Source organism: Myxine glutinosa, chromosome 6 (genome assembly GCF_964187855.1).
Source record: "Myxine glutinosa chromosome 6, kmMyxGlut1.1, whole genome shotgun sequence".
Lineage (NCBI taxonomy): Eukaryota > Metazoa > Chordata > Myxini > Myxiniformes > Myxinidae > Myxine > Myxine glutinosa.
The window spans coordinates 42328552-42433083 of NC_136266.1; the positions used below are offsets into that span (position 1 = coordinate 42328552).

The 104532-nt window shown below is 46.2% G+C and overlaps 1 protein-coding gene across 1 annotated transcript; it reads left to right on the forward strand.

Moving 5' to 3' along the window:
• Window positions 1-40634: 40634 nt before the first annotated feature.
• Window positions 40635-87875, forward strand: KRTCAP2 (keratinocyte associated protein 2). The gene is made up of 5 exons (XM_068097570.2): window positions 40635-40723; window positions 69584-69738; window positions 69974-70037; window positions 81099-81165; window positions 86939-87875. Exons 1-5 carry the CDS (start codon window positions 40717-40719, stop codon window positions 87054-87056), a joined length of 411 nt encoding a protein of 136 aa, XP_067953671.1. The 5' UTR covers window positions 40635-40716; the 3' UTR covers window positions 87057-87875.
• The last annotated feature ends 16657 nt before the right edge of the window (window positions 87876-104532 follow it).

The following is a 104532-nucleotide window of genomic DNA, read 5'->3' on the forward strand; positions in this document are numbered from 1 at the left end:
CGATCACCTGACCACTTCCACAAAGTCCCATCCAAACAGTCCACTTTTGTCGATTCATGTTGGTGTCAAAATTAAATTCCGGGGGTTGTCCTGTCGGTGCATATTCAAGAACATTATGGGTATTGACCTTGCCATCCATGGCGAAAGCAGCTTCGTCACCAATAACGAGATACCGCAGGAAATTGACATCTGCTTCGCAACGTGCTATCAACCATCCGGCAAGCACCAGCCTCCTGGCAAAATCCCCTGGCGTAAGTTGATGCCGGATGTGAATCCGATATGGATGTTGGTGGAGGTCCAGTCTTGTGATTCGGTTGAATGTTGCCGAAGGCAATCCCGTCCCATTTCATCTTGCGCTGGTATCCATAGGATGCTCCAAAACTTGCTGCCTTACTGCTGCAGTGTTCATTTCCGATTGCCCATTGCGCCTCCTACCAGAATTCTCCTTGTTGCGGTTGAGGCTAGTGCCATGCTCTTGGTATTTTCTAACATTCGCCCAGATGGTTTGGGCTGCTGGAGGCTCCCATTCTGGAAAAACGTTCCCTGAACGCATCACGAGTTCGCTGCAACCTTCCAGTTTGGTGAAATGTTGTAACCACGAAGGTCCACTCTTCAGTCGTAAGTTGAACCATCTTTTCAATGACTCAGACTGTCGCTAAACCCATACACTGCAGGCCCATCTTAAATACCCATCTTAAACAAAGGATGACGCAACCGATGATTACCAGACCAGCTTAACAATTTTACATAATCAACTTGGCAGTCGACAAGTAATGCGTCCATTTAAAACTGTCTTGCACCGATTAGCCAAACTTGTAAAAATGCGATTTGAACTTGTCATTTTCAATAGACATGTACTCGGTCATGTGTGACAGCAATGATGCATGGAAGGCATCAATGGAAAGCTGAGGATCTCCTCATAATTGGAAAACCACATGTAAATTGTCAAACTAAATAACCTTTGCATAATAACCCCTTGAATTCGGATTACCTTTTTTTTGATACGCACTGTATATATATATATATATATATATATATATATATATATATATATATATATATATATATATATATATATATATATATATATATATATATATATATATATATATACGTATATATATATATATATATATATATATATATATATATATATACATATATATATATATACATATATATATATATATATGTGTGTGTGTGTGTGTGTGTGTGTGTGTGTGTGTGTGTGTGTGTGTGTGTGTGTACATTGGTCACGTGGTTTGGTAGCCATCTTGGATAGAAAAACAAACCATATCCAATCAACAGAAAACGTCACAGGCCTTATCCCCAAACCTTATCCCCAAACAAAACAGTTTGCTCACACCAAGTCCTTCTCAAGCCTGTGCAGAGTAAGTATTCCATGAATACCATCTCGTAATTTGTCATGAGTTCCGATTGTTAAATGTGGAATCAAATTTCAAATATCAGCTTTTAATAAGCTGATACTATACATTATCCAATCTTGGCAGGAGCCAATCACATTGCACCTCGCCTCACACAGCTAATCAGCGTAACCGAGAGCGGATGAATGGACAGCCATTTCGGTTTTATATATTTATACTAGTATAAAGCCCGTCATTGAACAGTTTTTGATGGTACAGTCGCGTGAGCATGCCAAAGTCTGAAGTCTGGGCCGAGTGTCAGGGGTGTATATATCATCTTTATTTATTAGACATCCTACAGACTGAAATGAGCACTCGTTTTACTCTGTGCACATTGCACATCACGTGCAGCAAATTTCACCTCCCCGAGCTTTGTATTTATTGTGATTTAAAAAATACAGCTTCTGTACACCGACCTTGAGCTTAATTTGCAAGCCACCCTGCCATATAGCCCAGATCGGTGGAGTGTTGCAGTGATGGTCGTCCTTCTGGAAGTTTCTCCCATCTCCACACAGGATCTCTGGAGCTCAGCCAGAGTGACCATCGGGTTCTTGGTCACCTCTCTTACCAAGGCCCTTCTCCCCCGATTGCTCAGTTTGGCCGGGCGGCCAGCTCTAGGAAGATACCTGGTTGTTCCAAACCTCTTCCATTTAAGAATTATGGAGGCCACTGTGCTCTTGGGAACCTTCAATGCAGCAGAATTTTTTGTAGGCTTCCCCAGATCTGTGCCTCGACACAATCCTGTCTCTGAGCTCTGCAGGCAGTTCCTTTGACCTCATGCCTTGGTTTTTGTTCTGATATGCATGGTCAGCTGTGAGACCTTATATAGACAGGTGTGTGCCTTTCCAAATCATGTCCAATCAATTGAATTTACCACAGGTGGACTCCAATCAAGGTGTAGAAACATCTCAAAGATGATCAAGAGAAATGGGAGGCACCTGAGATAAATTTCAAGTGTCATAGCAAAGGGTATGAATACTTATGTCAATGTGATATTTCAGTTTTTTCTTTTTAATAAATTTGCAAAACTTTCTAAAATCCTGTTTTCTCTTTGTCATTTTGAGGTATTGAGTGTAGACTGATGAGGGAAAAAATGAATTTAAACGATTTCAGCATAAGGCTGCAACATAACAAAATGTGAAAAAAGTGAAGGGGTCTGAATACTTTCTGAATGCACTGTATATATTGTAACGGTTTTGAGAAGTGTAACGAATTTGAGAAGTGTAACGGTTTTTGAGAAGTGTAACAATTTTGGAGGAAGTGTAACGAATGTGAAAAGTATGGTTTTGTTATGTGTAACACCCTCGTAATGTAAATAATGGTCGCAGCCGTCCTCCTAGTTAATTCCATGAAACTTACACCCAGGCCACGATATATCTTTTTAAATAGTGTATTTCCTTATTCTATGTAGGCTAAATATGTGTTTCCCACTAGATTGACTCTGCATTGTATCAAACGAAATAAGTGTAGGCCCTTCCAATTTCCCCAATCATCTCCGCTCTCCAAAGTTCCTTTCAAAAGCGGTGCGAGTGGTGTTCAATCCCGCAAGCCGCCATTGCCCATGTGCTAATCTCGGAGAAGAGGGGGGTAGGAGCCGCCAACTCACAGGCGTGGCACGTCGTCATGATCGAAGGAGGAATCGGACAGCCCTAACAGCCAACCAGCACCGCGGTTAGCGACCCGGTAGGCGTGCCCTCGCAGCCGGCGGCTTGATTCCGCCCCGAGTGATAAAAGCAACTGGAAGGGACTGCTTCAGCAGATGAGCGAAGAGGTGACATACGAGAGGAGCGGTGAGCGGTGAGATGCGAGACGCTCCAAGCCAAAGAGGAGAGGTACTCGGAGAGGAAACCAGCTTTGGAGAGACGCGCTGAAAGGAGGGAGACGGCTCCACCAGAAGGAGAGGAGCAGGTGTGCCCGAGCCAGCGCGTGACGTCTACAGCATCGGCAGCGGATACGCGACGGAGGGTTTTCCCGCCAAAAACGCGAGGAATTGAGAGCTGCTGCCTCCGACCCTGCCTCCCTCTCCAGCAATCCACCTCAAGCCATACCTGCCTGCAATATCCCCCGTGTAAGTGTGAACGTCGTCTGTCCTAATCGTTGTCCTGGGGTTAAGTAAATTGAATAGTATAAGCTAACGATGCACTGTGTGACTGCTTCTACCATCCATTGCTGTAAATAATTTTGGTCGCTCTTTCTTTTTGCTTGTGTGTGTATAATAAATCTGTTCTTCCTCCGTACTCTGTCTTCTTCTCTTTTTCCTTCTCTTTCGGTCGCTTTAGAGGTTTCCCGATTGAATATCTGTGGTGCGATCTGGTCAACGTCGGGTGGAATCGGGCCAATTGGGGATCCTGTAACGGTCGCGGTTGGACCATCCGCTCGGCCCATCATAACATCTAAACCGCGATACGTAACAATATGTATATATGTATATATAATTTTTTTTTTTTTTTTTTTTTTTTTTGTGAAAATATAAATTTTTAAAAATAGAGAACACCCCAAGGGCTCTGAGAGGTGGGCGGAAGATGGGCCCAAACGGACAGATACAACGGATAAAGACCCCTATACTGATTTTGACAAATGAGAACGGATTGTGGATGCAAGTCTGGTATGGTGCCAGTGTGGACGTGAGTTTGGATCCATCAGAGGGTTGAGGATCCATCAGGCCCGGAAAGTGTGTGAGAGTGATCGTGTGGGAGATGTTGGTCTATGGGGTGATGTTGTGCATGTGGAGGCATGGCAGGTTCGAGAGAAGTGTCGGTGTGGACGTGAGTTTGAGTCGGTGAGAGGATTGCATATCCATCAGAGCCGGATGGGTTGTGTGCGTAAGGTGGGTGAGGAGGAGGTACAGCAATGCAGTGCCTTTGAAAAGGGGACACGTAAGACGGCCGGGAGAAACAACCAGGTATCAAGCCACAGTGTTGTATGTCCTGGGGTTGTACTTCAGCAGGGAAAGGATGTGAGGAGGATAGTAAAATGGCCAGGTATGGGAGAAAGGGAAGTATGGGAGAGAATGAATGGAGTGATGTGTGGGGTGCTTCAAAGGTTGAAAGGAAGGGTGGAAGATAGATTGAGAAAGATTAATGAGATTGTGTTTGAGTATGCGTGTGTCACGTTTGGAGTGAAAGAGTTTGCAGAGAGGGGTGGCAAGGAGGCATGTTTGAGCAGGAGGCAGAGGGAGATCCATTCGTTGAGAATGGAGTTGAGGAGCTTGATGGAAGATGGAAGAGGGCAACGGAAAGGGAGAGGGATGGGCTTGAGGTGTTGACGGAGCAGTGAGGGTGAGGTTGGTGAAGTTGAAGGGAGTGGAAAGGATGAAGAGGCGAAGAAAGGAGAGGCAGAGGAAGAGAAAAAGGTTCTTTGAGAATCCTTTTCAGTTTATGAAGGATCTGTTGGAGCAGTCTCGATTTGGTGTACTGAAGGTACAGAAGGAAGAGTTGGAAGGTCACCAGCGTGTCACGTATGCAGACACAAGGAGGAACGAAGTTGTGGAGGATATCGAAGGCTTTACTTGGTGAGACCGACAGAGCCAGGTGTTCCATTTGATTTGTCAGCGACAAAGATGTCTGAGGTTGAGGCAGTTTTGAGGAAGGCACGGGCGGCATCGGCTCCACGACCAAGTGGAGTGCCATACAAGGTGTTTAAGAATTGTGAAGGCATCAGGCAGTATCTGTGGAAGGCTCTGAAGGTGGTATGGAGGGAAGGAGTGGTGCCCACTCAATGGACTAGGGCGGAAGGAGTTTATATTGCAAAGCAGGAGGAGGCTGTGACACTTGAGCAGTTTAGACCAATATCATTGCTTGATGTAGATGAGAAGATATTGATGAGTGTCTTTGCGGCATGGCTTTCAGGCTTCATCAGAGAGAATGATTTTGTGGATGGTTCTGTGCAGAAGACAGGAATACCAGGATCACCAGAATGCATTGAATACTCAGCAATGGTCTGGCAAGTGTTACAGGAGGAAAAGAGGCAAAGGAAGTCTCCTGGTCCTCGACTCGCACTGCGAAGAAGATGGTCAGGGTGGCAGAAGCTCCCCGCGGGTCAGTGGCACGGATCGGACAATTACGGGGTTAAATGCGGGGTGAAAGGTAAGGCTGGCTGGGCGTTACTTGCGACCACGGTCGCATACGTAATAGATGAACCGGGCTTGGCGGTTATACTTGCGGTCACGGCCGCGTACGTAATAGAAGAATCGGCGCTATATGCGCTCCCAATACAGTTCAATGGCAAAGCGCCTCTCCCGCAGAAGTCCTCTCACAGAGTGCAAATCGGGCAAGTCCTCTTGCAGTGCGCGTATCCTCTGCAGGTTCTCTTTAAACGAGTTCTCCTGGCCAGTCCTCATACAATGCACTCTCCCAACAGGTCCTCATACAAGCCCTCTTCCAACGAGTCCTTTATCATGCGCAAGCCCATGGCGAGTCCTTTTCAAGGGCTTTGTGCGTGCGCTTATATAGCCTTTTCAGCTAACCTTCCAGCACTTGCTGGATGCGCCCTTACCACGCCCTCTTAAGCCATGCCCACCGAGCCCTGGTTGGTTGTGGCCCTTCCCGTCACCGCCTTCTGACGTGCTGCTTGATGTGGCCACACCTCGTCCTCGCGCTCCTCCCCCTTTCCAGGCCTACCTCGTGGCATTTGATTGGTTTTGAGCAAAACCCAAGGGCAGCGAACGCTGCTGGCAAACGAGGTGGATTAGCCGAATCGGGGCGCGGGATGGATGCTGCCCAACGAGGTAGATTGGAGGGTGGCCGCAAAATGAATGGGACCTAAGCTTATTATTCCTTTACACAACGTAGGTATCACTAGTGGAAATTGCCTATACTCACACATACTATGACATAACCAATATTCTAAGCGGCCTACATGTTGCTTGTGGAGTAACTATGGGGGCAAACCTTTAACTTTTAATGATGTTATATTTACACTCTCAAAACCGCAACACTGCACCCCTCCTTCGCCAGGCTCGTCCCCGAGCTGAACCCACACAAGTGAGTATGACCGGTTCTGGTGCAAGGGTCAGGACTACTTTTTAACTTAGTGTGACACTTAGGTGTGGTTTCCCTCTACATTTAACCTAACACCCTGTGTGTGACAGTTTTAAACACTGGATATGTCCCTCCTACTGTGTTGTGTACTAACTATCAGACTCATGCCCACAATTAACCGAATTACGGAAAGATTTCGCAAACTATACATAAAGCCTGTGGGGAGCATGTTATGTACAAGACTAACCTAATTATTTACAGTACTACAACCCAGGACCTGTTCTTATGTGGGAAAGAAAAGAAATTTGGAGAGAGGAGAAACACAGAATGCACTGCACCAATACACCATACACCAATATGCACCAAAAATGCACAATCATGCACATTCATCAAAAAATGCACAATCATAATTTAAAAAATCAATGTTTGCTGGCTTGTGCTGCTGGGCCGCTGCGTCTTGGCTGCGTCTTCTTGCTTCGTCTTCGATGTGCCATCATAAAAACTTAAAATTCTTCTTTCCTGACACACCAAAGGAATAAATAAATAGGGACAAACCATGTCCGTTTTTATTTCGGCCAGCAGGGCCAACTTAGGTGGTCCGACTGCATGGCATCAATGCCACTTAAAACAGTGGTCCACAGGGCACAAGGTAACGTTTGCAGTGATTGTCTGCCCCAGCAAAGGTGCCAGGCCACAGAACTTGTGGTCCATAGGCGTATCGGTGCAGGCAACAGGTAGCAGAGTGCAGCACAAAAGTGCAGCCGCACAGCTCAGGGTACCTGCACAATCCCCTCAACAAAAGATATGGGTCCATGGATGGGGAGGAAAGACAAAGCAGAGGTTAGCAGAGGCAAGGGCGCAAGGTTACATGTCAATACAAGGCAATGCAACATGAGGGGCGCGGGAGGCGAGCGGAGAAAGCTCGTCCCTAGCTGTTCGTAACCCCCCATGTCAGCCTATACTACCCTTGCCCCTCCCCGTATCTACAATTTACAAATTCCGTCTCTACCGTCTTATCTTTTCTATCCCCCCTAATTCCAAATTCGTCATCCAATCGCTCCCAAGAAGGAAGGGATGGAATTACACACATTGTCTCACCAACGTCATGATGCGTCTTTCATTCCAAACATTTGCAAAACCTGGTGTGGAGTTCTGTCACCTTGGTGAGTGGATGTGGATGGTGCGAAGAGATTTCATCCTAACTATACTCTAATTGACATTAACTCTTAAACTACCCGGGGTCTTGCCCTGCCAATCAATTGGCCATCATTACACTATGTGGTTCTAAAAACCTATTCCCATTGACCATCCTGTGGTGCCTCCCAAATTTGGGGTCTCACTCCCCCATTTTTTCAATACTGTGCCTTCGCACAATTTCGGGGCTGGGTCGTGTGGCTCTACCAGCAGGTCTACCTACCTGCGCACCTCTGCCACTGAAGTCACCACCCGAGCTTGCCTAGCTACTCACAACTACCCTAAACTGGGGAAGGCCCTCCTGGCTCTCTCACCCCTCTGATGCCCTCTCTGGCATTGGGCTGCCCGGGTCCTCTCTTATGATCCGCGGGCCCCACTGAACTCTACTCTGAACTCTACCTGGCTCCCAGAGCCTACCTGCGGCCTCACCTGGCCGACAGACTACCAGTGCCGGAGTGCCCATTTAACCATACTCACCAATTAAGCCCACACGCCCAGCCATTTCCACTCACTCATGCACCCTTCAAAGCACTTCACTGCCACTTCCTGCACCACAGATGTCAATATCCAATAATTTACCTACTCCCTCTACCTAACTTTAAACTACCCTCCCCGGGTATTCGTGAAGGGGTCCATCTTCCCCCATCCACTCCTTCGCACCATGCACTCCACACCACTCATTCAACACTACTCATTCCACACCATTTACTCCCACACACCATTTATTCCACACCAAGGATCCACTTGAACCCCATGCAAGTCAATCACTGAACACCATTACACACACCCACAATACACCACTTATACACTTTCTCCGGTCATCCCCGACCAATGCCTCATTTCACCAAGTTCATCCACAACCAATTTCACTCAATTCCTCATTTGAGCCTAAAGCTCATCCTCATACTCACACACACACAGCATCATCTAACTAACTACTTCCCTCTAATACTCGTGCTTTCCCTGTCTTCCCTTGCACTAAGCACACCCTCGTCATTAACATCCACCTAATCTGACTACGTCCCCTCTACTTGTATCAATGTCTCTACTTAAATCCTGGTCACCTATGGTCATTTCTAAATCCCTAACAATATCCGAGCCCGCCCTCGGCTAGTTCTCACTGCCAACCCCATAAACTATTGCTCATGGGCCCCAAGTATGGTGAATGGTAAGGCTACCATTCGCCAATGCCATTACTATCCATCCAGTCCTCTGAACTATGAGCCTCTCCGTGCGGCAGTACATTTACATTACAGCTTGGCTTCGAAAAGCCGAGCCATGCATGCGGGTGGTTGGTCTCCTGTTGGTTGGGTCCGTCTGGCATTTTCGATTCTGGGGAGGAGGCATGCTTGGGCCGAGGTTCCAGGCACCATCTCGGCGTGGAGCCTTTCAGTCTCCGGCACGATGGCCCAATCTCCCCCGGTCGGAGCACCGTGCCCGCCAGGGGGCGAAGGTCCGACCGGGCCTATCCCCCCTGGAATCGTGCCGTTCGCCTCTTTCGCCACGGCACGGCACCGACCATACAGGGCGGGGCCCGGCACGAATTGTGCATGCCGCCGCGTCAACGATCCCCGCCGGCCCCCACAGCACACAAAGAACCCTGCGCACCGAGGGCTTGCATCGGCTGTACGTCGCCCGAAACGCTGCCCCGGTCTGCGTCGATGCTTGAGTCGCATTCTCACACCCACACCTCGCAACCCACTCTATACTCACACATCGCATACACTCCCTTAATTCTGTTATTGCACTTTCTCATGCACACCACCCAGGCGCACTCACGCCGCTCGCACACTCCATTATCACACATCCTCGCACACACCCTGGTACACTAATTCTACTCGCACACTCTGTTACACACTTCTCTTCCATGCACTCCTCTCTCGTTACATCCTCTGTAACTCCCACGGGTGTGCACTCTGTTGCACACCCAATCATCACCACTCACCCTCGTGCACACTCTTGCGCACACTCGTCAGTTACGTACTCCGTAACACCCACGTGTGTGCATTCCTGCACACACCCAATCAGCACACACCTACCCACGGGTGTGCAATCTCCTGTTGCACACCAAATCACATACTCTGGTGTGCACTCCCGCACACTCTCCACGTCCATCACACACTCTGTGTCACACTCCATTCCACACTCTTCTTCAACACACTCTTCCCACATACATTCCATCATACACTCTTCTTCGCCCTCTGTAACACACGCGTGCTCCGGCGCCGTTCGCACACGCACGCCATTCACTTTCACACAGCGCACCACATACCTTCCACGAGCGCCCGGGTGACGACGGGATCCCAAGCGCGCGAAAAATCTTTTCCCGCCAAACACTTTCGCGCCAAACATTTTCGCGCCATACACAACCCGACTCACCTTCGGGACCCTTTTCCGCAGCAGCGCCTGCAAATTCTCATTGGGGTTAGACAGCACGACATCACGATGCGAACACGGACTTTGCGTGTATTCCATTTTTTCCTCCCGCGATTGATTTTCTAAGTCTGCCGTCTCTTCAACCCCAATTTTCAACTACAATTTCTTTTTCTTTATTAAGCTCGATGACCGCTGGCGCACATAAAAGAAAACTTTCCAATTCGGCGGCCGTCGGCTTTTCCACACCCCGAGTCACGATTTCTACCCCAGTCATTCTGACTGTGCTTTGCTCAGGCTTGCTTTCCCCGTGTTCCTCACGTTGCGCTACCCTGTCACGTACCAATGCGACTTTCCCGCCTGACCTGCGATCTATGTCTTTCCCCATCTTTTTTATTTGGCCATCTATTTCGTTTTCAAACCCTTTTATTTCCCGGGTGAATTTGTCCCCCAATTCTCTAATTTCTGCCCTTGATTTGTCCCCCTCTACCTTCATTGGATTAGCCATTTGCCCACTCATTGCATCCATTTTATGATCCGTCTTTATCATATAGGCCTATATTTGTGCCATAAATAGGTCCATATTCATTGGCGCCGTGGGTTCGGCTTCCGCTGCCACGTGCTAGACGCCGCCATTTTCTTCGCCTGCCACCCCTACTGCTGCACCCTCATCAATGCTCTCCTCTTCTTCCCATTCTTCCCGGGGGTCCTGGGTCATCGATTCTAATTCCTCCTCAACCTCCTCATTTACCCCCACCGGCATCCGACCGTCTTGGCTATCCATGGCACGACCTTAAATTTGGTTTCATTAATTAAATTTTGGCCGCTCGTAATTTGGAGTGCATTAGGTGCACTTCGGGTCCAATCCCACTCCCCGACACCAATTGTTGTGGCCAATATGCAAAATTGGTGTCCAAATTTTTTGTCTAAAAAATTTAGTCCCAGGTTCCAAATCCCACTCCTGACACCAATTGTTGCGGATCTCCTGGTCGGCCTTCTGCCCTTACCACGGGGGGGGGGGGGGGGGAGGGTTAGTCCCCTTGTCTTTTACTAGCCGACGGGATCCGGGGCTATGACGTTCCTTCCGGGCGGCGTTGAATAGGGTGGTAGGCTGAATTCCTATTACCTAAGTACCAACACCGCCCAGGAAGCAAGGAAATAAACCCCGCCCGAATCACGGTTATAGGTGGAAACGCCGAGCGATAGCGAACCGTGACCCGGGCCGTTAACAAGGACTAAACCCGATTCAAGCGGTTCTTATCGTGCCACGCTTACCCAATGGAGGAAAACACTGATACGGTCGAATTAGGAAAGACAGGAAGACACGATTTATTTACAATTTGTACAGGAAGGAGAAGAAGAACACACAGTGCAGCTTATTACAGTCTTAACTTATTCCAGGACACGGGCCCGTTTCAAACTCAGACACTCACACGGGGATTGCAGATGGTCAGGGTGATGGTCCATGGATGATGGCGTCCAGGCAGTTCACTCCGGTCCTCAACTCGCACGGCGAAGAAGATGGTCAGGGCGGCAGAAGCTCCCCGCGGGTCGTTGGCGCGCATCGGACAATTACGGGGTTAAATGCGGGGCGAAAGGTAAGGCTGGCTGGGCGGTTACTTGCGACCACGGTCGTGTACGTAATAGATGAACCGGGCTTGGCGGTTATACTTGCGGTCACGGCCGCGTACGTAATAGAAGAATCGGCGCTATATGCGCTCCCAATACAGTTCAATGGCAAAGCGCCTCTCCCGCAGAAGTCCTCTCACAGAGCGCAAATCGGGCAAGTCCTCTTACAATGCGAGTATCTTCTGCAAGTTCTCTTTCAATGAGTCCTCCTGGCCAGTCCTCATACAATGCACTCTCCCAACAAGTCCTCATACAAGCCCTCTTCCAATGAGTCTTTTATCATGCGCAAGCCCAAACATGCGAGTCCTTTTCAAGGGCTTTGTGCATGCGCTTATATAGCCTTTTCAGCGAACCTTCCAGCACTTGCTGGATGCGCCCTTACCACACCCTCTTAAGCCATGCCCACCGAGCCCTGGTTGGTTGTGGCCCTTACCGTCACCGCCTTCTGACGTGCTGCTTGATGCGGCGACACCTCATCCTCGCGCTCCTCCCCCTTTCCAGGCCTACCTCGTGGCATTTGACTGGTTTCGAGCAAAACCCAAGGGCAGCGAACGCTGCTGGCAAACGAGGTGGATTAGCCGAATCGGGGCGCGGGATGGATGCTGCCCAACGAGGTAGATTGGAGGGTGGCCGCAAAATGAACGGGACCTAAGCTTATTATTCCTTTACACAACGCAGGTATCACTAGTGGAAATGGCCGATACTCTCACATACTATGACATAGCTAATGTTCATAGCTAGTGTTGCTTGTGGACTACCTATGGGGGCAAACCTTTAACCTTTAATGATGTTATATTTATATTCTCAAAACCGCAACAATATATATATATATTGAAGTGTGGTGCTACGCAGACAACTTGCTTGCCAAAGAGGTAGGCCACAACGCGTTTGATAACCAAAAGAGTCTTTATTAAGAAAGCTCAAACTGTGGCACTGGGCGGGCTCGAGCTTGGAGCCCGCATATATGTGCCGGGGGCACGCCTCGTCCCCGGGCGTGGCCGATCGGTCGAAAGGCGGGGCATGCCCACCAGTTCCCCGCCTGGACGTTCGCGCCACCTGCTGCTGCGCTGAATTCGTGTCCTCTTGCTTGTGTTCGCCACAATATAATCCCATGCTGTTTGGAGTTGCAATCTAACTCGGACTTTTATTGTAAATCACCATTGCCAAACCACCGTCGGGCAGAGCATCGAATTGAGAGGTTCGTCCATTTAAGTCTATATAATTGAATGGTTATTCTTTTGTGAAGATATGGCTGCTTTAACACTTTTTTCTTGATCTATATTTGAAATGACAATTGTGGCAGTGTAAAGGATGGCAGTTTGATTATCGGTGTACGTGCTTGGAAATTGTCGGTGCACTTAGTTGACTTTATCAAGTATTAATTCGATTTTTATTCAAAGAATAATAACTGTCACATGTGCAGTAATGAAATAGAACGAGGTGATTCATAACGAAACGGAATTCCGAGTTCAAATCATAAATACAGTGCTCTCCAAATTATTTCTTAACTTTCATGCACAACATCAATAATTTCTTGATCGTTTTGTTTTATCTCCACAGAAAGTAAAATTTTTTTTATGTGAAACAAATATTGGAAGGAAAAAAACGTTTGCTTTGCGTAAGGTGTATCGCACAATTACCTTAATCTTAGTTGTGGTTTTCCATTTGACGGGGAAGAATATAGTTTTGTTTTGGATTAATGTTTCCAACATTTCTAATGTTGATGTCGCTGTATATAAAATTTCACCATGACAATGGAATCAAACGAACGGAAATGGGATTGAGGAAAAAAACACTTCCGTGTAGGTGCCTCAGTGTGAGGAGGTGCCGAGGCTTGATTTGGCAAAAGTGTCGATTTTCATATTCATTGGCAGCTGACGGTCGCTTTTTTCTGTCGTTTGTTCTTTTTGTTCCGTTTTGTTTCGTTACTCCGCTCTCTTTGTCAAAATGTCGTGGTTATCACTCACTACCGTAGCTGTGTTGTTATTTCTTTGCCCGTGTGAGGACGTTGAGGCCGAAGAGTCTGGGGAAAAAGACGACCCAGTTCCACCTGCTAAATCTGTTGCTTCCGTTCACGAGAAGTCATCAGATAAAAAAGTGAAAAGCATTCCGACAGAAAAGAAAGTAAATCAAGACGCGGAAGTTACCAACAAGAACGAAACAGCTGCACACGATTCTCCGGTGGATCGTCCCGTGGTCCAGCGAGCTCTGTATGTGCTGGTTGGCATCACCGGTTTAGTTGTGACCTACTTTGTCATTCGCACCATTAGGTGAGGCTTTTGGTCTTTATTTAACATCGGGAACTGCAGTCAACGTGAAACATGAAATTCATATCTATTTAGAATTAGAGATCTTGTAACTCCGAAGCTTCCATGGTTTGATGACCTTAACCACGCAAACTCAGAGGATTTCTTGAAGTTGAAGCGTGAGTTGGTGGTGCAGGTGGTGCTGAGCCTGTAATGTATTTTGTAGTGAGACACCTGTATTATTGATGTAGGTGGTGGACTGGTGGTGCAGTGCCTGCATTGGTGCTGGTTGGTAGTGTGATGCTTGCATTTGTGGTGTAGGTGGTGGTGCGGTGCCTGTATTGTTGATGTAGGTGGTGGTGCGGTGCCTGTATTGTTGAAGTAGGTGGTGGTGCGGTGCCTGTATTGTTGATGTAGGTGGTGGTGCGGTGCCTGTATTGTTGATGTAAGTGGTGGAGCGGTGCCTGTATTGTTGATGTAGGTGGTGGTGCGGTGCCTGTATTGTTGATGTAAGTGGTGGAGCGGTGCCTGTATTGTTGATGTAGGTGGTGGTGCGGTGCCTGTATTGTTGATGGAGGTGTTGGTGCGGTGCCTGTATTGTTGATGTAGGTGGTGGTGTGGTGCCTATTGTTGATGTTACTGGTGGTGCGTTGCCTGTATTGTTGATGTAGGTGGTGGTGCGGTGCCTGTATTGTTGATGTAGGTGGTGGTACGGTGCCTGCATTGTTGATGTAACTGGTGGTGCGTTGCCTGTATTGTTGGTGTGAGTGGTGGTGCGGTGCCTGTATTGTTGATGTAGGTGGTGGTGCGGTGCCTGTATTGTTGATGTAGGTGGTTGTGTGGTGCCTGTATTGTTGGTGGCGGTGCGGTGCCTTTATTGTTGTTGTGAGTGGTGGTGCGGTGCCTGTATTGTCAGTGGTGGTGCGGTGCCTATATTGTTGGTGTGAGTGGTGGTGCGGTGCCTGTATTGTTGGTGGCGGTGCCTTTATTGTTTGTGTGAGTGGTGGTGCGGTGCCTGTATTGTTGTCAGTGGTGGTGCGGTGCTTATATTGTTGGTGTGAGTGGTGGTGCGGTGCCTGTATTGTTGATGTAGGTTGTGGTGCGGTGCCTGTTTTGTTGATGTAGGTGGTTTTGTGGTGCCTGTATTGTTGATGTGAGTGGTGGTGCGGTGCCTGTATTGTTGTAAGTGGTGGTGCGGTGCCTATATTGTTGGTGTGAGTGGTGGTGCGGTGCCTGTATTGTTGATGTAGGTGGTGGTGCGGTGCCTGTATTGTTGATGTAGGTGGTGGTGTGGTGCCTATTGTTGATGTAGGTGGTGGTGCGTTGCCTGTATTGTTGGTGTGAGTGGTGGTGCGGTGCCTGTATTGTTGATGTCGGTGGTGGTGCGGTGCCTGTATTGTTGATGTAGGTGGTGGTGCGGTGCCTGTATTGTTGATGGTGGTGGTGCGGTGCCTATATTGTTGATGTGTGGTGGTGCGGTGCCTGTATTGTTGATGTAGGTGGTGGTGTGGTGCCTGTATTGTTGATGTAGGTGGTGGTGCGGTGCCTGTATTGTTGGTGTGAGTGGTGGTGAGGTGCCTGTATTGTTGATGTCGGTGGTGGTGCGGTGCCTGTATTGTTGATGTAGGTGGTGGTGGTGTGGTGCCTGTATTGTTGATGTAAGTGGTGGTGCGTTGCCTGTATTGTTGGTGTGAGTGGTGGTGTGGTGCCTGTATTGTTGGTGTGAGTGGTGGTGCGGTGCCTGTATGGTTGATGTAGGTGGTGGTGCGGTGCCTGTATTGTTGATGTAGGTGGTGGTGCGGTGCCTGTATTGTTGGTGGCGGTGCGGTTCCTATATTGTTGGTGTGAGTGGTGGTGCAGTGCCTGTATTGTTGGTGGCGGTGCGGTGCCTTTATTGTTGGTGTGAGTGGTGGTGCAGTACCTGTATTGTTGTCAGTGGTGGTGCAGTGCCTATATTGTTGGTGTGAGTGATGGTGCGGTGCCTGTATTGTTGATGCAGGTGGTGGTGCGGTGCCTGTATTGTTGGTGTGAGTGGTGGTGCGGTGCCTGTATTGTTGGTGTGAGTGGTGGTGCGGTGCCTGTATTGTTGATGTGAGTGGTGGTGTGGTGCCTGTATTGTTGATGTAGGTGGTGGTGCGGTGCCTGCATTGTTGGTATGAGTGGTGGTGCGGTGCCTGTATTGTTGATGTAGGTGGTGGTGCGGTGCCTGTATTGTTGATGTAGGTGGTGGTGCGGTGCCTGTATTGTTGATGTAGGTGGTGGTGCGGTGCCTGCATTGTTGATGTAGGTGGTGGTGCGTTGCCTGTATTGTTGGTGTGAGGGGTGGTGCGGAGCATGTATTGATGTAGGTGGTGGTGCGGTGCCTGTATTGTTGATGTAGGGGGTAGTGCGGTGCCTGTATTGTTGGTGGCGGTGCGGTGCCTTTATTGTTGGTGTGAGTGGTGGTGCGGTGACTATTGTTGATGTAGGTGGTGGTGCGGTGCCTGTATTGTTGATGTAGGTGGTGGTGTAGTGCCGTGGTGTGAGTGGTGGTGTGGTGCCTGTATTGGTGTGAGTGGTGGTGGTGCGGTGCCTGTATTGGTGTGAGTGGTGGTGGTGCTGTGCCTGTATTGTTGATGTAGGTGGTGGTGCGGTGCCTGTATTCTTGAAGTAGGTGGTGGTGCGGTGCCTACATTGTTGCTGTGAGTGGTGGTGCGGTGCCTGTATTGTTGATGTAGGTGGTGGTGCGGTGCCTGTATTGTTGATGTAGGTGGTGGTGCGGTGCCTGTATTGTTGATGTAGGTGGTGGTGTAGTGCCGTGGTGTGAGTGGTGGTGTGGTGCCTGTATTGATGATGTAGGTGGTGGTGTGGTGCCTGTATTGTTGATGAAGGTGGTGGGGCAATGCCTGTATTGGTGCTGGTTGGTGGTGTGATGCTTGCATTTGTGGTGTAGGTGGTGTGGCTGTGCCTGTATTATTGGTGTGAGTGGTGTGGTGCCTGTATTGTTGATGTCGGTGGTGGTGCGGTGCCTGTATTGTTGATGTCGGTGGTGCAGTGCCTGTATTGTTGATGTCGGTGGTGGTGCGGTGCCTGTATTCTTCATGTCGGTGGTGCGGTACCTGCATTGTTGATGTTGGTGGTGTGGTGCCTGTATTGTTGATGTCGGTGGTGGTGCGGTGCTGGTATTGTTGATGTTGGTGGTGGTGTGGTGCCTGTATTGTTGATGAAGGTGGGGGTGCAGTGTCTGTATTGGTGCTGGTTGGTGGTGTGATGCTTGCATTTGTGGTGTAGGTGGTGGTACAGTGCCTGTATTGTTGGTGAGTGGTGCGGTGCCTGTATTGTTGGTGAGTGATGCGGTGCCTGTATTGTTGTCAGTGGTGGTGCGGTGCCTATATTGTTGGTGTGAGTGGTGGTGCAGTGTCTGTATTGTTGATGTAGGTGGTGGTGCGGTGCCTGTATTGTTGGTGTGAGTGGTGGTGCGGTGCCTGTATTGTTGGTGTGAGTGGTGGTACGGTGCCTGTATTGTTTGTGTGAGTGGTGGTGCGGTGCCTATATTGTTGATGTTGATGTAGGTGGGGGTGTGGTGCCTGTATTGTTGATGTTGGTGGTGGTGTGGTGCCTGTATTGTTGATGTCGGTGGTGCAGTGCCTGTATTGTTGATGTCTGTGGTGGTGCGATGCCTGTATTGTTGATGTCGGTGGTGCGGTACCTGTATTGTTGATGTTGGTGGTGGTGTGGTGCCTGTATTGTTGATGTCGGTGGTGGTGCGGTGCCGGTATTGTTGATGTTGGTGGTGGTGTGGTGCCTGTATTGTTGCTGGTTGGTGGTGTGATGCTTGCATTTGTGGTGTAGGTGGTGGTGCGGTGCCTGTATTGTTGGTGAGTGGTGCGGTGCCTGTATTGTTGGTGAGTGATGCGGTGCCTGTATTGTTGTCAGTGGTGGTGCGGTGCCTATATTGTTGGTGTGAGTGGTGGTGCAGTGTCTGTATTGTTGATGTAGGTGGTGGTGCGGTGCCTGTATTGTTGGTGTGAGTGGTGGTGCGGTGCCTGTATTGTTGGTGTGAGTGGTGGTGCGGTACCTGTATTGTTGTCAGTGGTGGTGCAGTGCCTATATTGTTGGTGTGAGTGATGGTGCGGTGCCTGTATTGTTGATGCAGGTGGTGGTGCGGTGCCTGTATTGTTGGTGTGAGTGGTGGTGCGGTGCCTGTATTGTTGGTGTGAGTGGTGGTGCGGTGCCTGTATTGTTGATGTGAGTGGTGGTGTGGTGCCTGTATTGTTGATGTAGGTGGTGGTGCGGTGCCTGCATTGTTGGTATGAGTGGTGGTGCGGTGCCTGTATTGTTGATGTAGGTGGTGGTGCGGTGCCTGTATTGTTGATGTAGGTGGTGGTGCGGTGCCTGTATTGTTGATGTAGGTGGTGGTGCGGTGCCTGCATTGTTGATGTAGGTGGTGGTGCGTTGCCTGTATTGTTGGTGTGAGGGGTGGTGCGGTGCATGTATTGATGTAGGTGGTGGTGCGGTGCCTGTATTGTTGATGTAGGGGGTAGTGCGGTGCCTGTATTGTTGGTGGCGGTGCGGTGCCTTTATTGTTGGTGTGAGTGGTGGTGCGGTGACTATTGTTGATGTAGGTGGTGGTGCGGTGCCTGTATTGTTGATGTAGGTGGTGGTGTAGTGCCGTGGTGTGAGTGGTGGTGTGGTGCCTGTATTGGTGTGAGTGGTGGTGGTGCGGTGCCTGTATTGGTGTGAGTGGTGGTGCTGTGCCTGTATTGTTGATGTAGGTGGTGGTGCGGTGCCTGTATTCTTGAAGTAGGTGGTGGTGCGGTGCCTACATTGTTGCTGTGAGTGGTGGTGCGGTGCTTGTATTGTTGATGTAGGTGGTGGTGCGGTGCCTGTATTGTTGATGTAGGTGGTGGTGCGGTGCCTGTATTGTTGATGTAGGTGGTGGTGTAGTGCCGTGGTGTGAGTGGTGGTGTGGTGCCTGTATTGATGATGTAGGTGGTGGTGTGGTGCCTGTATTGTTGATGAAGGTGGTGGGGCAATGCCTGTATTGGTGCTGGTTGGTGGTGTGATGCTTGCATTTGTGGTGTAGGTGGTGTGGCTGTGCCTGTATTATTGGTGTGAGTGGTGTGGTGCCTGTATTGTTGATGTCGGTGGTGGTGCGGTGCCTGTATTGTTGATGTCGGTGGTGCAGTGCCTGTATTGTTGATGTCGGTGGTGGTGCGGTGCCTGTATTCTTCATGTCGGTGGTGCGGTACCTGTATTGTTGATGTTGGTGGTGTGGTGCCTGTATTGTTGATGTCGGTGGTGGTGCGGTGCTGGTATTGTTGATGTTGGTGGTGGTGTGGTGCCTGTATTGTTGATGAAGGTGGGGGTGCAGTGTCTGTATTGGTGCTGGTTGGTGGTGTGATGCTTGCATTTGTGGTGTAGGTGGTGGTACAGTGCCTGTATTGTTGGTGAGTGGTGCGGTGCCTGTATTGTTGGTGAGTGATGCGGTGCCTGTATTGTTGTCAGTGGTGGTGCGGTGCCTATATTGTTGGTGTGAGTGGTGGTGCAGTGTCTGTATTGTTGATGTAGGTGGTGGTGCGGTGCCTGTATTGTTGGTGTGAGTGGTGGTGCGGTGCCTGTATTGTTGGTGTGAGTGGTGGTACGGTGCCTGTATTGTTTGTGTGAGTGGTGGTGCGGTGCCTATATTGTTGATGTTGATGTAGGTGGGGGTGTGGTGCCTGTATTGTTGATGTTGGTGGTGGTGTGGTGCCTGTATTGTTGATGTCGGTGGTGCAGTGCCTGTATTGTTGATGTCTGTGGTGGTGCGATGCCTGTATTGTTGATGTCGGTGGTGCGGTACCTGTATTGTTGATGTTGGTGGTGGTGTGGTGCCTGTATTGTTGATGTCGGTGGTGGTGCGGTGCCGGTATTGTTGATGTTGGTGGTGGTGTGGTGCCTGTATTGTTGCTGGTTGGTGGTGTGATGCTTGCATTTGTGGTGTAGGTGGTGGTGCGGTGCCTGTATTGTTGGTGAGTGGTGCGGTGCCTGTATTGTTGGTGAGTGATGCGGTGCCTGTATTGTTGTCAGTGGTGGTGCGGTGCCTATATTGTTGGTGTGAGTGGTGGTGCAGTGTCTGTATTGTTGATGTAGGTGGTGGTGCGGTGCCTGTATTGTTGGTGTGAGTGGTGGTGCGGTGCCTGTATTGTTGGTGTGAGTGGTGGTGCGGTGCGTGTATTGTTTGTGTGAGTGGTGGTGCAGTGCCTATATTGTTGATGTAGGTGGTGGTGTGGTGCCTGTATTGTTGGTGGTGGTGTGGTGCCTGTATTGTTGATATTGGTGGTGGTGCGGTGTGGTGCCTGTATTGTTGATGTTGGTGGTGGTGCAGTGCCTGTATTGTTGGTGTCGGTGGTGGTGCAGTGCCTGTATTGGTGCTGGTTGGTAGTGTGATGCTTGCATTTGTGGTGGTGGTGGTGGTGGTGGTTGTGCGGTGTCTGTATTTTTGTTGTGACTGGTATGTTTGAATAGTTTGTACGTCCTCAAGAATTGCAGACATAGATTTGTGATGAATTGAAAGGACATTGAAAAAGGTTTATAAAAGTGGTGGTGCGGTGCCTGTATTGTTGATGTCGGTGGTGCAGTGCCTGTATTGTTAATGTCGGTGGTGGTGCGGTGCCTGTATTCTTCATGTCGGTGGTGCGGTACCTGTATTGTTGATGTTGGTGGTGTGGTGCCATGGAGATGGTTTATAAAAGTTCCTCGATGAAAGTTTAATATTTTTCACGAATTAGTTTCACTTTTGGAGGATTAATGGCATCAATGTTGTTTTTATTTCTGCTATTTGACCCAGAATTTGACTATTTGAGCAGCAATGTTATCTGCTATTTGCCTCAAAATCTTGTGTCCCAAACCCATCCCTCTCTGTACCCACCGTACCCAGTCGTACACAGCTGCTCCTGGACTCTGTGTCCTTTTCTCCTGACAAGGTGAAGTTTCTTTCAATCCTCGACTGATTCTGCAACTGGACCAGATGGCATCAGCCCACGGGTCCTAAAATCCTGCACTGCCGCTCTTACATTCCCTCTCTCTGTTCTCTTCACCCTCTCTTTTGCTCAAGGTCATCTGCCATCTGCTTGGAAATCAGCCAACATCGCCACTTTACACAAAAAGGTGCAAAAACAGATCCTTGCAACTACAGACCAATCAGCCTTCTCCCAATTATCAGCAAAGTCATGGAATCCATCATTGCTTCGGATATCAAATCTTTCCTCTTCTCCAATGGCTTGATCTCTGATCATCAATTTGGATTCAGACCAGGTCATTCTACTCTGGACATGTTGCTTCTGCTGTCTCAACCATGGATGGAGGTCCTCAATGCCAAACAAGAAATCAGAGCTGTCTCCCTTGACATATCACGTGCCTTCGATACGGTCTGGCACCCCGCTCTGCTCACCAAACTCTCCTCCTATGGTATCCATGGAAATCTCCACGCATGGCTTGCGGACTTCCTCTCTAGTCGTATTCAACGTGTGGCCCTGAATGGGTTTCTCTCATCTCCCCTTCCTGTTCAGGCTGGAGTTCCCCAAGGCAGTGTACTGGGCCCTGTGCTTTTTCTGGTCTTCATCAATGATCTATCTGACTCTCTTGAAAATCCTCTCTGTCTCTTTGCTGATGACTCCACTATCTGCCTCAGATCGGCAGTCTGTAGCCTCCTCACTCTCTGCAGACCTGGACAAAATCACAGACTGGTCAAACAAGTGGAACATGTCTTTCAATCCTGACAAATCTCACACTCTTACCATGTCTCTCCGAAAAGACCGACTGGACAACCCTCCCATCTACTTTCTGAACAATCCTCTCCAAGAAGTTCTGTCACTCAAGCTTTTGGGTCTCGCTATCTGCCATGATCTTTCCTGGGAAAACCACATTTCCAATCTGGCCTCTAAAGCCAGTCGCCGACTGGGCATCCTCCGTCGTGCGAAGTCCTTCCTTGGCACACCTGAGCTCCTCACCACATACAAGGCTTTCATCCGCAGCTCAATGGAATACTGTTCTCCCCTCTGGGCTGGTGCTCCTGCCTCACACCGAGCTTGGCTTCACACTGAATGAATGAATGAATGATCGTTTTAAGGCCATTTTCCCCGCTAAAGCGGGGGTTAGCCTTGCGGGCCCCATGACAATCATGGTTCCCTGTTTGAGGCAATGTTTTTATGGCCGGCATACCCTTCCTGACGCCAACCCTTAGTCGCCTCTTACGATGCGCAGGGATACGGTGTACCTATTCTAAATCGGGGTACACACCGGGATCATTCATCCCAGCAAGCTGGTACTCAATTTGCCGACCTCGGAAGGATGACAGGCTGAGTCAACCCCCCTGGTGTTAATTTAGCGATCGACCGGGATTCAAACCCAGGATCCTAGGGTCCCAAGCCTGCACCCCAACCGCTAAGCCAAACCAGGCTACTGTCACACTGTTGAAACCAAAGCTTACAGAATCATTGGAATCTCCCACGATGAAGCTAACTCTGAGGGCCTTTCAATTGCTCACCGCATGCAGGTTGGTGGTCTTTCTGTCTTCGACCGACTCCTCTCCCGCCTTGCTCCCCCAGCTCTGTTTGTGCTCTGTCCCCCAAATATTCCGACAGGTCGCACAAGATCTTCCAGCAACCCTCTTATGGTTAAACTGCCAAAATCAAGACTCTCTGCTCACCTTCACTCCTTCATTCTTCTTTTCTCCCGCCTCTGGAACAAACTCCCTCACTCTCTTCAATCCCACTCCTCCCTCCAGGTCTTTAAAACAGCTGTTCACCACCATCTCTTATCCCCATCCAAAACCTTGATCTTTTCTACCCCTGCTAATTTCCCCCCAGATCCACTTTGAAATACCAACTTCTTTCCTGGAAGTCCTTGCAGTGTCCTTGTGTTTTATACTTCTCCCACCCCCCACCCCACCCCTTTCCCACGCCTCCTCCCCCCAAGCCCCCTCCCTCCCACAGATCTCCCGATGTCCCTGCTCCCAAATGTTGTGTTTGTGTGTTTCCCCTTCTCTCCCCATCTTGTCTACCGTTCCCCTTATTATATGTTTTATGTGTATGTTTGATTTTTTTTGTGTGATAAATGTTAGTTTTTTTTTGTCACCGAAAGGATTTATTCTCAGTTGAGCGCACACCAGCTCAAGGCTGGTCCAGTTTTACAATGTTGCCCTTCTGAGTCCGAGACCCGCTCCTTGACTCATCTTACTCGCAATGTATTTGCATTTCTGATTGTTGTCTCGTCACTGTGCTTTAAATTTTAAACTTCAAAAGCACTTCTTTGTGTTTTGCACTTGCAGACAGATAGTCCCCCCCCCCCCCCCCCCCCAAGAATGAAAAGCCCGGAAAAAAAAAAATGAAAATTAATTTGCTCTTCCGAAACCTGCTTTTGTTTTAGCATTCTGGGTCCTGAAATATGTACTTATCTTGTGGCCTGTTTGGCATCATCATCTGAAATCATGGCTTGTGATGCTGTAAAGCAGGTTTAATTACCACGTACTGTGGTCATTTATCCATTGTCTATTGATGTCATTGAGATTTATTGTTATAATAATAATAATAATTCATTTATTTTGTATAGCGCTTTTCATGAAGCCCAAAGGCGCTTGAAGTTGAAGTACTCTTTCTCCTTATGTGCTTGTCCTACTTGTGATTCATCCACCAGCTTTTGGAAGTGATGAAGACAGGAAGAAGTTCATGAAAGATCATCACTGGGAATAAGTCTTTATTCAGATTTTTGTTGGTTTAAATATCTTAAACTGATCGAAGCTGAGTCTATGGGCTGATCACCTCGCCATCGCAGACAGCTCGGTGGTCTCTTTGTCTTCTTCCCCCCTCATTTCTGGTGTTGCATCTTCTGCCATCTCAGTGCTTTGTCCCAGGGGCGGATCCAGGAATTTCAAGACGGGGGAGGGGGGTGCATGAAACGATAGCGCTTGGGGAGGGGGGTTTAAAGGGGGGGGGGGCGGGGGCCGTCCCCCAGGGAATAAAAAAAAAAAGATCGTCAGAAACGGCATTTCGTGCGTTCTTGGAAGTTTCTGCAGATCCTTGTGTTCTTCCCTGGTCCAACAGTTCAGAAGATTCGCACCCCTGCACCCTCATCCTGGATCGAAGGGGGGGGGGGGGGTGCGCACCCCCTGCACCCCCCCCCCCCTCCTGGATCCCTCATCGTTACCTGCATCCCTTGTTTGTCCATCTCCATCTACCTTCTTCCTCCGCCCTGCAATTGGTGTTTCACCATTCTCCTGCTATTCGCTTTTTTATGTTATGTTGTGTCTTGATCTGTTCTGTGTCCTAACTCTTCCGTGTGTGTGTGTGTGTGTGTGTGTGTGTGTGTGTGTGTGTGTGTGTGTGTGTGTGTGTGTGTGTGTGTGTGTGTGCGTGCGTGCGTGCGTGCGCGCGCGCGCCGATGTGCACGATGGGGATACAACAACAACAGGCATTTTCAGGCGGTTTTTTTTTTTTTTTTTTTTTTTTTTTTTTTTTGTATACAAGATCGAGGCTCGTGAAAGAGCGAACATTAATCACACAGAAAGACAAACCGACACATAAAACATATAACATAGGGAGCGGTAGACAAGATGGGGAGAGAGGGGGAAGGACACAAACACAACATTTGAGAGCAGGGACCGAGAGACATGGAGACATCGAGAGATCTGAGAGAGGGCGAGGGTTTTGGGGGGGGGGGGGGCGTGGGAAGGGGGCAGTGGGAGAGGTATAAAACATATGGACACTGCCAGGACTTCCAGGAAAGAAGTTGGAATTTCAAACAAGGTGGATCTGGGGTGAATTAGCGGGGGTAGAAAAGATCAAGGTTTTGGATGGGGGAAGATAAGAGATGGTGGTGAACAGCTGTTTTAAAGACCTGGAGGGAGGAGTGGGATTGAAGGGAGTGAGGGAGTTTGTTCCAGAGGCGGGAGAAAAGAGGAATGAAAGAGTGAAGGTGAGCGGAGAGCCGAGATTTCGGCAGTTTAACCATCAGAGGGTTGCTGGCAGATCTTGTGCGACCTGTAGGAATATTTGGGGGACAGAGCACAGAGAGAGCTGGGGGTGCAAGGCCGGAGAGGAGTCGGTAGAAGACAGAAAGACCACCTACCTGCCTGCGGTGAGTGAGTGAAAGGCCCTCAGAGATAGCTTCATCGCGGGAGATTCCAATAATTCTGAAAGCTTTGGTTTCAACAGCGTGAAGCCGAGCTAGGTGTGAGGCAGGAGCACCGGCCCATAGGGGAGAACAGTATTCCATTGAGCTGCGGATGAAAGCCTTGTATGTGGTGAGGAGCTCAGGTGTGCCGAGGAAGGACTTCGCACGACGGAGGATGCCCAGTCGGCGACTGGCTTTGGAGGCCAGCTTGGAAATGTGGTTTTCCCAAGAAAGATCATGGCAGATAGTGAGACCCAAAATCTTGAGCGACAGAACTTCTTGGAGAGGATTATTGAGAAAGTAGATGGGAGGGTTGTCCAGTCGATCTTTTCGGAGAGACATAGTAAGAGTGTGAGATTTGTCAGGATTGAAAGACATGTTCCACTTGTTTGACCAGTCTGTGATTTTGTCCAGGTCTTCAGAGAGTGAGGAGGCAGCAGACTGCCGATCTGAGGGAAGAGGAATGGAGCGGCAGAGCAAGAGCGGTTTTCCCTGCAAGAGCGGGGGTTAGCCTTGCGGTCCCCATGACAATCTTCTCCATTTTACCCTATTTTCTGCATCTCCCCTTGTTAACCCCCTTGCCCGCATTTCTTCTTCGACCATCTTTAGCCAAGTCTTTCTCGGTCTTCCCCGTGCTCTACTTCCTTCTATATTCATTTCCATCACTCTTCTCAACCAGTCACTTTCATCCTTCCTCAACACATGACCAAACCATCTCAAACTGTTTCTCTTCACAGCATCCATCACAGGCTCTATTCCCATCATCTTTCGCAATTCATCATTTGTCTTCCTCTCTCTCAATGATACTCCACACATCCACCGAACCATTCGCATTTCCACCCTTTCCAGCCTTCGTTGCTGCTCTACGTTCATTACCCATGTCTCGCTCCCATAAATCATAACACTTCTCACACATGCAGCATACACCTTTCCCTTCAGCTTCAACGACACCCCTCCTCGTCAGCACGCCACTCAGTTCCCGAAACTTCTTCCATGCACATCTCACTCTAGCAACCGTTGCCGAGTCTGATCCACCTTCTCCATTCAGCATGTCTCCGAGGTAGCAAAATGTTTTCACACCTTCCAGCTTCACGCCGTCTCCAAGATCCAACTCAACATTTCCTCCATCTGCAGCTCCCTCTGTGCACACCTTACATTTGAATGTAGCTGCCACACTGGTTAATGACCCTCTCAAACCACTACATATTTGATGAACCCACTCAGCGCACCATGTACATTAAATGGAATTCACTCCGACACTCTTCCTGCACACAGCACACGGCCACTTCCCAGTTCTTTCCACCTCACCACATGCTTTACCACTTGCCATCACCTTCATTTTTCCGATATTCACCTTCAGACCTTTGTCTCCATACATTCCTTCCACTTGTTCATCTTCTCCTTCAGTCCATCCATACTTTCTGCAATCAACACCAGATCATCTGCATACAACAACTCCCACGGTAAACCCTCCTTTACGTTCGAGCCAGCACCTCCATCACAGCTACAAATAGTAGTGGACTTAGTACCGACCCCTGATGCACTCCCACCTTCACCTCAAACTCGCCACTGTTCCCGTCCTTCGTCCATACATCTGTGCGCGCTCTTTTGTACATTGCCATCACTACTCTGATCAACCATTCCTCCACTCCTAACTTCCTCAATGCCCATGTCACTTCACGTGGAACCCTATTGAATGCTTTCTCCAGAATCATTGGAATCTCCCGCGATGAAGCTAACTCCAAGGGCCTCTCACTCACTCACCGCAGGCAGGTTAGTGGTCTTTCCATCTTCTACCGACTCCTCTCTGGCCTTGCCCCCCCCAGCTCTCTCTGGGCTCTGTCCCGCAAATATTCCTACAGGTCGCACAAGATCTGCCTGCAACCCTCTTATGGTCAAACTGCCAAAATCAAGACTCTCTGCTCACCTTCACTCCTTCATTCCTCTTTTCTCCCGCCTCTGGAACAAACTCCCTCACTCTCTTCAATCCCACTCCACCCTCCAGGTCTTTAAAACAGCTGTTCACCACCATCTCTTATCTTCCCCCATCCAAAACCTTGATCTTTTCTACCCCCGCTAATTTCACCCCAATTCCACTTTTTTGAAATACCAACTTCTGTCCTGGAAGTCCTTGGTGTCCTTGTGTTTTATACTTCTCCCTCCACCCCCCCCCCCCCTTACCACACCTCCTCCCCTCAAGCCCTCTCCCTTCCACACATCTACCTGCTCTCAAATGTTGTGTTTGTGTGCTTCCCCTTCTCTCCCCATCTTGTTTTCCGCTCCCTCTTTTTATATATTTTGTTTGTCTGGTTGATTTGTTTGTGAAGTAAATGTTAGCTCTTTCATGAGCCTCGATTCAGTATACAAAAAAATAAAAATAATAAAAACCCCCAAGAAACAACTTCTTCCTCTTCTCCATGTACTTCTCCTGCAACTGCCTCACAATAAAAAGTGCGTCTGTTGTTCCTCTTCCTGGCATAAATCCAAACTGCATTTCGTCAATCTTAACTTTCTTCCTTATCCTCCTCTCCAACACCCTTTCCAATACCTTCATTCCATGCTCCAATAACTTTATCGCTCGATACGAGCCACAGTCCAGAGGGTCACCTTTCCCCTTGTATAGAGGGACGAGGGTACTCAGTTCCCAATCCAATGGAATGCGGCCTTCTTTCACCACCAGATTGCAGATGTCTGTTGTGATTGCAGGCTAACCCCCGCTCTAGCAGGGAAAATGGCCTTAAAATGCATGTTGTTGTCATTCTTTTCACACCCCAATTTCCCGCTGCCTTCAACATATCTCCCACAACTCCCGTCGGCCCTCCCGCTTTTCTACTCTTCATTGCTTTTATCGCTTCCTCAACTTCCTTCTCGGTTATCTTCTCTGCCGGTCCTAAAACTGGGTTACTCTCCATGTTGCCATCCCATTCATTCTCTGCATTCAACAGTATTTCCATATCTCTTCCATCTTCCTTTAATTCCATCTGGGTCCACAACGATTTGTCCCACTTCATCCTTCAAGCAACTCACCCCCATCACATCACACCTCTCTTTCGCTATCTGCTTTGCCATCCTGAATACCGCTGTCTGACCCTCTTCCGAATCCAAGCGTTCTCTGAACATTTTCCAACATGCCTCCTGCGCCTTTGCTACCTCTTTCTTTGCAGCCTTCTTGGCTGCCTTATAACTTTCATGCTCTGCCTTTTCTGCCCCCATACCCTTCGCCTTCTGCCACTCCTTGAACTTCTTCCTGTTCTCGTCGATCTTCTTTCGAACTTCATCATCCCACCACCATGTTTGCGAGTGCCTCGGTGGTCCTTTTGTCCATCCACATGCCTCACCAACAACTCCCAACAGACTATCTTCATTGACATCCAACCACTTTCGAGCTCAACCACATCATCCTCTACCATACTCAGCCTCTCTTTTAATGCCTCCCTCACTGTCTTTCAACCTTCACACCTCTTTCAACCTCCACACCTTCATTCTCGGTTGGTACTTCACCCGCCAAGCTCTCCTCGCACCTTTCACCCTTATGTCGCAGACAACCAAGTGGTGCTGTGAAACAGCCTCCTCCCCCGGGATCACCTTTGTGTCCCGGAGGTGCCCCTATCTCGCCTACGCACCAGCAGGTAGTCAACGGTTGTCGTCGAACCACCTGACGTGTATGTAACAAGCTTATTATCCTCTTTCTGGAACTGAGTATTACAAATCAACAAATCAGCTCCATCAGCAAACTCCAAAATCCTTTCACCTTCTCCATTTCTCACACCATATCCGTAACCCCCATGAACTCCCTCAAAACCATCCATACTCCTTCCCACATGTCCATTTAGGTCTCCTCCTACCACAACAACTTCCTCATCTTTCACGTTTTCCATCAGCTTCTCTAATGCACACCAGAACTTGTCCATCTCTTCATCGCTCCGACCAATCTGCGGAGCATATCCCGAGATGACGTTCACTGAGAGCTTTCCAATCATCATTTTCGCCATCATCAACCTTTCACTCACTCTCGTCACACTCACCACACTGTCTGCAAACTCCTCAGAAAGCAGGACACCAACACCATTCACGCCTTCTGGGCACCCTTACCACACAAACTTGTATTTCTGTCCCTGCCTACCCTTCACCATTCTCACACCACTTCCCTTCCATCTCGTCTCCTGCACACAACATATGTCCACTCTTCTGACCAATACTTCCAACACTTCTCCTGATCGCCCTGTCATTGTCCCTACATTCCATGTCCCAAACCTCAGAAACCGATCTCCACGTCGGGCATCAGACGTTTCGTCGTCATAAATGGAGTGATTTCCACCCTTGCTTCGATTGAGTTCCCCACCTTGAGTTTTGACGAGAGGGAGTGGGGTCCCCCACGGGGTACTTCGGGCTGTACCCTGCCCATATCTAGTTGTAATTGTCATGGTTTTCTTTTTTTGAGGCAATGTTTTTATGGCCGGATACCCTTTCTGACGCCAACCATTTTAGTCGCCTCTTGCAACACGCAGGGATACGGTGTACCTATTCTAAACCGGGGTACACCGGGTACGCACGATGGGTATGAAGACCCAAAATCCAGCAATCCCTAAGAGCCGGCAAACCTGATTTCCCATGCTTGCCGGCCGGATAAGAAGTCCCCGACCTGTACAGTCATGGCCAAAAATATTGGCACCCTTGCACTTTTTTCAAATAATGCACCATTTCTTCCAGAAAATTGTTGAAATTAAAAAATATTTTGGTATCCACATATGTATTTATTTGGTTTGCAGTCGAACAAAACAAAAAAGCTGAAAAAATTACTAAATCTTGGCTTATTCCACACAAAAATCCTAAAATGGCCCAGACAATATTATTGGTACCTTTTAGAAGTTGTTAGAAATAATTAGATTTCAAGCAGGTGATTTTCCTTTGCTTTGGAATTGAACTCACCTGTTGTGAGTTGCAGGTGCCTGCAATATAAAAATCACTCATTCAACCAGTTTGAATGAAGAAAATGAGTCATTGTGCTGTTTTGTGTCACTGTGTACTGCAATGAGCATGGAGAAAAGAAAGAAAACCAGAGAATTGTCTGAGGAGGTCAGACACAAGATTGTAGCCAAGCATGGACAATCTCAAGGCTACAAGTCCATCTCCAGAGACCTTTATGTTCTTGTGTCCACCGTATGCAATGTTATCAGGAAGTTTAAGGCCCATGGCACTGCAGCCAACCTACCTAGATGTAGCCACAAGAGAAAACTTGATCGAAGATTTCAGCGAAGGATTGTTCGAATGGCAGAGAAAGCACCTCAATCACCTGTCAAACAGATTCAAGCTGGCCTTCAGACACAAGGTACGACAGTTTCAACTCACACCATCCATCGCCAGCTCAATGAAAGGGGGTTCTATGGTAGGAGACCCAGGAGGACCCCACTGCTGAGCGAGAGAGAGAGACATAAGAAAGCCCGACTGGACTTTGCCAAATCACACCTGAGTGAGCCAAATTCCTTCTGGGAGAATGTTCTGTGGACAAATGAGGCCAAATTTGAGCTTTTTGGTAAAGCACATCATCTCTATGTTTACAGAAGACAAAATGAAGCCTTCAAAGAAAAGAACACCTTCCCTACAGTCAAGCATGGAGGAGGTTCAGTGATATTTTGGGGTTGTTGTGCTGTCTCTGGCACTGGGTGCCTTGAATGTGTGCATGGCATCATGACATCAGTAGATTACCAAGGAATTTTGGAGCGCAATGTTCATCCCAGTGGCAGAAAGTTGGGTTTCTGTCGAAGGTCATGGGTCTTGCAGCAGGACAATGACCCCAAACACGCTTCAAAAAGCACCCAGGAATGGTTCAAGACAAAACGCTGGACTGTTCTGAAGTGGCCAGTAATGAGTCCAGATCTAAATCCCATTGAACAACTTTGGGGAGATTTGAAAACAGCAGTTGGGAAAAGCCACCCTTCAAATCTGGGAGAACTGGAGCAGTTTGTACAAGAAGAATGGGCCAAACTGCCAGTAGAGAGGTGTAGGAAGCTCATTCATGGCTATAGGAAGTGCTTGACTGCAGTTTTTTTTTTTGTTTTTTTTCCCCAAAGCCCGTGCTACCAAATATTAAGTCGAGGGTGTCAATAATTTTGTCAATGCCATTTCTTTTCATTTTCTGATTTAAAAGGGTATATTAAGTTCTGAAGCAAAAACAAAGGTTCTGTAATATTAATAGTGAAATTTAGAATTGTGGAGACCAATTACTTTTGTTAAATTTCAACTTATTTTTAGAGAAAATTGTGAGTTATTTGAAAAAAGTGCAAGGGTGTCTATTTCTGGCCATGACTGTATAGAAGATGTCAGTGGTGCTATTTTACCAGGTTCACTGATTGCAGACAATCAGCTAGATGATATTTAAAGATGGCTGTCAACGAAACCTACCAGAAAGTATGTGCGATTTGGCCGCCTCACTTCTCAATCTCGTCATCATCGTAAGACGATCATGTCAATTTGCATATTCTTGGGAAAATAATAATCCTGTGATTGAAAGTTATCACAGTGTAATGATAACTGTTGACATGTATCTCGATAAGATTAAATATTTCAGTTTTTACCAGGAATCCTAAGTCTGTATTGCAGTTTTTGCCAAGGTAAAGAAAGGTGACATCATCATGAATGGTTAGGGCCATTATTTATTTTTTATTTGGCTTAAATGAAGCTAATGTTTGTCGATTCCTTTTCCCCCTTACTCCAATCAGCATACGAAGAAAAGCTAGGAAAACGAAGCGTTATGGTATACTGAGCCCATCGGAACGTATGGAACTTGCTCCTCTTGACGCTGGAGATGACGATGAAGATGAGTCCACGCTGTTTGAAGCTAGACAGCTACACAGATGAGATGTTGTATCGGTGCGTTGCCACTCGACAAACAAAACCTCGCCACCCTGAATCATTTCTCCTCTAATTTCAAACTGACTCGAAATCCTCCCTTGTGTAAAATTGGCACTTTGAACCATAGTGCTTTCTTTGTCGTAATAATGCCTTTTAATTATGATCAAAGGTATATTTGTCATACATACTGGTTGCACGTGACATCTCAAGGGTGCTCTCTGTTGTAACTACATTAGAAGTGGATCATCCCCCATAGCCCTCGCCATTCTCCCCCAACCCCAACCCGCTTTCATCCTGCTGATGATCCGTATTTTGCTGATCATGCGATAATTACTTTTTTTTTTTTCAATGAAACCCTGTTGAATGTAAATTGCTACGTACCAAACCCAATACATTTTTATCAATTACCAATCAGTCCAAAGAGACGGATTCAAACTGTCGTCACTAATCTCCGCACAAAACTAGAACGGCACTCGGTATGGCGCATACTTACGCCTGGGTGAACAGTTTACGTTTTGTGGCCCACTGATAAGCCGGATCTGCAACCAGACCTGAACCAAAATCTGATCAGCTTGTCATTGTCACCTATGCAACTATGCAACTCATCCAACAAGTTTTGTCCGAATATGTCCATAACTTTTTGAAATATCATGCTATATATCGTTGTTGGCCCTGTCTCTCAATGGTGAGGAATCACTTTAAAAAAATAATTATTGAATCCGAATTCGAATATTCACCCAAATATAATAAATTCGCCTTTGTCGCACACCCAAGCTGTCTGCCAGGTTTTGTCCGAATATGTCCATAACCTTTTGAAATGTGCTCACAAACATGCAGACAAACAACAGGAGTGAAAACTTAACGTCCATCCAATTTTGTTGGCGAAGGTAACAAGCAGTTTGCGTTGGCGGCACAATACAATAAAAATATAACAATAAAATGGTTAGTGTTATCCTCCGTGAAGGAAATGCTGATGTTTCGGACTTTACCCTTTGTCTGAGCCAGTTGCTCACACCACAAATGCTGACGTTTTTTTTTTTCTCCATCAGAGTTCTAACCCTAACGATTTTCTTCTTAAGAGATGGAGGTTTTGGGTGAGCTTGATTTGAAATTAATCTTCATGGATCAGGTCAAGACTGATGAGCGTATCTAATGAAAAGATACAATGGTACTCTGTGTTAGTAATTTGTATTTTTATCTGCACCTACCTCCAACGTGGATGAGCCTCAAGATTGCTAATCACTGTCAATAGGCTGACAACATAAGCAAAGTGTCATGACTCAATGCCATGCAACAACGAAGGATACTTTTGCTGGGATCAGCGGCTTGCCGCATGGCCTGTGATCCAGGAATCATGGAGTTGTAGGATACCACAATGACTGCAACATATTTTCTCATTTAGACTCACTCGTCCATTTTGGATGTGTTTGCAGTGAGGGTGACGGTTACAGTTAGGTTGAGGCCAAGGGTGATTACAGTTGGTTGTCGTGAGATTGAGGATGACAATAATGCTTCGGGTAATGATGCTTGCGGTGAGGGTCAGGGCCAAGGGTCAGGGTCAGGCTTGATGGCCAAGCTGACTAGGAGGATGACGATGACAGCCATGACGACGGTAATTGTCATGCTTGGGGTGAGGGCAAGGCATGATGGACCAAACGGCCTTCTCCTGTGTCAGAGTTCCTTGTTCTCCTTGGTATATCCTTGTATTCCATTAGGAACTAGAACGGAACTCGGTAGAGTGCATACCTCTGCCAGGCTTAACAGTTTGTTTTTTATCCCTCTGATAGGCCGGATCTGGATTCGGACCTGAACCAAAATCGAATCGGCTTGTTCTTGTCACCTAACCAACTCGTCCACCAAGTTTAGTCATAACTCCTCCATAACTTTTTGACATATCGTGCTTTGTATCGGTTTTAGCCATATCACTCAATGGTGAAGAATCACTTTAAAATTAAATAATTCTCGTATCCGAATCCATATTCAGATCTTGAGCAAAATCGAATCCATTCGTCCTTGTCACACACACACTACCTATCCACCAAGTTTCGTCCGAATCCATTCACAAATTTTTGAGATATCTTGTTCACAAACAGACAAACAAACAAACAGACAAACAGACAGGAGTGAAAACATAACCTCCATCCACCTTCGGTGGCGGAGGTAATAATTATTTCCATCTAATGTTTAGATTCAGAACTATTATGTCATAATTTTTGTAAAGATTGTAGGGAACCATGTTTGATTTTGTGGTTTGTTTTTCAGACAGCTTCGGCGAAGCAGGACATATCGACCATATTTTGTTTATCCACGCATCTTTCGAGACTTTTCTCCATCGGTTTGCCTGAGTTGTACATGATTTTGTTGTTGTTGAGGTTAACATAATGTGCACATGTTTGTTTATACAGTATTCTCTATTTCCCATTTTTGTTTATTGTTTCATTTTTGTTTACATACATCCCTGAACTTTTTTCCAAATCGTCGTGCTTTTACCCTTTGCCTGTCAAATAGTTGCTATTCCCCCCCCCCCCCCCCCCCCTCCGTGCTTCTCCTGGGCTGTCATATCTTTGATTTGTAAAAGGAACAAGCTAATTCCATGGGAAGTAGAGTGTTCTGACAAGTTCTTTCCACCTGTGGACAATGTGACAAATGGACAAATGTGGACAATGTCCCCTGCTCTCTTGGTTTGTGATGCCCTTGCTACGCTGAGCCAGAGTTTGGGAAGAGCTGAGCTCGGTTGATTTTTTTTTTTTTTATCGCTTGTTACACTTGCCAGCCTGTGAATACATTGGATTAATTGTGGCAAAAGCGAGAAAGACTTTCGCCCTTTTGAAAAGTTGCTGTGACGTTAACCAAAAACTTGCGGGTTAACTTGCTTTGGGGATTTTGTTTTTCTCTCGTTAACTTATGGCTTCGCCCTTAAGCTTCGTCTTTTATTTTCTTGCTGGTGTTCGGAAAAAGTGTAAAAGCGACCCTTTTGGGGAAAAAAGTTCATTAATCCTTTTAAAATCCCTGTTAATACTTTGATTGTGTCTATAAGGGCTTGTGTGGAAGTGTTTTGCGGTGCATCACACGATCCGATGTACAAGCCGGTGGTAAAAAGCCAAATATATGCTACATGCAGATTGAGGTAATTTTAATCGCTCCCCATTCTCCTCCTCCTCAGCTCCATCACTTTTGCCCCTCCTGGTTCCCCTCTTTCCCCTTCACTTGTATTTCCCATACATCTCACATCTGTTCCATTTACTTTGTCTCCTTACAACCAACTTCTCTTTCTCTTCCTTTCCTCAAGTTTATCTTTCATCCACCCCACCCCTCTCCAACCTTAATGTGTATGTAATATGTAAATAGTCCCTGATGGGCACACCTGTCTGAAAGCAAACAGCGTGATGTTGGATCCGGAGAGCATCAGCTGATAGATCCTAAGTCGATAGTGAAAGATGCCATGCCCCTATAGAAGTTATTTTTGATGGCCGTTCCACTAGCAATTGGACAAATATCTGATGTTTCATAAAAATCCAAATAAAACGTATGATAGGCTGTATTATTCAGGCCTGCTCAATGAAAGTGTTTCGCTGGATTCGAGCGAAGTGGGTAAATTGCTGTGCAACACGACAGCAGTTGTGTAAATTGTCATCAAATCTGAAAGGTCCTTCCTGGCTTTCACTGGTTTTTTTTTCTTTTCCTTTTCTTTTGCTGGTTTTATGCACAAGTTGGAATTGGCAACGGTTTGTATTGATCATTCGGTGGACTTTAATTGCTTTTGAAAATGTATTTTTTAACCAAGGGAGATGTCTCTTGTAATAAAATATGTGCTGGTTATACTGGTTATAGTAACAGTCATTTGGATCGTGTTTTATTTTTCATCCGATCCGGTCGGGATGCAATGACAGTCACGTAATAGAGCACTGGTTCTGCTGAGGCAGTTTCTAGGTTAAGCTTACGCTGGGTGGTTTGCCATTCCGATCCCAGCGGTAGTTAGGGTAGCCTTTGTAAACCGGCCAGGGTGCCGGCGAGAGCTTGCCGACTTTTCATGAAGGACACACCGTGGGATCTTCAACGGCCACCAACTAATGCCAGAGTTGGGACACCAGGTTTAACACCCACCTGAGGAATAGCACACACATTAATGAATCACCCTACTTGTGAAACACCAGGATGGCAGTTTAAAGGTGGGTCGGGATTCAAACCCAGTCTCGATAGCTTAGGGGGCGAGTGTGTGTACCTCCAGAGCCGAGGCCATCCTGTCGGCTCATTCTTTTGCATACTCGTTTGTTATGAGAACCGCTCCTTGTAAGATGGTGTTGCCATCGGATGACGTCACCAATTAGTTTAAACAAGTTCTCAGCTGGTTTTTTTTTTGGTTTTTTTACTGAATCTTAAAAATTAATTTTGCACAAAACTTCCTGGGAATCTATTATATGTCGAATAAAATTGATGCCAGTACCACTGACTTGTGTAATTTGGAATAAGAGACATGTTCTATACATTTTTAGGCACATTGAGAAAGGCGGGGAAGTTGGAAGAAATGTTCGAAGACTTGTGGAGGAAGGAGATTAATGCAATACAAGAGCACAGAGGGATTTGTTGTCTTTTGATTCAAACCATGCGTGAATGTCTCGGCTCTGTGGGAATAGTCTCACATTGGGACAGCTCTACTGCGGAACAGCTACTCTGAGATCGTTTCACTTAAGTGAAACATGCCCCTCTGTCCACCCACACATATCCTACTGCCGAAATAATAATGATATTACTAGATACCTTGCAAGGAACCCCAATGCAGGAGGAGGCCATCAGGCCCGTCAAACTCGTGCAATGGTTGCCAACGTATGGTTGTTTGTCCATACGTTGTACATGTTGGTATGGTATGTTGTTTGTCATGCATGATAGGTTTTCGTTACGGCGGATAACTTGAGAAAGGCTGAAGGGATATAATTCAAAACTTGGTGCAGATATGTATAATGATTAACTAATTAGATTTTGGGGTCGCGAGGTCAAAGGGCAGAGGGCATGTTAGGTAAAAATCCTGTTGCCGTGATAACTTGTAAACCAGTGGTGGGATTCTGACCACATTTGGTACAGGTATGTATAATGATGCTAAGATGAACACATTTGATTTTGGGGTCAATGGTCAGTCAGTAATACTAATGTAATAGGTCTATAACTTGAGAACAGCTGAAGTGATCTAATTCAAACTTGGTTCAGGTATGTTTAATGATGTAATATTGTGTCGTTTACTACATTACCAGAGGGTGGGGGGATATCGGTCAATGTCGGGACCTCGAAGAGTGACGGTCTCGTTTAAGTCTCATGTGTGATTCAGCTAGGGCTCAAACCCTAACCCTCTCAGAGATTATCTTTGCACGAAGCGAAGGAATAACTCTTTCGGCCGAATCATTCAAGTTTCGGCCAAATCCGTCCATAACTTTTTGATATATATCCTATTCACAAACACATGCGTGAAAACAACCCGCATTAGGCCAGATAAAAAAAAAGAGTTGGTGATCGTCCCCGCCCGACCCTACGAAACACACCCGACCCGAAACTTTTTTTATTTTTTATTTTGAAAAAAACGATCTTTTCACAGTCAAATTTGGCGCCGTTCTGCACCGCATGCGCAGTGCGTGCTGCGCCGTGCATGCTGCGCAGAGCGTCGCAAGTGCCTCGCGCAACTTCACCCATTTTACGTTAGCCATTCATGGCGGCTATTGTGTGAGATTTTCCCCGCTGAAATCTATCGATTCGTGCTGCTATGGACACCATTCTCTACAGCTGTGGAAGTGTGTTCACGGAGATCAACAACAATGGTGATGACGATGCTGACCAGGATACCAGACTCGCTGATCTTTATGTTCGAGCCAATCTGAACTGTGCTTCCCCTATAGAACTAGCGTACGACTCTGCTGGCTATGAAATGCTCTGCATCCACTGTGGTACTGAGGAGAATTTGGTTGAAAAGGCAGGGCAATACCCTCAATGTAACATTTGTACTGCAAAGCCAGTCCCAAAGCGTGGCAGAAATCTTGTTCAACATGCTCGATAGTTTCAAGGTGCCGAGGGCATGGTGTTTATCTGTTTTTCCGATGTCATGGTGGATATACATGTACAGGTGTCTTGCCCTTTCACTACCAAGCTCAGCTAGGACATTCAACATCATCCAAAATCACACAAACACTGTGTTTCATAGAGATATGGGCAATGTCTGTAAATCTGTGATGAATGAAGAAATTAAATCATTTTGAGGAGAAAGGAGTCTTTATTTCATATTTTTCCATGTCAACAAAACTCAATGGAAAGTAGGAAAAAAAAAAAAAACTCCCTCCCTACCCGAACTTTTGAGAAAAAATGACGATCACCAACTCTTTTTTTAAATCTGGCCTTAGATCAGGGGCGGGCAACCTTTTCAGAGTGAGGGCCAGATGAGACTTTTGGAAGGAGATCGCGGGCCGGAGTGAAAAACGAAATCTCAGAATTACTATATTTTGTTTACATGAATAGATTGTACAAAAATTGCATTGAACACTCTACAAATCAATGAGACTGCTGGTGCTGTTTGCCATGAAGAAGTATTTCCATGTCTGGCTCGATGGTTGAGGTAGACAACAGAAGAATGTCATTGAGGTGGCGGTCCGAGAGTTGGGAGCGAAGGTGAGACTTCGTGTACTTCATTTTCGAGAAGAGCTGTTCACAGCAGTAGGTGCTGCCGAACATGGCCACAATGCGTTGGACATGGGCAATGTATTTTTGAAAATTGTTAGAAGGGAGAACGGTGTCGTGGAAGAAGGACAATGGAGAAGAGGTGCGGAACTTCGCCTTCATTTCATCGTTGCACTGCAGCTCCACCAACTCCATCTGTAAGGAGGCAGGGGCGTCTTCCACGGGGAAGTCAAAGGGAGCAGTGAAAAGCTTGAAGTCCGCAGCCAGCACCCTGACTCCTGCAAAACGGGAAGCAAATTCCTCACGTAGAGAGTTGACGACACTAACGCAAGTGCCCAGGTCCACATCGTCAGGGGCACATGCAGCAAGGCGAGGAAAATGCACAAACTGACCAGAAGCCAATTGAGCCTCCCACAAGCGCAGTTTAACCTCGAAGGCAGTGATGTGCGCGTACATGTCTGTCACGAGAATGTCTTTGCCTTGCAGCTTTATGTTGAGGGTGTTCAGGTGCGCCGTGATGTCCGTGAGCAGGGCCAGGCGAGCTAGCCACCGCGGATCAGAGAATTGATCAGCGTGGGGAAGGTTCTTCTGACGTAGAAAGGTGGCAATCTCCTGCTGTAGGTCGCACACCCGAGACAGCATGGCCCCACGACTCAGCCAGCGTACCTCACAGAAGTAGAGCAGGTCGTTGTAGTGCACGTTCACCTCGTCCATCAGTGCCTGGAACTGACGATGGTTAAGGCTGCGGGAGAGGATGGAGTTGACGACCTTCACCACGACAGACATGACACCAACGAGGTTGGCAGACTTAGCGCACAGGGACTCTTGGTGAATGATGCAGTGCATCTTGTTAATGGGCTGAGTGTATCCGGCGGCTGCACAGTGACGCACTAGCAGCGAAGCGGCGCCCTTCTTCTCACCAACCATCGCCGGGGCACCGTCGGTCGTCACACACACAAGACGGGAGAGGTCCAGGGAGTGCTGATCAACACACAGAAGCACGGCGTCGCAGATGTCTTTCCCAGTGGTGGTGTCGCGCAGCGGGACAAGCTGGAGGAATTCCTCACACACTTGAAAGTCAGCGGTGACGCCACGGATGAAAACGGACAGCTGGGCCGTGTCCTTTGTGTCGGTGCTCTCATCCAGAGCGAGGGAAAAGGCGACGAAATTTGAGCTGCGTGTTTTGAGTGAGTCGTGCACGTTTTCCGACATATCCTCGATGCGGCGACGAACGGTGCGGGACGAAAGGCTCACGTTCTCAACGGCGGAACGCTGCTCTGGACAGACGGAGTCCACTACAGCGAGGAGGCATTCCTTGATGAAGTCCCCATCCGCGAATGGCTTCATTCGGCGAGCAAGGATGCGGGAGACTTCATAACTGGCGCGCGTCACCTTTTCGGCCTCAGTATTCTGCTTGCGGAAGAGTGAAGTTTGTTTCTCCAAGTTGCCTGATAGTCTAACCATGGCGTCCTTCCTTTCGGTGGCAGACACCGACGCGAAGTTTGACGAGCGGTGCTCTGTCTCCCAGTGGCGGCGCACGTTGTACTCTTTTAGGACAGCCAAAGTCTGGCTTAGATGATTAGGTGGCGCAGATAATAATCGAAACGGTCACGTGTCAACGTTTCACATCGATATCCGATCCGCTTCCTTTCTCTTCCTTCCCTCACTTGCCTGTGCAAAAGGTGAAGCATAAATAACTAATCCTTCACTTTCTCCACATTTTATTTTACGTGTTAGCTGAATCCGGAACGTTGCCGCGCATTGACCTCTGGTGCCCAGAAAAATATAAATACAAATTAAACAGGACCCACACAATACACCGCCTATACACAGCGATAAACATCTGTCATAATAATCAAAAGTAAAAGATCAAAATGAACGTTAAAATGTCATGAAGGTAACTAGATCGGACATCACCTGCTATTTTTGCTGTTTTTTTAAATTACGACTTTATTTTTGTCACAGAAATGCAATAAACGTCTGCCACGTCTGCTTCGAGACCGGAGGTATTTCCTGTTTTTATTTGCAATAACAAAAAAAATCAAATCTTCAACAAAATCCAATAAGCGTTTACTACATTACCCGATTTTCAACATAAACGTACAATCTAAGCGAGGTTTTGAAAGTTACACGCTATAACTTCCTGTCAGGCATGGTAGATTTTTTTCTTTCTTTTTTGCGGGACGTCACTTCCTGTTGGAGTGTGTGGATGCTTCACTCTTCGGAGTACTTGCGATGATGGGTGAGAATGCAATAGAAAGTGCATGTTGAGCACAAAGAGGAACGAAAGTGCAGTATATGCGCTCGATCAAAACATGGCGTGCTTCCACAGGACAATAGGAGAGACGTGAATCCCACGAACCCCAACTGTGGACGTGGCTTCTTCGATCTGTGTCATGTGCCGTTTAAAATAGTTGATGAAGGGAATTTGATTTTTAGTCCTAAGGTTTTATTTGTTATTATTTAAGCATTCTCCATTCTTAAATTTCATACACACTACTTGTATATGCTATATATATATGGCCAAATGGCCATACGAATGTGTGTGTGTGTGTGTGTGTGTGTGTGTGTGTGTGTGTGTGTGTGTGTGTGTGTGTGTGTGTGTGTGTGTGTGTGTGTGTGTGTGTGTGTGTGTGTGTGTGTGTGTCGCAATGAGCAGCCCAGGGAGCCCGTGCCCTATTTTCTGTCCCATATTTATTTTAATGTCATAGTGATTTATGCTACTTTGAGGGCAACGAGGGACCACCCACCCCTTCCTCTTTCCGTAAGAAAAGTTCTGGTTTCACCACTGAATATTTGGGACTCTAAGTTGGTTCTTACCTCTTGATGCTGTGTGCTGACCACATATCTGTCCATTAGGCTTGGATTCTCATGTTGGTCTACTTTGAGCATAATATATGTTACTATATGGCCTGGCAAGATAGCCTAGACCCTTTACAGGTACGCACACTCCCATCTGAGCTGTTTAACCTGGGTTTGAATCTCTACCCAGGTATAAACTGTGTCACCCTGGTGTTCCGCAGCAGGGTGAGGATGGATGTGTCTGCTGTCCACGAGGAGGACGTTAACCCGGAGGACCCATCGAACAGCACTGGTCTCTGGTGAACATTAAAGATCCCACGGTGTCCTTGGCGAAGAGTAGGCTAGTTATTGCCGGCACCCTTGCCAAATTACAAATTCCTGCCTTGGAAAATGAGGGCAAATCACCGAAGATATTCCAAGCCAAAAGACTGCTTTAACACCCTGTAAAGTTGAACATTAAATATCTGAAATTTCCAGTTTTTCCTCCTTGGAGACCCCCTCTCCATGCATGTGTGTTTTTCATCCTATTTTCGCCTGTTACGTTCTGATCCGTTCAGCAAGCCAGCTCTTCCACCAGCCTCAATGATGTATATGGTACATTCCTGATTGTGATTGTATTATATTATGATATATACAGTTTGCTGCTGTCTTTATTTCCTTATTTTATTGCAAGTTCACCAAGTTCAATTTAATAAATGGAGTGCAATTATGCATGTTTATGTCATCATCATCATATATATATATATATATATATATAATCTTCTCTATCTTTTATTTATATATATATATATATATATATATATATATATTATATATATATATATATATATATATATATATATATATATATATATAATCTTCCATATCTTTTATATATATATATATAATCTTCCATATCTTTTATATATATATATATATAATCTTCTATATCTTTTATATATATATATATATATAATCATCTATATCTTTTATATATATATATATATATATATATATATATATATATATACAGTGGAACCTTGACTTACGAGTTTAATTCGTTCCGTGACCGAACTCGTAACTCAAATTGCTCGTATCTCAAATCAAATTTCCCCATTGAAATGCATTGAAATGCTATTAATCCGTTCCAGCCCGCCAAAAACCACACCAATTTTTTTTTAAATATACCGTATATATAAAAATATCTCGCGCTTTATATTTCACCTGTATGCAGCATATAAGTTGGCAGGATGGCCTGGACTGGAGGTACGCACACTTGACTCTAAAGTCTAAACTGTCCAGCCTGGGTTTGAATCCCGACCCAGCTATAACCTGTCATGGGTGAATCACAGGCAGGGTGATTCATCAATGGGTGTACCGCTAAACTGGGCGCCCCGTTTGCGTCCCATTAGTTGTTGGATGTTAAGGATCTCACCGTGTTTTCCACAAAGAGAAGGCGAGCTATCGCCGGCACTCTGAACAAGTTGTGGCCTGGCATGCTCTTCTCCTCTGCCGTTATATACGTCCTCCTCGACACCTCGCTCATTGTTTTCGACGATTGCGTTGTTTTATATCCAAGCACATCATCCTCTTCTTCTCAGCACTGCACTTGCCACTCACTTTCTTAGGCCCCATGGTTAAAACTAAGAAATTTTCCGAAATAACCAAAATGCGAAAACAAAAATGCAGCGCTATACGACAGAGATACGTACTGTACTTGCACGGCAAGATAACCACGTGACCAGAACCCACCTGGCGGCGTAAACTCGAAATAACCAAAATGCGAAAACAAAAATGCAGCGCAAAACGACAGAGATACGTACTGAACTTGCACGGCAAGATAACCACGTGACCAGAACCCACCTGGCGCCGTAAACTCGAAATAACCAAAATGCGGAAAACAAAAATGCAGCGCTATACGACAGAGATACTGTACTTGCACGGCAGATAACCACGTGACCGGGGTGGCGAAAGCTCGTAACTCGGATCTCGGCTCGCATCTCAAAGCAATAAACCGACTCCGAGCGACGGCTCGTATCTCGAAAAACTCGTAAGTTGGGCACTCGTAAGTCAAGGTTCCACTGTATATATATATATATATATATATATATATATATATATATATATATATATATAAATATAATCTATATCTTTTATATATATATATATAATCTATATCTTTTATATATATATATAATCTATATCTTTTATATATATATATATATATATATATATATATATATATATATAATATAATATATATATATCTTTTATATATATATATGTATGTAATCTATATCTTTTATATATATATATATATAATCTATATCTTTTATATATATATATATATAATCTTCTGTATCTTTTATATATATATATATATATAAGCTTCTATATCTTTTATATATATATATAATATATATATATATAATCTTCTATATCTTTTATATATATATATATATATATAATCTTCCATATCTTTTATATATATATATATATATATATATATATATATATATATATATATATATATATATATATATATAATCTTCTATATCTTTTATATATATATATATATATATATATATATATATATATATATATATAATCTTCTATATCTTTTATATATATATATATATATATATATATATATATATATTAGGGTGCATCAAACGCCCCTATGTCAAGAAAACAATCTGTCCCCAATTTTATTTTGTTCCAGTCATAAAATAAAGTTCCTATGCAAAATTTGGTAAGGTTTTGATATCATCTTCTGGGTCCACCTCAGCAAATTAGATTTTGAGTCGGTAGTATCAGAGTCAGAAATTTGACACGCAGCTGTTTTGAGGCCCATAAATAAAAATGAAAGGATTGACCGATTGCTACATACAATAGCTCTTTGGAAAGGTATTATTGTGCTCTGTAGCAATATATAATCATCATAGGGATAGGGATATAATTCACTTATACACAAATAGTCAAAATCATGATTTTATTGGTATAATCATATGTATACACAAAGAATTAAGTTAAGCACCCCCCCCCCCCCCCCCGTTTTTTTACAACCTCGCACATTACAAGTGTGTTGTCGTCAAAACAGTGTAATATACCCATGATATTGCTATATTTTCTGGAGAAGTGATATTATGGTCACATAAAAACATAACAATCATGCCGTTTTCAATATTTTATTCTGAATAATTTAAGGTGAAATTTTTTGGGAATTTTAGGCATATTTTCACCTCAATTTAAGTATGGAGCTATAGGTCCATCACGGACAGTGTGGATGACGTTTATGTTTTCTAACGTACAGTCATTGTTCTGAGAAGACCTCTAGCGATCTTTGCGTCAATAACGTGTGTAGGACCCACGTGATCGGATCACTGACTCAACCAATCACTTTTTTTCACTTTGATCACTCAATTTCATCAATGGATAATTGCTAATGTCATACCAATCATTATTTGATCTCACATACCTTAGAATATATGCCAATGTATACATATACACAAAGAATATATATTAGGGGGTGCTTACCTTAATTCGTTGTGTAGGGGTGCTTAACTTAATTCTTTGTGTATATTATAGATACCAGAATGATATAATTTTTATTACAGTAGAATCATATATACACAATCTTAGCATTTATCATCTTAATACGAGTACATCTGACTATGGATGAACATGAAAATAGAAACAAAACAAAGATACTGTAGTTTTCGTGGATATTTCTGACAGTTTAGTCTTGAGCTGCTCGCTTTCGAAGATTCGGGTCTCCTTGTGGTTGTGCTCAACAAGTTGTAGCACATTTTGGTAGTGGTCTTCACTTCTGGCTGCTGAAAGGAAGTCAGAGCTAAGCTTAACTCCCCTTTCTGCAGAGTCATTCACCACATTCAAGGCTTCAACATTAGTCCATGATGTCTGGTAGGCTGCAGAGTTAGTCCATTCTTGAACATCGGTAACTAGAAATGCCCAGTCAAGCTTCAGATGATGAAATAGGTACCATGAATCTGGTCCAACAAAATCAGCCAGAGTGGTCTTCTCAGTCAAGTCATCAGGAAATCTGGGCTTTCCAAACCCAGTACCAAACCGTCCTTGTGGGTTGGTTACTGGAAAATCTGGCTGAACCTCCAGAAGTCTGTCTGCCAGAGCATGGCGATGGTCATGACATGAGGAACAACTGAGCTGAAGAGGGCAAGTGGAACCATCTCTTCTGTGAGGTACCAGAGATGTCGTTTGAAGGCTTTCAGGGCACTTCTTGAGATTCCAGCATTGACAGCTTCATACTGTTTCAGTTGGAGATGAGCTGCAGGTCATTCCATGGGGCATCGGTGACAGAGGTACATGTCATCCACCAGGAGCTGTATACTAGAGTGACAAACGTGACAAATTCTCTGATCTTTGGCACTTGTTTTTCTGTGGTAATTGTACCTGCTGGAAGATCAGCGATTTGTTTTTCGAAGAGACATAATTTGATTGAGTAGACGAGCTTCGCCATCCATCTGACTTTATGCAGTGCACCAGGATGCTTGAAGGTTATTTGATGTTCAGCTACTTCACCATCAAGGAATACAGTACACAGATCAACAAATTCCAAATAATCATCACGTCTTAGAGATTGCTCGGTGTGACAGAGTCTGAGAATATTATTTTGCCAGTCACTTGTCAAACTTGTTGCTGCTTCATTTAGTTGAGATGGATCAAATCGTGAAAGTGGTTCATTGAATGTGTGTGGAAACATTTCAAAGTTCTTGCGAAACCTTGAGAAGAGGAAGATATCTGGTGACTTAGATGCTTCAACTTTAAGATCAGTAAAAATGTGCGTAAGAATGACTTCACCAGTGTGGTGTCTGCAGCCTGACCACAGAAGAGCTTTGTTAAGCCGTTGTTGAATTGTTACACAAGCTGCACTGATGTGGCCGGTGTTAGATGCAGTTGTGTCAAATGTCAAGTTGACAACATTCTCTTGGCAGTTCCATGATTCAAGTAGGTTATTAGTCAGCTGAGCAATTATATCTCCAGATTTACGGTCTGTTCCAGGCTTGTAGGATGGAACACCCAGCAGCTTCATATCAGTTTGAGAACCCAAAAGCACAGCCAGGCGTTCTTCAAAAGTGTTTTGGTTAGTTAAGCATGGAAGCAGCTTTGAGTCCCAGTGCAACGTAGCAAGCTTTGGAGGTATCCATTTGTCCTTACAGGTAGTAGCAATATGCTGTCCAATTTTGCGTCTTGATTTATCTGCTGTAGCATATGATGTTGACACCTTCGCTACATCCCCTCCTGTTTCTTCAATAAGAGCTTCTGTGAAAGCAGCCTGTTGGGTTGGTGTCATCTTCATCCTTGTTGCCAGTGAAACAAGACTGGGCCTCTTCAGGATGTCATGTGGAATGAAAACTGATGTGCCAGGTCTAACTAAACGATGATGACTTCTTGAGGTTGTTGGTGTGCTTGTTGAAGGTCCAAGAGTTACTTCTTCATCACTGTCACTAATATTATACACAGTGGTTGTAGTATTTATGTTGAACTCCAGCTCCATACTTGCTCGCCTCTCTGAAATCTTTTTCCTCGCGGTTCACTTTACGCTGCATCTTATCTGCCAACAGTTTATCTTGGCAGCCAAATGTTGCACAGCGATCTGTCTTCATAGATTCCAGGAATGCTAAGTCTTCAGGATTCTTGATGTGAGAACTAGCATCATTGGGCCACAAGGGAAATGTCTCCATAAATTTCATCTCCATTTGATTCACCTTTGTGATGCTTGCTGGAGTTGTTCTTCGGTTGATAGGGATTGATCTAAGCTTGGAATTATCATCTGCAAGTTTGATAATTTTCTCAATAGCCTTGCGTTCAGAGATGATAGGAATATTAGCCTTGCCATAAAATGGTGTCACTTTCTGCAGTACAAGCTTTGCTGATTCCCACCGAGAGCATCGTTCAAGTTTGCCATCTTCCGTGTGCCACATGAAACAACGTAGTACTTGTAAACAAGTTGGAAGTCTGGTGCCATTGATCTGGGAATCTTGTTCAGTTATGGCACTTCCAAGACCAAACACCTTGGTTGACTCTCTTGTTGCAACAGATGCTTTCTTTACTGTGCCATCCATTGTTTTATCTGAAAGAAAAAGGTAGTATTAGTAACAATAATGTCATTTCATAATTATGTACAACAAATAAATCAATTATCCAATTTTATTAGAGTATAGCCTAATAATTGTTTTAATCATCTTGTCTAGTTAAAAGATCTCTGTAAAGACAAGATGACTACGACATTCAGGATATTCTTTAATTTATATATTATATTTTAAAAATACTCTTCATTTAGCTTTATATCCATATTTTGAAAAAAATCATTATTTTGACTATTTGTATATAAATGAATTGTATCCCTATCCCTATGATGATGATATATTGCTACAGAGCACAATAATACCTTTACAAAGAGTTATTATATGTAGCAATCAGTCAATCCTTTCATTTTTATTTATGGGCCTCAAAACAGCTGCGTGTCAAATTTCCAACTCTGATACCACCGACTCAAAATATGAAATGGTGAGGTGGACCCAGAAGATGATGTCCAAACCTTACCAAATTTTGCATAGCAACTTTATTTTATGATTGGAACAAAATAAAATTTGGGACAGATCAATCCAACATCTTTTTAAAAATACTTGGGCATTTGATGCACCCTAATATATATATATATATATATATATATATATATATATATATATATATATATATATATATATATATATTGTTGCGGATATGAGATTGGCCTCCATCCATATCCGCTTGTAAATATTCCCCTATTTCCCCAATACTTCCCAACTATCCCCGATCCCCCATTCCCTAGTCCCATTTTCTGTAAACAACACTCTGTAGACCCGACCTTCCCCTATTTCCCCCATTAAATGTCGCATCCAGGTCCACCGCATCTCACGTAGACAACTATAGGACATCTTGCTAGTTATTCTTAGTCTATGTCAGTTAAGGACTCGTTTCCATTAATTCTGACTCTTCGTTGCACCAGAATGTGATTGTATGGCACCGTTAGAAAGTTTAGGACCTCCCAATACCTCCCCGCAGCTCTTCCTCATGGTACAACAACAACAACAACAACAGCGGCGGCGGCGCGGGGAGTGTGCGTCCTCACTCCGGCTTGATTAGCCGCCATTGAACATGTGCTCGACGGGGTTACCAAGTAGGGGCTCGCTGTCAGCTCCTCGTCAAGGGCGAAGCTCGGTAACCCCCCGCACCCAATAGAAGCGGCGGACCGATTCCATCTGGGGCGGAGCCAACGAGCCGAGGGCGTGTCACTCCCCGCTGAGCATGCGCAGGAAGAGGGAGGTGACGTCAGATACGCGCTGGACTTGAAGGAAGAGAGACGCCACCTCCGAGCGCTGCAATACCTCCCCGCATCTCTGGACCGGACCGTGTTTGATTCTGCCCCTGAGCCAAGGTGCACCTTGTGCTATCGACTGCCTGTCCTTCCCTGCCATCAATCCCTGTGTAAGTCAGTCTTGTACCGTTTGTCTGTGGTCTGTCGGGGATAGATAAGATTGTGTCTAAGTGCCCACCTTTTCTGTGCTTTACCTCTTACCTTGTAATCTACCCCTTTTCTCCACCACCAATTTTATCCTCCTCTGGAGGTCTTGAGAACTGTACCCCTTGTGTCGTTTCATTTATCCCAGCCGTTGTGTCCTTTCCTTCATTGATTTAGCATAGCGCGATTTGGGTCAACGTCGGGTGGAATCGGGTAAACTGTGCGAACACGGAGGCCATTCCGCTCGGCCCATCATAACATCTTAATAAGTCGTGTCCGTAACAATTGGTGTCGAGGAGTGAGATCGGACCCGAAGCGCGCTTCACGCGCTCGAAATTATTAACTGTGAAATTTGTTTTGTTTTAAAATAAAAACCCGAATTTTGAAGGTCGCGCTATGGCAGATCAAGACGGCTGGGTTCCGGTAGAGGAGAGTGAGGCAGGGTCGATCCAGGACCAAATTGAGGGACATGAGGAGAGCGAAGCAGTGAGGGCGGCAGGTTCGCAAAATGGCGTCCTCGCGCACGAGGTTGTGGGCGCGCAAAATGGCGCCTCGCACATTGCTACGGCGGCCGCACCCGCTGCACAAGTGGGAGGGATGGCCCAAATGCAGGCCCTCATGGAGCAATTTATGGTACAAATGCAGGCGTCCCTCAACCTGCAGAAGGACGATATGAGGGCTAATAGTGAGCAAATGAGGGCTGATAGTGAGCGATTGGGTGAGCGATTGGAGGGCCAAATGGGGGTAATGAGGGACGAAGCGAGGGGTACCGGTGAGGGGTTAGAACAAAGGATGGGGGCCCAGATCGGAGGGTTAGGGAGTAGAATAGAGGGATTAGGAAACAAATTTGAGGGATTAGACAATAGATTAGGGGAAATACAGGAGGGGTTAACGGGGGTAGAAAACAGAATGGCCGCTCAAGAGAATCAAATGGAAGAGATGAAAAAGGGGTTAGAGGGGTTAGAAAACAGTATGGAAGGCAAATTGAGGGACATGAGGGACCAAGCGGAAAGGGAAGTTAAAAAAATGGGGCAGCAGATAGAGGGGGTCAGAATGGGGGTAGAAACTAAATTGGATGCTCACAGGGAGGAAATGGAGCAGATGAGGGTGGCATCTGGGCAGGAGATGCAAGTGATGGGAGAAGAGATCAGAAGAGGTGTGAGTGAGGAGGTCGGAGGAGTGCGCGAGGAGGTGAGGCACTGTAAGGAGCGCATGGAGAAGGAGGTGAGAAAGGGGACTGTAAAATTGCAAGGTGGTATAGAGGAGTTGACGCTGGGAGTAGAACAACTGACAGTGGGACAAAAGGAGTTGGGGGACCAGGTAAAGAAGAACACAGCAGTAATAGAGGGTTTAAAATCGACACAGAAGGAGATGAAAAAGGACGTAGGGGTAATTAAAAAAGAGTGTCAGACGGTACATGAGGACCTGACGAGGAAAATGGACGAGGTGATAGAGGTAATGGAGACGAAGGACCGGCAGGTGAGGACGCACATAGAAACGGTCAAGGTGGCCTTAGAGGACGAGCTTGAGGAGACGCACCGGGAAATAAAAGAGGTGAAGCAGAAATTAGAAGAAGTGGAAGAAGGGGTAAGCGAAATTAAGAAGCGACGGAGAGAGGATAAGAAAGAGATAAAGGAGGAAGTAAAAGAATTGGTCCAAAGTCTGTGTTCGGATCGTGATGATGTGCTCATTAACCGGATGAGGGATTCGCAGGTGATGGAGGAGAAGCGAAGAGAAAGAGGACCCGGTGTAAGTGGTGACCAATATGGTCGTGCGTATGATGCGCCAGGTGATTTAAGAAGCTTGGGGGTCGAGATGGACCCGGGTGTTCGTGAGAGGCCGTTGGTGAAGTGTGCGACAGGTCTGGTGCGCGAAAAAGGAGGTGTGCGAGAAAGTCCGACTCTGGGGTGTGTGAGGAAAAAGTGCATGCCGAGGAGTGAGTGTGCCGTCGAGAGGGAGTCGGTCGTAGCGCGTGTGCGAGGGAGCACATGGAAGCGCGTAGTGAGGAGTGTTACGGAGGGTGTAAAGGGAGAATGCACGCCTGTGGTGAGTGTTAGAGGATGTAACGAGAGAGGGTGTGCGAGAAAGATGTGTGACGGACAGGTGCATGGGGAAAGAGTGCGCTGTCAGAAGTAAGGAAGAGTGTACACCTGTGGTGAGTGTTACAGAGGGTGTAACGGGAGAGTGTGCGCGAGAAAGGTGTGTAACGGACGGGTGCATGAGGAAAGAGTGCACTGTCGAGAGTAAGGGTGAGTGCGCTGTCAAGAGTGGAGGTGAGAGTAGTAAGAGTGACACGGAGCGTGAGTTGGTTGTGACAGGTGAGAAAGGAAGCACACCTGGAATGGTAGAGCGTGTGTGGGAATGCACGCTGGAATTGGTAGTGAGGCACGTGGTTGGGTGTGCGAGTGAGGGCACACCTGTGATTGTCACAGAGGAGGTGACCGAGGAAGGGGCGCGAAGAGGTGTGTTGGTGAGGTGTGCGACCAACGAATGTGTGCCAAAGTGTTCGGTGGTCAGGTGTGTGACCAAGTCGGTGAGCGGAATGAGTGTACCGAGGTGTGTAAGGAAAGGTACGAGGAGCATGGGAACAGCTGGATGTATGAGCAAGAAAGGGGTAGCGTATGCTTGTAAGCATCCAGGTGAGGCATCGACGGTAACCGGGTTAGAGGTTAGAACGACTTATAGCCGAATCGGGCCCTCGGTGCGCGTCGGGCAGCTTCGCGTGCCGCGAGGACCAGCGGGGATCCGAACCACAGCGGTTTCGAAAGAACCGCCGTACGCGATCCACGCTGTGCCTCGCTTGGAACGGCCGCGTCCGGGCTCCACTAGGCGGAGCGGGCAGCCCGATAGGAAGGGTCGTCATGGCGACCACTTTTTATTGAGACGCTCCGGCAGGTCGAGATCGGGCAATTGGATGGCTCCACGCCGAGGTGGTGCGTGGGATCTCGGCCCGGGTAAGCCCCCGCCCCTGCCCCGAATGCGGGACGTATCCAGCCGCTGGCACGAAAGAACCCGCGTTCATTGCTCGGCTGTACGAAGCCGAGCTTTAGAAGGGAATTGGCGCACCGAGAGGATCTAATAAGTAGACGGGTGATGAGGTTAGTGTTTTGGACCCAAAATTAGAAAAAAACAAAATTTGATGATTGGCAAAGGATTGGCAGTAATGATTGGCAGATGATGGCTAGTGATTGGCAAATTTTTGATTTGTTGAAATTTGATGTTCAAAATTGGTAGTGGGAGATGCCCGATGTGGTGGGATGGCAATTCTGTCATCCCTCACAAAAGTGGGGCAAATGCGCGATAGATTATGGGGTGTATGGCAGTGAAAACTAGCCCGGGTGGGTTAGGATATTGTGTGTAGGGATCTAGCGAAGATGACATTAGGTAACGTTAAGATTAGATAGTGACTGATACCTGTAGAGGGGACGCAGGTAGATTAGAGTGGATGATAATGACGAGGGAGCGCAATAGTTTAAAGGGACGACTGGGAAGCGCAAGTTTCAGAGGGGAGTAGTTACATGAGATGATGCTGTGTGAGAACTGGACAGGTGTGTGGAGCAGTGTATGAGTAGTGAGTGTTGTGGATCAGCGCGAATGCGCTTGGGGGAGAGAAGGGTGCAGGTGGCACCAGGTGTGAGAGCACAGGTGTGCAAGTACAGGTGTGTGGAATACATGGAGTATTGGAATGAGTGGTGTGGAGAGAGTTGGAGTAAGTGGTACGGAGTGGTGTGCATGGTGCGAAGGTGTGGATGGGGGAAGAGTGGACCCCTTTCACGAGTACCCGGGGCGGGTAGTGTAAGTGTTAGGTAGAGGGTATAGGTAAATTGTGGTTGGATATTGGCATTTGTGGTGCGGTTGCAGAATGGTATTGCGGATGGGTGCATTAGTGTTGTGGAAATGGCTGGGCGTGTAGCCTGTTAGTGTGTGTAGTTGGTTTGGGCACTCCACCACTGTGAGGATGTCGGCCAGGTGAGGCCGCAGGTGGGCTCTGGGAGCCGTTAGTGTCAGTGGGTGCCTGAGGATCCCGGGTGTGGATCGGGCAGCCCGTGCCAGAGAGGGCACTGAGGGGGTGAGAGTGCGAGAGGGCCTTCCCCAGTTAGTTAGGTTAGGGTGAGGAGCAGGTAAGCTCGGGTGGCAACTACAGTGGTGGAGGTGTGCAGGTGGGTAGACCTGCTGGGAGAGCTACACGTCACAGCCCAGAAATTGTGCGAGGGCACCGGGAGATGAATCGGGGGAGTGAGACCCCAAATTGAGAGGCACCACAAGTTGGTCAATGGGAATTGGTTTTTAGAACCCATAGTGTAAGTTGGCCAATGGATTGGCAGGGAAAGACCCCGGGTAATGTAAAGTTGTTAAAGTCATTTAGGAAATAGTTAGGATTGATGAACCTGTCGCACCATACGCAGCCACTTACCTGAGGTGATGATGATGACTCCACACCTGCGTTTTCTTTGTTTTGTGTTGCAGGAAATGAGAATTGCTGTGTGGATTTGTGAGACGCATCACGACGTGGATGAGACATTGGGGTGATTCCATCTCTCCCTCCTTAGGAGGGACTGATGATGAATTGGTGATGGCAAATTTTGATGTTGAGTTGGAAATGGCAAATTTGATTGGTTAGGAGGGAGAGAAGACGAATTTGGTTTATGGGAGGAACGGGGAAGACAGTAGGGACGTTTGTTGATGTGTAAAGTAGATGTTTATGGGTAGTGTTGTGTTTTGTGGATACAGTAAGGGGTAAGGGAGGGGCAATGTAGGTTACCTGGTGGGGGGGGGGGGGGCGTACGGTAGGAACGTACCTGTCTCACCTGGTTCCCATGTGCCCCCAGTGTGCATTACCTTATATTGCGTGCACTTTGCGCCCTTACCACCTTACTCACTTGCTTTATTTTGTCTCCCACCTCCGAGGATCTGGCTTTGGGGCGGAGAGAGAGGAGAGAGAGGTGCTGGCTCCGCAGTTGTGGGCCTGTACTTTCGCTGCTTGCTGCCTGGATCGATACACCATATGGACCGCAATTTTTGTGGCCGCCCACAATGGACCGCAGTTCTTTTGCGGGCAAGCACCACCCGTTGTTGGACCTCTGGGTCAACGTGGCACCTATGCCATACAGGTGAACCACTTATAGTTGGCCCCCCTGACGGCCACAAATTAGAAATGGACGCGGTTGGCGCCTTTCTTTATTTTTAAAGAAGCCAGAAGGCCAAGTGTACTCCAGGAAGGCAAGACCAGCGGCAGAACATCGGCCGGCTGCGACACCACCGGTGACTATGAACACTTTATTGGTGCACCGGATGGTGCTGACTGTGTGTATGGGGTGGTGCTTTTGGTGCTTGGATGGGGTGCTCTGCACATTATTAAAGGCCGTAGGGCCACAGGGCACTCGTGGGTTGGTGTATCGATGCTGGCATGCGTGCTCTCTCTATGCATAACATCTGCATGTGTTCCTCAAAGAACAGGTCCTGGATCGTAGTGTAAATATCAGTGTAGTCTTGTATAAATGATGCGCCCTACCGGCTGTATGTTTAGTTTGAGGATTCTTTCCGCGATTCGGTTATCCTGTGGGTGTGTTTCTGTGAGGAGAAGGGTGCAACGTCGCAGGGGGACATATTTACTCATTTGTGAACATCTGTAAAACTGTCGCACTCAGGGTTGAGTTAATAGTAGAGGGAACTACATCTGAGTGCCACACTAAAGTAAGTAAAAATTTATCGGGTCGGGACGCCCCGAGGTAGAGAAGGGTGCAATGTTGCGGATATGAGATTGGCCTCCATCCATATCCGCTTGTAAATATTCCCCTATTTCCCCAATACTTCCCAACAATCCCCCATTCCCTAGTCCCATTTTCTGTAAACAACACTCTGTAGACCCGACCTTCCCCTATTTCCCCCATTAAATGTCGCATCCAGGTCCACCGCATCTCACGTAGACAACTATAGGACATCTTGCTAGTTATTCTTAGTCTATGTCAGTTAAGGACTCGTTTCCATTAATTCTGACTCTTTGTTGCACCAGAATGTGATTGTATGGCACCGTTAGAAAGTTTAGGACCTCCCAATACCTCCCCGCAGCTCTTCCTCATGGTACAACAACAACAACAACAACAACAGCGGCGGCGGCGGCGCGGGGAGTGTGCGTCCTCACTCCGGCTTGGTTAGCCGCCATTGAACATGTGCTCGACGGGGTTACCAAGTAGGGGCTCGCTGTCAGCTCCTCGTCAAGGGCGGAGCCCGGTAACCCCCCGCACCCAATAGAAGCGGCGGACCGATTCCATCTGGGGCGGAGCCAACGAGCCGAGGGCGTGTCACTCCCCGCTGAGCATGCGCAGGAAGAGGGAGGTGACGTCAGATACGCGCTGGACTTGAAGGAAGAGAGACGCCACCTCCGAGCGCTGCAATACCTCCCCGCATCTCTGGACCGGACCGTGTTTGATTCTGCCCCTGAGCCAAGGTGCACCTTGTGCTATCGACTGCCTGTCCTTCCCTGCCATCAATCCCTGTGTAAGTCAGTCTTGTTCCGTTTGTCTGTGGTCTGTCGGGGATAGATAAGATTGTGTCTAAGTGCCCACCTTTTCTGTGCTTTACCTCTTACCTTGTAATCTACCCCTTTTCTCCACCACCAATTATATCCTCCTCCGGAGGTCTTGAGAACTGTACCCCTTGTGTCGTTTCATTTATCCCAGCCGTTGTGTCCTTTCCTTCATTGATTTAGCATAGCGCGATTTGGGTCAACGTCGGGTGGAATCGGGTAAACTGTGCGAACACGGCGGCCGTTCCGCTCGGCCCATCATAACATCTTAATAAGTCGTGTCCGTAACAATATATATATATATATATATATATATATATATATATATATATATATATATATATATATATAGATATATATAGATATATTTAGATATATATAGATATATATAGATATATATATATAGATATATATATATACTAGCAGAAGTACCCGGCATTGCCGGGCGGGGGAGGGGAGGGGGAAGAGGGGGGGGAGGGGAACGGAGGGGAGGAGAGGGGGGGGGAGGGGAGGAGAGGGGTGGGAGGAGGGGTAAGGGGGAGGGAAGGGGAGGGCCAGTCAACAATGACGTTGCAGTTCTCATGGTCGGAGAGCAGCACAACAATCGCGACATCGTCCTGAATCTTCGCAATAGCACGAAGCAGATTATGGAGACTCACCGATCCTGTGACGCCCTCCAGTACCGGCGTTGCCGGGTGGGGGAAGGGAGACCCGTACATTCCCAACCCGTACATTCGCCCTCTCGACTCAAGCTCACTCGGACAAAAGCCTCGCACAAATTACACCGTGAAGGCCCAATGGCCATGTCTATGCCACAAATCAAGTACGTGAGCGAGTCGGCGCACTGAATTGAAAATATATAGAACGCTCATACTCCGTGAAAAGTGAAGCCAACTGGCGGCGGAGATGGAACATCACGTGATTGCTCTGAGCGAATCAGCGCGCTGCTCTGCCACCGGTCAGAATCAGTGTATAATATTCCTCGCTGAAAAAAAATCTATGTGAAACATGCTACTATCTATGCTAAATCATGCTAAATCATGCTAATCATGCTAAAATCTATGCTACTTGCTGTGAGTTTATGGCGGCAAGGAACATCACGTGATCGCGTCACGAACATCATTCGTGAACACGTCATCACGTGATCGTGATCATCATCAATGAGCGCGAATGAGCGAATCAGCGCGCTGGAAATTTTCCTTCCTTACTCATGGCGTAAATAAATATACTGCCGTAAATATGGTACATTATTAAAAAATAAATGTACTACAATATAATTGAAAAATTTCATTGGTTGCTAGGAGATGGCAGCATGTAAAAACCGTTTGAATATTTGAAATACAGTTTGATCCAGAGGTAAGTGGTATGGTCTTGCTGGTAGGTGGACACGATATGTGTAAGGGAAATTATTTTGGTGTCCTGTATCTGGTCGTGCTAGTTGGTGAACACGGTAAATTTAAGGGAAATGATTTTCTGTCATTCTTCTGAGTGGTTGCTTCTCCTTCCCCGTATTTTTGTTCATTTTATTGTTTTTTCCACTCTCTTGAGTTGTGGGCCTTCCTTGAGTGGTATTACATTTATCATCATCATCATTGGAATGTCTGTTGTAAAGATACGGACATCAAGTCTGTATCTTGACGCAGAGAGCATCAAGCACCATCTTTTTATACCGGGCAACGGCAACGGCAACGCACTAACGCAGACCTCGCTCGGCCCCGCTCACAGCGACCTCTCTCGGCCCCGCCCATAGCTGCCTCGCTCGGTCCCGCCCACAGCGACCTCGCTCGGTCCCGCCCACCTCGACCTCGCTCGGTCCCGCCCACAGCGACCTCGCCCGGTCCCGCCCACAACGACCTCGCTCGGTCCCGCCCACAGCGACCTTGCTCGGTCCCTCCCACAGCGGCATCACTCCGCCCTACACAGCACTATCTATATATTATTCGTACAATGCCGGGTACTTCTGCTCGCTCAAAAAAAAATCTACGTGAAACATGCTACTATCTATGCTAAATCATGCTAAATGCTAATCATGCAGAAGTACCCGGCAAAACCGCAATTGCTTTTCGCTCTGAAATACGTGCGAAGTTAATGGCGGCAACGAACATCACGTGATCGCTCTGAGCGAATCAGCGCGCTGCTCTGCTACCGGTCAGATTCCGGTCATAATATTTCGCGCTGAGTTAAAAATATGGTAAAAAAATATTATGAAATCAATTTTTAGGTCAGCCATGTTCGTCCCAGGCTCAATGGCCATGTCTGTGCCAAATATCAAGTACGTGTGCCTCTCCGTTTAGGAGTCTACCGGTAACATTACACACACACACACACACACACACACACACTCACACACGCACACACAAACTGTGTTTTATATATATAGATATATATATATATTGTTACGGATCTCTACGTCGGCCTTTCCCCCTTAAGAAGGGGGGATTAATCCCCTTGTCCGCGACTGACCGACGTGAGTCCTGGGCGTCCCAACGCTCCTTCCGGTCGGGAGCAGCCAGGGTATTTGGTCTACAAAAAGTCCCAAGGACCTGAGTGCCACTCCTGACCGTGAAGCAAGGGAGGGACTCCCGCTCGAACCCCGGTTTTAGATGGTCTAGTTGCCGAGCGGTTTTTAGCAACCCGAAGTTCGAGTCATTAGCATTCACTAAACCCGATTCCGAAACGTTGGCCAAATCGTGCCACAGGTATTCAATTGGGAAAAGACAAGGACGACACGGATGTAAAGGAAAGAAGAAGAAGAAGAACCAAGGTAGGAAATACAAATATTATTTATTTGTACTATTTACAAGACCAAAGAAACCAAGGAGAAGGAAGGATACGAAAATAAAGACAGAAAGAGGGACGGACCAGAAGGACACAGTGCAATTTCTAGCTTACCTATGGCAGTCTTACTTATTCCCAGGGACAAGACACACAAAACAAACTCACGTACACAAAAGGATGGAAGGACAGGAATCGTTTGGGACGGCAGAGGAGGGTCCAGGTAGATGGTGGCGTCAAGGTCCGGTTCCAAGCGCGCACTCCGATCCACGCTTTGGGGTCGAGGCGAAAAACCCGGCAAACACAGCTCCGCTTCGCGTCTCACCGACCGGCAATAGGGCCTAGAGGGTCTCGGCTTATTGCCGCAATACAGGCACCCCCTCACGTCTCTCTCCCTCTTTCCTCAATCGTCTCTTCGTGCCGCCGTGGGGACGTCGCTTGCTTTCCCAGGAGCCAGGACTCATCTGCACTCCTCTCCGTGGGGGTGTCTCCCGCGGGTTATATAAGCCCCACCCTCTAACCTTTACGAATCTCCCCGATCGCTCTTCCTCCGCCCTCTCAAGCCAAACCCCTTTGTGCTGGATTGGTTGAGTGGGGCCGACTCACTCCTCCCCTCTATGACGAGGTGGAGACACGCCTTTCTTCTCCGACTTGACCGCGTGCGTAATGGAGGTTTTGGGGCGATTCGAACGAGCCCCAGCCAAAGGGCAGCAGTGGCGAATGCAGCAAACCGCCCAGTGCAGTTGGCAATTGACGAAAGGGGGGGGGAATCCATGGAGGTTCTGGGGAAATTGAAAGGGGATACTACCTTGTTTCACTTCGGTGCAATGCAGTATTAGTTAATGGACGACATAGCCTTAAACTAATACACACAATAAGGAAATAACTACCAACAAGGAGGAAATCTATGATTTGGCTACGTGATGGTATATGACCTAACTAAGGGACGCCCTTTGACCTTTATACACAACAACTGGAGGAAGGAGGGTGACATTGTACCACAATAAAAAAAACACAATTCTCATATCCACAACAATATATATATATATACATATATACATACATACATACATACATACATACATACATACATACATACATACATACATACATACATATACATCTTCTTCGATCTATATATATAAAAGAATTTTTGGTAGAGGGGAGGTTCTCCCCACACTCACATACAGGGGGGAGGGGCCGGAGGGGGGAGGGGGAGGGGAGAGGGAAGAGGGGGGGATGGGGAGGGTGAGGGATGGGGGGGAAAGGAGGAGGTGGGAGGGGGGAGGGGAAGGGGGGGGGGACCCGGCAGAAGTACCCGGCATTGCTGGGAGGGGGGAGGGGAGGGGAACGGGGGGGGGAGGGGAGAAGAGGGGGGAGGGGAGAAGGGTGGGGGAGGAGAGGGGGAAAAGGGAGGGGGAGGGGAGAATGGGAGGGGGTAGGGTGGACGGGGAAGGGAGGGGGGAAGGGGAAGGGGAGGGGGAGGGGGAAAGGGAGGGGGGAAAGGGAGGGGGAGGGGGAAAAGGGAGGGGAGAAGGGGAGGGGTAGGGTGGAGGGGGAAGGGAAGGGGGGACAGAGGGGGGAGGGGAAGGGGGGACGGAGGGGGAAGGGGGAGGGAAGGGGATGGCCAGTCAACAATGACGTTGCAGTTCTCATGGTCGGAGAGCAGCACATTAATCGGACATAGTCCTGCATATTCGCAACAGCACGAAGCGGATTTTGGAGACTCACCGATCCTGTGACATCCTCCAGTACCGGCGTTGCCGGGCGGGGGAAGGGAGACCCGTACATTCCCAACCCATACATTCGCCCTCTCGACTCAAGCTCACTCGGACAAAAGCCTCGCATAAATTACACCGTGAAGGCCCAATGGTCATGTCTATGCCACAAATCACGGGCGCACTGAATTGAAAATACTAGGGCATGCCCGTACTATATATATATCTAAAATTATATCCCCCCCCCCTCTATTTACATGAAATGGTTTGGTCCAAAGCGAACGGCTTGCGAGTACGGTGACAATCCCCCCCCCCTCTATTTACATGAAATGGTTTGGTCCAAAGCGAACGGCTTGCGAGTACGGTGTTTTTTATCGGACCCGTGGAATTATAGATAGTAGTTTTAATTAGTTTTAAAACATAGTTTAACGGCAACATAGTTTTCCAACGTGAAATAAATGAATACGCTCTCAAATGTGCCGTCCGAGGCAGAGTCTGTTCGCCACGTTCGGCACACGTGATAGCTCGCTGCTCTCTGATTGGTTGAATCGTTTTTTGGACATAGCTCGGTAACTACTTGTCCGATTAATATGAAACCTTGAAAAGGCACATCCTCGGGTCCCCAGCAATATACCTGGCAAGTTTAAAGTATATCGGACCCGTGGTTGTCGAGAAACAGCGGTCACAGACATACAAACATACAAACATACAAACATACAAACATACACACAGAGATTACTGGAATTATAGATAGATATAGAATGCTCATACTCCGTGAAAGTGAAGCCGCCGTGTCGCCATCTTGGTCAGCATGACTCGACCAACTCGCTTCGCGGATCTCGTTTTGTGCGGCAATAAACTGCTCCAATCGGTTACGGAAGGGTTGTGGAAAGACGTTTCACAGCTGTTTCAAAGACATTTAATTCATATCGCACAAAATCGATACAAAGCACGATCGCATAAAAGGTGAAAAAACGTGTGACGTGTGACGGGATGGAACATCACGTGATCGCTCTGAGCGAAACGGCTCGACCAACTCGCTTCGCAGATCTCGTTTTGTGCGGCAATAAACTGCTCCAATCGGTTACGGAAGGGTTGTGGAAAGACGTTTCACAGCTGTTTCAAAGACATTTAATTCATATCGCACAAAATCGATACAAAACACGATCGCATAAAAGGTGAAAAAACGTGTGACGTGTGACGGGATGGAACATCACGTGATCGCTCTGAGCGAATCAGCGAGCTGCTCTGGAACCGGCTGAGATTAGCGGGTACTTCGCTGAAATGCGCTGAGGTAAATATGAATAAAAAATATGGATCGTCAAATATTTTGAGTTCGGCCATGTTCGTCCCAGGCTCAATGGCCATGTCTATGTCAAATATCAAGCACGTAAGCCTCTCCGTTTAGGAGTCTATCGGTAACATTACACACACACACACACACACACACACACACACACACACACACACACTGTGTTTTATATATATAGATATATATATATATACACACACACACACACCTCTCCAACCCCTCGCTCCTCTCCGACCCCTCGCTCCTCCCGACCCCCAGCTCCTCTCCAACCCCTCGCTCCTCACCAACCCCTCGCTCCTGTCCAACCCCTAGCTCCTCTCCAACCCCTCGCTCCTCTCCAACCCCTCGCTCCTCTCCAACCCCTCGCTCCTCACCGACCCCTCGCTCCTCTCCGACTCCTCGCTCCTCACCGACCCCTAGCTCCTCTCCAACCCCTCGCTCCTCACCAACCCCTCGCTCCTCTCCAACCCCTAGCTCCTCTCCAACTCCTCGCTCCTCTCCAACCCCTAGCTCCTCTCCAACCCCTCGCTCCTCACCAACCCTCGCTCCTCACCAACCCCTCGCTCCTCACCAACCCCTCGCTCCTCACCAACCCCTCGCTCCTCTCCAACCCCTCGCTCCTCTCCAACCCCACGCTCCTCTCCAACCCCTCGCTCCTCTCCAACCCCTTGCTCCTCACCAACCCCTCGCTCCTCACCAACCCCTCGCTCCTCTCCAACCCCTAGCTCCTCACCAACCCCTCGCACCTCTCCAACCCCTAGCTCCTCTCCAACCCCTAGCTCCTCACCAACCCCTCGCGCCTCTCCAACTCCTAGCTCCTCTCCAACCCCTCGCTCCTCATCAACCCCTCACTCCTCTCCATCTCCTTGCGCCTCTCCAACCCCTAGCTCCTCTCCAACCCCTAGCTCCTCTCCAACCCCTCGCTCCTCTCCAACCCCTCACTCCTCTCCAACTCCTCGCTCCTCTCCAACCCCTCGCTGGAATGAATGCCAATTTAAACAGGATTACCTTTACTTCCGTATAATAATGATGAATGAAATAATAATGAAGAAATATCTGTCGGCAATTTCCCGTCTGTGGCGATACGTGAACGAAGCTATGCCCCTCTCTCCACATTATTGTGACGACGTATAAATTAAATATGTAATCGTGACGATTGTCATCAAATGGAAAAGTCCGCCACGAATTTTTAATATATCTCGCCATTTTCCTGTCTTATTTTAGGCGGTGTATGACTGACCGTGCCGCGATTTTTAATATATATATATCTCGGCAATTTCCCGTGTGTGCGTGAATGTTCTCAATTATTTCTGACACCGAGTCTAAAACCATCGATAAAAATTAAATCAGATGGTGAATTTGAGATAAAATCGTGAGGGTGACTCAATGAATGGGCTTTATTTTACAGGCCTTTGAGAAATCATTTCGTTCTATAAACGGAAACTTTCATGGGATTCTCTTTCTGTTTTTTTTTTCAACTGAGTCTAAAACTATGTTAGCGACTGTTAAAAATGAAATGATATATCGAATTAGAGTTGAAATAAACCTGTGTGAGAGAGAAAGACAGCATGGGCCTAACTAAACAGGCCTCAAAGCTATTCAAGTGAATAAAATGGTGGATATTTGTTTGCATGAAGCCTCTCCAAGAATGGGTGGAGCTACTCTGCAAACGGAGTAAGCCACACCCCCGGACAGACAGACAGACAGACAGACACAGACAGAATCACCTTCGCCTATTATAATATAGATATTGTTACGTCCTCCGCCCCCACCCCTTGGTCATGGTCAGGGTGTACCTCCGAGCCCCGAGAGGAGTCACGGCAGAAAAATGTGTTATTCTGTATGTCAAAGATCAATGGAGAAGCCACCCCAATTGTTACTCACAAACAAATATTGTATTAAGATCACACAAGAATAACAGTGGAAGAACTCGTGAGATTTCGAGACAACGTCACGAATTTTTGAAGCTCCACACGGTCTCCACGTTTTCAAAGTTAAGTCTGTTCACAATTGTATTTTGTCGTAACTGTATTTTATCTTTCGGCATGTGAACTTATAGTGTATCCCTTGGATGTTTATCTCGGTGTTTATCATAAATTAATCGTTTGTTTGCCGCGCGGCGTGCGAGGCCTTGCAGCCTCAGGCTTCCCCCGTCGAAGTTTGTTTCTTCCTTCGCTGGTTTTGCTTGGTTTTTTGATTTTCCCTTCTCCCCCAAACTTCACCGAACATTTACTATTTGTGTAACGTTGTAACGCCCACACCCCCCACACCCCTCTAAAAAAATAAAATAAAATAAAACTTTTATTTCCCTTTCTCCTCGTGTGCTTTTGTCCCATCGTGTGCTTTTGCCTCTGTGCACGTGCGCTGTCTCGCCCCGCCCCCATTTTCCCCTTGCCTTCCACCTTTTTCCCTGTTCAAGTGACTCGTGGTCGTCCCTCTAGTCTCCCTCTCCCCATTGGTATTTTTGTGAATATAAGATTGTTCTTCACGGTTCTGTTTAAATATGTTTAAACTTTCCCCTGGAATGTTTTATTCAGTCGTATATTACAACATGCTGTTTTTCTTCTTATTTAAAAGGCTCCTTTCAATTTCCTCTTCAACTCATTCCATTTCAAAAAAATATTCAATCTCTTATGATTCCAAATCACTCCATGCTCTAAATTCTCATTCATTCCACCCCTCCTCTATCGTTCTGAAACGGATCGTTAACTTGAAAATCACAACAAACCCAATTTGTTTTAAATGTTCATCTTTCATTAATCATCCACTTTCTAATCTCCCCACTTGCCCCTCCCCTCCTAAACTCCCCCCTTGCCCCTCCCCTCCTAAACTCCCCCCTTTCCCCTCCCCTCCAAATCTCCCCCCTTGCTCCTCCCCTCCTAAACTCCCCCCTTGCCCCTCCCCTCCTAAACTCCCCCCTTGCCCTTCCCCTCCTAAACTCCCCCCTTGCCCCTCCCATTCAACTCTCTCCCCCAACCCCTCCCCTTCAAATCTCCCCCCAACCATCCCTCCCAAATTCTCCCTCCTCCCACCTCCTTCTCAAAGCTGCCTCCTCCCCACTTCGTCTCCCTTCTATCTCATACCTCCACCTCCCCCAACCTTCTACTTTCCTCTGCCCGCCCCCTCAAACAACTCCTCACTGTGCCTCATCACATCACCATCAAACCTTTCGTCCTCCTCATCCTTCCCTTTCTTGTAACTCTTCTGTAATCTCTGACACACTATCAACTGCTCTTCCCACCTCCCCCTCTCACCCTTCATCTGACCCTACCCCTCCCCTCCCCTGTCCTGCACCCAATGCTCCCCCTCTCTCCTCATTAACGGGATGGACCTCAAACATCCACGGCCTTCGTTCAAACCTGATTGATCTCTCCATTCAGGTTGCTTCTGACAATCCAGACTTGATCTGCTTAACAGAAACTTTCCTCCTTCGAGATGTCTCTGATTCCTTAATATCTCTTCCTGGTTACTCCCTCCTCGGGAAATGATAGACCTGAGCCTCGTCCTGGTGGTGGGGTGGCTATCTTTATCAAAAACTCTCTTCCTCACTCTCCCGGCACTGCCCTCTCTCCACCCCACCCCCAGGAGTATCTCTGGCTACGGCTCCCTCTCCGCTCCCACCTTTTGTTCATATGTGTTCTGTACCGTCCACTAAACAGTGATGACTCCATCTACATCTTGCTGTCTGATAATATGGACCAACTTCTATCTACTCATCCCAACTCTCTCTTCCTCATATGTGGTGATTTCAATTGTCACCATGCCAGTTGGCTGGGTGTGGGTTCATCTCTCACCAGCCATGGCACCTCAGCAAAGGACTTCTGCGACTCATTGGGACTGACACAATCTGTCAATTTCGCAACCCGGATCTCAGTCAATGGAGTATCTTCTCTTCTGGACTTGGTTATGACTAACTTCCCTGCAAATGTCTGCTGCTCTTCTTCTGCTCCAATTGGTACTTCTGATCATGTGCTTGTTAAAGTGGATATCTCTCTGGCCATTCTCAGAGAGCCTCCTCAGCGCCGACGAGTCTGGCATTTCACTCAGGCCGACTGGCACGGTCTGCAAGCAGTCATCAATCATCTGGACTGGTCTCCCATCTCTACTGCATCTGACATCAATTCTTCCTGGGAATTCTTCCAAAGCAAACTGCTCTCTCTCATGCACAGATTTATCCCATCTCGTCTTCAGTTGTCTTACCCTTCCTCCCGTCCACGGTACACTGAATCTTGTGGTGAGGCAGTTGCCCTGAAACAACTTGCCTTTGCCTGTTGGAAGGCAAATCCAACTGAAGGCAATCTCAGTTCCTTCCACCAAGCTCAAAACAAGTGTGTGTCTGCCCTCAGGAGTGCCAGGAAGCACTATATCTCCACACTCAAGATTGAACTCTCAAACCTGTATCCTTCCTCCAAATCCTGGTGGCGTCTGGTCAAATCCGTTTCTGGTGTTTGTTCCCCCACAAATCCCCTCCCTTACCTCAAATGGCTACACAGTTGACACCGCACGTGACAAAGCCGAATGCCTCAACTCTGTGTTTGCCTCAAAATCTTGTGTCCCAAACCCATCTCTCTCTGTTCCCACCTCTCCCAGTCGAACCCAACTGCTCCTGGACTCTGCGTCCTTCTCTCCTGACAAGGTGGAGAAGTTTTTTATCAAACCTCGACTCTGATTCTGCAACTGGACCAGACGGCATCAGCCCACGGGTCCTAAAATCCTGCTCTGTCGCTCTATCTCACCCTCTCTTAGTTCTTTTCACCCTCTCTTTTGCTCTAGGTCATCTGCCAGCATCTTGAAAATCAGCAAACATTACCGCTTTACACAAAAAGGTGCAAAAATAGATCCTTGCAACTGCAGACCAATCAGCCTGCTTCCAATTATCAGCAAAGTCATGGAATCCATCATTGCTTTGGATATCAAATCCTTCCTCTTTTCCAATGGCTTGATCTCTGATCATCAATTTGGATTCATACCAGGTCATTCTACTCTGGACATGTTGCTTCTGCTGTCTCAACAATGGATGGAGGTCCGCAATGCCAAATAGGAAATCAGAGCTGTCTCACTTGAGATATCACGTGCCTTCGATACGGTCTGGCACCCAGCTCTGCTCACCAAACTCTCCTCCTATGGTATCCATGGAAATCTCCACTCATGGCTTGTGGACTTCCTCTCTGGTCGTCGGCAACGTGTGCCCCTGAATGGATTTCTCTCATCTCCCCTGCCTGTTCTGGCTGGAGTTCCCCAAGGTAGTGTTCTGGGCCCTGTGCTATTTCTGGTCTTCATCAATGATCTCTCCAACTCTCTGGAAAATCCTCTCTATCTCTTTGCTGATGACTCCACTATCTGCCGCTCCATTCCTCATCCCTCAGATCGCCAGTCTGCAGCCTACTCACTCTCTGCAGACCTGGACAAAATCACAGACTGGTCAAACAAGTGGAACATGTCTTTCAATCCTGACAAATCTCACACTCTTACAATGTCTCTCCGAAAGGACCGACTGGAAAACCCTCCCATCTACTTTCTCAACAATACTCTCCAAGAAGTTCTGTCGCTCAAGCTTTTGGGTCTCACTATCTGCCATGATCTTTCTTGGGAAAACCACATTTCCAAGCTGGCCTCCAAAGCCAGTCGCCGACTGGGCATCTTCCATCGTGCGAAGTCCTTCCTTGACACACCTGAGCTCCTTACCACATACAAGGCTTTCATCTGCAGCTCAATGGAATACTGTTTCCCCCTCTGGGCTGGTGCTCCTGCCTCACACCTAGCTCGGCTTCACGCTGTTGAGGCCAAAGCTTTCAGAATCATTGGAATCTCCTGCGATGAAGTTAACTCCGAGGGCCTTTCACTCACTCACCGCAGGCAGGTTGGTGGTCTTTCTGTCTTCTACCGACTCCTCTCCGGCCTTGCTGCTCTCTGTGCTCTGTCCCCCCAATATTCCTTCAGGTCACACAAGATCTGCCTGCAACCCTCTTATGGTTAAACTTCCAAAATCTAGGCTCTCTGCTCACCTTCACTCTTTCATTCCCCTTTTCTCCCGCCTCTGGAACAAACTCCCCCACTCCCTTCATTCCCACTCCTCCCTCCAGGTCTTTATAACAGCTGTTCACCACCATCTCTTATCTTCCCCCATCCAAAACCTTGATCTTTTCTACCCCTGCTAATTCACCTCAGAGTCCTTGCAGTGTTCATATGTTTTATACCTCTCCCACCTCCCCCCCAAGTCCTCCCAATGTCCCTGCTCTCAAATGTTGTGTTTGTGTCCTTCCCCCTCTCTCCCCATCTTGTCTGCCGCTCCCCTTGTTTTTTGTGTTTTGTGTGTCGGCTTGACTTTTTGTGTGATTAATGTTAGCTCTTTCACGAGCCTCGATCTTGTATAAAAAAAAAAAAAAAAAAAAACAACAACAATAATAGTAATCAAAAGTACAATCAATATGTCCTCTGATGGTACCATCATTTTTGTAATATATAACTCACTGTGCTCCAAGTGAGTGAAACAAGAACATCCCCAATGTCTCTTATTCCCGGCTTCAAGCCCAAAGTTGATTCGCTCCAGCGATCGCCAGAACGATGTCCAATCGAGACCAGAATCCCGTGCGGATGGCAAGTACAGTCACACAGCCCAAAGCTGCACAAAGGCGCCCTCAAGGCGACTGGGAAATCACACCCTCGGGTATGGACTTTCACGGCTCAGTCGGCGAACCGCAAATTAATCTTCAAGCCACGGTGCACACACACACGCCAGATATGTCTGAAAGCGATGAAAACGGCTGACGAAGCAAAGACCTTGCTCGATGCGCGAAGCGCGCGGGTCAAAATGGCCGACGACCCGTTCTTGAGACGTAACGGCCCGGCGATAATTCTCCTCGGAATCCACCGCCAAAAACCTGACACGCAGTTGATCGGTCACAGCGATGACAACTCTGTCGCAGGGACCCCTTTCCTGGGAAACCCAAGAGTTTGCTTGTGACTCTTGCTCGCCAACGTTCGCTCCAGACAGCAAGTAGCTCGGCTCCTTCTTGTCCAACTTACTCGCTCCGCCCTCTTTTCTCTTCTCTTCCTCTTGGTCGCCGTCCGGTTCCGGTTTCATTTAAACATTAACCTTTTTACCTTTTGACAATAATAATTGCTATTTCCCTCAAACAACAATAATAATAATAATAATACATGGAACCAGAAATGTTTCAAGTGGATGAAAACCACAACAACGGAAGTGACGAATCCGTAACAATATAAAGCCATGCATGATTTTTTTTTTTTTTAAATATATTTATTTATTTATTTATTTATATATTTATTTATTTATATATTTATTTATCTATATATTTATTTATATATATTTTTATATATATATATATATTTATTTATTTATTTATATTTATTTATTTATATATATTTATTTATTTATATTTATTTATTCATATATATATATTTATTTATATATATGTTTTTTTTTTTTTTTTTTATATATATATATATATATTTATATATATGTATTTATTTATTTTTATATATTTATATATATTTATATTTATTTATTTATTTATTTTTTATATATATATAATTTTATATATATATATATTGACCAATGGGATGATTCTGTCGCATCATTTGAACAAAACGCTTGAGCAAAATTAGCTGGGATCATATTATTCAAATGAATAGGTTTTCCACCGTTGTTTACTCGTGTGAGCCATGAGGTGCGTTGTGATTGAAATATATTTTCTGTGAATTTATCGAAGGGGGAGGTGGGTGGGGGGAGAGAGTGAGAACAAGACGGCTGACTTATTAACTCGGGTTTAACTGGAACGACACTCGGTCCAGAGGATACCTCTGCCACACTAAACGGTTTATGTTTTGTATCCCACTGATAGGCCATATCTAGATCTGGAAATGATCCAAAATCGAATCGCTTGTTCTTATCGTGTAACCAACTCACCCACCTAGTTTTGTCATAATCCATCCACAACTTTGTGAAATAACATGCTGTATATCGTTTTGGTTCTATCACAGGTGAAGAATCACTTACAAAATAAAATTAAAAAATCTCTTATCGAGATGTGGAACTTAACCAAAATGAATCAATTGGTCCATGTCACACACTGACCACGTCCACCAAGTTTAAATCCGAATCCGTCCACAACTTGAGATATCGTACTATGTATAGCTTTTGGTCATATCAGTGGTGAAGAATCATTTAAAGAATGATCGTATCCGGATCTTCGTCAAAATCGAATCAGTTCGTCCTTGTTACACACCCAACCTCTCCACCAAATTTCATCCAAATCCGTCCATAACCTTTTGAGGTATCGTGCTCACAGACAAACAGACAGCCAAACCGGTGTGAAAACATAATCTCCATCCACCTTCGGGTGGTGGAGGTAATAATGGGTGTTTTGTTTTTTTTAAACCGCCATGTGAAAGTTACGTATGTATTCTCACTTTTGTTGCAGCTGTCGGGACCGGCTTGTCGTTCCTGCTTTCCTCGGTGCTTTCGCTGCTCGTCTTTGCGGGAATGCAGTTGTTTGGAAGGCATCTGGCATCCCAGGAATGGCTGACCATTGTTGGAGGCTTCTTTGGATCCATCCTCTTCATCTTCTCGCTAACCGTATCCCCTCCCTCTCCTTGATAGCTGTGTTTATATCAAGACTTTGGCTTATTTTGGCTTTGGCTTATTTAGCCACTTTGGCTTATTTAGGATGCTTTGTGCAGTTATGATGAAAGTTGCGTTCTTAAGCTTCCTGTTTTTTTGTTGGAGAATCTTATGTTCATACACCTACAATAACCCCATATATATATATATATATATATATATATTTGAGCTCCTTAACATGCATATACAGGCTTTCAACAACATGGAAAACCTGATTTTTGGTAAAGGATTCCAGGCGAAGATCTTCCCTGAAGGTACGTTATGCATTTGTTTTTGTGTTTCTTGAACCAAGAGAGCCGATGCATTTCCATGCGCTTAATTTGTCAAGAGACCACTCAACCCTGTAATTGGTTATAAAACTTCAATTTTTCTCTTGGCTTAAGTTACTAATTCCTGTGCTTGCTTATTTCATTTAGCCTGACATTGCCAAATGCTGCCAGATAAGATAACTTGCCGTGACAAACCCAATTTTCTTTGCTTAACAGTGCAAGGACAGATAGCTGCCAAACATGTTCGATTTCCAAACCGCTTTCTCCAAATCCAATTTTGCTCCTCAATTGGCTTGTGGCTTTTATAAACGCTTTTCCCAGATGTGGTCGGTGTGAATACACATAGGCTGGCTTGATTTTTATATTTGGAATATGTAATTGCTGAAGAATTGTCCTTATTTTGCGCCAAGGTTGAGGATTTGTAGAATTGATCGATAAGGCGAGTGTCATGCGTCCACCCACGCCCCCGATCGATTACCGTGCTCTGGACGTTAAACCTGCACTTATCCTAATTTGTCATCAGGAAGGTTCTTCCTTTCATTACATACACTTGTGACAAATTTGCTTTTCTTTTACTTTATTTCACTAATTCACAATTATTTTGGTGCATTTGTCTTTACGATATCTCGCTTGCATTTGATTGTCGAGCAGACTGTGAACCGTCGGATTGATGCTCCCCAGGCAGGCCGTCTGTGGGAAGCATGGCCCTTTGGATTGATGTTGAGCTGGATGTCCTGTGTGCTTGCATTTGTTGTTTGATGTCCATGATCATACGGTGTCCTTTGACAGAGCTTGGGTTGGCATGTGAGTGTTTCCCATCTGAAACCCTGGTTCGTGATGCAGGGAACACGGGATCAAATCCCCTATACCAAATGCATTTTGTCCGTTGTCTACTAATGTCTTTATAATTCATGTAAAAGTATTCTTCTATCTACTGATGGCTTTGTCGTGTGTGTGATAAATTTACACGGTCCTTCATGAACCTGATATGACTGTTAAGAATAGAAGAAAAAAAAAAAGAAAACTAGGTTCATTATCACTGGCCTACTGGCCAAATTGCTGCCTTAACCTATAGGTGGCACTGTGGCACAGCCATGCCTTAGTGATGATGTAACCAGCCAATCAAGTTGCTGAAAAGTTTAAGGCGAGGGGGAAGGGGAATCAAATTTTTTCCATTTTTGCATTTTGTTGTTCGTCCTTTGGTAGTGGAAAACATCTGCCACGTTGGTGTTAACATGGTCTTTCCCATTGTGTTGCTTATGCATTGGTTGCACTTGCAGGCTTGAACTCACCATTACCTTGCATCTTGAATATCTTCTCGGCTGACTTTTTTTTTTACGGAGTCACTTCATCATACTAAAATGCTCAATTTGGTGTCTGACTGCGATACATTCGGTCATGACTTATCCAATCTCAACCAAACTTTACAGGAGGGCTTAGGGTCACACGATGGAGGTTGTAGCGACTTCGTTTGTCTCCCTCCCCAAAGGGAATTTCCACCTTGGGCGAAATCCATGTTCCAAGGCCGCTTCTAATAACAAAATTAATGCCCCTTAATATAATCATAATATTAATGTTATTACAAAACAATATTAATACTAACTGGACAGGTCACCGATGCCTGGGCCACTTAATAACTGTGGGCAGTTATGACCAGGATCCAATCTGCCCCCCTTTGATACAACCCCGCATTCATCATTCATTAACAGGTCAACTATTAACTTAGATTCATATTATCAACTTAGATTCGTACTATGAATATCGTACTATTCACTTCAGTTCATACTATCAACTTCCGATCTGTACTATCGACATTATAACGATCAACTTGGATTCATAGTATCAATATAGTACTTCATTATACACAGATTTGTACTCTAGATATTTTACTGTCAACTTAGATCCGTACCATCAATATCGTACCATTAACTTAGATTTGTACTATCGATATTGCATCATCAACTTATATTTATACTATCAATATCGTGTTATCAACTGTGGCCAATTTGTATTAAGTTTGCACACATACACATACGCAAACACATACACACACACACGACCTCAAAAATGAGGTCAAGAGATCTTAGAAGCTGAAGAGCATCGAAATTCTATCAGTGATGATTGGAGAAACTGGAATGATGAAGAAGAACGTCACTGAGATAAAAAACAAAAACAAAAACATCCCCAGGAATATTACCACAAATGAACTACAACTGGAAGGCAATCCGGGGTTTGGTGACGATCCTGAAAAGAGCCCTTGGAACAAAACTCTGAAAGAGTTGAATAGCTTGGTCCATGAACCGTGATGCCTTACCAAAGAGGAGGTGGATACTTTGGGTCCTGGGAGGACTCTGTTTACCTCCTGAAACCCTCAAATGGAAGATAACAACCAACGACACACACACACACACACGCACACACACCTGTGGCTAATTGCATTTTTACTGTGAGTAAACTTACACATGCAATTCTGACAATTCCTCAGCGCCCCACCCATACTGAAATCCTCATACCCTCCAAGGCCTCAACCCTCCCCTTCCAAATATGTCCCACCTTTTTTCACCCTTCCCTTCCCAACCTTGAGGCATCAATCCCCTCTCCATTTTAAGCCTTCAAACCTCTACGCACCCCCCCTCACCCCTCGTCAAATCCTCAACCTCCCCCTTCCAAATCTGTCCCATCTTTATTCTCCCCCACTCCCTCCTCACCCTTCGCCCACTCATAAAGCAAACGAGCATTCCCACATCGAAACAGTGGAATATTTTACGCTTACCGCCAACCTATCATTCTATCGCCAACTTTACAGAAAGCCTTCATGGTCGCCTGCTCAACTCACAATTTTTAGAGAAAATAGTCAGAAATAATAGCAATGACCTACATAACCTCCACAGTAACAGCGTTACTTGAGGAAATGCCACATTAATTTTGGTTGTGTAAAAATAACAGAACGCTACTTCGATCGCTGAGGCCTATATTCACAAGGCCAATGACGCCTTTCGGCTCAAAATCCTTTTAACTGTCATTTGGTCATTTTACACTGAAGGGATAACTTGAAGGGAGGGCAGGGCGATTGTGAATATGACAGCTTCAAAGTCTGACTTCACATAGCAGTTCGCAACAAAATGGCGATGGCGTTATAGAAATTGTGGGTGGAGTCTGGTGAAATGTCCAACCAATGGGTGGGACTCGTACGAATGGACGGGTGGACGCATGCACCGCTCCTTTTATAGCATATAATCCTATCAATATTGCTTTGAAATTTAGCCTTTTTCGAACTCATCTGGCCATTGTTGTTGAGAGGTCATGCCCAAAATATGCGACTCCAAGATGGGTGGGTGTTACCCGGAGTGTCGCAGAGCGTCACACCCATGGCAGTTAAGCCCAAGAAGAGGGTGAGTGGCTGCTGCCGTTGGCATGGAGCAATGTGGTTGGAGAGCACCTTGTAGGGGGCTGACACAATCCTAATGGGAAGGGGTGGGGTGGGGCACGCTGGCGAGCTTATAAAAGCAGCGGCCTTCTTTTGTTAATCCCCTTCTTTCTCTCTGGCGACTCCATGGCTGTTGGCTCCACCGACTTTGCTTGCCTTTCTTGCTGCACCTGCATTTGCCGACCAAAAGAGTAGAGCTTGACAGAATAGGGATCGACAATGAAGGCTCATTGGAATGGTTAAGAAGAGGTCAAATTATTTGGGATGGAGAATGAGTCGTCATAAATACCCAATACCTAAAACTTATGCTTTTAGGAAAATGGTGGGATTGAGCCAATCAGGCAAATGCAGGTTTTGTGGGGTAGAAACCGAAAGTACCAATCACTGCCTTTTGGGATGTAAAACACATGTTGGAACATTCGTACACAAAAGACATGACAGTATCTGTAGAGTAATCCACTAGCACATCTGTAAACATTTCAACATTCTGGTTCCGGAACAATCATGGAAATACAAACCAAATCCGATCCTTGAAAATGAACACATAGTGCTCACCCATGACAAGATGATCCCATCAAGTATGGCTATTTCAAACAAAGCATTGCGTCCAGACATAGTGCTCAAACACAAAAAGGAGAAGTCAGTACATGTGTTGTGCTGTCTTAAGTTATTCTTACTAGTGAGGTACCCATACTATGCACGGGTGGGAGGCCAGAAGCAATCGGACAATGCAGAAACGGCGAATGCTAAAGCATGAAACCAATAAATTCCACATTCCTGTAGCACCTTCAGTCGCATGTCAGACATGGACAGCAATTTTGTGAAGGACTTCCATGAAAAACGTACCCGTTCGCAAACAAACGGGTACGTTTGTTTCATACCCAGTCAATGGCAAATCTGCATATGGCGATCCACGAATTTCACGTTTAGAAAGTAGAAACCGTCATGGCATTTTGTCATTCACTTGAACTCGATATATCTTATTTTCATTCCAAACAGCATAACTCCAATCACAAATTGAATAACATTAATATAAAAAATAAACTTTTAACAACATTCGTGACATAAACAAATATTTAAATCTTGAAGTGAAGTTCCGTAAGGTTGGGTGAATACAATTACGAATTCAAAATCGTAATTGTATTCACTCAATTCCAATCATCAATTTATACTTTAACAAAATGAATTAACACGATTAACGTTTAACGATTTAACATTACGATTGAATGACGGTTGTATTGGGATATTATCAAACCCGCGCATTGCCGTCATCTGTCCACTTCCGGATTCGCTGCAGGTTCATAATTCTCATCAAAATCTAAACAGTATTTGTAGAATTTCAATAAAAACCACAATACTGTTCATATCGGTAAATATTATTCCATCGTGTTTGGAAAAACTGGAAAATTGGAAAAATTGGAAAAACAATATAGCCTATTTTACTCCAGGGGGTCCCAGGATTACCCACCCAAAATATAGTTGTGATCGGTTCAGCCGTTTTTGCGGTACCTGCGAACGTACAGACAGACGGACATTTGGTGAATTATAGTAAGATTTCTTAAGAACACGTCCACCTGGCTTTGCATCCTGCCATGCCGAATAAACCATTTTGATACATTGATATTCCCTGGGGATTCAATTAAGTGAATTGTAATTCTGATAACAAGCGTGTTTAGGCACCCTCATTAAACACGGAGCATCCCTCACTGCTCGGGGTTCCCTGTATTAAATTTGGCCTCAATTCAGCCATTCACGAAGAGACTGCTTCGACATTGCGGCTTCACATTTGACTTGCTAACGGTTGTGGTGTGGGGCCGAAAGTACGACAATAGCAAAATACTAATTGTACAGGGAAGTAAATTTAAAAAGTTGTGTATTTTGCAAATTCAAAATGGTCTTGATAGAGTAGAGTTATAATCGACTTGTAAAAAGCCCGTCAAATATGATGAGTTGGAAGAGTTTATTCGACGGTGCAGCCTCGTGAGCATGCCAAAGTTTGACTCCTCGGCCTATTGTCAGGTCTACTTTTATCTTCTTTATTTATTAGACATCCTGCAGACGTAAATGAACATTTGTTTTACTCTGTGCGCATTACACATCAGGTGCAGCGAATTTTTCCTCCCTGGGCCTTGTATTCATTGTTATTTTTTTAAAACGCTTCTGTACACCGCCCTTGGGGCTCGGTTTGCAAGCCACCGTCTACAATTCCAATGGAGGAGATTTACTCTTTTATGGAAAATGTTTTCCGAGTTTGTTTTATCCTCAAAAATATACCGTAGTGAACACAAATTCGTGTTAAAAGATTGGCTTATAAAACCTACCCTTATGAAGGGGTACTGCCATCTGTACAAACACACAAACTGATATTGTGTTTTATATGGTAGGTGGTATTGATTAATTCGAATTTTATTGCTGTCAGAAATAACAAGGATTATTTTGTGTTGTTGACTGGATAGTCCTTGATGCTGTCTAGTATGGTTTGGATTTTCGGCCTGACTATAAACTGTTGCATCGGGGCTTTACAGGCCGAGCGCTACATCACAAAGCGCGCCGTTGCCGAATGTCCTGTTAAGTGTCCCATTGATCGACGTTGAGGCTGGGTGTACCATCTGCTAACATTATTTGGTGGACGTAAAAGCACTCACGGTGTCTTTCGCAAAGAAGAGTGCGAGTCCTGACCGGCACCCTGAACAAATTACAAATTCCTGCCACTTTCAGTCAACGTCTCGTCTGTCATGGCCATGGTGAAAGAATTGGGCCAAAACTTCACGCAAGCAATCTCACAAAGAGGTGGGAATGACTGTGTCTGCTCGTAGTCAGCAGTTGTAGATCTTCTTCCATTAGTAGTACAAGTAGTAGTCGTAAACCTTGTGTTGATGTTGTAGTGTGTTGTGATATATGTAACTCTTTGATGGTGGCATATCCGGTCCTCGGTGGTGAATTGGTTGAGAACCCCTTCTGGATTCATTGCTTCATTCCCAGGAAAGAGCTGCCAATTTGAATGACCGAGCCATAAAGGCATTTTTTAGTTCTTTAAACAAAGATGGATGCTTCCACATGTTTAAATCTTTGTATACTTTGCCACAAACAACCGTTTATTTTATTTTTTCCAGCAGCATAATTAATTTGTGATTCTGGGAATTTTGGCTATGTCCTTCTTTTCATCCGTCCATCAAATTGAAGAAAAGGAGCCTTTCTAATCCACTGTGTTTAAATCTAGAATGTTTTAAAGGGTAATTTTAAAGAGTTGTAAGGGATTCCAAATAGTAATTCTAAGGGGTTATAAAGGGCAATTCTAAATGGTTTCATTCGTTTCTCCGTTTTGCCTATTTCATAGTAAATTGCCAAATTGAAACGCTTCCTCTGGGCACTGGTGGGATTCATTACTTTATTAATTTTTTTACCTGCAGTGATCAATGTTTGTTCAAGGCCGAAAACATGGTGGCAAAACCATCAATTATTATTTATATAGTAATAGCAATACAAATTATCTGACAAAAAGAGTAATTCTGCTTCAAGGCAGGAGGCCATTACACCCATCAGTGCCTGTGCTTGTGTTACAACCCTTAGTTGTTAAGTCTTTGTTACAACTCCGCAGGCGCTCGAACTGCTGACCTCCTAGACACGGAGCGGACATTCCAACCATTACACCAGTAATATTTAATCTATCATGTCGAGCAACTCCATCATTTGTGGCTCAGTCTTTCTTTGCACAATTGGTCAACTCCAGAATTTTGATTATGCCCATTTTGCGAAGCAGAAATTTAATTTCTGACTTTTCTTACCATACATGGTTTGCAGTAATGTTATTTTCATACAATTACACCAGGGGTAAGTGTCAACAACAACAACATGCATTTTAAGGCCATGTTCCCTGCTAGAGCGGGGGTTAGCCTTGCGGTCCCCATGACAATCTTCTCCATTTTGCCCTATTTTCTGCATCTCTCCTTGTTAACCCCCTTGCCCACATTTCTTCTTCCACCATCTTTAGCCAAGTCTTTCTCGGTCTTCCCCGTCCTCTACTTCCTTCTACATTAACTTCCATCACTCTTCTCAACCAGTCACTTTCATCCTTCCTCAATACATGACCAAACCATCTCAACCTGTTCCTCTTCACAGCATCAATCACAGGCAATATTCCCATCATCTTTCGCAATTCATCATTTGTCTTCCTCTCTCTCAACAATACTCCGCACATCCATCGAACCATTCGCATTTCCACCCTTTCCAGCCTTCGTTGCTGCTCAACATTCATTACCCATGTCTCGCTCCCATAAATCATAACACTTCTCACACATGCAGCATACACCTTTCCCTTCAGCTTCAGCGACACTCTCCTCCTCATCAGCACGCCACTCAGTTCCCGAAACTTCTTCCATGCACATCTCACTCGAGCAACCGTTGCCGAGTCTGATCCACCTTCTCCATTCAGCATGTCTCCGAGGTAGCAAAATGTTTTCACACCTTCCAGCTTCACGCCGCCTCCAAGATCCAACTCAACATTTCCTCCATCTGCAGCTCCCTCTGTGCACACCTTACATTTGAATGTAGCTGCCACACTGGTTAATGACCCTCTCAGACCACTACATTTTTGATGAACCCACTCAGCACACATTGTACATTGAATGGAGTTCACTCCGACACCCTTCCTGCACACAGCACACGGCCACTTCCCAGTTCTTTCCACCTCACCACATGCTTTACCACTTGCCATCACCTTTGTCTTTCCGATATTCACCTTCAGACCTTTTGTCTCCATACATTCCTTCCACTTGTTCATCTTTTCCTTCAGTCCATCCATACTTTCCGCAATCAACACCAGATCATCTGCATACAACAACTCCCATGGTAAATCCTCCTTTACGGTCTGAGCCAGCACCTCCATCACAGCTACAAATAGTAGTGGACTTAGTACCGACCCCTGATGCACTCCCACCTTCACCTCAAACTCACCACTGTTCCCGTCCTTCGTCCTTACAGCTGTGCGTGCTCTTTTGTACATTGCCATCACTACTCTGATCAACCATTCCTCCACTCCTAACTTCCTCAATGCCCATGTCAATACTTTGCATGGAACCCTATCGAATGCTTTCTCCAGATCAACAAACCCAAAAAACAACTTCTTCCTCTTATCCATGTACTTCTCCTGCAACTGCCTCACAATGAAAAGCGCATCTGTCGTTCCTCTTCCTGGCATAAATCCAAACTGCATTTCGTCGATCTTCACTTTCTTCCTTATCCTCCTCTCCAACACCCTTTCCAATACCTTCATTCCATGCTCCAATAACTGTATCGCTCGGTACGAGCCACACTCCAGAGGGTCACCTTTCCCCTTGTATAGAGGGACGAGGGTACTCAGTTCCCAATTCACTGGAATGCGGCCTTCTTTCACCACCAGATTACAGATCTCTGTCATTCTCTTCACACCCCAACTTCCTGCTGCCTTCAACATATCTCCCACAACTCCCGTCGGCCCTCCCGCTTTTCCACTCTTCATTGCTTTTATCGCTTCCTCAACTTCCTTCTCAGTGATCTTCTCTGCCGGTCCTAAAACTGGGTTACTCTCTATGTTGCCATCCCATTCATTCTCTGTATTCAACAGCATTTCCATATATCTTTTCCATCTTCCTTTAATTCCATCTGGGTCGACAACGATTTGTCCCACTTCATCCTTCAAGCAACTCACCCCCATCACATCACACCTCTCTTTCGCTATGTGCTTTACAATCCTGAATACTGCTTTCTGACCCTCTTCCGAATCCAAGCGTTCTCCGAACATTTTCCTACATGCCTCCTGCGCCTTTGCTACCTCTTTCTTTGCAGCCTTCCTGGCTGCCTTATAACTTTCATGCTCTGCTGTTTCTGCTCCCGTACCCTTCGCCTTCTGCCACTCTTTGAACTTCTTCCTCTTCTCGTCAAGCCTCTTTCCAACCTGAACATCCCACCACCATGTTTCCGAGTGCCTCGGTGGTCCTTTTGTCCATCCACATACCTCACCAACGGCTCCCAACAGACCAGCTTTCATTGACATCCAACCACTTTCAAGCTCAACCACATCATCCTCTACCCCACTCAACCTCTCTTTTAATGCCTCCCTTACTGTCACCTCTTTCAACCTCCACACCTTCATTCTCGGTTGGTACTTCACCCGCCGAGCTCTCCTCGCACCTTTCACCCTTATGTCGCAGACAACCAAGTGGTGCTGTGAAACAGCCTCCTCCCCCGGGATCACCTTTGTGTCCCGGAGGTGCCCCCTATCTCGCCGACGCACCATCAGGTAGTCAACGGTTGTCGTCGACCCACCTGACGTGTATGTAACAAGCTTATTGTCCTCTTTCTGGAACTGAGTATTACAAATCAACAAATCAGCTCCATCAGCAAACTCCAAAATCCTTTCACCTTCTCCATTTCTCACACCATATCCGTAACCCCCATGAACTCCCTCAAAACCATCCATACTCCTTCCCACATGTCCATTCAGGTCTCCTCCCACCACAACAACTTCCTCATCTTTCACGTTTTCCATCAGCTTCTCTATCGCACACCAGAACTTGTCCTTCTCTTCATCGCTTCGACCAACCTGCGGAGCATATCCCGAGATGACGTTCACCAAGAGCTTTCCAATCATCATTTTCACCATCAGGGTTAGGGTTAGCAGGGGTAAATGTCGATTGAGAGAATTTACTTTTGACGGGATAGTGATGCCGATCAACTCTTCATAGTCGGGTATTTTTTTCCAAGTCGTTGGGTGACCGGCAAGACCCAAGAATATGTGCATGCTCCAGGTAACAGGTTATATAGTTTGGCTTTTTGGCTTGTGTGTAACGTTTGTTCAAAAAACAGGCCTTGCATGCATTGCTATATCTTGCAATGATGTATCTGGCCACTAAACTCTTAACACAGCTGAACTCCTCCCCTGTTTCTTTACCCATGCCCCTGTGGAATCTATGGTGTTTACATATTGGCTAAAGGCACAGACATGTCATTGTGAAATTGAAGGTCTTTTACGTGTGGTGCATGGGGGACTGGTGGGATAGCCTTGAGGTGCGTGCACTCACCATGGAGCTTTCTAGCCTGGGTTGTAATATTGCCCCAGCTATAAACTGTCATCCTGGTGTTTGGCAGGTGAGGTGATGCATCGATGTGTGTGTGCCTCCCTTGGACGAGTGATAAACTGTGTGTCCCGGCTGCATTAGTTAGTGGACCTTAAAGATCCCACGGTATCCTTTGCGAGGAGGTGACTTATTGCCTGCACCTTGCTTAAATTCCTGTGCTGACTGACTGCTGGGAAGGCAATGGCAAACTACCTGAGCCTAACCCTTTTTCTTCGTGAGGCAGCCAAATTGCGGATCATTTTCGGTAGGTTTTGTTCACAAGCATCTTTGTAAATAATCTTTCTGGTTATCGTAATTACCGGATGCAATAAAATAGCACCTTTGATATCTCTCTCTCGAACAAGTCGAACGTTCACCATATCGAAACAAGCTGACCCTGAGAGTATCCCACGATTTCTTACGATAAACTTTTAGTGATTTAGTTAAGCTCTGGGAGCCATTGCCTTGTTGCATGTAACCCTCAAGCCGAGTTATTGCTCATTGTTTTTCTTTTCTACCTTGCAGTGTTCCTTTGCCTGTTCCTGTCCCTGTTTGCTTCTGGTCTTATCCACCGGGTATGCGTCACGACTTGGTAAGGAATTGTATTTTGGAGTCTTTGGACTGTCACATTGAAAGTATTGAAAGTATTGAAAATGATGTGTGTCGTTGGTTGTTAGGGTTTCCTCAAGATAGAACGTAGCCTGTTAAGTATTCCTCCCCGAACCCCCGTTACGGTGCACCTCAGAGTCTCAAGAGGGAATGCGGCAGAAAGATTTGTTATTTTGTGTGTTCTAATAAACCATGGTAAAACCACACCAATGCAATTGTAAAACAAAACAAGTAATTGTATTAAACTCTCACATTCACAATAATAACACTATGAAAGAAAGCAGAATGAATCTATCAATTGCATCAAATGAACAATACATATGATGGTACCCATCATTCCCCCAATGCTCTCAAAGCATATTAACTCATGATACGCCAAATGTGAGTGGAATGTAACATTCTCCAAAGTCCGTGCACGAATCCCCACGCTGGTTGAAGGTGTAGGTCGTGCAGAACGGCAAGAACAGGCAGGTATCGGCACGGTGGCGAATGAGGAGTTATGAGGTGAGAGGTCGACATGGGAATTGAGCCGATAGGTAAACCAATGGCAATTAACACGATGAGGTTGATATGAAAATCCCAATGACAAAACAAGATACACCGAGCTGGCAGCCTCTTCGAGGACAAAATGGCGTATGGGCCTGTAATGGAGGCGATGGCTCCCTCCAACAATGACTCACACTTGGTGATAAAACCTGAGATGCACGTTTAATTGCACTCGCAATATATGACTATATCGAGGGCAATCCCTTTCCTGGGAACCCTCAACTCATTCGCGACCAATATGTAAAAAGTCCGCTCACAGCCTCGATGCGATGTTACGGCTGTATCGCTCTGATGGCCGTCTCTTTCTCTGCCCAGCTCCTCCTCCTTCTCTTCCGGTTCCTTTGCCGCGTTTTTCTTTTTTCTTCACAAACATTTATTTTTACCTTTTACTAAAGTCATCTCCATTTTATTAAAGTGTCTTCCTGTGTGTGTGTGTGTCTTTCTTTGTGTGTCTTTCTTTGTGTGTCTTTCTTTGTGTGTCTTTCTTTGTGTGTCTTTCTTTGTGTGTCTTTCTTTGTGTGTCTTTCTTTGTGTGTCTTTCTTTGTGTGTCTTTCTTTGTGTGTCTTTCTTTGTGTGTCTTTCTTTGTCTTTCTTTGTGTGTCTTTCTTTGTGTGTCTTCCTTTGTGCGTCTTCCTGTGTGCGTCTTCCTGTGTGCGTCTTCCTGTGTGCGTCTTCGTGTGTGTGTGTGTGTGTGTGTGTGTGTGTGTGTGTGTGTGTGTGTGTGTGTGTGTGTGTGTGTGTGTGTGTGTGTGTGTGTGTGTGTGTGAGAAAATTTTCATTGAGTAAAATGGAAATCTCAACGAAGATGATCTCAGATCCAATATTAGGGATGTAATTTTATATGCATCAGTGTGCTATAGAAAATCTTTTTATTTCCATTTTAACCGTGAGTTTAGTGGAGACATTAAATTGATTTGCTTTGTGACAAATTGATTTTGTTTTTAATTTGTCGTCCATTCCACGTTACGCTCCACTAAGCTTTCTCTCAAACGATGAATTCCTTAATCGAAAGTGACGCTAACTGCAGAAGCGCAATTTTTTAATTTTTTTTTCTCTGCCCATTTTTGTTATTTTTTGCATGCAAGTGGGACTTTGTGATTATTGTATATAAAAGTTGCAGCACATCATCATTCAGTATTGATGGCGTGGGAATTAAACGTGTTCGGTAGTAGTAATTAGAAATGCTCCAGAACTGCCTGTGTCAAAATTCAAAGTGTGTCTCGTGTTCGTGAAAACATTTGATGCGTGTGAGAAATGCAAACGCAAACTCTTCGGAGAAAATTTTTTATCGACTCATTATTTTACAAACGCTTTGCTCGGCTGTCTGGTGCACAGTGCCAGGGATTAGTGTGCCCAAAGGAACCTCACAATTATAACAGACATTTATTACTATTTTATTGCAGGCAAATTCTAACTCTTAATTGATAAATATGCCATTCATCTGGAATGATTTTTTGTTGTTGTTGTTGTTGTTGGTTATTGTAAATTAAACAGCTCCGAGGCAATTTGCGCAGCGACTGAATGCAATTCCTGCAGTTTATTGGCCGCCGTGTTTTGGGAGCTGTTTTGGGGCCGGTGCACTACGTTTGCTGACACGACATATGCTTGTTCCAATTTATTTTCTGCGGCCGTGATCTTTAGCTTCTTTGATCAAATTTGGCTCTGTTCATGTTCTCGTCTTTATGTTCTAAACCTCAATTGATGATTGTGAAAAAAATCCATTTGTTCTTCAAGACTTAGAATGCAAACATGTACTTTTAATGGTCGTTGATTAACAGTGACTACAATGAATTTTCTAATTTTGTTTAATTAAAAAGGCAAAATTAGTTCACTTCATGTTTTTTTTGACTCATTTGAAAGTTCCAAAGTCCTTTATAATCCCCCTGTTACTACTTTTTCTGTGGTTTCTAAGGCTCGTGAAAGAGTTGTCATGCACACAGATCACACACACACACACACACACACACACACACACACACACACACATACACACACACACACAGAGATGCCGAGCAAACCAGGGTTTGACGTTGGACAAAAACACCCATCACCTTTGGGAGAAGTTACTTCCCTGAATTTGCATTTTACCGCTGGTTTTCTCTCCACGGTCAGCTGAATGTTTTTGGAGAGGTATCCCCTTTTGCTCCTCGCCCCACACACACTCGAATGAGATGCCAAATCATGGTGGTTGTCTCTGCTTTATCCTCTAAATATTGAGTCTCAAGTGAGGGAGGAACACATCCTATTTTTGAAGTCTATGGTGTGACTCAGCGAGGGTTTGAATTAAACCGCCGACCAACCAGATTCGGATGGGGCTGTCTCACCACAACGCCACTGAGTTTACTTTCTGTACAATTTTATCAACACAAAAGCGGTGCTTCAGATATGGAAAGCTTCGTCGGGTCAGTCTTTTGGGGCTGCCACTAGTAACGTGTAACCCAATGCTACCTGTCGCATGGTCGGGTTGGCGCCGACTAAACTGACACACCTCACTGGCTTTGCTGGTGGGTTGGGTGACTGTGACACCCTGCCAGGACCAAAAACAACACCTGTCAAAGGACGCATAAGCTCACATAGGGAGCCAACAGCCATCATGTAAGGAGATAGTGTCTCCTACAAAACACCCGTCCAGTTTGGACCGGTTCAAGTCATACGAAAGACTTTTAAAATGGTACGTGCTGCTTCCTTGCTTGAAAAGGATAGAGCACGGATTATCCCCATCGTTGGCATCCATGGGGAGGAGGAAATTTCTCCTGGAGAAATGCCCTGCTTAGTGCGGTGAGAAAGGCAGTGGCATTGCTATGACGCTGCTGGTACCCAGAGTACCCCGGGAAGTGGCGGCTGTTACGGCACTTCCCCCAAGCTCAATGGCTTGTGTGTGTGTGTGTGTTTGTTTGTTTGTTTGTTTGAGTGAGAGACAGAGAACTCTATTCCGAGCCTTGTCAGCCCATGTATATAAAAAAGAAGCTTTGCTCTTCAATCCTGACATTACAGGCCCGATCTTGCATTACAAATATACTTGGTGTTCACGTTTTTCGTTGCTCGTCAAGCATTTTTTTTCTGCCTCCAGAAATCCAAATGTCACTGCTACATGTCAATCCCAGTAACACGAATGTCGGGTCACCAGGATTGAGCGGGAAAACAATTTGCACAAAGTCTTTATTCCTGCCGACGCATGCGAGAGGAGTCGGTACTAGGCCGCCTGCTTATCTTCAAACTTTCATTCCCACTCGAATGCCGAGTGAACAGCTGGTCGCTCCGCACAGTTGCTTCCAGATGTCAAGACGGGGTGCCAACTCCAAGGCCTGGCGCTATTCAAATGGAGCAATTATCTTTCTGTGGAAGCTGCGTGGTGGCAATAATGGGACGTCGATGGTGGAGGCCTGCGGAATTGCTCGCCTGCCTTGGAGCTCAAAGGCCGTTCACAGCTCCGCGGGTTAATCCATAATGAAGTACCATCAAATTACTTCCATGCCATTGTTGCGTTGCCACTTATACATTCTCTTTTGCTCTCCTTGTCCAGCCGTGCACCCTTTTTTTTAGCTTGTAGCTGCCATCGCTTAATTTCCCCATTAAAAGCATTGGCCTGGAATGGAATTAAATGTACATATCGTGTTCTGTGTGATATCCTGAGAAATTAATCAGTGGCGATGACTACATTTCTTGTTACTCAACCGTGCTTTTTCTCATTAGTTGCATTTGCCATCAAAACAGCTCCAGTCTTCCATTGGCGAAATATTATTTTAATAACGATCGGTTTCTTTGCATTCTCCAAGTGCGGAGGATTTTTTATTTAATTAAATGATGGAGAATTTCATTTCAAGCTTGTTTTGTTGTTTAAATAGATACATTTTTGGTTTTGTAGGTTTGTTTTTAATGCTTTTTAAAAAGTAATTCCATGGCATATTTTCTCCAAGTCCATGTTTTATTGTATTTATTTATTTTATTGTGACCTGTACACAAAACTATGCAGTAATAGGATGTCGGTAGGGGCCTGCGGAATTGCTCGCCTGCGCTTGAGCTCAAAGGCCGTTCACAGTTCCGTGGGTTAATCCGTAATTAATTTCCATTGCGTATTCTGACTTCCGCCAGAACCCTGGTGTTGGGCTAGCGGCTAGGGTGCCGGCTTAGGATCCTAGGATCCTGGGTTCGGATCCCGGTCGATCGCTGAATTAACGCCAGGGGGGTTGACTCAGCCTGTCATCCTTCCGAGGTCGGCTAATTGAGTACCAGTTCACTGGTAATTCCCTGCTTGTCGTTAAAGGCGGCAAAAAGGGTTGGCGTCAGGAAGGGCATCCAGCCGTAAAACATTGCTTCAAAAAGGGGACCAAAAAACAACAACAACCACGGTTCCCGAAAAAGGCCAACCCCCGCTTTGTGGGGAAAAATGGCCTCTAAAGGTGGTTTTATTCTGACTTCCGCCACCAAAGGTGGGCAGAGTTTGTTTTCACCCCTGTATGGCTGTTTGTGAACATGATGACTCAAAACGTTGTCGACGGATTTGGACGAAACTTGGTGAACACGTTTGGTGCTTGACGAGGAAGAATTGACTCTTTTTTGGTGAAGATTCTAATACGGATCCGGCCTATCAGTGGGACACAAAACATAAACGTCATAAAGGACACAAACAACGAGCATGCATAACTCGTGTTAGATGGGGTGGTGTAATAGACACTGGGTAAAATGGCAGTAAATTGCAGAATTTATTTATTTTTATGACTTTTACAATCTTTATTTTGTTTTTTTAATTTAACCATATACTTGAACACGGTAGAACACAAATCGCCTTCTTATTACTTCCCCGAACCTCCATTTTTGAATTACTTGGACATGTTCTATAGGGTGGTGTATAAGACTACCGCAGTAGTGCTAAACTTCTGGATGTTTTTTTTAAATGATGTTTAAAATCATTGTTTTATCAAAATTGAAGTGTTGACTTAAACACTTCATGGGGTATCATGTTCTATAAACTCTCCAGTTAAATAATTGCTTTCTTTGCTTTATGTTTAATGTCCAGTGCTTTTCATGATAAAAGGCCCATTCCTCGAACATATCCATTTCCCATTGGGCACCATGTAATGTTTTTGCAATGGACCTGCCATGTATATGCTCTTGATTAATGAAACAGGACGCACAATTTATAGTGATATATATTGAGATTGTTTACAGCATGATATTCCTGATTTATTTTTTTCTCTCACCTTTGCAGTTTGATCTTTTCACTGCTACTGCTGTATTACCTGAACAAGGTGTCATCAAACTTCTACCAGTCACCTGCCAACTCAAACCTTCCTGTGAAGACTGCGAAATGGAAGAAGAGGAACTAAAGCTGTTTGTGAGATTCAAGATGACACAGAGAGAAGGATCTTTTAAATCCCAAGATCCTTTTATATCAGAGGTCTTTGGAGAGGAAAACCTGTAGAGAATAAACTTTTTTTTTCAACAAAGTACGGACAGACACGCGCTTGTGTTTTAAGGGCATGCTTAAAAATGGGAAAGGGGGTTTAGAATGGAGGAAAGGGGAGTTGTTGAATGTACATGTGGTGAGGGGTTAAACTACTACCTTTTTTCTTACTTTGCTTCTTTTTGGAAGTTTTGCGGTGACTCAGTTGGCTCACCAGTATTTGACAGGCAATCTCTTCGTTCAGGGTACTCTGCATGACGAAACATTCTCTTGGTAAGGATTGCTCTGGGTGGTTTGTGTAATATCTTTGTTATAAAGATGCGGACACGCAGAGAGCATCAAGCACCATATTTATTCCAGGCAACGGCATCACAGGCCTCACTCGGCCCCGCCCACAGCGGCCTCACTCGGCCTCACTCGGCCGTACACGGCACTACAGTTTGCCATTGATTTTGAACTGTGGGCAGGAATTTGAATTTGGTCGTGGTGCTTCCTGGTGACGGTCGCCTTGCCTTTGTAAAAGACAGTGCGACCACCCCTTGCCCAAATTCACCAATGCTTGCAGAGCCCAGTCATAAAACCAGATTCGCAGGAACCCCAAGCAGCAATATTGATTAAAATTGGAGCCAATTGACTAACCCTTGGAATAAGCAGATAAACTGTGAAAATGATTATATAATTTTAATTCATCACTTACTGTGACAATGCTAAAGGCAATAAAATCAATATGTCCGATTCCGAAGGAGGTAACATGGTATCGAATCTAACAACTCGGTGATCTGATTCAGTATTATCACGTGACTTTGTGGGTTGATCCCCCACAAAGGCTAAATCGTGCCCCTGAGGGGAACCTTGTTCGGATCCTCCAGTGCAATGAAAACTATGCCCTAAGGTGGAACCAACACCTCAGTCATGGGGCAAAGCAATCACAAAACAATAAAATGAACATTCCTACATTCTACTAAAAAAAATTCATATGTAAGATATTGGCTCTTGGAAGAGTGAGGTGGTAGAGGTCAAAAACGGTAGTCTTGGGAGTGGGGCAGCAGGTGCATGCAGTAAGCTAGGGAGTAATAAAATGACCATTTCTTTCACACAGTGGCGCATAAGAGCTGCCGATGCAGTTTCTTTGGCTAAAGAGTACAATCGTGGACAGGTCGACGCTCCAACCGCAGGATACTCGAATGGCTCATTACCCCAGTCATTACCCACGAGCACATCAAGTGTGATACTCATTTTGCCAACCTCGGAACGATGACAGGCTGAGTCAACCCACCTAGTGTTATTTCAATGGTGACAGGGCCTCAAACTGAGCAACCTAATACATCTTAAGCCAGGCACGTTAATCATTATGCCAACACCAGGGTAACAAGCATTCTGAGTATTGCGCTGCAATACAAGTCCCCTACCAAAGTTCAAAGTGCCATAACATTGTCAAAAATGATCGAATATGCAAATTTATGCACGGTTGATGCTGGTTTTCAAACGATCTGAGGTAGGCTGAGACACGTGTGTCACGCCTCGCCTCGTTGATAAGCCCGCAAGGTCGCTCCGTGGAGCAGCCTGCACGTATTGCACTGTGTGAATTATATAATTACCAACTCACTGTCTGAGGTACTGGGGATTCAAGAGATATCCATTTTTTATTTTTTTTCGTTTAATTAAAGATATCTGCCAAACCACGTGCCCTATCGCAAATTCCAAAACGACATTTTAGTAGACTGACATGCTGAACAGATCTGTGAAGTTGCCCCTCGATTGGATCAAAAATGAGGGAGGATCTCGGTTTTAAAGGTTCATGCTTAAAAACGTCATAACTCTGAAACCATGTGATGCATGACGTCATGCTCGGTGACTTTTTTGTTCGTCATGGGTATGCGATTCTGCCTGCAAAGTCTGGCCTCGATCTGTTCAGCCGTTGCAGAGAAAAAGGGGGTTTCGTGTTTTCACGAAAAACAATATGGCGGCCGAACCACGTGACCTGTGACGTCATAATTACCATTAAAATATTCTACAGACCCTACGGTGAAAATTTGATCTCAATCGGTCTTATTATTGCAGAGAAAATGGTTTTTAAAGGAAATTAAAACTTAAAATGGCACTGAGTTACAGATGGCTTCACAGATCAGAATTATCAGAATTCCCAAAGTTCAAAGTGCCATAACTTTGTCAAAAATGATCGAAACGTCGTGAAGTTCGAACTTGATCTGTAACTTTGCATGAGGAAACCATGTACCAAGTTTGAAATCATTAGTATTAAGAGTTTAGAAAAAAAGTCCGAAAACTGTTCTTGGCGTGACAGACTGATGGACGGAGGGACGGTGTGTAAACCTATAGTCCCCTCCGGTGTACACCGGTAGGGGACTAACAAGCAAGAGCGCTGGGAACTAATGGTAGGGAGGCAAAAATGAACAGGAAACGTAGAAGGGTCCAGGAGGAAACCTGCAAGTACAATGTCGGCCGGGTTAGGTATGGTTAAGGGGGTCGAAAAGATTGGTCGGGATGGGGGTGAGATGGTGGTGTACTGCCAACTTTAATCCTTGGATGGAAGAGTGGGATTGAACAGCCTTCGGAAGACAGTCCTACAAATGAAGGGGAAAAAAAAAAACATGGGGTGGATTTTTGCAAGGCTGGGTTTTTGGAACTTAAATTTGCAAGAATGTGTGTGTGCCTCCTGGAGGAGTTGGGCTGGGACGGAAACGGCAGAGGGAGTAAGACTGAAACGTGGTAAAATGTGGTAAAACAAGCCACCTGTTGGTGATTATGAAAGCATCAGGCCTTGTGCTTTTGCCTCAGCGTGGTAAATGCCAATGGTGTTGATAGCTTTAGATTCCACAGAATCCAGGAGAGACATATGAACCGAAGCTCCAGCCATGGAGTACTACTACTCTGTTGAGCTACGGACAAACACCTTTTAGGCTACGAGTAGTTCTGTTTTTTCAAGGAAAGACATGGAATGATGGTCTTTGGGGTCAGCTTTGGGATATGTTCAGCCCATGAGAGTTCACAGTTGATGGTGAGAGAGACAACTTCTACCAGTCGCTGGCTGCAGAAATATCCAAGTTGGTTCATTTGATGATCCAGCCGACTGACGGTGAGACGGACAGATTTATCAGGATCTAAAGATACACTACATGGCCAAAAATATGCGGACACCCCTTCTAATTCGTGGATTTGGCTGTTTAGGCCACACCCATTGCTGACAGGTATATATAATCAAGCACACAGCCATGCAATCTCCATAGACAAACATTAGCAGTAGAATGTGCCTACTGAAGAGCTCGGTGACTTTCAACATGGCACCGTCATCGGAAGCCACCTTTCCCACAAGTCATTTCATCAAATTTCTGCCCTGCTAGAGCTGCCCCTGTCAACTGTAAGTGCTGTTGTGAAGTGGAAACGTCGAGGAGCAACAACAGCTCAGCCGCGAAGTCGTAGGCCACACAAGCTCACATAACGGGACTGCCGAGTGCTGAAGCACGTAGCGCATAAAAATCGTCTGTCCTCGGTTGCAACACTCACTACGGAGTTCCAAACTGCTTCTGGAAGCAACGTCAGCACAACAACTGTTCGTTAGGAGCTTCATGAAATGGGTTTTCATGGCCGAGCAGCCACACACAAGCCTAAGATCACCATGCGCAATGCCAGGTGTCGGCTCGAATAGTGTAAAGCTCACCGCCATTGGACTCTGGAGCAGTGGAAGCGCGTTCTCTGGAGTGATGAATCACGCTTCACCATCTGGCAATCCGACGGACGAATATGGATTTGGCAGATGCCAGGAGAATGCTACCTGCCCAAATGCATAGTGCCAACTGTAAAGTTTGGTGGAGGAGGAATAATGGCCTGGGGCTGTTTTTCATGGTTCGGGCTACGCCCCTTAGTTCCAGTGAAGGGAAATCTTAACGCTACAGCATACAATGACATTATAGATGATTGTGTGCTTCCAACTTTGTGGCACAGTTTGGGGAAGCCCCTTTCCTGCTTCAACATTACAATGCCCCTGTGCACAAAGCGAGGTCCATACAGAAATGGTTTGTCAAGAACGGTGTGGAAGAACTTGACTGGCCTGCACAGAGCCCTGACCTCAACCACATCGAACACCTTTGGGATGAATTGGAATGCCGACTGTGAGCCAGGCCTAATCGCCCAACATCAGTGCCCGACCTCAATAATGCTAATGGGGCTGAATGGAAGCAAATCCCCACAGCAATGTTCCAACGTCTAGTGGAAAGCCTTCCCAGAAGAGTGGAGGCTGTTATAGCAGCAAGGGGAGGGGGGGGGGGGGGTACCAAGTCCATATTAATGCCCATTATTTTGGAATGAGATGTTTGAGGTGCACATACGGGTGTGATAATTGGGTGTCCACATACTTTTGGCCATGTAGTGTATCTATAATCCGGGTTGTCATCTCGAACCAGCTGGAAACTCATTCTGGTGTCTCGCAGGAAGGATGAGGCATCAATGTGTGTGTGTGTGTGTGTGTGTGTGTGTGTGTGTGTGTGTGTGTGTGTGTGTGTGTGTGTGTGTGTGTGTGTGTGTGTGTGTGTGTGTGTGTGTGTGTGTGTGTGTGTGTGTGTGTGTGTGTGTGTGTGTGTGTGCGCGCGCGTGTGTCGTCCCTCGGATGGACGTTAAGCTGAGTATTATAGTTTGGCGTTAAAGATCCCACGATGGCCTTTGGCGAAGAGGAGGCGAGTCATCGCCGGCATCTTGACAAACTATTACAAAACTGATTGCTGCCAAGGCAATGGCAAACTACCCAGTGTATCGCTTGCCAAAATAAAGTGATTCTGCGTCTCCGATGTCTGAACAAACAGCTCATCGTGATGCATGAAGAACTGTTACGGTATTTGGCGATTCTTCATATACTTTCACCTTTAATAAATATGAATCAGATATAAACGAAACACTCGGCACAAAGAAGTGAGCTCGACACAGACATTCATGTGTTATTTGCTCCCGAGTCTCGGAAATTCTTTCTCGTCCTAATTGAATATTCTTTTTCGTGTTTTCAGACTTTTTAAAGTTAATAATTTTTTTGCTAACTCTTTTTTTTATCTCCCATTTCCCCCATTTGAATCCAACTCCAATTCTGAATTGTTAACTCTGCCACTAATGGTGGATGGAGGTTATGCTTTCATCCCTGTCTGTTTGTTACTTACAAAAATCGAAGATTTTTCAAGTATATTGGTTGGTCTTGTGTGTTATTCTGTCTGTCTGTTTGTTTGTCTCTCTGTCTGTCTTTCTGTCTGTCAATCGCCTACAGGTCACAATTGTAAACCGACCTTCACGAAGCTTCACTAAATGGTAGGGTTGGTTATAAGGAAGAAGCCTGTTGATTTTGAGGTCAAAGGTCATGTTGAGGTCAAATTTCTAAATTGTCATTTTTCATCCACTTGACTTGAGAGTTGAACTGCATTTGCATATTGAGTCACTGAATTGGGAAATCAACTATTTTAAGGTCAAAAGGTCAACTCAAGGTCAAACTTCTAAAATCAATTTTCATCTGTAAAATCGTCACTTTTCATCCTATTAACTTGAAAAATAACAGGAACTGCATAGTGCTCCACGGAATTGGGAAAGCAATTTTTTGAGGTCAAAAGGTCAAAGGTGGACTCACTGTAAAACTTCGAATATCATCAATTTTAATCTGAAAAATAATTAGTTTTCATCCGATTAACCTGAAGATTGAAAATAATTTCATAGTGCATCGCAGAATTGGGAAAACAACTATTTTTGAGGTCATACGGTCAAAGGTCAATGCAAGGTCAAACTACTCATATCAATTTTCATCTGAAAAATCATCAATTTTAATCCGATTGACCTGAGCTTTGATCAAGACCATCAATTTTAATCTTAATGAAATGGACAATTTGATGTATCCATGGTGACTTTTTATTTTGGGGAGCTGTGGATTTTGCAAATATCGTGCTCTGCATGACGTGATCTTGTTTATTTGTCTGTCAATTGCTTACAGGTCACAATTTTAATCTGATCTTCACTAAATTTCACCAAATGGTAGAGTAGGTCATAAGGAAGAAGCTTATTGATTCTGAGGTCAAAGGTCATCTTGAGGTCAAATTTCTAAAATTATCATTTTTATCTGATTAACTTGAAAGTTGAACAGCATTTGCGTAGTGTCACTGAATTGGGAAACGAACTATTTTTGGGGTCAACATGCCAAAGGTCAACTCAAGGTCAAACTTATAAAATCAATTTTTGTTTGAAAAATTGTCCATTTCATCCTATTAACTTGAAAATTAAACAGCAATTACAAAGTGCATCACTGAATTGGGAAAGCAAACGTCTAAAATCATCAATTTTCATTTGATAAATAAACAGTTTATATCTGATTGAACTGAGCTTGAAGACCGTCAATTTCAATCTTAATAAAATGGACAATTTGATGTATACATGGCAACTTTTTTTGGGAGTAGAGGTGAATTTTTCATGTACAGTATCGTGCTCTGCATGACGTCTTTCTTCAATGTTTGTGAAAAGGCTATCTCAAAAAGTTGTGGACGGATTCCGTCGTAATTTGGTGGACAGGTTGGGGGTGTGACACGGAAGAGAAGATTAAATTTTGGTGAAGATCTGGATCCGAGATTTTTTTTAGGTGATTCTTCACTATTGAGCGACAGGACAAAAAACGATATATAGCACGATATCTCAAAAAGTTATGGACGAGTTATGACAAAACTAGGTGCATGAGTTGGTTCGGTGACAATAACAAGCCGATTAGATGCTGGTTCAGGTCTGGACCCATATCCGGCCTATCAGTGGGGTACAACACGTGTTCAGCCTGGTGGAGGTGTGTGCTCTACCGAGTGCCGTTTTAGTTTATTTGGCAATCATTGATGGCGAGCTTGTTACAAGTGACAGTATCCCTTATCCCTCCATATGTTGCCAGATGTTGCACATCCGAGTTTGTACTGCAGTGACTTTTGAGTGATCTTTTGAAATACAGGTTGTCCATTGACTGGTTGTAGTTGAAGGAGATCACCAACAAAGAGCATATTTTTGAATCCGAACCAGCCAACGGCTCTTCCAACTTCATGTGCATGTGTACAAAGTTGAGGCACCATGGAAACTTTGTTTATAACAATCATTTTTTGCTACAAACGATCACTCTTTGCGACGATTTTGGTAGGGCCCAGGAAGAGCCGATGAATGGTGATCCATCCATGTTGAAAGTTGTTAAACCAGTTCTTTCTGCAACAGGACATGTTAAATCATCAGATGTCCATAAGTGGTGAACTCATGATTTGATGGTTTTCTTGAGGAAGGATTTGCTGGTACCACCAACACCACCGGCCAACATTCAAAGTGGTGTAAAGTTCCAAGAACATTAATTTGCATCATGCTGTTGTTGGTGAAGAAGGTGACTCTTAACCTTGTCAAATATGTGCCTCTGGTCAGCGTTGAGCATCCCTACTCCCTGTTCTCAGGTGAGAACATCAGCCAAATGAGCGTTAATGTCAAACAGCTCTTCTATTGCTGTTCCCGCTTCGTCCATCAGCTGTGGGTCATTATCTTGTTTACTGATTTTGTGCTCTTTGCCATCAGCCTGCCTGGCATCATTGATCTCTTGCATGTTGGCCCTGGCTTGTGACATCTACAATCTGGTGTGTTAAGCAGAGCAGGTGCTTTTGGCATGCAGTACCGACAACATCAGCACACTGTTTATAGCACGAGGCAAGATTATTTGTTAACAAGGTTTCGATATCCTGTACCTTCGTGAGTGATTACCATTAGAGAATGGAAGTCCCCACCACCAGATTTGTCTATACTTCGAACGCTCAGGTGCCTCCTAATTGCATCGTATGCATGATTCAATAACTGGACAACAAAAAAAACTTTTTGGCTGCAACAAAGGGAAATGCAGGTGTTTTTGGCTAAATCGGGGCCGCTGATTTCAAATCTGGAGTCAGAATTTAGCCAGCACGTCAGGTTTTCAAAATATATACATGTATTAATGATACCTGTCATGCTATATTAGATACTATATTATTGCAGATAGCCACATTGTACATCTAATATCAGTGCTTAGTAAGTACTTTGACGTCATATTTAGATAACAATGATTGATCTCCATGTATAATGTGTAGTATACAAACCAAGAACATAAACAAGTTGCAGAAAAAGAAGTTAATAAAACATCAGAACATGGTAATCTTAGGAAGGGTGTAAACTTTATAGGGAAATCTGCCCCATTGTGAGTGATTGAGAAACAACACTTCAGGTTTACACTCTTCCTTGTAATATAGTCAGCGTAGGCCCTGTTCAGACATGTTCAGAGGTGTGTGAGGCACTTGCTCTTGCGCTTGTGTGTGGAATTGGTCTCCCGTTGTCGGAACCAGCAGTAATCACCCATCATGTTTGGGTTGAACCGGCCTTGATACCTAGTTTCCATGACCGAAATGTCTTGGTGGAACCTTTCACCATGCTCATCGCTTACCTCACCCAGATTAGGTGGGAAGAAATAAAGATGAGATAGAAGTGAATTTTAAGAGACATCCTGCAGCCCTGATGAGGAGGAGAGTGTCGCTGAAGCTGAAGGGAAAGGTGTATGCTGCATGTGTGAGAAGTGTTATGATTTATGGGAGCGAGACATGGGTAATGAACGTAGAGCAGCAACGAAGGCTGGAAAGGGTGGAAATGCGAATGGTTCGATGGATGTGCAGAGTATCGTTGAGAGAGAGGAAGACAAATGATGAATTGCGAAAGATGATGGGAATATTGCCTGTGATTGATGCTGTGAAGAGGAACAGGTTGAGATGGTTTGGTCATGTATTGAGGAAGGATGAAAGTGACTGGTTGAGAAGAGTGATGGAAGTTAATGTAGAAGGAAGTAGAGGACGGGGAAGACCGAGAAAGACTTGGCTAAAGATGGTGGAAGAAGAAATGCGGGCAAGGGGGTTAACAAGGAGAGATGCAGAAAATAGGGCAAAATGGAGAAGATTGTCATGGGGACCGCAAGGCTAACCCCCGCTCTAGCAGGGAACATGGCCTTAAAATGCATGTTGTTGTTGTTGTTGTATCCTGCAGCCCATTCGCTGATAGGCCTTTAGCATGTTGTCCACTAATTCAGCACACTGTTCAGCTCTATGGTTCCCAAGAAAGTTCTGCACAACCAACACAAATGCTTTCCATGCTGCAAACTCAAGTGGGTTCAGTTTATTTTTGAACTCGGGATCAGACATCATTTCTCGGATCTGGGGCCCAACGAAAATGCCTGCCTTGAGTTTAGCATCAGTTTTCTCTGCGCCAAACTTCTGAGATATTGGAAGCCATTACCATCGTGATCCAATGCATTTACAAAGTTTTTCATGAGGCCAAGTTTGATGTGAAACGGTGGAAGGTAGACTTTTTGTGGGTCTACCAATGGCTTATGATGCACATTGTACCTGCCAACAATGTGTTCATGCCTTTCAGGCCAGTCTTTTACAACATAATGATTGCTGTCATCGTGGCTGTTCCATCGGCACAAGAAGCACATGTATTTTGTGTACCCCAGCTGCAGCACGAGGAGGAGAGAAATCACTTGGAGATCACCACAAATGTTCCACTTATAAAAGTGATTAATCTCTCAGATTATAATCTGAGAGATTAATCACTTTTAGAAGGATTTCCATGGACTCGTACGTTTTCTTCATGCCAACAGCATGAGCTACAGGAACAGAAGGTGTTTTGTTACCATTGTGCAACAAAACAGCTTTGGGGTTCACTTTGCTGGAGTCTACGAAGTCTCCATTCAGTGGGCACATGTTTGTTTCCTAGCTCATGCATTAGGCCATTCACATCAGCACAGAGACAAACATCATTTTCTATCTTAAGAAAGGCAGCTAAGTTTGTGTGGCGATCACGGAAGTGGGAAATTTTGTGTCCTTCCTCTAGGAGATTCCATTGCTGCAGTCTGGAGCCCAACACTTCAGCCTTCTCCTTTGACAATGACAGATCTCTCACCAGATCGTTTAATTCTTCTTGATTTAGCAAGTGTGGCTTCTTTCCTTCAGACTCAGGATCGTACAGTTCATCCATATCACCCATATCATCATCAGAGTTGTCATCGCTTTCATCTATAGCAGCTTCTGGTGGAACTGTCACAGGAGAATCCAGGTAATGGGGGACCGGCTTCAGAGCAGACTTACAATCTGGATATACAATTTTTGACTTGTTTTTCGTTGAGAACCCAGCAATATTTGTCATACAAAAGCAGCAGTCAGAGTGATGATTCGTTGGCTCACGCCATATCATTGGCACAGCAAAAGGCATTCCCTTCCTTTTGCCACTCAACCACTGCGTAAGCCCTGGGATACACACGGTGCAGCAAACATGAGGTGCCCAGCTCTTGTCTTGGTCTCCAACTTTACATTCAAAATAATACTTGTAAGCAGCTTACACCCTCTTGGTAAGGTTCGTGCGCTGGCTACGTGGAGTGTATTTCCCACAGATATAACAAAGGTTATCAGGGTGATTCACACATCACACAGCCTCACCTATTCATGATGCCTCTAGTAACATATGCCTAACCTGAAAATATACAGAAAAATATGTTAGGTTATAACCTGAAAATATATAGATACTATTAGCATGATATGAATTCCAAACTTGATACATTCTTAAAATATATACATTGCATTTAAACATTTTAGTATCAAGTTATTAACTCCTCTCAGCACGGAAGCGGCACGCAAAATTGTAATGCTGCGTGGAAAACTTTACTTAAAAATTCATAGCTTGATCAGTTTTCATCCATTTTTTAAAAATAATTTAAAGTGCATTCTAAAGCTCTTTTTATTTGAAATAATATTATACAACAGTTGTATTGCTATAATTGAAACAAAAATACAAAAAATAATAATTCATGATCACTCAAAATCACCCACCAGGGCAAGCTATTGTAATTGGACCATATGTAGAACTCAACATCCAGACGTGCTGAGAAAATGCTGACTTCAGATTCAGAATCAGCAAACTCGATTTAGACTAGAACATATGTTTCTACCCCAGCAGCAAAATCTTTGTTGTCCAGTGTAATTTTCTCAACACTAATGAAAAGTTGCTGCTCTCAGGATGACAAGTTGACCACAACAGCCTCCATCTATGAAACAAACCAAGTAATGACCTTGTAGCTCCGTAACGTTGCTGTGAGGGTCTCAGGAGCAACTCTGGTGTGGTGTTCATGAGGACATCCATCATCACATGCAGCGAAGGCGGTTCTCAGCATGGGTTCATGAAATGCTTGTTTAATGTTAACGATGGCATCTACTTCTGCGTCACTGACTACTTTACATTCACAACAACATCTCCATTTCACAGGCTGCTGTTTTCCCTTTTGATTTGCTACTTTTTCATTTTTGACTTATTTATTTAATCAGCATCTACACATGAATGGGAATGGCAGAGGGACTCTCTCCTGGCTGATCGGCTGAGTCATAATAGTAAGGCTGAGAGGAATCGATCTTTCCCCAAAATCAGCTGGTCCTTGAGTGTTGAGTCCATAGACTGTTCTTGTGGCCTTGAGCAAAGCACCAGCGTGCTCTTTGCGCAATTACAAGGCTTTGTTGAGCAATATTTTAGTGCTATTCTGCTCAAAGTTTTAATCATGACCCGATGCAATGTTTTTGCTGCAGTCTTGTACTTTTTTTTATACTAAGTTGAGGATTCTATAAGAGCGAATACATAGAATATATAATAAAGAGAGTGGGAGACAAGAGGGGGAGAGAGACAGGGAAGCACTGTAGAAGACAGAAAGACCACCAACCTGCCTGCGGTGAGAGAATGAAAGGTCCTCAGAATCGGCTTCATCGCGGGAGATTCCAATGATCCTGAACGCTTTGGTTTCTACAGCGCGAAGCCGAGCTGGGTGTGAGGCAGGAGCACCAGCCCAGAGGGGAGAGCAGTATTCCATTGAACTGCGGATGAAAGCCTTGTATGTGGTGAGGAGCTCAGGTGTGCCAAGGAAGGACTTCGCACGACGGAGGATGCCCAGTCGGCGACTGGCTTTGGAGGCCAGATTGGAAATGTGGTTTTCCCAGGAAAGATCATGGCAGATAGTGAGACCCAAAAGCTTGAGTGACAGAACTTCTTGGAGAGGATTTTTGAGAAAGTAGATGGGAGGGTTGTCCAGTCGGTCTTTTTGGAGAGACATCGTAAGAGTGTGAGATTTGTCAGGAATGAAAGACATGTTCCACTTGTTTGACCAGTCTGTGATTTTATCCATGTCTGCAGGGAGTGAAGAGGCTGCTGCTTGCCCATCTGAGGGATGAAGACCGTGTCGAAGGCATGAGATATGTTGAGGAAGACAACAGCTCTGATTTCCTGTCTGGCATTGAGGACTTCCTTCCAAATTGCTTAACCTTTAACCTTTAACTTTAACCTTTAATTTTAACCTTTAACTTTAACTTTTAACTTTAACCTTTAAATTTAAGAAACCTGTAACTGTTTCCCTTATGTTTGCATGCAGAGCGAGGCATCAATGTCTTCATCATCCCTCGGATGGATATTCAGCTGGTGGGCCAGTCTGCCAGCATTGGCCATAACTGGATGTAAATATCCGATGGTTTCTTTCCTGAAGAGTAGGTGCATTATCGGCAGCACCCTGCACAAATTACAAACCTTGTTACCTTCAGTTGATCTGGAGGCCTGTCCAGCTGGTTCCTGAAAGATTTGAATCAAAAACATTCCTCAGCTGACCTCACAAGAAGCAGAGAATAATTGGGTCTGTTGTAGTAGTAGTAGTAGTAGTAGTAGTAGTAGTAGTTGTAGTAGTAGTAGTAGTAGTAGTAGTAGTAGTAGTAGTAGTAGTAGTAGTAGTAGTAGTTGATTCATTATGACCTCGTTCTTTCCATTTTTCCTTGGAGGGGAAAGAAATTTCAAAAAAGGCAAAAAAATCCATCTCATCCCATGATCGCATGCCAGTCTGTTCTTGTGTTGAGCTGGATCCTTGCCATGGCTCCATCTTCCATCAAGTCCGTGACGCCTCATTTGTCTCGTACTCTCTTTCAAGGGCACGAATATACCTGAGATCAGTTCGAGGTGCACGCCTTTGCTTTGCCCACTTTCTCTTTCATCATTTATTTTCTTGTTGCAGGAGTTGCAGGAACACAAAGAGGATCTGCTTGTACTCTCGGAATAGATTCCTGAAACAAGTAACCATTACACATCCTACACATGCAACCATTGTACAAACAACTTAAGTTTGAATACAAGTGTTGCCCGGTACATTCGGATGCACAAATTACTCAGGGTTACTCACTGGAATATTTTTTGCTGTCGAGTCGCAAAATTGAGACTTTCGAATTTTTATCAACACTTCGCAATACAAAGTCACCGTCACGTTGTAGTAACTTTACAAAGCCAAATAGTTGAAAATATACAAGAATAGCCAAAAGTAGGCAAAAGTAGGCAAAAGTAGGCAAAAGACAAAAGTGGCGGTGGCCTGACACAAAAGGAAAAGAAACAATCCCCGTGTCAAAACCAACCTCCCAGCACGCACATCAATCATCATGGGTGGAGAAAACTCTGATTTACTAAAATAAAAAAATAACTGTGCTGTATCTCATCAAAAACCAGCACTAATTGCATCCGGAAATCTACCACTGGAACATCATATAACATGTGCTCAGCCGCCGGATCCAAAACCATCCGGCCATTATGTGCAACATTTTGTCAATCGAACACGACACCTTGCTACTTTATACACCATCATGTTTTTCAACGAATACTACGAGTATAGTTGCCATTAGTCTGGCCTCACACACAACCTCGTGTACGAGCGTTCACAAAATCATGGCCGACACTCTTCACTCTCAAACGTGTCGCCTCACAATCCCCCGTAGCTTACGTAACTTCTGCTCCCAATCCCCATGGCCCGTTAACACTCGCGGGATTACGCTACCTTCCGGTGTGGATTTTCGTTGTTTTTTTTCACCACCCAGTTACATTCTCCCCTGTAAAAAATCACCATCCATGGTGATTAACACCTATCTTTGACTTCCTTCACAGCCTCTCTGAAAAATCCAGTGCCCAAATTCGTCAGTAACTGAGACACGACCTCTAGACTTAAAGCAACAGCGTTACAACTTGAGCGTGGTTCCTAATAGGGATTTCGATGAACACCGGGTGTTGACCTCTGGCTTCTGCGAGGGGCAGGGACAGGCCCAGGCTGGACAGATCTTCCTGTATCTGAATGCCCCGTTTGTGTGTCGATTTGCTTCCCCTGTGCCTCATCCACACTCTGTGTGCCCTCAGTCTCTCGAGATTCAAGGCCGACAACACCCCCAGTTGGTTGACTCAACCCTGGAAACATTACCTTGAAGGAACTGCGCTCCAACGCGAATCGAAATAATTGACGCGACCAAACACGGAATTCGTCCGAGTTGCTTTATTGAAACAAAACAGCTCAGGTATTCTGACAAGCCCGTTTTTCGGGCAACAATATATATACACATTTATGTCGGGAAGTTTGCCTGGCAAAAGCTATACCGGGCATGCCCGGGTATCAAGGGCGAGCCTTGGAAAGGCGAGTCTGGACCTGCCCGGGCGTGTTTGGCTGCGGCCTGGCAAGTCGAGGCTGGGCGTGCCCGGGCGCTCTGGGCGAGCACTGGAAAGGCGATAGCGGGCATGCCCGGACGCTCTGGGCGAGCCCTGGAAAGGCGATAGCGGGCATGCCCGGACGCTCTGGGCGTGCCCTGGAAAGGTGATAGCGGGCATGCCCGGACGCTCTGGGCGAGCCCTGGAAAGGCGATAGCGGGCATGCCCGGACGCTCTGGGCGAGCCCTGGAAAGGCGAGAGCGGGCATGCCCGGACGCTCTGGGCGAGCCCTGGAAAGGCGAGAGCGGGCATGCCCGGGAGGTTCGGGCGTGCCCGGGAACAGTGAGTCCGGGCATGCCCGGGAGAGGCGCGTCTGGCCGTGTTCTGGCCGGTGCAAGGCGATTATGTACATCCAGCGGTAACCGCTACACACGCCCCTCCAGAATCGACCTGCACCGGCAGGGTCAATTTAAGGGGGGTCCGGATGACCCGGCCGAAGCGACCCCTGGAGGGTCGTGGGGAGGGGTCTGACGTGGTGGTGGGTGGTCGAGCGGGGGGAACTGTGGACGGGGGGCGGCCTCGCCGCGGAGGAAGGGCCAACCGTGGTGGTCGGTCGACGTCCATGTGCGCCGGTTTGAGGCGGTCCACAGAAATCCGGTCCGGCCGGCCGCCGAAGTCGACGATGAAAGACTTGTCGCCCCGTCGCAGGACCCGGAAGGGCCCGTCGTACGGCGGCCGGAGTGGCCCCCGGTGCGCGTCATGACGCACAAAGACGTACTCCGCTGTGCGAAGCGCCGGGGGGACGTAGGACTGGGGGCCACCGTGGCGGGACGTCGGCACGGGGGCAAATCGTCGGGCGGCCTCCTGGAGGTCCGAGCGCTGGCGAGCGGCGGACCAGGGACTGGTAGCGTCAGGCACGAATTCGCCCGGGACGCGGAGTGGCTGGCCGTAGACGAGCTCGGCGGCGGACGCCTGGAGGTCTTCCTTGGGGGCCGTGCGAAGGCCCAAAAGGACCCACGGCCGCCGGTCGGCCCAACCGTCGTCCTGAAGGCCGGCCATGAGTGCGGCCTTCATGGAGCGGTGAAACCGCTCGCACAACCCATTGGCTTGGGGGTGGTAGGCCGTGGTGCGTTGCAGCGTGACCCCCAACGAACGGGCAACCGCGCCCCAAAGCTCAGACGTGAACTGTGGGCCGCGGTCGGACGAGATGTCCGCTGGTGCGCCGAAGCACGCGACCCAGGTGGCGATGAACGCCTGCGCCACGTCGGCGGTGGTGGTGGAGGTGAGGGGCACGGCCTCCGGCCACCTGGTGGTCCTGTCCACCATGGTGAGCAGGTGGGTGAACCCCCGCGAGGGGGGCAGGGGACCCACAAGGTCCACGTGGACGTGGTCGAAACGCCGTTCAGGCACGGCGAAAGGTGCCAGCGGGGCCTGGGTGTGGCGGTGGACCTTGGCTCGCTGGCAGGCCGTGCAGGCATTGGCCCAGTCGCGGATGTTTCGTCGAAGGCCGTGCCAGACGAAACGCGCCGACACCAGCTTCTGAGAAGCTTTCCGGCCCGGGTGAGAAAGGCCGTGGATGGAGGCGAAGATGCGGCGCTGCCAGGAAACGGGCACGATGGGGCGAGGCTGGCCCTGGGAGACGTCGCAGAGCAGGACGGTGCCCGCAAAGGGGATGTCGGCCAGGCGGAGGCCCGTGTCTGCCACGCGGAGTGCCTGCACCGAGGCGTCGGTGGTCTGGTCGGCTGCCATGAGCGTGAAGTCCACGCCGAGGTGGACCGCGTTCGCGCTGGCCCGCGAAAGGCAGTCGGCCACGGCGTTGTCTTTGCCGGCGACGTGCTGGATGTCCGTGGTGAACTCCGACACGGCGGTGAGGTGGCGCTGCTGGCGGGCCGACCACGGCTCCGTGACCTTAGCCATTGCGTAGACCAACGGCTTGTGGTCGACGAAAGCCGTGAACGGGCGGCCCTCCAGGAGGTGTCGGAAATGGCGAACGCCCAGGAATAGCCCGAGCAGCTCGCGGTCGAACGTGCTGTAGTTTAACTCGTTCGGCCGGAGTTGCCGGCTGAAAAAAGCGAGTGGCTGCCAAACCCCGTCCACCCATTGCTCATGGACGGCGCCCACCGCGTAGTTGGAGGCGTCCGTAGTGAGGGCGATGGGCGCGTTGAGCACCGGGTGAGCCAGCAGCGTTGCGTCGGTGAGGGCCCGTTTGGCACTGGCGAAGGCCACGTCCATGGCCGCGGACCAAACAATGTCATGCTTGGCCGGCTTGCCCCGGAGGGCCTCGTAAAGGGGCCGCATGAGCTGAGCAGCGCGGGGCACGAATCGGTGATAAAAATTCACCATGCCGAGGAACTCTTGGAGGGCCTTGATGGAACGGGGACGCGGGAACGTGGTGATGGCCTCGACCTTGGTCGGCAGCGGCACGGCCCCGGTCTTGGTGATGCGGTGGCCCAAAAAGTCAACGGTCGTCGCGCCGAAGTGGCATTTGACCGGGTTGACAATTAAGCCGTGCTCGCTGAGGCGACCGAACAGTGTTCGGAGGTGGAGGAGGTGCTCGGCGTGGGACGTGCTGGCGACGAGGATGTCGTCCAGATAGACGAAAAGAAACGGCAGGTCGCGCAGCACGCCGTCCATCAAGCGCTGGAACGCCTGGGCCGCGTTCTTGAGGCCAAACGGCATCCGCAAAAATTCGAACAGGCCGAACGGCGTGATGACGGCCGTCTTCGGGACGTCGGCCGCCCGGACAGGTACCTGGTGGTAGCCCCGTATCAGGTCAATTTTCGAAAAGATGACCCGTCCCGCCAAATGGGCGGAAAAGTCCTGAATATGCGGGATCGGGTACCTGTCGGGGGTGGTAGCGTCAT

Excerpts from the sequence above, each read along its gene's own strand:
- KRTCAP2 (XM_068097570.2), top strand. Across the intron at positions 69,739-69,973 it reads TCTTCATCTTCTCGCTAACC|GCTTTCAACAACATGGAAAA; the intron begins GTATCCCCTCCC and ends ATGCATATACAG. Across the intron at positions 70,038-81,098 it reads GGCGAAGATCTTCCCTGAAG|TGTTCCTTTGCCTGTTCCTG; the intron begins GTACGTTATGCA and ends TCTACCTTGCAG.